At 36.1% G+C, this 141,803-nt stretch overlaps 10 protein-coding genes, 2 long non-coding RNA genes and 1 pseudogene across 21 annotated transcripts; 6 read left to right on the top strand and 7 right to left on the bottom strand.

The window, feature by feature from the left end:
• Nucleotides 1-4,517: 4,517 nt before the first annotated feature.
• On the bottom strand, nt 4,518-5,540 carry LOC147557994 (protein FAR1-RELATED SEQUENCE 5-like; annotated as a pseudogene).
• Nucleotides 5,541-10,391: 4,851 nt separating this feature from the next.
• On the top strand, nt 10,392-15,327 carry LOC147557993 (syntaxin-81-like). 6 transcript variants are annotated; one of them, XM_086659549.1, is made up of 10 exons: nt 10,430-10,581; nt 11,144-11,238; nt 11,885-11,968; nt 12,071-12,150; nt 12,949-13,032; nt 13,234-13,338; nt 13,905-14,054; nt 14,458-14,700; nt 14,803-14,934; nt 15,039-15,327. In XM_086659549.1, the coding sequence occupies exons 4-10, from the start codon at nt 12,073-12,075 to the stop codon at nt 15,180-15,182; spliced, it is 936 nt and encodes a 311-aa protein (XP_086515675.1). In that variant the 5' UTR covers nt 10,430-10,581; nt 11,144-11,238; nt 11,885-11,968; nt 12,071-12,072; the 3' UTR covers nt 15,183-15,327. The 6 variants fall into 6 exon arrangements, with proteins under 6 accessions (XP_086515678.1, XP_086515673.1, XP_086515675.1 ...); XM_086659548.1 differs by having other exon boundaries at nt 11,144-11,242; XM_086659547.1 differs by lacking the exon at nt 11,144-11,238 and having other exon boundaries at nt 10,407-10,581.
• Nucleotides 15,328-18,389: 3,062 nt separating this feature from the next.
• Nucleotides 18,390-21,674, top strand: FLN1 (fructokinase-like 1). The gene is made up of 2 exons (XM_086659546.1): nt 18,390-20,054; nt 20,603-21,674. The coding sequence occupies exons 1-2, from the start codon at nt 19,161-19,163 to the stop codon at nt 21,293-21,295; spliced, it is 1,587 nt and encodes a 528-aa protein (XP_086515672.1). The 5' UTR covers nt 18,390-19,160; the 3' UTR covers nt 21,296-21,674.
• Nucleotides 21,675-27,035: 5,361 nt separating this feature from the next.
• Nucleotides 27,036-29,497, top strand: LOC147557991 (uncharacterized). The gene is made up of 4 exons (XR_015235413.1): nt 27,036-27,136; nt 27,262-27,311; nt 28,179-28,252; nt 29,288-29,497. It is a non-coding gene; the product is annotated as an uncharacterized LOC147557991 (long non-coding RNA).
• Nucleotides 29,498-30,957: 1,460 nt separating this feature from the next.
• On the top strand, nt 30,958-33,075 carry LOC147557990 (large ribosomal subunit protein eL33y-like). Its single transcript, XM_086659545.1, has 5 exons — nt 30,958-31,183; nt 31,301-31,336; nt 31,426-31,654; nt 31,747-31,791; nt 32,863-33,075. The coding sequence occupies exons 1-4, from the start codon at nt 31,152-31,154 to the stop codon at nt 31,786-31,788; spliced, it is 339 nt and encodes a 112-aa protein (XP_086515671.1). The 5' UTR covers nt 30,958-31,151; the 3' UTR covers nt 31,789-31,791; nt 32,863-33,075.
• A 15,923-nt stretch (nt 33,076-48,998) lies between these two features.
• LOC147557988 (uncharacterized) lies at nt 48,999-52,262 on the bottom strand. 2 transcript variants are annotated; one of them, XR_015234235.1, is made up of 3 exons: nt 50,722-52,262; nt 50,209-50,677; nt 48,999-49,957 (listed from the first exon to the last, which is right to left on the bottom strand). It is a non-coding gene; the product is annotated as an uncharacterized LOC147557988 (long non-coding RNA). The 2 variants fall into 2 exon arrangements; XR_015234234.1 differs by having other exon boundaries at nt 49,003-49,957; nt 50,209-50,668; nt 50,712-52,257.
• LOC147557989 (putative sugar phosphate/phosphate translocator At3g11320) lies at nt 49,062-52,257 on the top strand. Its single transcript, XM_086659540.1, has 4 exons — nt 49,062-49,911; nt 50,497-50,600; nt 50,802-51,030; nt 51,623-52,257. The coding sequence occupies exons 1-4, from the start codon at nt 49,453-49,455 to the stop codon at nt 51,788-51,790; spliced, it is 960 nt and encodes a 319-aa protein (XP_086515666.1). The 5' UTR covers nt 49,062-49,452; the 3' UTR covers nt 51,791-52,257.
• Nucleotides 52,263-53,666: 1,404 nt separating the features above from the next.
• LOC147557987 (uncharacterized protein At2g39920-like) lies at nt 53,667-56,435 on the bottom strand. Of its 2 annotated transcripts, XM_086659541.1 has the most exons (5): nt 55,803-56,435; nt 55,352-55,671; nt 54,473-54,923; nt 54,186-54,386; nt 53,667-54,061 (listed from the first exon to the last, which is right to left on the bottom strand). In XM_086659541.1, the coding sequence occupies exons 2-5, from the start codon at nt 55,425-55,427 to the stop codon at nt 53,866-53,868; spliced, it is 924 nt and encodes a 307-aa protein (XP_086515667.1). In that variant the 5' UTR covers nt 55,428-55,671; nt 55,803-56,435; the 3' UTR covers nt 53,667-53,865. The 2 variants fall into 2 exon arrangements, with proteins under 2 accessions (XP_086515667.1, XP_086515668.1); XM_086659542.1 differs by having other exon boundaries at nt 55,352-56,141.
• Nucleotides 56,436-57,450: 1,015 nt separating this feature from the next.
• On the bottom strand, nt 57,451-62,629 carry LOC147557986 (HMG-box (high mobility group) DNA-binding family protein). Of its 2 annotated transcripts, none has more exons than XM_086659539.1 (8): nt 62,362-62,629; nt 59,716-59,794; nt 59,393-59,550; nt 59,121-59,303; nt 58,769-58,826; nt 58,624-58,668; nt 57,781-57,861; nt 57,451-57,683 (listed from the first exon to the last, which is right to left on the bottom strand). In XM_086659539.1, the coding sequence occupies exons 3-8, from the start codon at nt 59,470-59,472 to the stop codon at nt 57,633-57,635; spliced, it is 498 nt and encodes a 165-aa protein (XP_086515665.1). In that variant the 5' UTR covers nt 59,473-59,550; nt 59,716-59,794; nt 62,362-62,629; the 3' UTR covers nt 57,451-57,632. The 2 variants fall into 2 exon arrangements, with proteins under 2 accessions (XP_086515665.1, XP_086515664.1); XM_086659538.1 differs by having other exon boundaries at nt 59,393-59,531.
• A 9,373-nt stretch (nt 62,630-72,002) lies between these two features.
• LOC147557985 (transmembrane protein (DUF962)) lies at nt 72,003-72,730 on the bottom strand. Its single transcript, XM_086659543.1, has one exon. The coding sequence runs from the start codon at nt 72,585-72,587 to the stop codon at nt 72,249-72,251; it is 339 nt and encodes a 112-aa protein (XP_086515669.1). The 5' UTR covers nt 72,588-72,730; the 3' UTR covers nt 72,003-72,248.
• A 3,506-nt stretch (nt 72,731-76,236) lies between these two features.
• On the bottom strand, nt 76,237-87,555 carry LOC147557984 (uncharacterized). Of its 2 annotated transcripts, XM_086659536.1 has the most exons (4): nt 87,493-87,555; nt 81,778-82,026; nt 81,284-81,424; nt 76,237-76,522 (listed from the first exon to the last, which is right to left on the bottom strand). In XM_086659536.1, exons 2-4 carry the CDS (start codon nt 81,967-81,969, stop codon nt 76,379-76,381), a joined length of 477 nt encoding a protein of 158 aa, XP_086515662.1. In that variant the 5' UTR covers nt 81,970-82,026; nt 87,493-87,555; the 3' UTR covers nt 76,237-76,378. The 2 variants fall into 2 exon arrangements, with proteins under 2 accessions (XP_086515662.1, XP_086515663.1); XM_086659537.1 differs by lacking the exon at nt 87,493-87,555 and having other exon boundaries at nt 81,778-82,030.
• Nucleotides 87,556-88,992: 1,437 nt separating this feature from the next.
• Nucleotides 88,993-90,557, bottom strand: LOC147557983 (uncharacterized). The gene is made up of 3 exons (XM_086659544.1): nt 90,280-90,557; nt 89,796-89,936; nt 88,993-89,282 (listed from the first exon to the last, which is right to left on the bottom strand). Exons 1-3 carry the CDS (start codon nt 90,469-90,471, stop codon nt 89,139-89,141), a joined length of 477 nt encoding a protein of 158 aa, XP_086515670.1. The 5' UTR covers nt 90,472-90,557; the 3' UTR covers nt 88,993-89,138.
• A 16,299-nt stretch (nt 90,558-106,856) lies between these two features.
• LOC147557982 (protein OCTOPUS-like) lies at nt 106,857-109,008 on the top strand. Its single transcript, XM_086659535.1, has one exon. The coding sequence runs from the start codon at nt 107,553-107,555 to the stop codon at nt 108,831-108,833; it is 1,281 nt and encodes a 426-aa protein (XP_086515661.1). The 5' UTR covers nt 106,857-107,552; the 3' UTR covers nt 108,834-109,008.
• The last annotated feature ends 32,795 nt before the right edge of the window (nt 109,009-141,803 follow it).

Raw genomic sequence — 141,803 nt, 5'->3', positions numbered from 1 at the left:
CCTATGTTTAGGTTATCTCTTGTAACTATTTAATAGTTATATTAAGTGGAGATTATATTGTTTCCTAGTTTAGTTAAAAGAAACTAGGAAATCCTAAACCCTATAAAGAAGAGATGGGCTCTAGGAGTTTAATCATTCGATTACTAATCGATCATTGTAACAAATCACCACAATTGTGGATAATAAAGTATGTAGCCCTCTATAATCGAGATATTGAATTCGATGAACAGTTATGTTCTTGAGTTACATTGTAGTTTTGCTATATTTATCAATATGCTTTTATTTTGGCATTACAATTTACTTCTGAGATATTTAGTGTTAGGGTCAACGTAAAGTACCGCCATTAGTATTTGGGTCACAAACTTACGGTTGTTAACGACCGTCAGTAAACAACTTGGTCAAGGGTTAGTCCGCGACCCAGACTCTATAACGGACAAACCCTTGACCCAAACGCTAATTCCGGTACTTTTTCTTGACCCAAATGCTAAATATCCCTTTTATTCAAACTATATGTGGTCTTCTACCACCTATATGAAACTTCATCTCTTCTTTCTTTAATTTTTTTTTCAGCTCGAGTTTTTTCTTCACTGTGAATTTTTCTCTCTCTCTTTGGTCGAAATTCAAATATCATTTGATCATCTTTCTTCTTATATTATCTACAACGAAGATATATTCTATCCAACCGTAACCATCCAGTTCTAATCATATTCGTTAACATCCAAGCGAGTTTGATCTTCTCTTGAATTTGGTACCTTACGGATCAATACATCCATCCTCTCAATCACTAATTTTTATGCACAATGTTCACTTCCGTTATTCTCTCATATTTGTCGATATAAAGAAAGAAAGAAAGGACGAAAAGAAGAAAAGAATGTTATTCAAGCTTACGAAAGAAAGACACGAGTATTATATCAAGTTTCTGTGCGATTACAAGTTCAAGTTGCAGACAAAGAATTCAACATCACTGCCAATTGTTCGACATCGAACAAAAAAAGAAAAAGAAAAAAACAAGAAAAAAAATTCTAGTTCAAGCTTTGAATCCAATTGTATGCGAGCAACATTTATCTTTTCCAAGTTCAATCTTCAAGTTGGATACTTCACATGTTCCGCAGTCCAACTTGAGGGGGAGTATTAGTATATATGGAACAAGATATATGAAGATACTAGAAGATATTGAGATATGAGACAGATCGACATGAAGAGATCCGACGGCCAAGATGAGTCCAAGATATTGGAAGATATGAAAGATATGGGCCACATATTTCCCTATGTTTAGAATATTGACGAGACATGAAAATGTGCCATCTGAATCTCTTAACTCGGGCTAGTTAGTCCAGTTCGACCAGTTACTCTCATGAATTGTGTGTTTCTCTTGTCCAGGTGTCTTCTAAGGAGCTAAACGCGAAAAATAGATAAAATCGGGTGAAAGACACATCAGGGGCATTTCGGTCATTTGGTGGTATTGATGCTCTGGAAATTTTGGAAAATATTGATACTCGGATGAAACGAGAGTCCAAGACGAACCCGTGGGTGAAAACAGAAGTCAAATCGGAGTCCAGATTAGAAAATTATAGCGAATCAAAGTTGGGGTCAATGTTAGTGGACTAAAGGTGGACTAAAGGTGAACATGGAGCCTTCGGCGACATGTGGCGCGCAAGATGGAATTGGATTGACGACTGCAAAGCTGTGCAGGCTAGTTTTGGGCATGTTTGGGCGTGTATCAAGCTGCTCCATTGGTCCAAGATTCTGTGTAACCCAGCGCAAGAGCCAGAGTACTTCTCTCGAGCGTCCATTGGAATCCAGCGGTCTATGTTGCTTCAGCAACAGCTGGGTTAAATCTAAGGACGGGTTGTAATCTACTTCACTGGCCGTGATACATGAAGATTGATTAAGAGGGAAAGAGACATGGAAATCCTTTAGAAACAGATTGAATCATTCAAAGATTCGGTAAGAGAGAAATCATCTCTCTCTATCTCTAATATATCTTGGATTTCTTATCTTCAATTTTAGAAACAGAGAAAGATATGTGAAGATTAAAGAATATAACAGAGAAAGAGATTCTGAATTTCAGTAGAAAGAGAGAGAGAGAGAGAGAAAAAAACATGTTGATTAAAGTAGATATATTCAAAGATTGTAGAGAGAGAAGGGAAGATCGATTAGCTTTGGACTTTCTCATTCTTATTCTTTTTTATATAACAGAGAATGGAAAAATAGAGGGGGTATCTCTCATCTTGGGGAGGAGACTCTCTAGAGCTCAAATAAAATATAAAGATCAGAGAGAGATAGATAGAGAGAGAGAAAGAGAGAGAGAGTCACCATCAATACCATTCTCGGCTAAGAAACATAGCATTTCTTATTCATCTTTTCTTCTTCTTCTTCTTGTGTAATTTTTTTTGTGAGAGAAAGTGTTAACAGAAAATTGAGAGAGAGATTGAGAGATAAACATAACACTATTTGTAGAGTGAGAAAGAGAGAAATTTGTAATGAGAGAGATGATTGTTATTCAATTTTTCATCTTAATATCATTTATCTTCCATTTATTTGGTGTTTTGGATTGAAAGTATAAAGAAGAAGAGAGAAACAGTAGAGAGAGAAGAAAAGAGTTAGGGAAGACGAGAAAATCTGTGGGAAAATTATTCCCACAGAGAAATCAGTTTCCAAGAAGACGAGAAAATCGATTTCCTTAAGGCTCTGTTTGGTTCACAGAAGGAAAATAATTTTCCTGCAAGAAAAAGTTTAGTTATTCTTCTCCTTTTTCTCTCCTATTTAGTTTTAATCTTCATCATGATTAGCTAAAACTCTTATTCTAAGGTTTTGGATGAAGTTTTAACATATTATTTTCGATGATATATTTTTATGCTTAATATCTTAATGCTTCGAACGTTGTAAGAATTTCATAGTTTCGAATATTTCTTCATTACCTATGCTTTTGATTTGATGGCTCATGTTTAGGTTAAGTTCTTTAATGAGTCATGCTTACTAATTGATAGATAATAGTTGCGAGTTCGACATTTCGATACTTTGAGTTTAAACTTTAAAGTTAGTCGGCTTTAAATCGAATATTTTCCGGGGTTCGGTGTGATAGGTTACCGAAACTTGAGTGATAAGAAAAGATATGCATGATTAGGTCATTGTTAATATGTGTTAAGATGGATTCTAAAATCCTAGTCTTCTCTCCCATTTGAGATCGTTTCTTTTATTTGCTTTAATATTTTATTATTTTTATCACCAAAATCTATTTCGAAAACAAAAACAGTGTTAGTTCTAGTTTAGAATAGGTTTCACTTAGTCTTTGCGGATCGACCCGGTCTTACCAGAATTATTACTTGACGCCCGTATACTTGCAGGCGGTGACCTATTTAGGAAACTTTCTAGGCCCATCAGATATGTTTTGTAACTATTTAATAGCAATATTAAGTGGAGATTATATTGTTTCCCTGGGGTTGGTAAAGCGAAATGGGGGCCACCCTAGCCCATTGAGTGCTCTACCTCGGGCCATCGACATCATACACTCTACTGAAATAGATTTCGCGGAAACCCTAAATCCTATAAATAAGATATGGAATCTAGGAGTTTAATCATTCGATTACTAATCAATCATTGTAACAAATCACCACAATTGTGGATAATAAAGTATGTAGCTTTTCTGGCTTTCTCCATGGATGTAGGTCGTGATCCTCCGATCGAACCATGTAAACTATTGTGTTCTTTATTTTAGTTTTTTTTTTTTCGAAAATTCCTTATTTTAGTTTATATCTTCTATTTTAGTTTATATCTTCTATTCTATCAACTCACATGAACTTCCACAATGTGCATGTCTTGTAAGCTACAAAAATTTCGAATAAACATTATCACTATTTTAACATACTATGTCAAGGTAAATACTTTACTAGGGACTATATATAAATAACATTACCTCCCTGCAACCCCTTTGGATAGTTTTTGACCCTTTAAACAACATTCTTCTTCGACAACTGATCAAACCAAGATTTTATTCTTTTTCTCCAGCCTTTGTGCTTGACAATAGCTGGTTCTAAAAAAATATTTTCTCCTTAGATGAATTGTTAATCATATTTTCTTTAGATATATTAGTAGTCTTATTCTTCATTGCACTTTCGACTTCTTTCAATGCATTATGTAAGCTATTCATTGTCACCTTATACAATTCAATAGATGTTGCACCTTTAGTTGCAATATTAATTGCCTTTTGATAAAGTTTACTATATCTAATAGTAACGCTTTCATTCAAGTCATCTATTACTTCTTTACCTTTTTCATCGATCACCAGTACATATTTTGCATATCTTGTCCATCTCTTTAATATCGATTGGATTGGAATACTTTGAACATCTTCAACTAAAAAGACCTTAAAATATGTCTACATAAATAACCCGCAAATTCTAAAAATTGATAACTACAACTTGTAGACATGTCAAGAGAGTCAAAAGTGACCATATGCGTTGCTTATTTGTGTTCTGGTCTCCATAAATGATATCTAGATTTTGTCAATTCTCTCCTTACCAATTCATCCCAGTACAAAATACCCTCGAACAGTTGACTTTGAAATTTTGAAAGATGGTTCTTGTGTAAATTTTTGCGGTTTGTTTCTCGGTATTTATTGAAATTCTTAAAGCTCTTCTTTTATGATTGGTCTCGTGGTCTTCATTCATCATTTTCCGCTTCTCGTTAGCTAATACTGCCCTATCATATTCTTTAATAAATTCAACTGAATGCAAACTCTTTTTCAAGTACCCATCGAAGAAGGAATTGATACCCTCACTACGTTGAGTTGTATACATTGTTGCACAAAATATATCCCTTGTATAAATTACTAGTGCCTTTTTTTATTTAAATAACCTTGTCAACCAATTATTGTTTTCTAAATTGTATCTTTTCAACATTGCTTCCCAATTTGAGTGAAACTCTTCGATTGTCTCATTTCGTACAAACAATTATTAAAGTCACGAGTAAAACCCTTGTGTTCATGAATAATATGAGGTAAATTCTTCATTCTATTTCTACATATATTCCACACATAATAACAATGTCGTGTCTTTGGTAATACTCTCGCAATGAAGTTTCGATAGCATATTCTTGACCAGTAAGAATCATTTGTGGTTGTCTATTGTTCATTGATCTCATCCATGTTTCCGTTACCCACATAAAAGATTCTTTTGATTCATTATAATCTAATGCACCATCAAATAATTGTTCGGTAATGATGATTGATCTCGACAATTGGGACAAAAGGCATGTCATACATGTTGTTCCATATGTAGGATCGCAACAAACAACATCTCCAAAGTAATAGTAATCCATCCTTGACCTAGCATCAGTCCGAAAAATTGTTATTTGATCTTCTGAATTAACTTGAATAAAATAAAAGAGGATGGGTTCTCCACATGTTGACGTTCATAATAATCAAGTAAAGCTTCTGCGTCACTCTTTACACGTTCTTCTTTCCTCTTTGCATTAAATAAATTTCTCAGATCCTTTTCCGTAAATCCAACATTGTGGATATTCCCAGCTTCACGCGCCATATAATTCATCATAAGATTTGTTTTCACACCTGCTGAATGCATGTTATTGATCATTACTCTTGACCTTCTGTTATCTTCCTTTGCGATCGAAACTTCTGTCTTTTGCTTGGAGTTACAAGAATGTGATTGTATTCTACAAAATTGAGAGACTACCCATTTAATTTATGTTCTCAATCTTATAAAAATCATTACTTTGCAATCTATTCTTGTCTCACAAAGATTTTATATCATTTGCTTTCTAGACAGTTGTGCTTTTGGAGTTTCTGATTAGCATGGAGTTTCTTAAAGATTGCAAAACAAATTGTGGGGATGAATGTCTTATCGACTGTGGAACGACAAATACTATTATACGAAACAAGAAATTTTTCTTACAACTAAAATTAGTTAAGGTTAATGTCGTCACAATTTCAGGACCCACAAACCTGATAAAAAGCTCTGGCAAAGTCGTTGTTATGCTACCAAATGGTACAAAAATTGATATCCCAAATGCTTTATATTCTACTAAATCTACACGAAATCTATTAAGCTTTATAAATATTCGTCATAATGGATATCATATTGAGACAACTTGTGACAAAACGAAAGAATACCTTTGTATCACTTCAATAGTCTCAAACAAAAAGCTGATACTAGAAAAGCTTCCAGCTTTTGCTTCTGGTGTATACTATACACGTATAAGAACTATAGAGTCTAACTATTTGATGGACCAAAAGTTCAATTCAATGACTCTTGCAATTCGGCATGATATACCTGGTCATCTGGGTTCTATAATGATGCGTCGAATAATAGAAAATTCACATGGACATCCGTTGGAAAACCAGAAGATTTTTCAACCAAACAATTATCCATGTGCATTTTGTTCTGAAGGAAAGTTAATTGTTCGACCATCTCGATAAAAAATAAGCATCGAGTCACCTAACTTTTTACAACGGATTCAAGGAGACATATGTGGACCTATTCATCCACCTTGCGGGGCAGTTCGATATTTTATGGTCTTAATAGATGCTTCAACACGATGGTCACATGTCTCTCTATTATCAACTCACATTGTTGCGTTTGCTAGACTTCTTGCTCAAATAATAAGGTTAAGGGCACAATTCCTTAGTTTTCACAACATATAACAATTTTTTTGCAAAATAGAAACAAAAAGTTAGACACGGAATTACTTGGGTGAAAATTATGTAAATAATTTGGTCTTGATGGGTTATGTTGGATGACAATAAAATTAGAAAAAATAAAAAACAAACGAATCGGGAAGGAAATTGAAAATTTCATTAGCACTAATGGAAATTCTGTAAATAGTTGAAGTTTTATGGATTCTATTTAATAGCCTAAAAATATGGAGAAAGTTAGGATGTGAGCTGTCATCTAATTCTCATCCTTCAATTGACAGAAAGATCTCACGAATTCTCAACTTATTCCTATTGTTGATGACTCATCCAATCACCACCTTTTCGTTTATTAGGCCATGAAGAAAGTGAAAATAAGTTCCACTTGAAACTGGAGGTACCCATCGAAATAGATTATGTAGCTTCGTCGTTATCCCTAAAGAGACAATACGGAGAAGTTATACTTTCACCTAAAATGTAAGTTATATAATGTCGTGTTAATTTTCAAAATCACATGTCAACTGTCTTGAATCTTTTATTCCATCCATCATGGATCAGTTATTCATGTATTACTTTAAGCCACGTTTGATAAGTATTACGCATAAAATATACACCATGCAGACATGATTAATGGTCAAGGCACAATGACTTGCTCCCACTATATATGAATAGTAATGAACCCTCTATGAAGAGTAAATGAATTTGATTCCACTCACCTTTCAGTAAGGAAACCCTAGTTTCATCAAGTGAGCTCGAGTGTAATCTATAATCAACATTGATTAACCATCATTGTCAACAGTGGTGTTTCTTTCCACTTCTTCCAAATACTCCAATTGTTAACTTTGTTACCTTATGTGCAAAACTTTTTCTCGTTCAAAAGATTTGATGTGAACTCTAGATTTTGATTCTCAAATCACTCTACATGAAGATGTCAATGTTTTTAATAGTTGTTCTTCTATTATAATCAACAACACTTTTGTTGACTATTTTTTTCTCGATCTCACCAAAAAATGAGACGCCATTGCCTTCATGTTTCTCCTAAATGAGTTTTCTATGGAAGTTGTTGAAAGCGGAGCCGATTTGAATTAATCCAACTTTTCAAACTAAAAAATGGAGCACTCCATTGTGTTCGGCTCGCCGACCTCTTCAATTTAGAGCCAAGAATAAATTTAATCTGATTCTGGATGAATGAGATATTCAAGTTTAAAATTTGGATAAAATTAGGTTAATTTAGGAACAAAATGTCAAAAAGGAAAAGTTAGTTTGGGGATCATTTGGGCGAAGCGAGCACGTCCAGATCAAACAACTCGCTTTCTACTCACGCCTAAGGCCTCTAACGGTTTCCTCTTGCATCCTTCGGGAACTTGGTGGGACACTACCAGGAGTGTTGTATCAGCAAGGATCCAACGACATGCCTCTCACCTGTGTCGGGCATGGAGTAGGACAACTCCAAATCTTCACCTGGCGGTCGTCGGTCTTCCTTGTGGGCACATTTAAGGACTGATCCAAGGGATCATGTCCTTCCACACTTTTAAGCCAAATCCAATGCTCCAAATCGCAATAGACCAAGATTGTCTGAAAAGTCACTTTTTTCAACATATAAATGTCCCTAAAAACCCATCAAATGCGTCTTTGAATCACACGTCTATTTGATTCCTAAAACTAAACCGAAAACAAGTCCAAACTCCATTATGCTTTTCCAGTGTGTTCATCACTAAGAGTTTTGTACTCTTGGGTTACAAGAATATCAACTATAGGTAAAAAAAATTGGAGCATTCTAGTGTGTCTAGAATAGAACCTCAGTGGGAATATAAAAAAGATTCCACCTCAGTGGGAAGCATTCTGGTGTGTCTAGAATAGAACTTGGAGTCCAGAGTATCCTAATATTCCTATAAGACGAAACTGAAGTTACAGTTATCTCAAAAGCAAGTCAGAAGTCAGGAATTATCAAAAGATTGTATTGACCAAAATTGGCATATGGGCTTAACGTAAGTGGAGATCATACTGAGCCTCCCTTCATGCGCCCACCTTAATACAACATGAGGGGTGTCCCATTAGCAACCCAACTAGCCTAACGAAGAAGGCCAGCGGAAGCCTTTCGCTAGCAAGACCAACATGCCTCGCATGCCCAGTAAGGTTGGCATGATTGCTCGAGCCCACACTTCTAGCATGCTAACCCTAGTTTGCCATGTCACCTTACTCGCACTCCACCTACTCGCGTCATGATATGGCCGTGAGTCAGTCCAATCCATAGGATTCCACTAAACGTTGGAGTCATTGTAGAAGAACGAGTCATGCGTTACTTTAAAAGAGAGTGAATCGTTTCTATCGAACGAGCATACTAGAGATGGCATGCATCGTACGACTGGGCTGCTCTCCTCTGAGATCAACAAATATTAGAAACCCTAGTAAGATCCTATTATTTCAGGTTTGACAAGCCCCACACTCCAAAGGTAGTTGCTTACGTCTAACTCTATAAAGAGAGGGAGCCTCACTTATGGAAAGGTTCACAAATTCTCGCTAAAAAATTACTTGCACTTGCTATCTGTTCGGTGCACCAGAAGTCTCCTACTCTGATTGAAACAAGTTGTTTTGTTTCTTCCCAAACATAGCCTTCATCTTTGAACAAAATCCACGAAGAAACTCATGCAACTTTGTCTTCATATTTCTCTTATAACATTCTCCAAAAAATTTATATTTCTTCCTCAACATTTTGTAATCGATAGAAAAAAGTTGTTTTGTCTCTAATTCTTTATGATTGATCATGTTTTTCTTTAGGATTGACATGATGAAGAAATTGTGTGTTTTCATAAAATTTAGTTTCTTCTAGAAATTTTGTATGTGAGCCATGAGAACGACACAAGGAACATTTCTACAACAACTAACTTCATTATAATAGACGTTAATCCTCTCAAGTTGAAATTCCGGATCTTATTCACATCTTCCTGATCATGGTTAACCATCTAATCTGGTCTCTGCTTGAAACCCTCGCCGGATCTGGCGAGGGTTAAACTTTCTCATTCGTCTGCAGAGAGAGGGGAGACGGGAGGGAGGGACAGAAGGAGAAAGAGAGGCAGCAACAACCGTGTAGAAAGAGAGAGCAGGAAAGAGAATAAGAAATTTAGAGATTAGGGTTTCTGTGTGTTAAATATATCACGAGGGTATAAATGTCAAAATATTATTTCAGACTTAATTATTCAGATTTGAAAAACAAACATCTGACTTGTAAACAATTTAGATATTTCAGATTCAGCCAATTTCAGTTCAGCCAATTCAGATTCAGATTCAGACACACTTAAAAAAACAAACACAACCTAAAGCTTACTGCATATGTATCCGAGGATAAATAGTCTGTTTTTTTTATGTACAAACCCTAGAAGCGTTAAAGGATTTGACTAATTGACTTGCATGAAATTCTTCCAGATCCATGGCAGATTATTCCTTATTGTTTATTCATGATTTCGTTCTAATCATTTCCAATTACTACTAGAACTTTTACACCAAAGCTTACCTTCTTTGAGATTTGAATAGAACTCCTACTCAATTCAATTTTGGGAAAATTACTGAAACCCCCCAACTCTGATAATGTCTTTAGTGAAACCCCCCACTTTAATTAGTAATTACTGAAACCCCCAACTCCGTTTGATTTAACAGATTTGAGCCGCTAAATCCGGACCTAATAAAGTGAGCAGAAAATGGGGCACCTTCGACTAAAAACAAAGGCGCTTATATCTTCTCCCTCACTTTCCCTTGTCCCAACCCAAATCGACTTCATCTCCCAACCCCAAATCGACTTCATCTCCCACCTCCCATCAAACCAGACGACTTCATCTCCCACCTCCCATCTTACCTCCATGATTACATGCTCCCTTGCTAAAATCAACCAGACGAAATCAAGCACAAGCCGAGCAGCTGGCGTCTTCGACTAAAAGGTTATGAATTCATATCTCTCTCTCTCTCTCTCTTTCCCATCAAACCAACTCGGCTCCCTTGCTAGAACTAGGGTTTCTGGAATCTCTCATACATAAAGGTGAAAGCTTTTATGATTTTGATGATGGAACAATGACACCTGACTCAGTTCTTGAATCACCGATTTCATTTCATACTTCTTCTGGGTCAAGTGCGAGTTATGGTGGTGGTGGTAATGGAATTTTAATCTTCTTTTCTAGTCCTGAAACTGATGAATTTGTTGTTACTAACATTGTTCTTTACAGCTGAAAAAAATACAAGTAAAAAAGACAATCACAAATCAAATATGGGTTGTTTAGATTATTAGTTAGAATTTCCAATAAATGAAAGCAAGTATAGTTAGTAAGCCCTAATATTAGTTCAAAAGGAAAACAATGTCTATTAATCAAAATACCATCAATATGTTCATATAGTGTGATTACCTAATGTCTCTGAAAACCTAGATGAGTGAGATAGAGAAAGAGGTAGAGCTTACTGCTGAATTTCTGAAATGAGAGGCTCCGACCATCAAACCTTCGTTTGCAGACAATGAAGAAATGGAATTACAGAAGGATGAGCAGAAAAGTTAGGTCACCAAAAGCTAAAGATGAGATTTTGATTATACAAACTCAGGTAGAATGGTAGGTATGTATGATTGTGTGATTGAGATAAAATATGACTTAATTCCAATTTAGTCTCATGGGGTGTTCCTAAGAGGTACTTATTTTGTAGAAAGAGAGAGAGAGAGAGAGAGAGAGAAACTATTAGTAGCGTTTGGTTTAATTGGTTTTACTTTTTACAGAGTCCCTCTTTAATTCATATTTGCCATTAGAGTCTATTTCTCTGTTTCAAATTTGTGGATACAGTTCTAAATTAGTGGATAATTTAGAACTACTATTGAGTCAGGTGTCTTGTAATTAGTGGATAATTATAAATAAAAGCGGGGGGTTTTAGTAAACGCATTATCAGAAGTGGGGGTAAAACTTAAGAGGGTAAAAAAGTAATATTGAAAATATCAAAGTTAAATCAAACAGAGTTGGGGGGTTTCAGTAATTACTAATTAAAGTGGGGGGTTTCAGTAAAGGCATTATCAGAGTTGGGGGGTTTCAGTAATTCTCCCTTCAATTTTTCTCAATGTCTAGGATCGAGGGAATAGTTCATGAAAAATAGGGATTTTATTGTCTAACAAGTTTCTCCCAAGACAATTGGTACTGACAATTTCACTTGTGAAATTAACAGAAAACAAAAACTACCTCCTTAATTTTGCTTTTTTTCTTTGCATTTCAGAAATTGTTGATTACCTAGAGGTTGACTTGTACCCTCAGCGAGAGTGTTTTTTAAAACCTTTTCCGCATTGGGAGGGCTAAGCTGGTCTGTTGTTTTGTTCTTTCTTACCTAATTGATTCTTCCTTTTTTCGAGTTTGTTATTGATGCTTGGAGCATTTATATTGAATTACTTGGTGGATGATTAAGGGATGGCGGGAATCAGGGATAGAACAGAGGACTTGAAGGATACTGTGCGTTCTGTAGCTCTCTCCCTAGGATATGATGAGGTATTTAAATTATCAGTTTATCTTGTTTCTTTTTTTTAGGGGCATCTTTTGGTTAAATAGATTGCCTAGCTATTGTTATTGGTGGGTGGTGTAATGTGTTCTTCTGAAAATCTAACTTTCTTGGTGTTTTGGCATAGATCAATAGCTCTTTAATAGATGGTTAACATGTACGTAATAGTGATTTTGGTTTGTAGTTAGAAATGTAACAAATCATATGGTTATGATATATTGATTTGGAGTGTTATTGGTGAAAAGTCATTTCCTTTTGTATATGTTTTCCGTCATTCAATGTGTTTTGTCTACTCATGTGTTTGCCCCTTTTTGTGCACATCCTCTTAAACGGTGTGAGTTGTGTGACTCTTGAGTTTACAATTCATCCAAAAATGTAAGTAATCTTAGAACTCCTTGTCTATGCATTCCCTTTGTTGCTCTTTGCCGGCACTTTTGGAGGCGCCTCTGGTGGACCTTGCACGATGCTTCTTTAGGAACTTCTAGATCTACCACTAGACTTTTATCAATATCAGTTTTGTAGTTGGGTAGTTTTCGCAACATGATTGATTGTGACAGTCCAATTTTAGTTCTCAGACGTAGATGGAAGGTCAAGATTTATAGTGTACTTATTAATGATCTCAAAATTAGATACTTACAGGCACGAAATGCTGGAATAATTTTCAGATGAGGATATTATTCTTACTAACTTAAATAATTAGTTGATTAGAAAAGATATTGTTTGTTATGATTCGCTATGACGCTGTCACTATTTTAGTTTTATTTGTAACAGAATTTCATTTTTGACAGTCCAAAATAGCTGCTGTATTAGCTTCTTTCATCATGCGTAAGCCTCGGCAGAAGTCGCCGTTTACAAAAGCTGCACTGAAAACGGTATTTACACTGTAACCTCTTCCATCTCTCTTGCCCGCCTTCTCTTTTATTCAAAGTTGTATTCTTGTCCAAGATGTTATTATGGTAATCAGGCTAGTAGAAACCAGGGCAATTACTGCTACTCATTTTTGCTATTTCATAGACATATTACAACTTATTGCCTAGTGCTTACTTCTACTGCTTACTGTCCTTTGTTGTTAGCTTGAAAGCATTGAAGCTTTGGAGAAGTTTATTGTTAAACATCGGAAGGACTATGTAGATTTGCACCGAACTACTGAGCAGGAGAGAGACAACATTGAACATGAAGTAAGTTGCTAATGACTCCAGAATAGAATAAAGGAATCAAGATACAAAATCTAAAAGCTTCTTGAAACACGAAACTATTTATAGTTGGGAGGTTTCCATTTTTGTTTGTAATATTTTTTGATATTTTTGAATTATTTAACTTTAAAAAAATTGGAACGGATTAATGGGTGCAGATTAGCAAAATTAAATGATACTTTTTAGCTTACCGAAGGGGCCCCAATTTAAAAATTGGCTTTAGGCCTACCGGAACGTTGGGCCGGCCCTGGTGGTGATTTCGTGTATTTTATCTGATAGAGAACAGTGTTTCAGAAACGTGTTTCATGGAATATTAGAATGCCATTTTTTTCTTAAATCCCCTCCTATCTGCGTCGATATGGTATAGCTCATTAGCAACTTGGTATAGATTCCAATCACTAGTCCCTTTAATAGGTCCATGATCGTTTTGGCTCAACAACAAACTGAGTTTGGAAATTTCAAATTGGCCACATCAGCTCCAGTTCGTCATCTCTGATGAAAAAAAGGAAGAAAAGAAAACAACAGGATTCATCTTCCAATTATTTATGCAGGTCGGTATTTTCATAAAAGCGTGCAAAGAGCAGATAGATATTCTCCAGACTAGGATCCATGATGAGGATAAGAACGGGAATTCAAAGGCATGGCTTGGCGTACGGAGTGACAATTCTCGTGCTGATATTATAGCTCACAAACATGGAGTGGTATGAACTGCTAATTCTTGGTTATGTGTTTTTACTGTCATATTTATGTGCTCTCTCTATCTTGAGACAATTTGCTCACCAAATTGTAAAAATTGTTGTTCTTGAGTTGCAAGTAGAATTGGTGACCAAGAGGCATGTCTTTTAGCATGATATAGTATTTCGTGTTAGAATAGATATGGTCGGAGACCAGGACTCATACTGCCTAAAAATCCAAATGCTTAGTATAGGCTCTGTGAAATTGTCAAAAATAATGACTCGGAAGGGAATTTCTGCTTCTTGCATTAGAGTCCTCGTATTGTCTTTAGTAAAAAAAATTTACACTTCACAGTAATAAAAATAGTTATGTGATATTAGTGTTTTAGACAGTCTAGTTACTCCTAGGTACTGCCTTGATAAACTACAGGTTTTGATTCTAAGCGAGAGGCTTCATGTGGTCACTGCTCAGTTTGACCAGCTAAGAGCCATACGCTTCCAGGAAGCTGTTAACAGAGCAACACCCAGAAGAAAAGTTCAAAAGGTTCCCGTTTCACGCACATCTGATGAACCCAAATCAACTCATTCAGAACTAAGGGAGCCAGATGAGTTTCCATCAGAACCTCTTAGAGTTCAGCAGCAACTCTTGGACGATGAAACACAAGCTCTTCAGGTAATATTGATGCCACTGGTATTATGTATCTCTGTACTTCCTATGGCCCTGGACAATGTGGGACTATATGAAATTGGAATTTGCTGCCTTGTCATTTATCAGGTTGAGTTGTCGAGTCTTCTAGATGCTGTTCAAGAAACCGAAACTAAGATGGTGGAAATGTCTGCTCTAAATCATCTTATGTCAACTCATGTGCTTCAACAAGCTCAGCAGATTGAGCTTTTATATGAACAGGTTAGAACCTACAACTTTTTCATCAAAACTCGCCCTCTGCCGTTGTTCTCCTTTTGTCTTACACTAAAATTTAATGAACTTGGTTTACTTGACGTGATTTTTAGGCAGTTGAAGCTACAACAAACGTAAGTTTGGGTAACAAGGAGCTCTCCCAAGCCATTGATCGCAATAGCAGTAGTAGAACCTTTCTTATGCTCTTCCTCTTCGTTCTTACCTTTTCTGTTCTCTTTTTAGATTGGTATAGTTAAGAAGTCAATTTTCTGAAATTTGTTTCATTTTTCTGTGATGTGAAAATTAAAGAAAAAGAACTGAAGGAATCTAGACCCAATGTTATTACACAGAAAAGAGATGGGAGAATACACAAGGCTTATGTTTTTTTTTTTTTTGTTGAAAGAAGGCTTATGTTATTTAGTGTTACAGTAAACCTCAGTTTTCTATACCCATTTTTTTCACTGTTACCGGAAAAGAAGCACATTGTTTTATCTCACTCGGTCTTGTTTTTCTTTTTGTTGAAAAGTTAACTTCACTAAAATCAAGACACAAGGTTTTGAATACAATAGAGATGTGAGAAAGATGGTTCAATCGACTTCCATAACGGCTTTCCTTTATTTTCCGTAGCCCATTTAGCTATAGTATAGCCTTAAGTTAACATTACATTTTCGGCTGACATATTTAAAAGTTTTGAAATGAAATTAGTCTGCAGATTTCTGATAATGTTGACAACAGTTGTGGATTGCCATTAAATTTTCCATTTTTGACCTTGAAGATGGTAGATTAAGTTTTGATCTTCTTTACCTGATGAGAAAGTTGATGTTTGAGTTCTCGTCCATTTCATTTCCTGGGAGATAGTATTTGCTTTGGTTTCTTCGTTAGTTAGGCATGCGATGTTATAGGAGGGTCTTTCACCGTTAAACCTCCAGACAAGAGGATCCATAATGTTTGAGAGTAAATGAAAGTTGTATCAAATATTCAATTAGAACTATTTATATTTAGCAAAGTTCCAACTTGGTTACAAGTGAAACAATTCATGTCATTTCCTCAGCATTTGTCAGTACACTGTTAGACGGCATGAAGCACTTCCACACATTGGTTTCACAAAAAGGTTTACTATGTGCCGTGGTAGCGACATAGGCATAACCATTTCACAAAAAGGTTTACTATGTGGCATGGTGGCCACATAGCAAACAAACTCCAATCGAGTACAAGTTACCAGGTTTAGGAAAATCAGTAAGTACTTGTACACTGTTCAACAAAAAAAAATTACTTGTACACTGAGGAGACAGTGATTTCGTGAGAGACCATGTGAGTGTGTATTTTTCTTAAGGACCAATTGCTTGAATAACGTGGTTACACTGTGTCAAAATAATTGTATACACGTTTGACGATAATGTAAGTCAATGCTATCTTACCATTATCGAACGAAGTGTCTTTTGATCAAGGTGAAAATGCGATGAAATAGTCGGAAGGATTGAAGGATAAAGATCGTCAAGCTCAATCGCTTTAGGAATCACAATGTTGTCGAGTTTTGGAGTCACCTAGTGTTCTAAGCGGGATCTCAGACGTCCAGTACGTCCAATACTAGCTACGACGATCGCATGCAAGAATTAAAGAACTAGAATGAGATAGAGATTTTACCTGAATCGCTTTCCCTCGAATTAAATCCGATGCCTTTATCCCGAAGATCAGAACTCCAAATTGCAACTTCTCTACTTGAGACACCCAAGCAAGTGACTTGATCTCCCTCCTTTAGAGTCAGCTAGGACTTTATCGAGAGGTTGAGATGTAGAACTCTTCTTCTCTGGCTAGGTACATAGGTTGAGAGTTTTTTCTCTAAAATCTCTCTCCCTACTTGATGTTATAGAGATAGATTTTCTCTAGAAAAAATTTCACACCTTTTCTGCTATAATATTGTCCTTATATAGAGAATCCTAAAATCAGAATCCAATTCGAATTATGATTCAATAAGGACTCCATAAAAGATAAGACTCAGAATCCCATTCTGAATGAGATTCCCAGATGGGAGTTCTGCACATCTGGGGTATCCACTTTTCGTGACCGGCCAGGACAAGCCTTTAAGTAGGCTTTGCCTGACCAATCCATTGCTTTAGCCGACCCATTTGATCCGCGTCTCCCCTTCGTGCCCGGCTACTTCTATCTTTATCCGGTCTCATCTGAACCTTTTGAGCTATTTAGTTGGATTTAATCCAATCTTTTACCCTGTTCCATCTAGTCTATCTCTCCGATCAAATCGTCACACTTTGGTGTAACCCGTTGTAGGATCCGGTCTATGTTAGCCGCGAACTACGGAAGTGATCCGACGATCGTAGTTGGCTTCTAGCTAAGCATTACGATCCCTAATTCGGTCGGACTAGATGATTTTCTAGATAAAGTTATCATCATCCTACTAGACAAATTGAGCGCATTGTCATCTTGGTCAAAAGATACTCCTTCGGTAGAACATCTCCTTCAGATGGAAGGACACCTCCTTCAAATGTTTGGCCACAAACCGACTACAATTGTCACAATATACTAAAAGACTTGAGGCTAAAGACGACTGAATCTTATAACGGTTTGCACACTTAAAGTGTCGCACACGATGAAGTGTCTCAACCGATGGAACAAATAAGAGATGAAGATAAGAGATAGAAATACATGGGTCGGGTCAAATGGGCCCATGAGACTAGGACTTGGGTTAGACCCAAGTTCGACCTAACAAGAGCCAAGGCATGCCCATTGCATGGCCAAACCGATTCTAGGATACACGTCTTCTTTGGCTCGAGTCGCGAGCCAACCAACAACGGAAGTCAGCCAAACCGACTTCCCATAGGAGGGAGGTTGCCAAACGTCCATGGGAAGGGCCAAGGTCAGTCCATCCTTGTTTCTCACAAGTCTCTCACTCTCCTTTTGGCGATTTTGAGTTTTTTTTCCTATCTCTATCCTTACCGTTAGTCTAAGATATTTTAGGGCTATCTAAGGTCTTGAAATATCACTGCAGATATAAAATACTATTTCGAAGTTGAAATTATTTCTTCCAAACGAGGAGTTCCAATCTCTTAAAGTTCTAACTAAAAGCAACATGAGCGTTGGGCGGAGCCCCAACCGATAGCTTCAGTGGCCCCTAACATTAGGGGCGACTGAAGCGTCCCCTACGTTCATGTTGGGGATGATTTTGGCCGTTGGTCATCCAACGACCAGATCTTCCTTTTTTTTGTAAATTAAAAATAACTTAAAAATTAACACCAACATTAATAATAAAAATATATTAATACAAATCGACTTTTGCATTAATAATTTAACGATCAAAACACATTACTAATAATCGAACGATCCAAAATACATTACTAATAAAATTTAACGACCAAAATCTACTTATTGTCGTTGTTAGATCTCGTATTCCATAAGTGTTCAACAAGATTTACCTTCAACCGAGAATGAATTTCCTGGCTTCTAACTTGACCTACACGTTCAAGCACTTCGTCCGATAAATTTTCTCCACGATCGTTTGGCAACCTGAAACAAAACCATTTGATGTTTTCATGACCGAGTTGTCTATTACGATCTATCCTTTGGCGACCCGAAACAAAACCAACATGACGAGAACGTTTTCGTGTAACGTTATTTTCCATTTCTTCCAACATTCTTCGATCATCATCATCTCTTTGTCGAGCCCATTCATCTTCTTCAAACATCAAGTTTAATAAAGTAAAATTGAGATTCATGGGATTCAAAGGATTCATGGTAGACAAAAAAGAAGATGAAGTTTGTAGAGAAAGAAGAAGATGGAGTTTGATGAGTTTGTAGAGAAAGGGAGATGTATTTATAGAGAAATATGAGACATTTAATACGGTGGCTGGATGGTTAGAAAAGAGGGAAATTCAAAATTCAAATTCAAATTTTCGGCCTCTAGAGAGGCTGAGGCTGGAGCTGAATTTTTGTGACTGAGCTGAGACTGAAAAATTTAGATGAAAAAGTGATTTTTTCGGCCTAACACAGACTGGGACTGGAGTTGCTCTAACTAATTGATAGTGATTGTGTTTCGAGCTCCTTGATTTAATACCCTCTGACTGAAACCCGAAATTGTTCCGTAGGAAAATTGTGCAAACATGGGTTGAACCGTTAGGTTGAATAAAGGGTACACGGGTCGAAAAAACCCCAGATTAATCGGCAAGAGTTGTTACGTACACAGATAGTGAGATGAAGTAAACCTAGATTCGTCAGTTTATCTCATGGCGACATATCAAATTCCTCTCTCATTTCTTTCCAACTCTTATCTTCAATCTTCTCACCCCTTTCTTCCTTTCAATCTAACAGTTCTCCACAAAAACCCTAATTCCAACCCCTCTAATCAGCTCAATTCTTCACACCTAATCCCTATTTCTGCTCTTAAACTGCAACAATCACGACAAACAGTGTCATCTACTATATCCGCCATTAATGGAGACAATGGAGTTGTAGAACCACCAAAACCTAGTCGCAGAGGTAGGAAAAAGGTAACTGATACTTCTTCGGATGCTTCTACTACAAAAAAACCTAAACGGTCGAAAAAACCAGAAGTTGTTAATGGAGTAGTTGATCTCAAGAACAACACTAACGAAGAAACCCTAGAAGACAAAGAAGAAGAAGAAGAAGAAGTATTAGGGTTAGGGTTAGGAGAAGAAGATGATTATGATGATGGGATTGATTTTCCTTACGATAATCCTCCATTAATCTGCTGCTTTGGTGCTGCACAAAAGGAATTTGTTCCTTCGATAAGAATTTCAAACCGGCGAAGACATCCTGATATTTATTCAGAATGGAAACAACTTCAATGGGATCCACCGGAGTTTGTTAGGGCACCGGGAGGACCACCATCAAATGTGGCGATTTCACATGTTAGACTTGGTGGACGAGCTGCTTTCATGGGTAAAGTTGGAGATGATGAATTTGGGGAAGAATTAGTTTATACAATGAATAAAGAGAATGTTCAAACTAGAGCTGTGAAATTTGATTCTAGGGCAAGAACAGGTGCTACTTTTATGAAAATCAAATTTGAAGATGGGAAGATGAAGGCAGACATTGTTAGAGAGTCTGCTGAAAATTCACTTTCTAGTTCTGAACTCAACATTTCTGTGCTAAAAGAGGTCAGTTTTTTCTCTCTAATCTCTATCAAATGAAATTAGGAGTTCATTTTGTTGTTTAAAGGTATGATTTTTACTGATAAAACTAGATATTCTTGTTTAATTGACATCATATGAGCTTTCTTTCTGTCACATTTTCGACGATAAAACTTTTTAAGCCCATTTTCATTAGAATCATCTCTATAAAGCCATATTTGTTGATCAGGAAATGAGTTCGGCTACGAGGAATCCCGTAGTGCCGTATTGTTTGATTCAGTCACGAATAGGATTTGTAGTGATTGATTTTGTCAGTTCATTTTGGTTGATAATACCAATGGGAAGGGAATCGCAAACCCACTTTCCCCCTGAGTTTCAGTTTCCTCTTTAGGAGGAAGGAATGCGGTTCCTAACTCATTCCCGTTTACCAAATATCGTTTTGAAATTCGATTCCTAGCAACGCATGCCAAACACGGCCTAAAAGCTAAAATTCGAGGGTATCTATGAATACCCTTGTCTGTGATCTTGTTATGGATAAACTGAAGTTTAATATGGTTATCTGTAATATTTTGCAGGCTAGAATTTTTCATTTTAATTCAGAAGTACTTATATCTCCGTCGATGAAGTCTGCTCTTTATAAAGCAATTGCATTGTCAAAGAAATTTGGGGGACTAATATTTTTCGACTTGAATTTGCCTTTACCTTTGTGGAAATCTCGTGATGAAACGAAGAAGGCAATCAAGAAAGCTTGGAATGAAGCAGATATAATTGAGGTAACTAAGCAAGAGCTAGAATTTCTTCTAGACGAAGATCATTATGAGAGAAGAAGGAATTATAAACCACAATACTATTCTGAAACTTTTGAGCAGACAAAGAATCGACGAGATTATTATCATTATACCCGAGATGAGATTTCTCCGTTATGGCACGATAAGATCAAGTTATTGTTTGTGACTGACGGGACACTTCGAATTCATTACTATGCTCCGTCTTTTGATGGGGTAATAGTTGGAACTGAAGACGTGCTTATAACTCCATTTACTTGTGATAGAACTGGTTCTGGTGATGCTATTGTTGCTGCTATAATGAGAAAGTTAACAACAAACCCAGAGATGTTTGAAAATCAAGATGTGTTAGAGAGACAACTTCGATTTGCTGTTGCAGCTGGGATTATATCACAATGGACAATTGGAGCTGTAAGGGGTTTTCCAACAGAGAGTGCTACACAGAACTTGAAGGAGCAGGTTTATGTACCTTCAATGTGGTAAAGAGTTAAAAGTTGCAATTTTGTTTAGGTTGAAGAGAACTAAAGATCATCAACCTCCATTTAGGAAATCAGAAAATCTGTTATATTTATTTTGGAGAGGTGGCGGTAGCTAGTAGTTCAGTTGAGAAAGTAGAAGTAGAACACGGGGGTTGTTTCTCAATGTTGAGTGGCCAAAGGTAGTTTGGAGCATCAAACTTGAGAATCCGTTTTATCAGTTCAAAAGTTTTAAATTCGTCATGTTGATCTCGTAGCGACTTTTTGGTTCGACAATGAAGGAAGGTTAGAGAATGGCTTGGAGTTGGAAGTGTTGTAACAACTATTCTATTTTTGTATTTTTCCATTAAACTAATGAATCCGATTAATGACTTCAATGGAAGAAAGAACTGATGGACTTGTTCGTGTAGATTTAAGATTGAGAAAATCAAGGAGAGGGTGAGGTTTTAGTTTTTTTGGTGTGAGTCTGAATCTGAATTGGCTAAACTGAATTAGATAAAAAAAAAAATTAATGTTTGTTTTTTGAGTCTGAATCATTAGGTCTGAATTGACATTTTGAAACTTTTAGACCGGGTTAATTTTTCTAAAAAATGGAAAAGAAAACCTACTTTTAAACAACTCTTCTCTTGGGTTTTCAAAAGGATAATGGTGCCTGAGAACCCTAATTTGATCTCCCTTCTCTCCTGCCTACCCTCTCTCACTTTCTCTCCCTCCCTCTCTCTAGAATCAGAGGTTGATTATTATACTGTAAATGGAGAACCACAGGAACATGTTGTGGTTTTGTAATTTGTTGTTGTGGTGGTTGCATTGGAGGTGGTGAAATATAAGAACATGTGATACAGTATAATGTTCTAAATCACTCGGGTATAAGCATCATTCTATTCTTCACCCAATTCAGATCTTGGCCCAATTCAACAAAATTTTCGGATATTCTTGACTAAAGGCCATTGTTTTGGGGAAAGCAAAATATGTTTCCGGGGAAGACGGTGCAAATCCTAAAAAACTCAAACCAAACACTCCTTCCCCCTCAAGTGGTTGGAATAAAGTTAGCCGGCCGGAATTTCTCTCTCTCTCTCTTCTCTCTCTCTCTCTCTTTCTCTTCTCCTTTCTCTCTTCTTCCCATCTCCCTTTTTCTTTTGTTTTAGTTCCGGCGAATGGAACCCCTTCGCCGGAAACCTTCGTCTGGAAACCAGATGAAGGTGTCTAGATCTGGAAGAACCAGATCTAGACGAGTTTCCGGCGAAGGGAGATCCCCTTCGCTGGAATTTTCGTGAGAGGGAGAGAGCGTAAGAGAGAAGAAAAGAGAGAGAAGAGAGAAGAAAAGAGATAAAAGAAAGAAGAGAGAACTAGTTGAGGTTATCGGGATTTGGTGGTGGTCGCCGGAATTTTAGTTAAGGTGAGAGGAGAAGAAGAAAGAATAAAAAATTAAAAGGGCGATGTTTGGAAGAAACAAAAAGAGTTTGTTTCCACCCAAAACTTATTGCTCCGGAAACTTTGCTTATTTCCCCGAAACACTGGCCTAATTAAAAGACAAATATCTGAAATCTGATTCGAATTCCAATTCAGATTTCAGAAGTAAAAAGAATAAAATATCAAACAACACTTAAATTATAAGAAGTAAAGGAACAAACTTTCAGTTCCATAAAAATTCGTCTGGGAAATAGAATATTTTGGCTAGTGTGGATATTTTACAAATCAACGGAATTGATAGAAATATGATCCAATTGTACATAACAAGATTATTAAACCATTATATATCATAAAAATAATTTATACAACCGATTAATAGAACCTATACGTTTGAGGATTTTAACAATGACAGAGTTAATTTTGTGTAAATTGAATAACTTCTTGACAATAACATCGAGAAGATAACATTCTTATTGATAGTAGTTAGTAATTGACGAAATCTGTTAATTTAAGAAAGTATCGTCAATTACGCAATTATACCAGGGGTGGTACTTAGATAAAATTAGGAAAATCTGTTAAAAAGAAAGTAGAAGGTAACATAAATTTAAACTATAAAAAACGTAATATAAAGATCAAGAGATATCTATTATAAGTTCAAAAAAAATAAAGATGAAAAAAAATTAAAAGTTATGTGTTTTAATTTCCTAAATCAATTTTTTGTTTGGCAGCTACATTCCCAACCATGTTTTGGTTATTATTGATGTCCAACCGAATGAACTTGAGATACCCACTAAAGCTAAATCAGTTTTAATTTTGTGTAAATCGGTTATTATTGAGATACCCACTAAAGCTACAATCAATACCCTTGCAACAAAGGTTTGTTGTTTCACTTCATCAAAAAATTCTCTTGTCATACCTATTTCTTCAGTTGAAGTCTAGGATGATTCTCTAAATGAAAAATAAATGTTTGAGACAAAAAGTTTCTAAGTTTTCTAAGTAAACATTCAATTGTCTTTAATTCCTTACAGGTTAGTGCGAAATTTGGTGCTTTGCAATGGATGGATGTACGACTCAGAGAGATACGTAGTTATCTTAATCTTGTCATTGATAAAAAACTGCCTATGAAATACGAGATTTTATATCCTGTTTTTTTTGTGTTGAAAAAAGTATTATCGTCTTTGTTCACCTCAATATAGTTGTCTTACCTATGCATGTATTTTCTCTCTAGTTTTGAAGCAAATTCTTTATATGGACACCTTGTGAGGATCGACCTCGTTTCAACTTCCTAGTTTTTACTTCTTAGTTTCCGTCACATTCCTCATTCCTCATTCACTTGTCAAGACTCAGGGCATAAACTTGTGTTATGAATCTGATATCTTTTCGATATTTTTTTGTAGAATGTGTTCAATCTACTTTCAAATCTCAAGGTGATCGAGTGAATCAAGTCCTTGCATGTATAGAGAAAAATGGTCCAAAGCTTGACTAGACTAGTCATGAATGAAGTTACAAATAGTGAGGTGGTATGTTCGTGTGATGGAGATTCAAGTGAGAGTAACATCTTAAGAAATGCATTATTTTATATACTCTACTCAGGTGATATTATTGTATGTAAAAACGAGAATCTCTAATTCGATCTTTATGTTATATGTAATCATGTAATGAAAAATTTAATTTCTTAAAGATTATGATAAAATGGGTATATTCAAATTACAAATAACGAGTTGGAATGTATTCTTGTGATGGAGACTCAAGTGAGAGTAACATCTTAAGAAATGTATTTATTATTTTATATATTCAAGTCAGGTGATATTATTGTATGAGCGAACGAAAACCTCTAATTTGATCTTTATGTTATATGTAATCATGTAATGAAAAATTTAATTTCTTAAAGATTATGATAAAATGGGTATATTCAAATTACAAATAACGAGTTGGAATGTATTCTTGTGATGGAGACTCAAGTGAGAGTAACATCTTAAGAAATGTATTTATTATTTTATATATTCAAGTCAGGTGATATTATTGAATGAAGTTACAAATAGTGAGGTGGTATGTTCGTGTGATGGAGATTCAAGTGGGAGTAACATCTTAAGAAATGCATTATTTTATATACTCTACTCAGGTGATATTATTGTATGTAAAAACGAGAATCTCTAATTCGATCTTTATGTTATATGTAATCATGTAATGAAAAATTTAATTTCTTAAAGATTATGATAAAATGGGTATATTCAAATTACAAATAACGAGTTGGAATGTATTCTTGTGATGGAGACTCAAGTGAGAGTAACATCTTAAGAAATGTATTTATTATTTTATATATTCAAGTCAGGTGATATTATTGTATGAGCGAACGAAAACCTCTAATTTGATCTTTATTGGTTATATGTAATCATGTTATGAATTTTATTTTCTTAAAAATCATGATAAATTGGATTATCTTCGATTTTGTCCTGAAATGATAAATTACAAATAACGAGTTGGAATGTATCCTTGTGATGGAAACTCAAGTGGGAGTAACATCTTAAGAAATGTATTTATTATTTTATATATTCAAGTCAGGTGATATTATTGTATGAGCGAACGAAAACCTCTAATTTGATCTTTATTGGTTATATAATCATGTTATGAATTTTATTTTCTTAAAAATCATGATAAATTGGATTATCTTCGATTTTGTCCTGAAATGATAAATTACAAATAACGAGTTGGAATGTATCCTTGTGATGGAAACTCAAGTGGGAGTAACATCTTAAGAAATGTAATTTATTATTTTATATATATCCAAGTCAGGTGATATTATTGTATGAGCGAAAAAACCTCTAATTTGATATTTGTTGGTTATATGTAATCATGTAATGAATTTTATTTTCTTACAAATCATGATAAATTGGATTATCTTCGATTTTATACTGCAATGTAAAGGTCAACCTTATTAAATACTTGTGACAGCTGGCATCTATCGTTATATCTGTCACAAATAGTATTTGATACGCCAGTATTAGCGACATATGATAAATAAGAATACATTCCAACTCATTATTTATACTTTTCTTCGTTATGAATGGTTTTAAAGTGTTCTTAATGAACACTTTCTTTTGTAGCGTACCCACCCGCCATTTAGGATTAGCTTGCAATTTTTACAACATTGCGGCCTAAATTTCATGTGTCTCATCAACTTAACTAACTTATAAATAAGATACCCATCAACTTAACTAACTTATAAATAACATATTTAGTTATCTCCAGTATCTCATCAATTTTTCTTTTGTAAAAAGTATTTATATACCTACCTGAAATGATTTAACTATGGCCACTTAGGTATTAAGTTACAAATGAATTGTGTGTCAGATTTATAATAAACCCAAGGGGACCAAAGTGGCTACTTGAGTGAAATATGCATGAAATTCAATTCATTTTTTATGACCTATTTTCACAAAATGTGCATTACTCTCCTATCTTCTGTAACTCTTCCCCCATATTCTAAAGATATTTTCTACTCCGGCCACAAGGCACAACCTAAAGTCAACTTTTTACAAGCGGATGTACTTTATTTTTTTTAAAGTGAATTGCTCCATTAAACAAAAAGAAATCAAAACACATTAACAGTTCATCAACAAATTTGGCCTATTCAATCGCCAATCTTGAGAGCATTTGGATATTCTAGTTTGCTTCGCAAGCTCATCGGCTTTGGGATTAGCGAATGTACTTTATTAGTTAACACAAAATTTACTTTGTTCTGGATTGCAACTTTTTGAGGAGCACCACTACGCCCCCACAAAAGCCATCTTCGGCCACCTAATCATTTTTTACTAACTAAAACCCGTCCCTCTCCCACGTACCTTTTGTTTGAAAACCCTTTACTTCGGGGTTTCGTCTAAAGACTTTGTCAATGTCAACTCTTAATTAAGGGTCCTTTAACAAAACTATAAAGAACTCTTAATTAAGGGTTCATTGTAAATCCTTACAATAGAGAAAGTGAGAGATGGTGGTGTTGGCTGTAGGGACGTGACAGACAATTTGTAAATATGGTGCCTCATACAATCACAACCCATTTTCAAAGTATAATTCCATATCGGATATCCAAATTACGGCGTGTGGTAAGATTTTTTGGAAGATTAAGTCAAGAAATAAAGTTTTAGTATCGGTGGAACATCCCATGTTTTTAAGGTTAGTTGATGGACTATTTGACAATTGGGTCAAGTCAAAAGAGGGGCCAAATCAGCAAAGAGGACAATTTAGGGGGTATTTTACAACCAGACCAAAATCAGGGACCAAAGTGTAATTTTGGGTGATTTAGGATAAGAAAGAAAAATCAGAGTTTCTTTCTCTCTTTTGCTCAACAGAAATTGGGGTTAGGGTTTTTTTTAGAGAACCAAATTCGATCAAATGGACAATTCCAAGTTGATTTCAAAGGGGATTTCGATTTCTTTATTAAGTAAGTATCATTGAAAGTTTTTATCTTGGTTTTGGTATGAATTTTGTAAAAAAAAATTGGTTTCTCTCTCTTGAACGAATTTCATATGTAATTGGTTTTAATGGAGTCTTTGCTTTCGAATTTAGAGGAATTGGAATGGGTTTCATCATAGGAGAAGCCAAACATCTAAATCAAGGTAAGAAATTCAACAATTTTGATAATTTAATTAACTTGTTCTAAAATCTAAGGTTTATGATTGTGAAATTTGGGGATTTTCGTAGTCCATGAAATCCTAGGGTTTATGTTGATGGGAATTAAGTAATTTTGGTATATAAGCAACTTTAGAGAGATTATTTGATACAATTTTTCGATCGAAAAACGATTCGGGGGACTGAAATTGAGTCTACTGTTGTCAGATAATCTGGGCTTGGTACAGTACTCTGATGTGTTTTCCTGAAATGCGAAAGTCGTATCTTAGGATGTTAGCTTTCCATAATGGTATGGTACAAGTCGTTTCGATAACGGAAGAGAGAGTTACAACTGTTTTACCAAACAACGTGCTATTCAGCAAACATGAAACCTGCTTACTGTTTTACTATTTTAGCTGGTCATCGAGATATCGAATGTTGTTTGAGTCTTCTTGAATATTGTAGCTCGTCTTGTTACGATTTCTTAAAGGCATAGTACAACTTATTTGGAGTTCGGATGAAAGAGTTGTGATTGTTATAGTGCGTAATGCGCTGTTAACTAGGGATATCTATGGAACTGTTGTGTATGTGTGGTAAGTTTCGAAGATGACTAACTTGGAATTTGGCCGAGACCTTTAGTAACTAAATGTTAAGGATATAAGTAAGTTTTCAACACTATTTCATCGACCTGAATTGGTCATGGCTATGAAGTTAAAAGATCGATCGAATTTCGGTTAACACGAGGTCTTCCAAATTACGGGTTTCTTTTGTGTTATTGTTTAAGTTTTATTGTTTTACTTTTTATACTCTTTAAGTTATACCAAGGTTCTTACCGAAGAACCTAATGTATATTTATTTCGTTTATGGTTTGGTAGAGTGGGAGCCGAAACATTTCGTGAACGATTTGGCTACGGTTGCAGCGGAGGAAGACTAATTCTTGTACCGTTAGGTAGGGGTTCTGAATCCTTTATCCAGCATGGTTTTATTGATAATGAAATGTGCTAAGTCGTATAGTTATATATGCGTCATTATAACTAGAGTTTAGGTAGCATGAAACTCAATTTTAGTGATGAACTGAAATATGCTGGAATGGTTTTGCTGTGATAGGAGAAATGCTTTCGAACTGTTTTTACAACGATTGTGAAATACTTGGGTTTTCTTGTATGTACCCGACTGCGGATTATGTCATCCTACGGGCACGTAGCCCTTGAGGTTAGGATGACATGTGGACATGGGGGTAGAGTGTTTCACTTGTTGGCCATTGTTGCTCGTGCCTCCAGCTCGAGGCTCAAGGTCGTACACCCTGACTGCTCGCCTGGGAGGTGACATTGATTGGGAATCCCTCTGCTTTGTGTGTGATATGGCAATTGGGTGTTCCACTTCCGTGTTTGATAAGATAATGATATGAATGAGAAAATGGGTTTTGAGATTGAATGAGAATATTGGTTTTGAGATATGAACGTAACTGATTTTGAAAGATCGCATTAGATGCGTGACAGGGTATCGAAGAAAATGAGGATTGGGTCCTTCCATGGGTATTGGGGACGACTCTCTCATTCGAATTCGGTGATCAAAAACGTATTTAGATACTTAAGGTATATATGTATCATGAGTAAACTCTTCAATGATTGTAGAGTCCCTTAATGGGAGAGGGTCTTACCGGCTAGGGGTAAGTCTCTTTTTCGAGGAGATGTTAGTGCATTAGCTAGTGCCTAAATGGGCTGGTACTATCTAACGCACTATAAATTCACCTGAGGAACTCTTTTTTAATTGGGAGCGCACCATGGGTGGGCAGCTAATCACTGCTATTGCTTGCTAGATGTAAGGAAAATAGTTTTCTATATAGTATATATAGTAACTGGTTTGATAAATCGTTTTGTCATGATGTTAGAACTTACTAAACGAACTTTTGAAAACGTGATGGGTTTTGCATTGGTCTTCTACCAGAATAACTCGTGTCGGTGAGTATTCTGACCCCTACCAGTTGTTAGTGTGCAGGTGCTTGTAATAACCTCGAGGCGGAGTGTGTATTCCAGTCGGTGATCTTTTAAAGTTATGTAGTTAATGCAGAACCGAACTCGATATGTATATATATAACACTTATAGTTGTTTATAAGTTGTATCGATGTGTAAGAGGCTTTTGTATTTTTTTTGTGGTTCGGGTTTCGACCCGAAGTAATGTTGAGTTTGTTTAGCTTCCGCTTCATAATATATTTCTGTGCATGCGAATGTATGGTTTGCATGACAGGTTTTTCAGGTGCGACCGGTTCGATTTACAGAGGAGACTCTGTCGGATTTTTGTCTCATCTGTGAATTGCCGGGGCGTGATCGTGTCTATTTTGGGACACGAGGCGTCACAATCGGTGTGTCAAAAAGTGGAAATGTTTCGTGGAAACGTTTCTGTCTATGTGGAAATTTTACAATTATGCGGAAATGCTAGAAATATGATGCAGTTGTGCATAACAAGTCTCCTTAGCCCTAATTAAGCATAAAAAGATGTTATCTTCACTCAAATAATAGTCGAGTAGGATACAAATGCAGATTACTTCAATTTTGTTACATTAAACATTAATACCAAACCAAAGTCTATTGGTTCCCGTACTAAATTAAAGCAGACAGTAAAATGAGGGGGTTGCTTGAAGAAAACTAATTTCTTATTCAGTTATAACAGAGGTTATATAATAAAGACTTAAAAACAGACCAAGTAATAAAACAAAGTCACTCCCCATTATGCTATTAACCCTAACTTGTCTTCTCATGCAATTTTTTGAAAATGGTAAATTCGAACCATCGTCTTTTCATTAGCCATACATGCCATTCTTTCAATAAAGTATTAGGTCTAGAGAGAGACTAGAGAATGAACTGATAGAAAGAATGAGAACACGAGATTCGTTAAGGCATAATGTTCTCTTGAAAGAATTATAACACTATCGAATCAAACTATTCAAATTTGTCGAGAAGAAAATCAAAACTATTGGGTTAGCGCGCCGAAAAAAAGTAACAACAAAAGTGTCTATGATATGATTTGAACCTATTATTTAATGCTCAATTGTATACCTCAAGTTACTCAATTCCGATTATAAAAGAGACAATAAAAAATGGGCCCTTGTGGTGAGCGTCCCAAGAGGGGGCCAAGGTAGGGCACTCCCACAACATGGGTTGAGGTGGTGGTTGGAGACAACTGTGGTGAGGGATGGATGGGTTGTCTGCTGCTAACAATTCATCTCCTCTTCTTTATGCCCAGCGCTTTGGAGAAACAAGAAGATTTTCCGAGGTGTGATGACTTTGTACAAAATTGATCAATTTTTATTTTCTAATTGTTATATGGAGACAATTTTAGTTGATCATTTATTGTCCATGCTAGTAAACTACCATTACCAACCACCTTTATTTTATTTTTTTTCAAAAGTGATTCTTCTTCTGTAAGAAAATTACAAAGATTGAAAGTATGATTATTGATTATATTTAGTGACCCCGAGCAGAAGAAAACAATTGATAAAAGACTGGTGGTGGTGATAGAAGAAGAGGAAGAAAAAAAATAGTGGTGGTGGCCGGAGTGGGTGATCGGAGATGAGGAAGAAGATAATTTATTTTCCTTTGAAATTGTGTACCGTAGAATATCTAACAAAATTTACACCTTCCCTTTACAATTTTGTGCCCTTAAGCTTGCCACTTTTTTCAGTCTACAATTTTATGAATAGGTGCAAAGCCTTTTATGAATAACAACAAAGCCCATGAGTCTCGAGGCCCAATAGTCCTTTATATATAGGTACGATTTTCTTCATCATCTCGGCGATTAGGGTTTTAGGGGCATTTTCAGAGTAAGCTTGAGATTGAAGATCTCCACGATGGTGAAGGAGCGTCAGGGTGAGAGAGTCAGGTGTGTTTCCATCTCTCAAACCCTAACATCCAATTTCCTACTGAAATGAACATGTTTTCATTCATTTGATTCTCTTTCCTTTCCATTCTCATTAAGTTATTTCTTTTTTTGATTCAGATTGTACGTTCGAGGAACAATCCTCGGGTACAAGAGGTAAGAGAGAAGATCTTTCTAATTTCTCATTTTTGTTTTTAATTCATATTTCAATGAAACTTATTTAGGGTTTTTGTTTGTTAAATTAGGTCGAAATCAAACCAGTACCCAAATACTTCATTGATCCAAATCGAAGGTGTAAACACAAAAGAAGATGTTAATTATTACTGTGGAAAGAGAATGGCTTATGTTTATAAAGCCAGCGTTAAGAAAAATGGATCTCATTACAGATGTATTTGGGGGAAAGTAACAAGACCTCATGGTAACAGTGGTGTTGTTCGAGCTAAGTTTAAGACTAACCTACCTCCCAAATCCATGGTAATATTATTTACTCATCTTTATGTTTTATCTGAATTTCTTTTGATTTTGTCATGTTGATTTTACTTAACATTTATTGTTTGATTCTGCAGGGAGCTAGGGTTAGGGTTTTCATGTACCCAAGCAATGTATGAGAGGTATTTCTCACTATTCCTCCACTTTGTAGTGTGATTTTAGTTATTTTGTTATGCGAATTTAAAACCAATTGTTTCATACAAAACTTTCCTCTATTACCAACAAAATTGATCACGAAATGCCCTTTGATGACCAATGTTACAATGTAGTTGTTTTTGTGTTCTGTAAACCCTAACCCGGGGTTGCTTATTGGTCAAATTTTTGTCAGTAGAATTTTTTGTCTGCTATCGTATACGAGTCAGTTTGTTTTTGCTTCAAAATTTCTTTCTTATTGGAGATAGGGATATAAATAACTTCTTTCCCGTTTTTATTCTTATAATCATAATCATATTGTTAAAGAGAAAGTTATACGGGTTGATACGATCCTTCAGCAATAACAACCTTGAAAGTCGCATTACGAAAAGCACAATAACAAATAAATATCACTACTATTCTAGACTCCCTTTCTGTCATTAGTAGACGCGATTGATGAAACTAACTGATTCCCTCACCTTGAATTTCTTTCTAGTGTAACATTAACTTCACAATAATGTGATTCGAGTCCCTTCCAATTACTAGACGCTTGCGTCTTGAGCCTCGAGTTCTGAATGTTCTCGATGATGAGAAGAAGCGGGTATGGGAAATTATTGTTGTTGTAGTTATGCTAGTTGTTACTGGCTTACGATAGGAAGAAACTCTTCATAATATTTAAAGACGTAAATTTTGAATTCTATATATATATATCTAGGTATCTTAAATCAAACTTAATTAGGTATACTTGTTCCTTACTTCCTTATTCCTGAAATTTGATTCCTGCCCACTGTTGTTAAAGAATTAAAGAAGCAAAGTAATTACTTTTTGCTACAGTCTTGTCTAAATCCGTTTCTTACTGTTTACACTTGGCTTTTAAAAACCCCGCCTTATCATTTTTCTGTGAACATATACTATCTATTAACTGATTTGTCGATGATTTGCTTTTAGAAACATGATTTTCTCGACAACCTGATGGATATTAAACAACAATTAATTTCTTTTGAAAATTGTGCTTTTGGTTTTCAGCTTCTTAATGTGTTATGGTTCTTTCTTTCTTACAGGTTAAACCTTCAAGATTACGTGAGGTGAAGTTCAATGGGGGTTCGAGTTAGTCTATGATCCTCAATCAACTACTTTTAGCTTTTATTTCCGAAAAGTCATTTGTCGTTTTCTTGGTACCCCAATTTATTGCTTGGCTGTTATAGATTGTGGAATATGGTTTCGTAGACGGATAAATTTGTTATTGATTTTAGGTAGACTTATTAGAGAAGAAACTATTTCTTATTATTTCTTTCGTAATACTGGAGAACCTGAGATCCCCGATTATGTGGTGTGGTGGACTTCCCATGACTGTTCTCAGATGTTCTCTCCTGAAACGTTTCTTCTACTCGGTCTGTGGTGGCTCTTAACTGTTGTGAAGCAATAGTTAGCAAAGTACAAGATAGTTTGGTGTGGTGAACTTCAAACACAAAGTAAAGCAATAACCTCAACCCCAACATTGCAAGATATGGTAGAATATTAGAAGGGCCGGTAATTATAAAGCCCAAAATGGGTAAGTTAAAGAGAATCAGGCTCAATACTAAACAATAATGAGGAAAAAACCCAGTAGGTAAAAATACAATTTTACCCTCCAAAATGAAATTTTCCGCCCAAATCGACGTCAAAAACAATTTTGAACATTTCTGAATAATTCTGGGTTTGCTCTCGATAATTTTGTAAATTTCTGAACAAATCTTAATTTGTCTTAAAAATTTGTAAGTTTTTTAACAAATTCGTTTTTGTTTAGACATTGTTTTTCCAAAATATTTCGCATTTTTTTTTTTTGCATTTTACATAGACAAACTAACACAAACATTTTGGCTACAACATTTTTCGATTTGTCTTGTGAAAACAAAAATGGTTTCCGCATTTTTTGTTTTGCTTTCGACATAGACATAAAGACTAAAGCATTTTTTATGGCCGCGGCTTTGAGGAATAAAGAAAAATCTCCGGGGAATAAAATCTTAAGAGACATTTATTATTTGGCCCTAAAAATTACTAAGTTGGCTCTTGACCCCTAAAATTCATGTTCAACTCAATCCCACAACCTTCTTCATCTCATATTTTTCTACCAAATGCCCTAGTAATATCTCTATAAGAACCCTAGACAACTACTTCCTTCCCTTCCATTGATATTATGTATTTATTAACAGATGTCTGATCATCTCTCCATCTCCAAGTTCGGGATCTTCAATAGCATGAAACAAGTTAACTCTTGGCACAAGCAAGCATACTCTAAAATAAATATCACATTCAATCAAGCATCAATCGTATTCATTAACCTTCAACAAGAAAAACAGTATTCATTATGTTCCATCTTATAAAACCAACATAAAACAAAGAGGGTAGGTACCATTGAAGAACCCTAATTCAAACACCATGTTTGGCCAACAAAATCATAATCTCATAACTCCTCAACTATATAATCAAAATACACCATGATCATCATGTATGGTTAATGGTTTGACTTAATTTTTCTCAATAAAAGCAACTAAATACAATCATAGGATATCAAATACAACAACTTTAAAGTAAAATAAAGAAGAAATAGAATGACAAATCCTAAATCTTGTCAATATCTTCATTCATACTCAGTATAATCATCAGGAACACTCTCATATGAAAACGTGATTAAGGGGTTGTTTTCCCTTTATCATCTTCTTCAACTCAGAAAATGAGTTAAGAAGATAGTTTTAGAGAGAGAAAGAGAGGGAGTAGAAGGGGGATTGAGAGAGAAGAGGGGTGGCTGGATTTTTGGTTGCCTTTATTTGCAGGGGCCGAAATCTGAGATGAATGTGGTGGTGACAATGTCTGAAATTTTAGTTGTCGGGAGTTTTGAGATTGAGGTGTAGATGAGTATTACTGTATTAGATGGCAAAAGGCAACTTAGTATATTTTAGGGGCAAACATTAAATATATCTTTAAGACTTTATTCCCCGGAGATTTTGCTTTATTCCCCAAAGCCGCGGCCTTTTTTATTTGTCCTCTACAAAAATTAAAATGTTATGCATATTATCCTTTGTATTTAACAAATCCGTTAACGAACAAATAATATTTTGACTAATACATTATATATGTTGGTAAGAACATAATTATATATGACGCCAACATTTTATAATAAGTCAGGACATTATTATAGATATTGTCAACATTTTATAACAACACAATGATATATGCTGTCAACATATAAGGGTAAAAATGGAATTATGAAAAACATATGTTGTCTTGTTAACAACATAATTACATATGTTGTGAACATTTTGAAAAATGTTCAAAAAATGGGTTTTTTTGACATTATTATTTTTGAGTGGGTTTTTTTCCTATTGGGGTCTAGATTTTTGGGTTTTTCACTCATTTTTTCATATTAAGAATGCCTATTTTTGGTGCACCCAAAATAATCCGGGACTTAGTGGACATTCTTAATTTTAGTTCAAAAACAAATTTGGTGTATATTAGAGCATCTCCAATGCAAATCTCAATCTTAGTAACTCGGAGTGTCGACTTTTAGAGTTTTTATCTCAAAATTCATCTCTAATGCAAAACTACATTCAAATCTCCAATATGACGTGTCGAGGGTGGAATGGAGGTAACTCAAGATGACACTCCATTTCTAGAGTGTCTTCTTGAGATATCTCAAAATGCCAACTCAACATTTTCGTATATTTTAATGAAAAAAAATTTCACATAAACAATTTTTGGAGTTTTAGAGTGTTGCATTGGAGAAGTCCTTCGAGTAGAGGATCTCAATCTTAACAAATAGGAAGAGAAAAATTAGAGATTGACATTTGAATCTCGTCACATAAGATTTTTAGAGTTTTTTTGAGTTTTGCATTGGAGATGCTCTTACCTCATAATCTTCATTCCTTACCTCCACCATCATTAGTTACTGACTTTTGTGACTTTTGAGATTTTTAATTCATCATTAGTTACAATCATTTTTATCTCTAGTCTTAAAATCTTTTTTCCTCTTTTGCTCTGCTTTCTCTTCCTCTCTTTCTTTCTCTGTAAAAATCCTAGTAGATACGAGATTATTGGGGTATGACGAAGGGTCTCCCTTTAGGTGAATTAAAAATCTCAAACCTCCTCAGTTAGCAATTAAAATATATTGTGCTTATTCGTACTTAAATGTTTAATTTTTAAATTTATTATGCTTATTTATACTTAAACTACGTATCTCCACGCCCTGCAGGTAAGGTCAATCTCGTCAGGCTTACGCCAGTCGTGGTCGAAAACTTTCATATTACAAGCACATAGGATTTAAGCATTCGCTCAGATGCATGTACTACATTGTCTACGTAAATCGTCGTCCTGATGTCACACAGACCGAGCAAAAACCTAGACGTGGTCCTGATGTCAGACGACGATTTACGTAGACAACGTAGTACGTGCATCCGAGCGAATGCTTGAACCCTATGTGCTTGTAATATGAAAGTTTTCGACCACGATTGGCGTAAGTCCTAGGGGTGTGCAAAAATAGATCAAACCAAACCTATCAAAACCGGTCCAGTCGCAAACAACAAGTGGTTTGGTACGGTTGTAGATTTTCAAAAACAACTGGTTTGGTTCGATAAGTGGATGTAATTTTTAGGAACCATTAAAATCAAACTGAAGCAGTCAAGTTCAATTACTATATATAATTATAAACATACATAATTCTTTGTAAATACATTTATCGTATATCTATAATTTCAAACAAAAACATATCTTTCATCAAGTTCTTGCCATGAACAAGAATAATTACTACTCATACAAAACAACAACACTACTACAACATAATGTTAGTAGCTAGTGTTAGATCAAAACGATCCATCTATCATTAATGTTACTAGCTAGTAGCTACTATGTAATGTTTTGGTCGGTGGCTTGCACATGTCTTAAATGTTTAAAATGTTTTGGACGTATTATGTTAGTTTGATTGTTTCTTCAGGTTTTTAAGGAGTGTTATCTTGATTTTATACGTCAACATATGAAGGAAGTAACTCGATTCATCGATTTTCATGGAGAACAAATTGTTTTTACGGATGTTTTGCTATCCAGTAGTATCCAAAGCGCTCACTGACGGTTTGGTTGGTAACCGAACCAAACCATGAACGGTTTGGTAGCGGATTGAGAAATCACTAACCAAACCACGAGCGCTTTGGTAATGGATGACACTAAGTCCGACGGGATTGACCATGGCTAAAAACGGATGCCATTTAATCTGCTACTAATAGTGCATCTAGATAAAGCTACAATATAAATGTCCATGGCTAAAAACGGGAGTTCGTGAATCAATCCCTACATATTTCACTGACTGCCCTTGAGATTTATTTGTTGTAATTCCAAACGCCAACCTTATTGGAAATTAAGGTCTTGTGAATTGGATGCTCAAATCAGAAGAGGTTGGTGTGAGTGAAATTCTTGGAATGAAGACTAAGTTGCCAACTTTGTCTGCATTTAAGATTTTAGTTTCAATTACTCGTGTTGCACATCTGACAACCATCAATCTAGTTCCATTATATAGTCCATCTTTTGGAGAAAGGTTTCTAAACAACATAATCGGACAATCCACTTTAACTTCTAAGTTGAATGGTCGGAACCCAGAAGGATTGAGAGAATTAAGAAACTCATTAGGATAGCGAGCTTCCAAGTAATAGTTGTTATCTCATGTTTCTACCATTTTGTCTGCCGCGAGATAACTCCTTTTTTCTCCTGGAAGTATATTTAGAGCTACATCATTGATTGTAGAAACATCTTCATTACAGACAGATAAAATAGTTCTTTCTAAGAAGTAGTCAGGTGTAATAGCTTCAACCACATCCAACCTTGGATAAATGGCATTAATAAGGTCCATCAGACTATTGCATCTGTTAATTGAAGATGGTAGTTGCAAACTTTCTTCTGAGCTTGACCCAACCTACCAAAATAGATGCAACTTAAGTTTTTCAAAACCTATAAATATTTAAAATAATCCAAATTTACTTTAAAACAAATTGTATTTATGTTTTGTTAAAATTTACCTCATGTAAGAAATTCCGAAACATGTGATTTGCAGGATCATCAATCCTTAACCGCATATTTTTAGAAAGACTAACGACATCAATTGCATTCCAAATAGATGATCTTCTTAATGAGGCCCCCACAATCTGTTCCCTCACCCCTTTTGGTATAACGGGTAGAATCTGCCGAAAATCACCGCCAAAAACAACTTTTATACCACCAAAAGGTCTTGTACTATCACGTACATCTTGAAGTGTACGATTTACAGCTTCCATGCAAAACCGATGTTGCATTGGAACCTCATCCGATATAAGTAATTTTGTTTCTCTAATAACTCTGCATGTGGAGTCTGCTTACTGACGTTACATATGGAGTCTTCATGTACATCCAAAGGAATATGAAACATGGAATGAGCCGTTCGACCGCCAACCAATAGTAAAGACGCAATACCAAAAGAAGCAACAGTAATAACTATATTGCCCCTTATACGACATGAGGCATCAATTGTATTACTACCTCCGTCCCAAATTAAGAGCCCACTATTCCTTTTTGGGATGTCCCAAATTAAGAGTCACATTCCTAATATATCATATAAAATCCCTTACTTTTTCATGAATACCCTCTCCTTAATATTTTCATATATGGTGCATTAATTAAGCTAATTAAGGCATTTGACACTTTCCAATACAAAAATTGATTTTTCCAATCAACAAATTTTATTTTTTTTTAGATTAATATAGTTACTTTAAATGACTAATGGTCAAATTTGATTGATAATCCTTGAATTACTCTAACAAAAGTTATCAAATAAATAAGGGTAAACTCGGAAGAAGAAAAACTATGAAAATAAGTTGGATTACCAATATGGGACTCTTAATTTGGGACGGAGGGAGTATATAAAAAAGTCTTACTAGTTCCAGCACCACCGTTTAAGAAAAATATGCGATCTTCGTTATCATTTACAGACTTAATTATAGTCTCATAAGCGGATCGTTGAGCACTATTTAGGCGTTCGACATTTGAAGTTACATCTGATTCATTTATAGACATTCGAAGCTGCATATGCTCATAAATCAATCTATTATCTAAAATTTCGGTCTACATTTGTTGGGGTTGTGGCATGGTTGGAAAGTTATCTTTAAGGGTCTTTTCCGACTCTAAGAGCAGATCATTAAGGAGATACAACCCATAATCAAGTATTTGTGTCTCGGTTGGATTGGTAATTTCATGTGTTGTCCGAAGTTTGTGTGCAAGATCATCACATATGTTTATTGCAAACTTCTCCCACAATTCATGCAGATTCAACGGATGACATTCTAAGAGAATGACACAGAAAAGCCTCCTCAGCTGGTATCCAGTATTCATAACAACCGTTTCCTGTAAACATCTAACCCACTCTCCATCATCTTCTAAAAGTCCACGGGCAACACATGCAGATTTGAAAGTGTCATATAACTCACCATTTACAGTTCACAAACTCGTGCAACCAAATCAGGACGATCAAGAACAGTCTGATTAGGCAGAAGAACAGACGTTATTTTAGGCCACTTCGGATTTGCAGTCATTGTTAGAAAGATGTCAAGATGGTGGTGGTATCTTGTGATTGCCATCAAATCTTTATATATTTCAAATAGATGTCTACTACCACCCATAAATGAAGATGGTAAGATGAATCTCTGACCCACTTGATCCGGTTGTAGCCCATCATTTGCTATATCAGTGAGCCCCCTATATAACTCAGAATGCAGGTTACTTTGATGGTGCCTTATATATTTCAAGCGGTTTTGCTCGGTCGTTGCCCATGCATCAACTAAAAACTCTTAAAATAATTTACCGCCGCGTAAAATTGTTGAATATTCGTTCGGATGTTGAAAGAGGCGATAGCTAAAGTACTGCATCTGAGTTAATCGTGTAGTACTACATCTACTGAGTCTGACATCCCACTGCTTAAGTTCGGGTTCCCAACCAAGCTCACCAAAAGGAAAAAATAACACATAATGTAGTGGCAAATATGCTGGGTGACATTCAGATATCCTCATTAGTTGTATGTTGCCCTTCAAGTACAGAATAATATCTCTCAACGTAGTAATTTCACTACCATCTCCAGGTAAAATAACAACAATCTCATCCGCGTCTGGCAGGTTATAACATCTTCGATCAGTCGCTGCACTATAATGAAGGCGAATAGGTAAATTTTGATCATCCGAATTTAACACATCTAAAATTGAATAAGCCTGGTAGAATTTGGGATAAAACACATTATGCGCCAACATGGTATCTTGAATAATTTGGAAAACAGTGGCATGTAAGTCCTCATTTCTTCCACTACGAATTATTAAAGCAGAAGAAGAATCATAAATATAGAGTTGTGCATACGATCCCTCCATTCCTGAATCTGGTAAGAGATATCATGTTCTATGACGCAACTCTCCATGTATGATAAAGGATATAGGACCTCTTCCATTTAAAATTCTCGGTTCTAATGAGCAACCCAAACTTGTAAACGCATGCAGCATTGTATCGTCGAATGTTCGACCTAAATGAGGTCGATAGATAATCATCACCATCATATAAAGCTTTAAGGGCTAGAGGTGGTTCACGGAGGTCCACGAGACAAATTTTCCCTTGCAAACAACATGTTCCGAAAAAAACCTTTCTGATAGAAGAACTGAGCAATCTTTCATCAATCTAATGTAGAGCTTTACAATGAGGGCACACTATATTTATTGGTCCAAGAGAATGACGTTCGATAGAAACGGTAGTGATGCGATTCCTTAAAATCTATATATTTGTATTTAACTCATCTTCACTACTATCATCTTCAATACGATCTTCAATAGGTAGCAAAATTTGTTCAGAACTTTCACAATACTACCTCGGATGCTTAGACGAATGTGTACGACTCAATGTCGAGTGTACTACCAATTAACCACAATTTTAAAATTTTTTATTAAATTGAGTGTTTACGATTACTGAAGATATTAAAGTAATTTATTATTATATTATTATAGTACTATAAAATTGTATTAATCAACCTTATCGGTGACAAAGGCGTTTACTGAAGTTGTAGGATGTAAACATCCGATCTTCTTTCACCAATTCGCAAATGTGCTCAATTTCTCATTCGTAAATATTCAGTTTCTCTGTCAACACGTCCCTATGATCATTGTTGCGGGTGATTCATCTAATGTCATTAGCATTTTGGCAAAAGAAGGATAAGAAAGCTAAAATATACAATTATGAAAACTAATATTGTTTAAGAAATTGTTTCATTGTTTATATATTTCCTAAATGCTATTCTGCATTTGTGAATAGTAAATTTTTAAGTATATCCTGAATAGTAATATTACAATTGAAGTCATAAATTTTGATAGAATAAAAATTTTCAATAAATGTGAATATTTTACCACTTCCTTTCCCTTCGTTGACGTGTAAGTCGTTCATTCTCGCGACGCAAACGCTGCCCCATGATGCGATTCTCTTATCACATATTTTTAGTTATATAGTATTATCAATATAAAAAGAATAAAAAAACCTATTAATCTACTACTTATTAGATAAAATTCAGATATTACTTGGTTGGGAGGAAGTCGGGAGTCGTTGTTGTTATGAGTTATATTGTCACCCGCTTCTTCTGCGATCCGTTGATCATGGTAGCTAGGAGTTAATGCAATAAAAGTATTATAATAAGTAGGAAAATATCAATTTTTCCACAAAATTCATTACAGAGATAAGGATGATACATACAGATGGCTGATTTCCTTTTTCTTTCTCTTTTTCTAGACGTATCGTCCTTTCTCTTTCACGATGGAGGCGTTGCGCAATTGTACGAACCTATTGCAGTACATTTGTATTTTAGGCATAAACATGTAATCCAAATAATTTTAAAAATAATGATCAATATTTTGAATGATCTGGATGCATACATTCAATTGATCCGCCGTGTTGTTTCCAGAAGTATCATTAACCGTATCACTTTGTCGTGTACTTTCCGACATGAAAAAAACCTTAAGTAGAAAATACATTGTACCATTGTACCATTGAAAAGTTTTAGAAAGGAGAAAGAATAAGACTCGAAAACTACATTTCAATTAGGGTTTGCACGACAAAGGATGTAGATTAAAACTATATAAATATGTAGAAGCTAAAAAAACATGGACAACTTACATAATGAAGCCTAGGTAATTTTTTTCAAAAAAAGAACTACTTAAGGTGCTTATATCATCAATGAGAAATAATTAACATTGAAATAATCAATAAAAAATGAGAACCAAATCAAATAAAATTTGTTACCTTTAAGAGGTATAAAAAAACTCCTGTCAAAGCAACTGAAAGTTCTTGTTGCCCACTCTTCTGATTAAGAGTAACTTATGTTGCAGAAAAATGTGAGTGAACGTGTTTGAATGTCTTACTACACGATGGTTTCAATCAGTAACTACTTTTAGCTCATTTGTAGACAATACGGTGAAGAAAATTTCGATCGTTAACTAATTTTAGCTCATTTATAGACAAATGTTGCTGATCTCGGTTTTATAACTTACATAAATTTCACGTAAGTAATATAAAGATTTTTGGAGTTCAACATGTATATATCCATGTATATCACAACACTACCATATGCGTTGTCTCGGAAAAACAATATTTCTTTAATTTTCCTGAACTTCTTAAGCTCCTTATTCCTATATGTAATTGAAATGATTTGAGCAGTTATTTTTGTAATTTAATAATACAGAATCCATACATATATTCATCAATTATTTAACCCTCAATACTTTTTAATTAATATATGAACCTGTCAAAAGAACTTTTAATTGTGAAGTAAGTATGAATCTTCACTCGACATCAGGTTAAAGTATGATAGTCAGTCTCCATATGACTTGAGGAAGAAAGAAATAGCTTTGGTATTGTATCCATTTATATGAGTTACTTCTAACGAAGAATTAAAAAAGTTATTCCCACCAAGAGTTTAGACAACTTATATAACCAACACTTAACAGAAGATATGAAGAAGTTACAGTGAATTTAAGTAGATCTAAATTAACACGAATAAGATTCATAAAAGCTCCCCAACAGTGAAGAATTAAGTTAAAGTCTTTCCAATAAAACATAAACCTTATTGATGAGTACGTAAAGTACTCAATTTTTGGGCTTTATTTTATAGTTTTTACATTTTAATTTTGATGGAGTTAATTAAGTTACATGTTTTTGTAGGAAACTCCCAAATTTACAACGAAATTACTAATTACAAGAATATTAGTGTGATATCATAGAAATATGTGACTTGGTAACCATTAAAGATGAAGCCGGTTAAGAGAAGGGTGTGTCTGCAAGAAGACGTTTGTTAGGAGCTAAATGCTAAATAGTGAAAGGTTGTAGGGTTGGAAGCAAATTAAGTAAAGAGCTACTGTTACTGCCTACGTGAGAATAAAATATAAAGTGACGATGACATCAGTACGATGTCAGCATCTACTAATGGGTAAAAATACATAGGCGGTGTTGTTTCCGGAATTTGACGGGTTTTATTTCCAAATAGATGTGTTTCCTAAACTCAATGTTTTCCCAATTTTTAATTGTTTCCAAAATCTTTGGCTATTGAGATAATATAAAAAGAGGTCTAACACAGACAATAGAGAACAACCCCCCACACACCAGTGTAGAGAGCAAGTTTAGAGGAGCACCGTTAGAGATAAATTAGCTTCTTTTGGGTGCAAGAATTTGGGAGATTCAAGGGCTATATCGAAGACAAGTTTTGGAGAAGGACGAGAGGAACGGGCTTCATCAACATTAATCCGGTTTTATCGTTTTCTCTCTTCCTTTACTTGTTTATCATTAATTGAACCATGTATTTAATATCCATGGGTTTCTAACTCTTCCGCTAGGATAGAGGATGAAACCCTAACATGAGTATTTGAATTTTAGTATCATATTTGTTTTATCATCTCTTCTTAATGTGCTTTAAAGTTTTGAATTAACCATACTTCGGTTAGCCTAAGAAACTAACTTGGTTCCTAATTGCATGATATTTAAAGTGAAGTGGGTTATGGGTGTAGTTAATTGTGAAAAGTTCTTTATCGTTTAATCTTCCGAAAATTAGAGACATATTTTCACCAATTTTTGAGTTATCAAAGAGAGATAATAGTATGAATTAGTATCAAACTCGAATATGATTGTTAGTGGTGAATTCCAATATCCTAGATTTACAACCTAATAGTTTTCAAACAATTTTATCTTGTTTCTTTAGTTTTACTTTTTAAGTCTTTAAAATAATTCTCAAAAACCAACTATTATCTTTCCTAGTTCATTAGTTAGCTTTAGATTTAGATTTAATTCCGAACAAGTCTTCGTGGGATCGACCTCGTAATACGTGTCATATTCACATACTATCCGTGCACTTGCGAGTTTTAATTTGCTCTCGTTAGCCTAGTATTTAGGTTCATTAGATTTCACATCACTTATGTGCCTTGGTCTAAAGCTATTGAGAAATACAAAATTTAAGTGTTCATTAATTCTAAAACATCGACCACTGATTTGTTACTCGATAACTATATATGGACAACATAACACATGAACCAAATCAAATTACTGAAGAGGAGCCGAATAAGGGTTTTCTATTTTGGGGAATTTTCAATTTACATAAAATATCTTTTTTTCAATCTTCGAATCCCTTTAATTGCTCCATTTAGAAAGACAATAGAAGAACTCGGTACGTGATGTTACGTATGAAAACTGATGAGAAGTTCAAATCATTTTTGTTTCTTTGAATTCCTAAAGCCTAAAGACTAAAGTTCGAAAAGTACAAAACTAAATTATGGTATGAACGTCTAGACCACAAATTGGAGTTTAGGAAGCCTGAGTTTAATTGGAACATTTATGCAAACACCTAATGTGCATTAAGTAGAAGAACTCCAGTAATGTGAATAAAACAGAGAAGAAATATATATGGACTAATAATTACTACAAACAGAAGAGAAATAGATATAATTATCGGTTATGAAATAAGTCAATGAAATCCAAATATAAATTCCTTAAAAATAACATCCCCTTATACATTAACAGGGTGAATCAAGTCATTAATTTAGAAGAAGGGTTACTAACCTTTCAACTGTGAGAGACGAAATACTCGAACTCTAATTGACGTTGGTGGAATTATTTGGATCAGTTTCTCTAGTTTAAATGAGTTTATTAAGGGGAAGTTGGAAACAATGGAGACTATGTAGGAGGTTGGAGGATAGATCATGGTGAAAACAAAAAATCGCACCTTGGAAGAGGAAGTGGTTGAACTAATTTGGATGTCGTGGGAGATAAGTGTAGAAAAAGAAAATCAGAGATCATGGGGTGGGTTGTTACAGAGTATTTATAATCAAGGGACATGATTTACCAATGAAGATTGCACGGCCAAAATTTACATACAACGTTTATGACATGGCAAAAAAACCTAGCTGAATTGATCTACAGATGTTCAATTTGTTATGCTTATTTATACCAAGTTTACGAGATTTGCAAAATAAATTTACATTCTGGAAATCAAATTTGTGATATCTGCAAACTGAAGTTGCATTCTGTAGACCGAGTATGCAAGATCAATAGGCTGTGATTACATTGCATTCTACAAACCGAGTTTGCAAAAGATAGAAAAAATGAGGCATTTCTGATTTTTTTGAGAAAAATGTATTGAACGTGGATCTTGTTAGAAAAATAAAAAATCATTTCTAAATATATCATATATATTTTATTAGAATCCGATAAGGAATGCAAAAGTTATATATATATATATATATATAGGGTTATTTCCCTAATGGCCCCTACTTTGTGACCAGCTTCCCGCTTGGCCCCCCAAATTAGCAAAAATACCCATATGGCCCTCTTTTTTCTGACACTGTTAACTTTCCGTCACTCTCTCTCCTCCATCATGTTTTCTCTCTGCCAAGTCACGCCACATCATCTGTTACGCCACCTCATCACCTTCTCCGGCAGGGGTCGCCGACCGGAAATTTAGGTATTATGATAATAAATATTTTGACTGGTATAATGATAATGAAATGTTTGTACAAATATTTTGACTAGTATAATGATAATGAAATGTGTGTATTTTCCTTTTACACATTTTGAGTATTATTTTCAATCAAATAGCTAAAACTCCTGTTATTAGCTTAGTGTTGTCTAATGTTGCCTCGCGTAAGTATAAACTAATACTAATGATAATAATAAGAATAATAATAATGATGATAATAATAATAATAAGAATAATAGTAATAATGATAATAATAATAAATATCTGCTACACATTTTGTCTAAAGTCGATGTCATAAAAAATGGCCGAGGCTTTGGGGAATAAAGAAAATTCTCCGGGGAATAAATTCTCGAAGGAGTCCAGATTTTTTTGAAAATTCTCCGGGGAATAAATTTTTATTGAGAATACAGAATACATTTTTTTGAAAGTTCTCCTCCATCTCATCTGTTCTCTCTGCCACTTCATCTTCTCCGGCGAAAGTCGCCGGCCGACCAATTTTTCGGTCGGCGACCTTCAAACAAAGCATAATTTTTTTTTTCTCTCTCTCTCTCTAATTTTTTTTTCTTCTCTCTCTCTAGAACAGATCTAGAGAGAGATAAGGTATGTTCGTGAGAACAGATCACAACTCGATCCCCTTCTTTTTCTATATGAATTTGAACTTCAGGAACAACAGATTGATGAAGGAGGAATAGAAGAAGAAGAAGAATCTGGGAGCTTGTGTTGTACTAGATTGGTGTAATTAGGATTAGGGTTTTCGAAACGGAGTCTTGATTGACGTCTAGATTTAGAAGATTTTCTACAAGTACAAGAGATGATACAGGTACAACAGAGGATAAGAAAAATTAGGAGTCCAATACAAATTACAATCAAAACCCACAAATGAATTCCCAAAATAGATGTGGGTTTGGAAAAAAAAAATTGGTAACTGAATCTGCTATAGACATGGCTAGAGTCTAGAGAGAGAGAGGGAGTTTGTTAGAGAGAGAGAGAGAGAGAAAGAACTTCAGTAGTAGTTGGTAAGGGAAATTTGGTGAGATTGGGATTTGAAGAAAGATCTATCTATGTAGTTGAGTGAAGAAGAAGAAGAAGAGTATAATCAATCATTCATCAGTTATAGAAGTCGAGTCAGATTTGAGTGAGATATAAGAAGAGTGAATGAGTTGGGGTTGGGGTAGAAAACAGAACTGTGTAACGGTTAGATCTGTCTTTTCTTTTTTCTTTGTTTAGTTGTCCACTACAAAGTATCATGTATTCATGAATGCATTCATGTGTGTTGTGTCTAGGTTTAATGGAGGATCTATAATTGATTTAGTTAGATAGAAAAAGAGATATGTTCTCACGAACAGACCTTCTCTCTCTCTCTAGAACTAGAGAGAGAAAAGAAAAAAAGATTTTTAGAGAGAGAGAGAAGAGAGAGAAAATTTAAAAAAAAAAAAAATTATGTTTGGAGGTCGCCGGCCGCGGCCGGAAAATCGGCCGGCCGGCGACTTTCGGCGGAGAAGATGATGAGGTGTCGAGAAGATGAAGTGGTAGAGAGAGGTGATGAGATGGAGGAGCCTTTTTTACGGCATCTTCTAAAACTAGAAGTCCCTTAGCAATAAAAAGAAACATAAAAAGTCAATCTTACTTGATTAGTTTTAAGAAAAGTCTTTATTCCCCGGAGAATTTTTCTTATTCCCCAAAGCCGCGGCCTAAAAAATATTTACATATTATTTTGGTTGTGGAGTCAATGTCTTGAAAGGTCTATCGAATATTTTGTCAATATCATCTATTTTATTTCAATGCCTTCACAAATGTCTGTGTACATTTTTGTGTGAACGCCTACTAATGTCCCAATTCACTCCCTCAAGCTCAACGAGTACAAAGTTTCATCTCCAATGAAAGTTGGATAAATTTCAAAGTGCCTCTCCTAAATGTTATTAACCCCCTCACACCCCTTTGACTGTGGTCAACGTACTTTGACCCACCATTCTATTAGCACCCCCATTCGGTAGTGTCGAACAATATTGGTGTACAAAATCGGTTTCAACCCCACCCATTTCAACCCAAGTATTTTGTGGGTGAAATAGTTGGGGTTGAACAGGTTTTGTGCACCGAAACATATCCATCGTACGGTTTTCTAGTTTCTTTAATAGTGGTTATAGGGTTCAACCGATTTGGGGAACTAAAATCGATTCTAGTCCACCAATTTTTTTTTTACCAAAAAACGTTCTGACCCTATCGTGTAAAGAGTGAAATATGGTTTGTTATTTTAAAGTTTCAAAGATTATGTCCACCGCTGCATTTGGCGACGAGTTTAGAGAGAAAAAAAGATTATTCCAACCTCACATGCTTCAAATATTCATCCGACAGTGAACCAAATTTAGAGAGAAATAAAGTTTTTAAGGTTAGAGCATCTCCAATGCAAAACTCAAAAAAAATCTCTATTTGTCCTATTTGTCAAGTTCCAATTGAGATTCTCACTCTTAGGTGTCGAAAATAGAGATCTTCAATTCTTGTATGTCTCCAATGCAACACTCTAAACTCTTTTATTTTACTTACGTGTAATGGTTATTTTTGTTAAAAAATAATTAGTTATTTTGGAAATATACGAAGACTTGATTTCTATTGGTTGAAATTTAAATATTGATGAGTTGGACAATTAGAGATATCTCAAGAGGACACTCTGAAAATAGAGTGTCCTCTTGAGATATCTCTATTCCACCCTCGATCCATCATCTTTGAGATCTTAGTTGAGTTTTGAATTAGAGATGATTTTTTAAGAAAAACTCAGAAAATCCTATGTGGCAACTCCGAATTTCTAAGATTGAGTTTTGCATTGGAGATGCTCTTAGCACGAGGTGAAGAGGGAGTAGATGTTGGGAGGAAACAAAGAGAAATCAATTTTTTTTTTTTTCTTCTTTGGAAAATTTTGTTACCCCAAAAGTATTTTTGTTTCCACAATCTTGTCACCTACTTGAGTTGGCACCTAGTTGAGGGTTAGACTCTAAACCCTCTCCCCAGGCTGGGCCCTGATCCCCTGTCTGTGTGGAGCTGTAACATTCCCAATAAAGTTGATAGAGGATGCTTACCGTTTGTGTATAAGAGTGAGAGGTCCTTTAATTGTGTTTGTTAATTTCGTAACCCCCTTTACTTACTATTTAATCCAATGACTCACTTTTAACACACATTCACACGCGTTGACGCTCTCTCTCTCTCTACATACCGCCTGAACGCGTTTACCTTGTTATTATTTCTAGCTTCCGTTTCTTTCTCATTTTCTCTCTCCTCCTGATACAGATTCCAGCTCTCTCTCTCCCTCGTCGTCGTCTTCTTCTTTGTTTTCTTCATCTAGAAACCCTAGAAGAGTCAGTACGAATATTTTTTTTTTATTCTCTTTCGTAAGATCCATGGCAGATTATTATTCCTTACTCTTTATTCATGATCTCATTCTCTCGTCCGAATCACCAATGTGAATCATCATCTCCAATTTCAGATCTCCTTTGACTTCATCATCATCAATTTCACACTCAAATCTAACAGATCTATGTCTTTTTAGTACAAAAAAAAGCAAATCAAGAAGGAAAATTTGTCAGCAAAACTTATTTTCTTTCAGATTTGAATAAAACCCTTATTTTTCTCAATGTCACAAATCAAAGGAGCATTAGGAACTGGTCGATTTTTCACAATCGGACTTGTAACGGCTTGGTATTCATCAAATATTGGGGTTTTATTGTTGAATAAGTATCTATTGAGTAACTATGGATTCAAATATCCGATCTTTCTCACTATGTGTCATATGACAGCTTGTTCTTTATTCAGTTATGTTGCAATTGCTTGGATGAAGATGGTACCAATGCAAACGATTCGATCACGAGTTCAGTTCATGAAGATTGCTGCTCTTAGTCTTGTTTTTTGCGCATCAGTTGTTAGTGGAAATGTCTCTCTTAGATTTCTTCCTGTTTCGTTTAATCAAGCTATTGGTGCAACTACACCTTTCTTTACTGCTGTTTTTGCTTATATTATGACTGTCAAAAGAGAAGCTTGGCTTACTTATGTAACCCTAATTCCTGTTGTTACTGGAGTTGTCATTGCTAGTGGGGTAAGATCTCTCTCTCTATTAACTTGTTTTGGGTATGAATTTTGTTCTACAAATGTGACACCCCAAGCCTTACCGATGTGGATATTGTCACCACGCACATGTGCGGGGTTTTGTTCTTGGCGAAGGCTCTAGGAGCCCCCCAAAAGGCCTCCACACTCTGGTGAGCGATGTGGGACTATAGGTGTACGTTAGTGCTTAGTAAGTGTGAGGTGGTTAAAGTGGGGACAAAACCCCGTACCTGTGTGAGGTGGTTAAAGTGGGGACAATATGGGCAACTGCTAAGGCTTGGGGCTTCACAACAAAAGAGATATTGTGTTTATACTTTTATGTTCTACTGATAACTGCAATTGGGTAAGATCAATAACTTGTCCCGGTTAGCTTCAAGAACCAGTTGATTACTCTGATTGAGATCCAGTTTTCAGCACTTATAAGGGTCCTGCTGATTCATGTTATGAAATTTTAAACACATAATTTCAGCTCCCATAGTAGTAATTCATGATGTTCACATAGTTGCACTTATAACACAAATTGAATGTAATTTTTTGTTTCTGAATTTTATGCTAATAATGATTAATGAACCTTCAGGGTGAACCAAGTTTCCATCTTTTCGGGTTTATAATGTGTGTTGGTGCTACTGCTGCTAGGGCACTCAAGTCAGTGCTACAAGGAATTCTTCTAACCTCTGAAGGGTAATATTTTCTACTGAAGTTTCATTTTTAAGTTCAAAAGCTTAACTTTTCTGGTCGAAACTGCGTACCTTTTGAAACTTGAAATGAACATTAAATGTCTTTACTGCGAACCTTTTGAAACTTGAAATGAACATTAATGTCTTTACTGTGTTTTTCTTCCATTTTAGCTATTCTGAACAATGGGGTTTGGTTGTTTAATAGGGAGAAGTTAAACTCAATGAACCTTCTTTTATACATGGCTCCAATAGCAGTAGTATTTCTTCTTCCAGCTACTCTTTTCATGGAGGAAAATGTTGTTGGAATAACATTAGCACTTGCAAGAAAAGATGTCAAGATTATATGGTACCTGCTCTTCAATTCAGCCCTAGCTTATTTTGTGAATCTAACCAATTTCTTGGTCACTAAACACACTAGTGCTTTGACACTCCAGGTTCGTCCCCTTTCTCAAATACAAACATCTACTTGTTAAATTGCTTTCTATAACTTATAGATCGAAACAAAAACTATAGGATGGATATTGTTTAGTATGAAGCCTGGAATTTATTAGCATTATCCCACATTGCATGGGCACTAGAAGTTGTAAAGTAGGCAAGTCTTTGGGCAATCCTATCCTTGCAAGCCGGTTGTCAAGGAGTTAGGCCCAATGGGCTCTAACATGGTATCGGCGTTAGTGCTCTAAGAATTACCCCTCTGTGGAGGGGGAGTGCCAATTGATTTTAACCCTAGCATTGAGCGGAGGTATGAGTATTACCCAACGTTGCTTGGGCATTAGAAGTTGTGAAGTGGATAAGTCTTGGGCAATCCTGTCCTTGCAAGTCGTCTTTCAATGAAAGTTAGGCCCAATTGGCTCTAAACAAAACAGAGTCTTGGAATATTAACAATGAAAAAAGAAAAGATACCTTGTCCCCGTCCAATTACCAAGAACCTATAATATCTGCTGTTTCCTTTAGATGCCAATTTGTTGTTGAAAATTGAAATTGTATCTCAGATACATCAAGTTAACTATTCGTTGGTGCTTGCAGGTCTTGGGTAATGCGAAAGGGGCTGTAGCTGTTGTTATTTCAATTTTGATCTTCAGAAACCCAGTCTCCATAACTGGGATGCTTGGTTACTCTCTCACAGTCATTGGAGTTATCCTCTACAGTGAAGCGAAGAAAAGAAGTAGCAAACAAGGAAGCCAAGAAAAGTAGTAAGAGAAAATCGTTTCAAGCTCGTTTTTCATTATAATTGGTTTTTATATGTAGAAGCACACACAAACATTGCAGAAGCTAGAGGAGCAAAGAGTGGCATCAAATGCATAGATTATTGCTTTCGATATTCTTTCTTGTTCAAAAACCAAAGAAAAATGGATTTTCTTGTGTATCAACAGCCACAACCAACTTAGATAAAGAGTAGGGAACTCTCAATAACAAGAATTGATTGGTGATCTTTTCCGTTCTTTCTCAAACTAACAGAAGAACACCACGTCTTCATTTCTTTCTTTAGGTCAATCTCTTGATTAATTAACAATGTCATACTTTTACCATTAAGTTATAATTTTGATTCGTATTTAAGAACTGTAGGATTATTGTTTCGTGGTTTTGTTAATTTATAGAGATATGTAATCTTTTTCAAGTTGGACAAAATAACGATCTAATGAATCTCTTTCTTTCTGTCACTCAATGTTTTTATTGGCGTTTGATTGTCTGTCTCCTTGAGTACTTCTTTAGTGAATTATCAGCATCATACTTATATCAGACACCAACCTCTCAGCTGAATTTGAAGCTTCTGAGTAAAACTTGTCGGTAATGCAAGATCCCACACTTACTATTCGAGAGCATGAACATCTAATGCTTATAAAATTGTTGACATGGACGAAAATACAAGTTGATTATCAATACTAGTAAACCAAAGGAAGATGAATTATGGACTCCCCGGGATGGCCTTGTCACTGTGAGGGGGAGTACACCAGCAAGTATGTCGAGGGAGTCCCCCTATCATCATTGTAAACCAAATTCATTTCATTTTCTTTATTTCTTGTTTTATCCAATGTTTCAACTTGTGAATAATAAGTTTTTTTAATTTACTTTCATTTGTTCTCATCTGTCAAAAAAATTGTGACCAACTCGAAAATTTGGCCCTATACAACATTCCAAATGACCCGAACACCATAGCTCCGCTAATGAACTTTATGCTTCTAGAAAAAATCAGAGGTGATATGTACATGTAGAATTGAGACGTGAGAACCGTATGATAATATGATGTGATGACAATGTTGTAGTTGTATTCAGAAAGATCAGAGGCGAGTAAGTACATGTAGAACTTAATGTGAGAAGAGTTCAGAATCATATGTCATTGAATTCTTCTTCTCTCTTCCTCTCACCCTTCCATTTATCTGTGTCCTTTTACTTTTTAGCTTTACAATTCATAATCAGATTGATTATTCCATCAACATTGTCATCGTACAGTTTGTCACCATATCGCCCTTTTTGTTTTGAGACTAGAATCTCACCAGGATTCCTAGTTGATTTTTTTTTTCTTTCCCTTTTTACCTTTTCTTTCGAAAGTATTTCTCTCCTATCCTTTGTTCCCTCTTGAAAGAAAACATCCCCTGACAGACTATATAGGCTGATCATCTGCCAACAATCTTCATGAGAAAATTCATCTATCTTCTTCCTTTTTTCCATCCTCCACCACCACCACCACCACCACCACCACCATCTTCCTTGTCTCCAAGTGGAAATTCTGTTTAATTTAGTGTTGACTCCATCTCTTCCTTGTGGGATTTTGTGTTGTAGTACCACTCAGTAGACAACTCCAACTCTATATATTGTTAATTAGGAGAAGGACTCCCATCTAGATGTACTAAGTTAAGCAAACATAGGAGTTGGTCCTTTAATCACTATTCTCATGCACTATTCTCATGCACTATTCTCATGCACTATGAAATCCTACACAGAGTTGCATCAAAACTTGTACCTTAGACAATTCAAGTTACTTGGACTTCTAATCAAGGAGATCCCTTTCTATGCTGAGGATTCAACCTAACAAGTTACTCTTTTGAGAGGTTTGCAAGTCAGTCTCCCATTAATAAAAGTAAAAAACCTTTGTTGCCATTCAATCGAGGTTTAAATGTCATCTTGTTTTCCTTCAATATTACTTTACAATATGAACAATATATGTATATGTATATACAGACCTACTATAGACTGGACTAACCTCTGTAACAAAACACATTTATGGGTTTCGCCATTTCAATTGTCAAAGTCGGACAATCTCGAAGCAGTTATAACGTCTTGAAGTCGCTCTCCAACTCATGAAAAGGGACGGGAAGCTTGAAGCTACGGTTTCCTCTGCACGGGCCAGTTAAGGCATCAATTCTGCTGCTAATTACAGCTTCAATACGGAATCCCTGGTTGCAGAGTTCTCTTCTTCTCCGAGAAAAGTACTCCCAACTCTCCATTTTCATTTCCTCATCTGATCTGCACGATTAAAGACTGTCAGATCGCATTTCAGAAGATACTCAAGTTGGTTATTTTTAACCATCCAAGATGAATATATCAAGTAAAAGTAAGATGAATTAGCTTAAGGCAAGGGAACTACTACCTCATAATCAGAGAAGCCCGACCTCCATATCCTGCAGAAGCAAGAATTTCTTTGGTTGCATTTCGTTGCTTCTCGGATTTCTTAGTGATATAAACCAAGGACCAACCACTGTCTTCAAGCGTGGCGAATAAGTCAAGAAAAATTGTTCGAACGGAACTATTCACCTCTTCCAACCAGTTATTACTATCATAAGAAACAAATCTGTATCACAAGAACCACATTTCAAATGGCTAAAAAGATAGCTATAAAGACAATCAAATATCTTGAATTAGGTCATTGAGGATTACCGAGACTGTAACTTGCTGGTGTTCAGGAGATTACTTGTATAAAATATATGATCTATATCGATCAAAACAACATCGAAACTGTCTCTTGGTGTTAAACTACTGAAGTATGTCTTTGCCATCAAAATGCTTAACTTCAAATCTCTGAAATATAGACCTTCAACGATGTATCGAGTAATATGCGCACGACAAATTGTTGGAAAGTCGTCTGGTTGTAATCTGTTAAGATCTGCATGTAAAGCGAAGAGTTTACAGTAGGCATTTGCATCTGCTGTTTTGTGTTGCTGCCAAATTTCTCCACCAGTTTGGTTTTGGCAAGATTGTAACATGACTGTTAAAGTGATCAGCAATGTCATGAAAAGAACTCCGAGTATTATAAGTGCCGCTGTGAAGATTGTCGCAACGAAAGATGTTACGTAGAAACCTGACTCCATCGGATATCGGCTACCCAGTTCTGCATAAATAAGGATATAGAATTAAAGGGCAAATTGACATTCGAATTCCCAAAGACATATATGACGAGAAGTGTTTACTCGACCCATTTACTTCTGTATAGCTCTAGTACTATTTGTAAGGTGATGGCTACCAGTGTATCAGAGTTATTCTGTTTTTCATATTTAGGGTGAAAAGGAGGTAAGAGCTTTAGGGCTCCTCATGAGAAGCTCTTGTGAAATATTTGTAATCTTGTTCTTCATATATATTGAAACAATTTTGCTATTTTTGCGGTCGAGTAGGTCTTTGACTAAACCTTGTAATTTCTCTTATCTTGTTTGCAACTAGTTATTAATGTTGTTTATTTTCTTGTGATAAGTTATTACATGTATTTTGGTAAATCAGTCAGATAATACTTCGAAAAAAGAAAATGAAGAACATTCGACATACCGGACCCTCCTCTACTTGAAATAAGGCTATAAGTTGAGGAGTTCCTTCGTTCCATTTGATCCTCGAAAAAAGACATCGTAGAGTAACCAACCCAAACAATAAGGCCCTAAACAATCTGCAAGATGAGCTAAATTCCAAACTAATACCGATTCCTTTCTAGTTCTTTAGAAAGACAGAAGCATATATTCCTTTCCTCGAACAAAATCAGCTACGATAAACTCCGCATCGTCTATATACACAAGTTAGTTCGGCAAGGAACTCGCAATAAACTCCATATATCAGGTACCCAAACTATTGTCTCAAGCTCTCAACATCTTTGCCTATCATATTGACAAGAATCATGTGAACTAATTAGGCTCTCATGACAACAAACAAGTAAACAACTATCAAATTTCGAGGTTTAAATTTCATTAATTATTCTTGAAATTGAGAGAAATGAGTGAAAGTACACCTGAGAGCAAGATTGAAGAGGGTGTGATTCATAGAACAGCTCCAAATAGAAATTGCACCAGAATATAAGAACCCAAGAAATCTCAAGTTACCCTTCATCACTCAATCAATATTAGTTAGACTTTATTCTCTCTCTCTGTCATAGGACAAGTAGAAGGTCCAATAATGCAATGGTTGATAATAATATACTAGCATTGAGCTATGTGGGACTAAAAAGTTTAACTTAATATTAAGAAAATAAATCTGGTAACTTTTAATAGGGTTGTGGTGGGAGGTTGCAATTTAAGGGTATAATGGATAACTTGAACATGAAAAAGTTTCATCAAGGTTTGGTGGATAAGAGAGAGATAACAGGAAAACGTGAGACTAATAATAATTGAAGACAAAGGGAAAGCGAATCCAAGTGCCAGCCTCTGATTTGTCATTTAGTTTCATGCATGACTACCATTATTAATTTTGTTCTTTTCCCCATTCACAATTTGACAACTTGCCATATATCCAACTATTCAAGAAGATTACAAAAAAAAAAAAAAAACTATTCAACAAGATCAAAACTGAGAGGAAGATTCATAAAGAAAAATCCGAATCGAAGGGAATTTCCTATCGTAGTCCAAGATCTTTTACACCCAAAGGTGAATTGTTTACTGGACGGTTTGAGTCGTTGGATCTATTTATAATTGAGTTCGTCTTTGACTCTTTATTCGTCTATCATTACTACAAGAAATATATGGAATGTGGCCTTACAATCTGATATAGGGTTGTAATGGTTGCTCCTTGAGTGAAATCTCCACAAATTACTTGGTGTAGTTTCACAAAGGTTTGTCATATCTTGGAAAGTAATTTGTTTTTTTGTAACCTTCAAGTAATTTCGATCGAAAGGGAGCAAATTTCAAGTCTCTATTCTCCATCCCTTTTTATTTTGTTTCCTAAGACAATCTTTTTAGCAGATAGATAGCTAAAGACTCAAGCATGGAGTACGGAGAGTGCGGGATACATGTAGATCCTAATGCGCGGAGAGTGGGATGTCTAAAGCATCTTTCAATGGGCTTCAGCCTTGTATTATGTGCTTGATGGTTGCCTTACGCATTGGGCATCAAAAAGAACCAGTGGTTGGGCTTCAAAGAGAACTCATGGGTTTGGCCTTTGTAGTGAACACACAATACTTCGAAAAGAACGTGTGGAGTTGGGCTTCAAAGAGAACTCGTGGATTTGGACTGAACAAGTAGGCTGAGTTGGGCTCGATGCCTTGTGTAGTCCTTATTGTCGATGAGCTTACTACGGTTTTTGGCTAATACTCTTACCGACAAAATCTATTTCTTTTTTGTTAAAATGTCCGACAAAATCTATCTGGATCCACAGTAGAGCTGCATGGCTGACATCTTTACTAGACATAAATGTGGAAAAACTTGAAAGTAACCAGAGTTCCAAATCCTCTGGACCTGTGACTTCACTCACTTTGAACTTTAATTTGGAAGTTAATCTTGCAATATTGTTTCGTAACTCTTGAGTTAACTCATGGTCATCCAAGACCTTAAATTAGGAAATGGCGGAACTGGAGAAACTGTTCATATTCCTGCAGAGAGGGATGTATAAAATCCGCACACAGTTTACAATATAGACTACCACGAGACTAAGTATCACATTCGAGATTTTTCGTAATGGATTTTCAATTCAGCACAAACGTAACATGGTTTTCTTCATACAGAATGTTTTGGGATCATACTTTACAAAAAAAAAAACCAAAAAGAAAGGCGAATTCAATAGAGAAAATCTTTGTGAGATGCAAGAAACAAATATACATCCTAAACACAACATTCCTATTCAGCCATCACTACTCGTCGAATTCCGAATCACCATCACTTTCTTGATCTTCGCCACTTTCCTGTTAATAAAAACGTACATGTCAACTCCACACGCAGCCACAAGCACAGACAGTGAAAGATACGCGTAAACTAGAAAACAATTGAGAAAACAAATACCTGTCTCTTTTTATATCTCACCATAGCCTCCTCAAACTCCGCTCTCTTTTCTGTAGCTATATCATAATATTGTACCTTCTCCTAGTAAAAATGAGAAAAAGAATTATCGTACATTGATATCTATAGGTGCTTTTCATCTAGAAGCTATTCTACTTATACGTGTTCTTCACAATTTAGGAAGATGGCACAAGACACTAAAGGCTCCACCAATAGAGAAATGTAGATACAGGTCTGTGGCCACAGATCATACTCAGTTACTTACCAAAATGTAAAGCTCCAACTACAACCAGGTATAACGTCATAAGCTAATGACAAACCACATACAAGAACAGTTATGTGCGAGTAGGAAAGATGGGCCAAAGTGGCCACTGTGATTTGTCAAGAAAATGATGTCTCTTCAAGAAAGAGACTAAAGACTTGTATAGTCTTAAGGGAGGGGATTGCTCGATCTCCATTGTGCAAACTGCACCAGTCGTGGGTGGTAATGTTGTGCATTACTTTAGGTCTTTTGTCGCGATCAACTAATGTGTCTGCACGTGTAGTAGTGCCTGAGTGTCTGCTAGTGCAGTAACGAGCGTGTCTGTGTACCTGTGTGTGCAGAAATGTGTATGTGCATGTCTGTGCCTTGGTTTCAGTCAATTACAACCAAAACAACTCCACATTCTCATATGGAGATCAAAGGTTCAAATCCAGCATGAACAAACCAAATAGACAAACTAAAAAATTCCTAGGAAACCAAGGGAGATCAATCTTCACACCATGTTAAAATATGCTAATATTTGGGAAAAGAGAAACTAGGAGATGACTAGAACGAATAAAAAAATGTTTGAGATGTTGACAGACCTCATATGTCATAGTTTTCCACTTATCCCCACATGCTTTGCCAACCTGTGTAATTGAAATATAACAAATTCCACAGTTACGAAATAAAATTAACAGCGTTACGACATGAATCAAGTACAAAAGAACATGAAGTATCACTTCTTACATGACGCATGGATTTGACATCTGGATTCTGCGCCTGGTAATCCTTACGGAAGTGTTCCCTTCAAAAAGAAAGAACAGCGTACATACAACACGGCATAAATAACTTTATTTCCAAATGGTTCACTCAGTTAAAGCTTAAATTTTAGGTTAGACTAATGCATTAAAATAATTTGGAGGGGGAACAGTGTCCCGTAATTAGAACGGAGCTCCACCCTTGGAGTTTTTAGTTAGGTTGAACTTAAAACTCATGAGATGAGACATGAAAAACAAAATTAGGGAACGAAAGGACACATACAAAGGGAGGGGGGGGGGGGGGGTAATTGGAGAGAGGGCGAGTGAGAGGGAGCACTTACAAGAAGTAGAAGAAGGCAGTAGGGGGTTTCTTGGGCATTTTGGCATCCTCCTTATTTTTTTTCTTTTCGATTGTTATGGACTTGTTTGGGGAGATTATGAGGTTGTTTAGTTTCCGAGTAGCTATGGTTTGTCTCGTCGTCATCTTCATTTTCTCAGGTGATCTTGGCTTCAATAACTTGTTTCTGAAAACAACACAATAGGACGAAAGAACGTTATATAATGAAGAGAAGAAGAAAAAAGTGAGAGAAGAAAGGTGAAGTTTTTCGATTACGTATGAGATATCTTTGAAATTTCATCAATGGAAGCAGACGCAGAGTGAGATTTCTTCGTCTTCGCCGTTTTCTTTCCCATCTCTTTATCTCTTCTGTCTCTCTGGTTTCACGATCAGGGTCAGATGCAGGATTTCAGATCTGGGGGGCAGACCTCTCACTTAAAGTTAGTAAAAAAGATTATGAGGAAGTAACTATAAAACCTATCTTCTACTTAAGATCCATATACTACTTCCAAAACTAATATCTAATAATCTAAAGGCACAATTAACTTTCCCATTTAAAGTTTAAGTAACTCAGAAAAATAAAATGATGAACATAATACCTAGTGAGAATGAAAAATAATTTTCTCGTTTGTCATATATCCTCTTGTACGAAAGTATGGTATTTGTTCAATTTCCTACCTGCCAAAATAACACATTTTGTAAAATATATACAAGAGCTTAATTTGACAAACTAAAAATGAAAAGTAGAATAAGCAAAATCAAAGTACTAATATTTTCATTGATCACTCTGTCGCTTATATATCTAAAGGGTAGTTTAAATCTCTCTCTCTCTCTCTCATAAATAAAAAATACATCCTATACTAAAAAACCATTATAAAACTTAGAGCATCTCCAATGCAAAACTAAAAAAATCTCAAGTTGTCCTATATGTCAAGGCTCAATTGAGTTTCTCTTTCCTAGATGTCAATTTTGAGATCCTCAATTCAAAAGACATCTCCAATGCAACATTCTAAAAACTTAAAATTAACTTAGGTGTCATTTCCTAGATGGTTAGATTTGCTTTTAATATTGAGTGGTCAATTGAGATCCTCAAAAGAAATCTCAAATATTGAGTTTCTTCTTGAGATATCTGAACATCAAATGATTCCACATCATTTTGAGATCACAATTGAGTGTTGCATTGGACAGAGTTTTTACAAAAAAACTCTAAAAATCCTAGATGGCACTTTGAGTTTTTCAATTTGAGTGTTGCATTGGAGATGCTCTTAGCTCTCTCCCACTCTCATAAATAAGGGATACATAAATATACTAAGAAACCATTGTAGAAACTTAGGACATAGCCAAGATAACCATAGTCGAAATCTTTGAATGTTGGTTTTGGTTGTTTTTTAAAAACGAATCCATCTTCGGTCGTAAAGTTCGGATCAAATGTCTAGGTTTTTCAACCTAGATAAACATATGGATATAAGAGGATTAAAACTTGGCAACTAATACAGGCAAAACGAATAAGAGTTATATGATGTAATATCAATATCCACAATTTTATCGAGTCAAACATTATGCAATAACATCAAATTCATATAATAACCATAGCAACTGCCGATTTTGAGATGAGTAATAATAACCCAATTCCATTAGTTGTTAAGTATTACTTTTGCATAATGTAATACGAGCTATGTTGTAAAGGCATCACCTAGGCGCCCAAAGCGACAGGTTGCCAAAGGGTTCACCTCATTTGGAGGCGAATCCCCTGGGTTCCCCTGGTGGCGCCTTCAGACGCTTAGGCGAGCGCCATTAGGCGCCCCAGGGGAAGCGTGAACTGGCCCAAGTCGAATAGGTGGGTGTCCAAAGAAATTTTAAGTTTTTAGGCTTTTAGTCCAAACTCAACAGTCCACCCAAATCGATTTTTCAAATCATTTTCTCTCTCTACTCTTGCCCTAAACGACTCATCCTCCATGACCGAGAGTTCTTCTCCAAAGTTCACATCCTTCTTCTCCAAAGTTCAAGGGTTTTCTCTCTAGGTAACTCGATTCCTTCCCTTTTCATCTTCTCCTTCTTCTAGTTTCTATTTCTTCTTCATCTTCTGTACTTTCTATTTCTTCTCTCTACATGACTCGGTTATCACTTATTCTCTAGCTAGTTCACTGATTTTCAGCAGGTAACCCTTGCTTTCTTCACTCGTTTTTACTGTTTTACTTATCCTTAACTTCATTAAGTTCTTCTTTTCACTCGTTTTTACTGTTCTAGACTGCCCTTTGCAGCAAGCTAGCAACTTGTTTTTACTGTTCTAATGTTCTTGTTCTTTACTTCTTCTTCTTAACTTCACTCGTTTTTTACTGTTCTAATGTTCTTGTTCTTAATGTTTTTGTTTTTACTGTTCTTGTTCTTCACTTTTTCTAATGTTTTTACTGTTCTAAGTTACTCGTTTCCTCCTCCTCCTCCTCCTCCTCCTCCTGCTTCACTTTAAATCAGCAGTCAGCAACCATACTCTGTTTTGCTGCCAAAAACAGAGTATGGTTGCTATCAATGCCTATCATACGTTGTTATCTGCTTTTCATTTTTAATTTCTTTCTCTTTTTTAGTTACTTCTTTATGTATTGTGAATTATATAGTTTGTCTGAGCCGGTCGCCCAAGCGTGCCTAAGCTCGCTAAGGCGAGGACACGCGTCTGTCGCCTCGCCTCACGCCCTAAACAACATAGAATAGCAATTCACCAGCATTCAAGGAAAAAAAAAGGATTTAGTTAATTTTTGAAAAAGCTTCAAACTTATAGAGGGCAAATAATGACAGCACGAATTTTTCGAAATTGTGTACTGAAATTTCAAATGTTCTTCTTTAGGGCTAAATGAACATGTAATTATGTAAATACATTTATGGAGAATAAAGCGATTCGAACTTTACCTAAACTGGTGTTTACTGTATAAATTTTATAAACTTAATCAGTTAAGCTGCTTCAATTACCAAACGATAAGGAGGGTTAACCAGTTATAACTAAAATTATGCAAAATCTTCATGATCACCCATTACTATCAAAAAAATCCGACCGAAAATTGAGCTTACATCACAAGGTATACTAAAATTTCAACACTAGATTTTCGTTTTAAACTATAAGATCAGATCAAATAAATATGTGAAGAATATACCCATTGAAGAACAACCAGAACCTACACTAAATCCATTGAAGAATTTCAAATTATTGCTCAAATGAATGAAATCTAGGTTCTTTTTACAGAATAATTACTAACCTTAACTTGGATTTTGATTCTTGAAGAGTAACAGTGAAAGAATAAATTAGTTCGGTTGTTCCTAGCTATGATTTTGTAGGATTTCTTCCTTGTTCATTTCCCCCTCTCCCTACTGCTGTCGCCCAATTCTGTCGAAGTTCAAACCGAAGTCCCGTTGGAAAACCCTAAAAAGATTATAATAGATAAACTACCAAATCAACCCTGGTATTATAAAAAGGCCAGCTTTTTGGGAAAGCAAAATAGTGTTCGGGGGTGCGAAGACTTGGTCAAAAATTTGTCAATTTTGTTTGCCAATTTTATTTTGTAAGTTGTTATAGGGAAATAAACTTAGGGAAATAAAAATAAAAAAACTCTCCACTTCACCTCACTTTCTCTCCACCTCACCTCTCTCTTTCCACACCTCACCTCTCTCTCTCTCTCTCTCCCCACCACTCTCTTTGTCTTCTCCGACTAGGCCGCCGGCTGGAAAATTTTCCGGTCGACGACCTGATCGGAGAAGACAAGAGAGTGGTGGGGAGAGAGAGAGAGGTAAGGTGGAGAGAGAGTGAGGTGAGGTGGAGAGAGAGAGGTGAGGTGGAGAGAGAGAGTGAGGTGAGGTGGATGGTTTTTATTTTGAAACATATTCCACATAAAATATGTTTTCCTGGAAAATTTTCTAAATTTTGCATATTTCCTTTAAAATTTCACACCCCGGAAACTATTTAGCTTTCCCCAAAGCGCTGGCCTATAAAAATAATTAGGGTTAATTCTATTTTGGCCTCCTAAAGATGACCACGTCACCAAAATGGCTCCCTAAAGATGACCAGCTTCTGATTTGCCCCTTTTTTTTATTTTTCCGTCTTCATCTCCGTTAGACGTTAGTGATGCAGCATTCTTTTACTCAATTTACCCCTCTGACAATATCTTTTTGTCTGTCCAAAAAGATTTTAAGGTCCCAAGGTTCATTATTATTTCTCTAATCAATAAATTCTTTTTCAATTTTCGAAGTAGGGTGAGAACTCCATAACTCCTGCTTACTTCATCAGCTTTAATGGCTTCTTGTTCTTCAAAAGATCATTAAATGATCCACTATGTTTCTCTCTCTTGTGTACCCATAATATACTTCAATCCAAAGTTCATGAAAGCATCACAAGCCAATCATAACCCGTTCTGGTACCAAAGATGATTTTTTTTCCTTCCTCTCTTTCAACAACCTTTAAAATCTGCCATGACACTTTCTTCATCTCCTTCTAGAACCCAACCTGATTTTTTTATTAACGACAGGTCTCAATCACAGCGTCAATTCATCTTCAATGTAAGTTGTTTTTAGATTTGTAGATTTTAACAACTAGAACCAATCACCTAGCTTCTGATCCTTTCATGATTTTGAATCTCTTGCATGAAGAAACAAACATACTGCAAAAATAACATATACCAATGTTGGACCAAGACATAAAAAACATAAAGAGATGGTTTAGAGAGATAAATATGTGAGTTTAGAGAGAGAGAGAGAGAGAGAGAGAGAATGACTTACTCCCGTGGAACATCACCAACAAGCATCCAATCATCATCTTTATCTTCAGAAGTAAGAACATGTTTGATCCATTATACCTTTCCCTCTCTTAGTATTCCCCAAAAGTAAATTTGAACATATTTTCTAAAACCTTTAAAAAGAAAAAATGTGGTAGCAGTAGAGGAAACCTTGGGATAAAAAATTGTAGTGGTGTGATTTAATTTAAAAATGAGTAAATTTCAACTTTCATTGACGCACCTCGACTGGTGTGAGGTGAAATCATCATAAAATCTAATCTCATTAGGGAAAAGTAAAGAAATTTATTTCTCATACCTGGCAAAAATAAATGTTGAGAAGGGTAAGATTGGTAGTAAAAGTACAGAGTAGTTATTGACAAACGAAGAAATAGACGGAAAACAAATTTAAGGGGCTATTTTAGAAGCTGATCATCTTTAGGGCGACATTTTGATGAGTTGGTCATCTTTAGGGGGCCAAGATAGAATTTACCCAAAAAAATACTACAAATTCCAAACGAGGCAACCCAGTCAGGTCTCGGCCCCTTTTCACGGTGTTGACGTAGTCGAGTTGCTCGGTAGTGGGCCGAGAAGAGTTGAATTTCTTGGGGAATTTGGGTCAAATGACCTTTGACCCAAAATAGTTTGGTTAAGTGACCTTTATTTTCTAGTTTTGCTCTCAAGTGACCCCATCTTTACCATTTCCTTCCATAGTTACCCCTGAGTATAAAACGAGGTCTAGATTTTCTAGACAACTAAACACAACAAGCCAAACCGAGAAAGCCCAAAACCGAATTCTCTCTCTAGAACGAAATATGATGGGTTTTTAGAGTTCTCTAAATGATTCCACCTTATCTCTTTGATTTGTATGACATTAATCAATGCAATTGAGTCCAAATCTTGAAACTTAACTCCCATCTAGGGTTTCAATCTTAAATGTCTTCTTCTTCATCGAAAATTTCGACCAATTTTTTGCTCGGTTAGGGTTTGGTTGATTTGTTGAGGTAAGTTCTTTGTTATAATTTACCTTATTTCATCTTCATTGCTAATTTGTTTCATATTATATGTTGTTTTGTTTGGTTTTGTATGGGTTTTTGATTTATTTAGGTAATTGTTCATCTTCCTAAGATTTTACCTTCATATAACTTCATGATTACATTGTTTTATGTTATATTTTGATTATTTATCTATTGTTTGATGTTAAATTCATCTAATGTATTGTTAATTTTTAATTTTTGCTTGGGTTTTATCTTAAGCTTATGCATTGGTTACTTTGCTTGACAATGTTCACCATGTGTTTGTTAATAGTCCTCAATGAATGAAAGTATTGTTCATGTTTGTCGAAGTTTGTTCTTACTCCATCTTCATTATTACATCTTATGTATTGCTTATTGTCAATTTACATGTTGAATTCATCTTATGTTTTGTCAATTTTCATGTTGAATTCGTCTCATGTTTGTATGTATTTTGGAAGTTGGTAGTAATTTTAGTACGTACAAATAATGAAATTGTCTTTGTTTTGTAGGGTAATTCCTAATGGAACCCATGAGCATTTGTTTTGTATTGTAGTGCATTATGAAATTTGGCAATTAGTATTGCAATAGTGTTGTTGTAGCGCTTTATGTATTCTGTTAGTAAGTAATGTAATAGTTTTGAAGTATAATAAACGTAATTTGGTTTGTTTTAACGTATTAGGCAACATTGTTACAAAATAGACATGTCTAGACATAGTCTCCATTGGTTTAGACAGAGTCTAGACTTACCTAGACAAAGTCTATGCTGATCTAGACAGAGTCTACACTGGTTTAGACAGAGTCTAGACTGGTCTAGACTCAGTCTTATCTGGTGTAGACAAAGTCTCGACATGTCTAGAAAGAGTTATGCCCACTTAGGTCGCCTCTAGAGCTGCCTGATCTAACTGGTGGCTACTTTTCTGGTGCAGTCACTCGCCACTAACCATAGTGGGAAGTTTTATAACCGTTGCTTCTTCCACCTTCTTCTCTTCTCACCGTCAACCGTTGGCGTGTAGATCTCTGGTATGCGCCTCTTTTTCTTCAGTCAGATTAAACTTGAGTCTTAAACTACAAATTGTTATGATGTCATTGATTCCGGTACATCGGTGGAGAGAGTTGTAAGTTGTTAAAGAAACTCCCATTGGTTGTCCATGATCAAACACTCGATCTAGACTAAACACGAAACCAACAAAAGGATCCTAAAGATCAACAAAAACAGGTCCTAAAGACCAACAAAGAAAACAAACCTTTATTTAGAAACGATAAAACCATCCAGTTTATCTCTCTTCCATCTCTCATCTTCAAATTCTTCCCATTTATCATTAGCATTCAAATTTGTCACACCATTTTCATCTTCCATTTGAGAAACAAATCTTTGTTTCTTACCCAAAATAGAATCTACAGTCCCTCGAACTATGTCTCTGTTGTTAATGTCTAGAATTTCGCAACATCATTAATGTTTAACCAACATCAAGAATTGTAGAAATCTGAAAACCTATTGTTTTCCTTGAAATTGAACATAACCCTGAAGTGACGTCCAATGTAAACTTCAAAGAAGAAAGTATACCAATGAGTACCAAATCGGATAAAAAAACTCACCTCCAAATTGACGTCCAAATTAATTGAGAATTCAATATCTTCGTTTAAAGCAAATGAAGGGATTTTGGCTCAAAATTAGGTATGAGGTAATTAGGTTATAGATTCAAATTTAGTTGGCAGATTAAATTCGAACTTTGTTGGATCATATCAATAATAGCGCATATGAAGTCTAACAAAATGAGGACAAAATTCAATGAGCAAAAAATGACCAAAAAGAAAAAATAGGGGGCCTAAATTTAAAATAGATAAACACAGGGAGCTAACACGAAAGTAGTTCAAATGAAAATGAAAAAAAAAGGTCAGCGCTTTGGGGAAAGCTAAAAAGTTTCCAGGGAAGACGGTGGAAAACAAAAAAAACTCAATCTAATCAATCCAAACACACCTTATCTCTCTTCTCTCCCTTCTCTGGCCAACTCTCCCTCTCAGACCACCGCAGGCCGCCTCGCTCTCTCCTCTCTCTATCTCTCTTCCTGCAAATTCAGCAGCTGTTGTTCCTCCCACTACAATTGTTGTTGTTTTCCCCACATTTTGTGTCTCAATTGTCCCTATTCTTCCTCCTCCTATCAATCAAAATCTCATCATTAATCACCACCAATTTATATAGATTTATAAACAGAGGAAGAAAAAACCCATTGATTCACCAAAAAAAAAAAACACAAAAATAAAAAACTCCCCCCCCCCCCCCCCAACCCCAATTAAGAAGGATCATTAGGTTTAGGGTTAGTTTATCTCAAGAAGAATAAGAATTTCTAGGAACTCCATTAGGGTAATAACTATAAGTAATATAACACTTTTGAAGATAAATCTGACCAGAAATTGATCCACCACATTCAACTTGAGCATTTTGAACAACTGATTTAACACATTCAATCCCCTGAACTCAAATTTCCCTCACATTGATCCATTACATACATTAATTGATAACTTGTTGTTGAAAACCCGTTTCCATTTTTCAATCCATTCTCAATCAACCCAAAAGTTGTATCTCTTCTCTCAACAAACCTACTTCAGCTGCTTCAGAACCACCACAAATCTTATAAAATCATCTTTGAACCTGATGTTTGAGGAAATCCAGTTACTTCAAAAAAACCATAACACCCATTTAATTGAATCCATCCTACTATTGTATTCTCTGTCTCTCTCTATCATCCAAAAATCAAAACCAGACGAGGGTTCCGGCAAAGGGGACTCCCCTTCGCCAGAACTTTGAAAAAAAAAGAAAGATCGAGAATATAGAGGAGAGAGAGAGGGGAAAGAGAGGGATGAAGAGAGAGAGGAAAGATGGTGGAAGAAGAAATTGGTAGTGTTTGGAAGAAACAAAAAAAATTGTTTCCACCAAAATTTATTGCCTCGGAAACTTTACTTATTTCTTCAAAACACTGGTAAATAAAAAACTACTGTCAACTGTTGGATTTGAACCTCAGACCATTGGGTTGTATAACAAACTAAGCAACTTCAAAAAAAAAAAACTAAACAACCAGTTCGCCTATTCAACAAAAAAAAAAAAAAACCAGTTCACCAATCCTAACAAATGTCATGAATCGCACTTACTGAATTTAATATAATAAATCTCATAATTAGAGTTAGGACCCCGAACCTTGGCTCCGCTCTGGGAACTCGTTTATGGGGTGTGGGGGCACGTGGCCCCACAGACCCCTTAGTAGGTCCGCCCCAGTTTTGACTTTTTTTTTGGTTGAGAACCTGCTTTGACTTGATAATAGTTAAAGTTATCTTTTTAGATTTTTAATCTCTTACAGCATTGCTATTATCTTCACCACAAATTCTTTCCAGAAGAGAATGATACTGTTTGAAATTAGACTTCTGAACTATTGTGAACACCAGTTAGAAAACCATGACTTTAACAAAAATAATCATAAAACAAATATATGCTGGTTTTTATTAGGGTTATTTCCCTAATGACCCCCTACTTTGTGACCAGCTTCCCGCCTGGCCTCCCACTTTACGAAAAATACCCATATGGCCCCCTTTCTTTATAACACCGTTACTCTCTCTCTTCCATTTCTTTTCTCTCTCTACCACCTCGTTAAAACCAGCCACATCATCGTCTTCACCGGAAGGGTCGTCGATCGGCCAAATTTCCGGTCGGCGACCTTCAAACTTTTTTTTTTCGCTCTCTTCTCTCTCTCTCTAAAAAAAAATATTTTTTTAAAAATTCTCTCCTCTCTCTCTCTCTAAACTCCGGCGAAGGGGTTTCCCTTAGCCGGAGCTAGGTCTGTTCATCACGAGCAGACCCTGATCTGGTCTGTTCGTGATGAACAGACCTAGTTCCGGCGAAGGGAAACCCCCTTCGCCGGAGTTTAGAGAGAGAGGAGAGAATTTAAAAAAAAAAAAAAATTTAAGAGAGAGAAAACAAAAAAAAAGTTTGAAGACGATGATGTGGCTGGTTTTAACGAGGTGGCAGAGAGAGAAAACATGCTGGAGGAGAGAGAAAAGAAAAGGAAGAGAGAGAGTAACGGTGTTATAACGGAAGAGGATTATATGGGTATTTCTCGTAAAGTGGGGGGCCAGGCGGGGAGCTGGTCACAAAATAGAGGGCCATTAGGGAAATAACCCTTTTTATTAACAAGGTTTCCTATTTCCCTCTATAGCATTAATTGACCTGACGAAGTGTGACATTCAAAAGATGTGCAGATACTTAAGCACATGGTGCATTCATTGCTTGGTACTGGTTATGCAGTAAAAAAACCTTACCTTTTTGCACCAATTTTTACAACGACACCAACCCCATCCACAGCTGGTATCGAGACATACAACAAGTCTCCATCCCAAGCTTACTTCTTGAAATTTAGGGGGTAGTGGAGCGGGACTTTCACATACTTTTATAGACAAAATGTCCCATAGACATTTCAAGACATTTCGGATGAGTTATTATAGATAACATGTGTTCATAGACATTTTCAAGACATTGAGAGTTTGTAGACAAAATGTCTTTATAGACATTTTAAGACATTTGATCCATAGACAAAATGTCCTGGGGACATTTTAAGATCTTGAGTCCATTGACAAAATGTGTAATGCATATTATATTTGTGCTAATCAAAAATATATTTTTCGACTTTTGTAGACATCTGTAAATATTTGTGGACATTGATGGACATTTGGTAGACATTTATTATTTTAATATTATTATTATTATTTAATCACATGAAATAATATATTAATACTAACATTTCAAAAATATATTTTTCGACTTTCGTAAACATCTGTGAATATTTGTGGACATTGATGGACATTTGGTAGATATTTATTATTTTAATATTATTATTATTTTTTAATTACATGAAATAATATATTTATACTAACATTTCAAAAATATATTTTTCGACTTTCGTAGACATCTGTAAATATTGTGGACATTGATGGACATTTGGTAGACATTTACTATTTTAATATTATTATTATTGTTTAATCACATGAAATAATATGTTTATACTAACATTTCAAAAATATATTTTTCGACTTTCGTAGACATCTGTGAATATTTGTGGACATTGATGGACATTTGGTAGACATTTATTATTTTAATATTATTATTATTGTTTAATCACATGAAATAATATGTTTATACTAACATTTCAAAAATATTTTTCGACTTTCGTAGACATCTGTGAATATTTGTGGACATTGATGGACATTTGGGAGACATTTACTATTTTAATATTATTATTATTGTTTAATCACATGAAATAATATGTTTATACTAACATTTCAAAAATATATTTGTCGACTTTCGTAAACATCTGTGAATATTTGTGGACATTGATGGACATTTGGTAGACATTTATTATTTTAATATTATTATTATTGTTTAATCACATTTGGTAGACATTTATTATTTTAATATTATTATTGTTTTTTTTATCACATGATGGACTTTAAATGTCTCTTGTTTTTTGAAAGACATTTTAGCTTCCAAATTTGTCCCAAATCCTTCACAAATTCATCAAACTATGAAGTCCACCAAAGTCTGGGACATATTTTGTCTACAATCGAATGCCTCGGATTTTCGTAGACTCTCAAATGTCTGGATTTGAATGCCTCAGACTTTCGTGGACTCTCAAATGTCTGGATTTGAATGCCTCAGACTTTCGTGGACTCTCAAATGTCTGGATTTGAATGCCTCAGACTTTTGCGGACTCTCAAGAGTCCGCGAAAGTCTTGCTCATTCTTGAGTCCATTGACAAAATGTGTAATGCATATTATATTTGTGCTAATCAAAAATATATTTTTCGACTTTTGTAAACATCTGTGAATATTTGTGGACATTTGGTAGACATTTATTATTTTAATATTATTATTATTGTTTAATCACATGAAATAATATATTAATACTAACATTTCAAAAATATATTTTTCGACTTTCGTAAACATCTGTGAATATTTGTGGACATTGATGGACATTTGGTAGATATTTATTATTTTAATATTATTATTATTTTTTAATTACATGAAATAATATATTTATACTAACATTTCAAAAATATATTTTTCGACTTTCGTAGACATCTGTAAATATTGTGGACATTGATGGACATTTGGTAGACATTTACTATTTTAATATTATTATTATTGTTTAATCACATGAAATAATATGTTTATACTAACATTTCAAAAATATATTTTTCGACTTTCGTAGACATCTGTGAATATTTGTGGACATTGATAGACATTTGGTAGACATTTATTATTTTAATATTATTATTATTGTTTAATCACATGAAATAATATATTTATACTAACATTTCAAAAATATATTTTTCGACTTTCGTAAACATCTGTGAATATTTGTGGACATTGATGGACATTTGGTAGACATTTATTATTTTAATATTATTATTGTTTTTTTATCACATGATGGACTTCAAATGTCTCTTGTTTTTTTAAAGACATTTTGGCTTCCAAATTTGTCCCAAATCCTTCACAAATTCATCAAACTATGAAGTCCACCAAAGTCTGGGACATATTTTGTCTACAATCGAATGCCTCGGACTTTCATAGACTCTCAAATGTCTGGATTTGAATGCCTCAGACTTTCGTGGACTCTCAAATGTCTGGATTTGAATGCCTCAGACTTTCGCGGACTCTCAAGAGTCCGCGAAAGTCTTGCTCCACTACCCCCCCCCCCCCCCCCCCCCCCCCCCCCCCCCCTTAAGTTAGATTTTAGGACGAGCGACCACCTAACAGACACGACCTTCGCCCAAGACATCACAGATTAGCCTAAACAGTTGGCGGTCCCGTGCTCCAAAGCCACTACACCAAGCTGGGCATAAGCCTAAAAGTCTCTAAAAAGTAAACTTTTACTTATAATATGGGAGTTAGAAGATACTATTCACCATTTCACATTACTTTCCAGTGGAAAGATATACAGAAAGGTCTAGTTTGAAAAATTTAAGTTGAAAATGGCACTGAATTATAGAGAGCAAATACTACTGTTTATTTGCACAATCTCAACCAAAACCCACAAAAACTTCAAGAAAATGAACTGAACCAAGGAATCACCACTATCCAAAAGCCAAATTTGGAATCATATACTAATAGAAGAAGATTAAATCAATTGATCCATTTACATAACAAAAGCAAAAGGTTTCTATACAGAAAAAAAATAATACAAGACCCACTTTATCTGCTTAACTGTTATTCCATGGAATTTCAATGTAAAATGAAATTAAACAGAGTTGAATTGATAAGATTCCAAGAAGAAGTTATTGGAATTTCAAGAACCATACAAGTTTTTGAGGATGGAGATGATCAAAAGACTTGCAAAATAGGTCTCTTGCCAAGCCTTTTGATTTCTTTATCCATTTGGCCAGTAAGAATCAAACCAAACATCTTGAAATCACAGAGAAGAGACCAAAATGGGTGTTCAAATGATTGTGGGGAGTTACCTTCAATGAAGAAATGGCTATACCAAGCAAACCCATAACCAAAAATTGGAACAAAGAAGATGAACCACCACTTGAAGATAATTGAATTTATTAAGAAGAAGAAAGCAATAAGTGTACCAATGAAATGCCACCGTCGAGTTGATGCTTTTGAATGTTGATTTACATAGAAGCTCCAAAACTCATCCAAGCTTCTAAAATTCATCTCTTCAAACTACCAAACTAGGGGTTTTTTTTTTCTTAAAATCCCCAAATCAAAGATTCAAAGGATTTGAAACTAGGGATTTCTAGTCAAATCTCAAATTAGGAGTAAACCCACTAAATTAGTTCTAGGATCAATTTACTTTTAACTTTTTAATCAGAAATCAAACAAAGCAAGATTGATGATCATGACTTTTCAATTGTGAAAATGTCTCTGGGTTTTCTGCTATGAGTGGTGGTAGATGGTAGTTCTCTAGGATCTGGATCAGGTTGAGAGAACCTTCTTCTAAAGAGGGATTGGGTACCTTGTCACTAGAGATGGGGTAGAGAGAGGAATTTCTGGATAAAGAGATCTGATCAGGGTAGGGGTGGGAAAAAAGTCCGAGAGCCCGATATCCGATCCGGAACGCCCGAGTCCGATGAGCTTGTGGATGCCCGAAGCCCGAACGTGGGTACTGCCCGCCCGCCCGCCCGAATTTAGTGGGCGGGCATGGGTGAGAAGGCCTGCCCAGCAGTCCGCCCGAGCCCATAATGAGATGCCCGATGGATTACCCGATTAATACCCAGTTAAACCTACTTGTACAACTACTTAGTGTGTGCTAAAGGTGGGATTAAAGGCCATTGGGTGAAGACTTTCCATCCCATTCTTTATCTCTTCACCGTCAGATTTGGATGGTCTTTCACCATGTAATGGAAGGTCTCTCACCATGTAATGGCATTAGAGATTATATAACCCCAACTCATGTTTTTCTCATGTTTTTTTCTTTACAATTCAAAAAAAAAACTCATGTTTTTCTCACACTAAGATGATAGTGTGGGACTAAAAGTTTAGTCTTTGAAATGGGTGGGAATTCAATAGTCCCACACTGCCCCACTAGGATTGAAAAGGAGATTAGGAATTATATATAACGAACTTCTAGACCCTAAAATCTGTCGGAAGCACCTGCTAAATGGTGGCAACCTCTCTAAATTTTTGCGTGTACCCTATTTGGCCCGTGAGCTTGTACGTATACACTTAAATCAAATTTATGTTAGATTACCCGACCCCCGTTTTCCCGAAGCCCGATCCACCCGAGTCCTTAACTGGGCATGGGCGGGCTTTGATCATTCAAATATTTGAATTTGCCCGCCCGATTTACCCGAGTGCCCGAGTGGGCAAGGAGTACAAGTACCCGACCCGCCCGAGCCCGAAACCTAATTACCCGTGGGTACCCATACCCGCCCGATTCCCACCCCTAGATCAGGGTATAGAGAGAGGCCCAAATTTGGTTGGGAGGTTTGATAGCCAATTGCCTGACTTGTTAAAGACAAGCTTGCTAAAGGCAATTCTCAAAATGGTTAAAGGCAATCTATGCAAAGGAGGCAAATGCCTCAACTAATGTTTGACTTAACGGCACAATTAACGTCGATAGGTTGTCGCCTGTCGGAGATTGTCGGCCGGCGAATCTCCGGCCGGCAACCATAACAAAAAAAATATTTTCTTTCTCATTCCTTCTTCTTCTTCCATTTCCGGTGAAGGGACAAACAGTTGCCGACCAGTGATCTCCGACCAGCAACTTTTTTTTTCACTTCTTCTTCCTCCTCCTTCTTCTTCTCTTTCCTTCTTCTTTCTTTTTCTCCTCTCTCTATTTCTATCTCTGCTCTCTTTCTCTAGCATTTCCAGCGAAGAGGGATCTAACTTCATATAAAAATAAGTTTCAGATAAAGGTGTTGTGAACTACTCCAAAGTTCTGAGGAAGAACTTGAAAAATCCGTCATACGGCTGAGAAGATGATATTCTTCCTTATTTTGAAGGGAGGTTAGGACATCTTTAAGCCAACACCACATAGGTTCTTGAAAAAGCTCTACCTTTGTCTTGGAAAATAAGAAAACTATACGCTTGAGTATGAGTATCATACTTCATACCCTTAAGATCCATGGTCTGTCATAGTTAATGGCACACAAAAGAAATATGTTTCTGGGTTTAAGTAAGAACATGTAATTTCAACAAAAAAAAAAAGTAAGAACATGTTTAGCCCATCCGGATAGGCTAAAATTTCGCATTCCCTAATATGATTGTTCATAAAGTAGAGCAACATAATCTAGCTAGATATCGAGTGTTAAACTCCTTGCTTTAATTCCACAAACAGATCAACTTTTTTATCCACAAACCATTGTGAAACAAAACTTTCATAAATGGTGTACTTGGTCCTACTTTATGAATCTACTACCAGAAATTCAATGCGTAATCTCAGCATTCAATGTGTATTCCTGAATAATCTCATTTTTCAATTATTCAACCATTTCATTTTACCAAGTTCAACGTTAGCCAGATTAGTCAAATTAGTGCATAGGAAGACCTTTTAGAGCTAGCATAACATCTTTTAGCATATTAGTAGGCCTTCTGCGTGGGGTAATCTTAAGCAAGCCCGTGCCAAGAATAAGCGTTATACTATGTGGAACTAGGTAAAGGTAGGGGTGGGAAACGGATCAGACGGGTAGTCCACGGTCACTTACTCTTTTGGTCCGGTGGGAACGAACAAATTCTCAATTTGTCCGTTTCGGACATCCCGACAAATCGGCAGACACTTGACAAAGTTTGGTTGTTTGTTGCCCGTCTGTGCCCGCCTAAGTTGTCGGGCATTCCGGGTACCAGACCAGTCGGACCCGGGCACAATGTTTATTTTGTTTGAGTGTCCAAAAAAGATACCCATTAAGATTTCACTCAAGCAAAGCCCATAAAATATAGTCCCACATTGTAAACTCTTTGAGATGAAAGAGATAGAAAGCTTTAGAAATAAGAAACGTAGTCTTTCCTATGTATATATGTGAAAGCGTGTAGTCTAAATGCTAACTATATTAATTAATTATAACTATCTATATACGATTAAAATGTCTAAGTAGGTCGAAAATATCAATCGGTCAGGCTTATCGGTCGGGCTTGGACGCAATGTCGGTTATAACCTTTTGTTCGTGCCGGACCGACTAAATTTGACTGTCCGGACGGGTAGTGTCCGTCTCAGACACCGGACGCCCATGGTCACATCAGGCTCGGCTGTTCGTGGGCGGCTCGGGCTCGCGGGCCTTTTTTTCCACCCATGAGTAAATGTGCTCAGGTCTGCTTAAGCCATTGACAATATGATTAGTATTGAGATTTACGTGAACAACTCTCTTTGTTATGTGATACGAAAACGAAAGATATACATGTTCCAGGAAATTAGCTTAGGAAAATTGGTTCATGGATGATCATCCAATGAATGTTGAAGGAATCTGAGAACTTGGAATTCTAGTTTCACTAGAAGAAATAATAACCAAATCTTTCTAGACCAAGGAGTTAATGAGCAGAGAAGATGAATCATGCAGGGTCGGGCCCTGGCCCATAGCCATCAAAGCGGTGGCTTTGGACCTCCAATTTTGAAGGCCCTCTGAAATAATTGTTATACTTTTGTTACTATTTTACAACAATGAGTAGAAAAGAGAGGTTAGTAGATTGGTCCATTTAGTTGTTTACGTCCCAACTGACCTAGGTTCCAGTTCTCACAAGTGCGTTTTTCGTTTACATTTTTTTGTGAAGCATTATAAAGAACTATTAAGGGCCCCAAATTTAAAAACGGCTTTGGGTCTCGTAAATAGTAGGGCTGGCCCGGGAATCATGTAGACATGAACCAAACATGTATTATAAACCACACTTGTTGATTTATTTGATTTATATAGAGTAACCATAGTTATGTGTCGAAAAGATGAGATGAGCACAGTGAGAAGAGATGATATTCGAGCTCATAGATTGCTATTCTTGCATAAGAAAATAAAAACTAATCACATTTTGCTTGCAATTTTACTGAACAACGAATGACGACCTTCTGCTATAATTTCCCCCGTTGCTTTGTTTTTAAATTGAACTCTAGTCCCAAAGTAGCGTTTTTTCTGCCCCCAAGCTCTCGCCGTGATCTCCAATTCATCCTGCCAGTTTCCTCGCAATATAATTTAACCAACCAAAAACAAACCTATCAATTACTTTCGGGTTGTGTTTGATATCACTTATTTTTATAGAAATAAAAGAATTTCCGTGAAAATAGGTATTTTCACCGTTCGCTACGAAGTATATTTCGATGACTTTAATTTCCTAGAGAATCTATTTTTATGAAATACTCTACTTTTGATTCCTTGCTCTCCTCTAAGAATTAGTTGCCACGAAAAGTAGGAAACCAAAAAGATAATGTTTTATTATATTTGAATACTTGAAACTAGGGCTGGGAAAACGGTCCGAAAATCCGAAATCCGGCCCTAACCGCCCGATCCGAGGCAGCCCGCAGTCCGAAGAGAGCCCGACTCGGGCTTACCCGACCCGAAATTTCGGGCGGACGCGGGCGGGACTCGGGCATAGCTCTTTGCCCGATAAGCCCGCCCGAGAGACCGCCCGATAAGCCCGCCCGAGAGACCGCCCGATAAGCCCGCCCGATAATTTCTATGTTTATGTATATTTTTTGTGTAAATCTAATTTGATGTATTTTTTGTCTTATGTAAATGAACTTTAGGAAATTTAGAATGATATTTTTAATTGGATATAAGTTATTGAGTCGTGAATGAATTGCAAACAATAATGATATTTTTAATTAAGTTTTTTTATATTATTTTTTCTTGAAAAAACCCGTAACCCGCCCGCCCGAGCCCGTTACAGCCCGATCGGGCACTCGGGCATAGTCGGGCCGCGGGCTTCAAAGAGGCTCATGTTTACCCGCCCGAACCCGCCCGATATCCCGATTGGGTAGCTTACTACCCCGCCCGAACCCGCCCGTGCCCGACATTTATGAGCCCGAACCCGCCCGAACCCGCCCGATTCCCACCCCTACTTGAAACAAATATTTATCCCCATATGTGTTCTATGCAAAATGACCATAGTATTAAAAAAACACTGATATCTATATGTTGTCAAATGACAGTTTTGCCTTTATACTACAAAAGTGACATATTTATCCTTATAGGGTGAGAGAGAAAAAGTGAATCATTTTCTTCCTCGGAACAGTGACGATAGAAAGATAATCAGAGAAATTTAGGTAAGAGAGAAAAAGAAAGACATATATCTATTATATAAAACAGAAAGGAGGACGATGACTGGGACAAACATCCTTTTTTAATAAAGGATATTGTCTAGAAGCCCTTATCAAAATTTAAAATATAGTCTTTCGTAGAATTAAAGTTACCTATTTAAAAAACAATAATCGTTTCCTTCTTAGAAATAAAAAAACTAATTTACGAAATAAAGAAACTAAATAAATTTCAAGGGTTAAAAAAATAAATTGAAATCTCTCTCTCTCTCTCTCTCTCTCTCAATAGAATAATAACTAATTTAAGTGAAAAGAAACGAAAAAGTAATACAAAAAAAATAATAACTAATAAAAATCTCTCTCTCTCTCTCAATAAAATATAACAATAATTTCGTAATATTTGATTGATACAAGTGTCCGTGCCCTAGGACACGGGATATATCCTAGTATATTATAATTTAACAATAAAATAATAGAAAAATAGAGAGAAAAATTAAGAGAGAGATACAAACTCTACAAGTACACAATAGTTAATGTCACGACATTAAAAAGTTGTAGATGTGTTAAGGGAATATAAAAAGTTTACAGAGAAATTGTGCAAATGGTACTGTTATAGAGAGAGGGAAAGAAAAGAGGGGGCCCCGGATACACTCCACCTGTATGTTCGGTAGTTTCGCTCGTATCCGAGACTTGTCTTTTACTGGATTCTGATACCAGTGTTAAGTGATTTTGTTCTTATCAAATGGAGATGCCTAATCACGTTGCTATTGTCACTTTCAATGCGGAGATGTTCAATTCTTAGCTCAAAAATAACCTCTCCAATATCATTGAAGGACAATTGGTAGAGATTTATTATTTTAATATTATCGTTATTGTCTAACCATATGAAATAATATATTTGTACTCAGATTCCAATAATATATTTTTCGACTTTTGTGGACTTTTGTGGACATTTGTAGATATCTGAGAACATTGATGGACAATTGGTGGACATCTATTATTTTAATATTATCATTATTGTCTAATCATATGAAACAATATATTTGGACAAATATTTCGAAAATATATTTTTCGACTTTCGTAGACATCCGTGAATATCTGTGGACATTGATAGCCATTTAGTTGATGTTTATTATTTTAATATTATTAGTATCTAACCACATGAAATACAAAAGTTTAATTAATATTTCAAATATATATTTTTCAATCTTCGTAGACATCTGTAGATATCTATGGACCTTGATGGACAATTGGTAAATATTTATTATTTGATATAGTATAATAATATATTAATATAATAATAATATAATATAGTATAATATAATATAATAATACAATAATATAGTAATATAATAATAAGATAATATTATAATAATGTAATAATAATATAATATAATAATTATACAAAAATATTGGAATATAATAATAAGATAACATTATAATATAGTAATAATAATATAATAATATAATGATTTTATTATTATCATTACTATAATAAATATTTTATTGTTATATATCATTTATTATATATTATTAATCTAGTTTGATAATAATAATTATTTTTATTATCTTCTTTACTGAAATGTCTGCAAGTCTCTTCTATATTTTGAGAAACATTTTCTCTCCAAAAGCTATCCAAATTTACACTAAAATGTCCCCAAAACCAATTTGTCTTGAAATGTCCCTACTTTCGTGTCAAAAATGAATAACATGGACATTTGAAATGTCCCAAACGTATAGCACAGATATTTTGAGACATTTGAAATGTCCCTAACCAATAACAAACACATTTGGGGACCACACCTCCCCCCCCCCCCCATACGTATAGCACAGATATTTTGAGACATTTAAAATGTCCCCAATCAATAACACAGACATTTGGGGACAGACCCCCGTCCCCCCCCCCCCCCTCCTCCCACTTATAGACTGATCTTAGAGCAACTCCAATGGGGAGCGGTCCGGGCCCTTAATTCAAATTAAGGACCCGGGACACCCATCCTCCCCATTGGACTGGAACCAGTCCCGGGCGGAGGGCTGAGCGAAATAGGGGGCGGCCCCTTGCTCCCCAAGGGACCGTTGGGGCTCCCCAAGGGACGGTTGGGGCTCCCCAACGGTCACATTAGGGAGCAAATCTGGCTGTTGGAGCAAATCCAACGGCTAGATTTTGGATTCAACCCCTATAAATAGGGGTTGAACCCAAATCATCCTTCATCTCTCTCTCATTTCACTCTATTTCAACTCTTTCTCTTTCATTTTATCTCTCCAACTTTCTTACTAATTTCTTCAATCTTTTTCAATGGATTCCTTCAATCATAATGAGTTATTTATGAATTTCCTTCAAAATCCTGGTTATCAATCTAGCCAATCTGAAAGTGATGAAATTTTTAATGATTCTTCACGAGTTCCCTCGGCGGTAGATGAAACTTTAGATGATTCTTGCGAGTTTGAAGGAACGACTTCAACCAAGAAATCTAATTAACGGGTTGCGTATACTACCAATGAAGATATAGTACTTACTAATTCTTATTTGAAATTCACATTTGATGCGGTTGTCGGAAATTGCCAAAAATCTACTATGTTTTGGCAAAAAGTAACCGATGAATTTAATGAACTTACAAACTCTCAACGTACTAAAAAGGTTGTAAATCTCGTTTCAGTGACATAAATACCGAGTGTCAAAGTTTTATCTCTACTTTGAGGATAGTAAATAAAGTTCCAAAAAGCGGAGAGAACGACTATGACCGGGTAATTTTTCTTACTTGTAATCTATATATTTTTATCTTTTGATTTCATAATATCCTTTTAAATCAATTTTTATCTTTTTCAGATTCAAAGAGCACTTGATATTTATAAAAACAATCACAAAGGAAAAATGTTTAAATTCCAACATGTTTACAAAATTTGATGTCGCATAACAAGTGGATGGCAGACATGCCAGGAGAGTCAACATCCGGGAAAAGAGATTCTAATACCAATCCATCGGAGGAAAGACCAATAGGTCGTAAACAAGCCAAAGCAAATGCAAGAGTCGAAGAAAATTCGACAAATTCTACCGCTAAAGACAAAGTAGTTGCCGGTGATGCTTCGCCGGAATATTGGCAAAATAGAATGGAGGAAGGGAAAGAAAAAATGGTACACATGAAAGAATCTTTAGAAATTCAAAAAAAGGTTCCTTGAAAGCGATAAAAAAAGCAAAGGACCGACAATATGGAATAGACTTAATGAAGATTGATGTTAATTCTCTTGACGAACATGGTGCACGATTGCTTATGGAGGCGCGTAAAGCTTGGTTTGGCAGTAATCCACACCCCTTCTAGCTATTTTTAACTTTTTTTATTGTTGTTTAGTTGTATTGTCGTAGATTTAAATTTCTAATAAAATGTTAAGTTTGTAATCGATATTGTTTAATCGAATTGTTTGAGTAAATTAAGAAATTAAAACTTCAAATTTAAGAGCCTGGGACCGCTCCCCATTGGAGTCGATTTTGAGGGTCTGAGCTCGGGCCCTTAAATTTGAATGAAAAGGTGAATTTAAGGGCCCGGGACCGGGACTCATTGGACTTGCTCTTACCCCCTCACACACTCTTGATGCGGGATTACCTGAACACTTTCATCCTCAAATTTTTGTATGATCCATTAGGAAAATAAAGAAGGAAAATCATTGTAAGTTTACTTACATTGACCTTAGCAGTTGACAAGTAAGAGATGGACATATCCACAGAAACCTTTCTTGGATGACCTTCAACATGAACTGAAGCTCCCCCAACCTCATCAACTAAGTTCACAATTGCACCTATACCCAAATTTCCATTTGCGTCCTTCAACCAAAAAATACTAAAAATTAAAAAATATCAACTTCCAAGCATTTTTAACACTAAAAGTTTAACTTTCTAATACTATTGAACATGGAGAACAGTTCAAATTTTTCAGTATTTGTTTTAATTCTTCTCACTAGTCTCAGTTTCAAATTTCTTTTAATGGGTAGTTTGGTTCTGGGATTATATTTAAGTTATGACTTGGTTGCTCTAGTTTATCAATTTGATAACCCTATTTAGCTAGATTAATCACTGTGATTCTTGTGATTATATCAACATTAAAATTAACCCATAATCATGGGATCTAAAAGGATTACTGTTTAGAATTTGTTCCAAAATTAGAGTTGTATACTTACAGTGAGTCGAGGAGGAACTTTGAAAGTACAAATAACTAAACCAGGTTCAACTCGGTCAACTTTGATGCCACCAATAGTGAAGTTTTCGTAGAAACTCTTCTCTTCTCCAACTTGGTGACTCCAAATGGTAAGTTTTGAAACAGACTCAGCTTCTTCCTTCTTCAACTCCAATAACTTCCTGGCTTTCTCCATTTTCGTTTACTTCCCAATCTTCTTGTTCTCACAACCTTAGGGACTAGAATGCTTACCCTGTCATATGGTGGGGCCAAATAGTTGGATGTGACCTTAAAGTCAAGATTTGCAACTCACCGTCCATTGCTCCTGCCTTCCTTGTTTCATGGAAGAAAATGCAAAAATGCATTTAATGGAGATGGAGAAAAATGTCCAAGTATTTAATGCTCCCATTTCTTACGGGTGAATGAATGCCTATAAATTGGCTTCTTCATTCACCACTTCAGTATCCAATCTCAAGTGAATTCTCCTTTGTATAAGTGAGAGAGTGAAAGAGAGTTTGAGATCAACAGAGAGTTGTATAAGTGTGTGAGGGTGAGAGTTGTAGTGAGAATTGTAATCGGGGAGTACACTAGACTTTGTGTACGGTAACTCGGGTAGGTGTAACTTCATATTCATAGTGGATTTGCTTGGTGCGGCTAAAGAGGACGTAGGACTTGCTCTGAACCTCTATAAATCTTGTGTGTCATTATTCTTTATTTGCTTCGTGGTTATGTTTGATTTATTCACCATTTCATCCAAGATCCTGGTTTTCCGCACTAGAGAAAAACTCTAAGTAGACTGATCACCTATAAAGAGTGGTTATTTTTCTCAACAACTGGTATCAGAGCTTCCGGGTTAGGAATTGCTGAATTTTTTCTGTTGTCGGTGGACGGAGTTACTATTCACGTGAATAGTGTTTTTGACGTGAATAGTGTTTTCCAGCGTGAATAGTATTTTCGCCGTGAATAGTGTTTATATCGGTGTTGGAGCTATGGATGATAAATCAGATAACGTTGCAAGGGTCCGGGTTTTCAACGGTAAAAATTTCTCATATTGGAAATCACAGATGGAGGATTATTTATATGAGAGAGATCTTCATGCTCCATTACATGGAGTGGATAAGAAGGGTAAACTCGATGATGAAGAATGGGCTATTCTTGACCGCAAGTGTGTTGGCGTGATCCGTAGGTGTCTTACGGAGGAAGTTTACAACAATGTCGAAGAAATATCTACAACAAAGGACTTAATGGACACTTTGGAGAGACTCTATCAGAAGTCGTCAGCCTCAGGTAAAATTATGTTGTGTGAACAATTATTTAATTTAAAAATGAATGAAGGCGAGACAATATCTGCTCACCTTGGAAAGTTTAAATCAATTATCTCCCAACTTTCTAAGGTCGACATTACATTTTCGGATGAGGTTAAAGCATTAAGGTTGTTATCATCATTACCGTCGAGTTGGGATACGACTGTGACGTCTATAAGCAACTCGGCGGGTAGTGAAAAACTAATGCTGGAAAATGTAACGGCTATGATACTTAGTGAAGAAGAGAGGAGACTAGAACGAGGCTACACCGCTTCTAGCTCTTCTTCAGGATCCGTCTTAAGCATGCAATATGACAGAGGCAGGAATTTTAATAAAAATTCAGATAAATCTAAAGGTAAATTTAGAGGTAAATCTAGGGGAAATCAAAATCTAGACCTAGAGGTGTGTGTTGGACATGTAATAAAGAAGGGCACATGAAGAAAGACTGTCCAGAAAGAAAGGGTGCTAACAATACGGGAAATAGGGGTTATCAAGAGGTCCATGTAGTTGCAGTTGCAGAGGACGATGCAGTCTTCATTGTTAATGACAACAATGTGATCACCGAGAGTTTCCTATTACTCTCCGAGGACGGTATGAACGAGTCTTGGATAGTAGACTCAGGAGCTTCTTTCCATGCTACAGGAAATAAGGGGATCATGACCTCTTACAAGGAAGGGAACTTTGGCCAAGTCTTCCTTGGTGATGGTGAAGCATGTGATATCATCGGTGTAGGTGATGTGAACTTGAAAGTCAATGGTTCGACGTGGAAGCTGAAAGATGTGCGACATGTTCCAAATTTGACGAGGAACTTGGTTTCTGTGGGCCAAGTTTGTGATGACGACTGTGAGGTTCACTTTTATAAGACAAATTGGAAAGTGACCAAAGGAGCTATGGTATTAGCTCGAGGACTTCGAAATGGTACTCTCTACCGAGCTTCAGAAAGACCTACTCTAGCAGTGGCTAGCAGTGTTGAAGATGTCAAATTATGGCACAAAAGGTTGGGACATATGAGTGAGAAGAACACGAAGATTCTGCATTCGGCGGGTCATTTGCCGGAGGTAAAATCTGTAGAAATGGGCTTTTGTGAAGAATGTGTTCTGGGAAAGCAAAAGCGGGTGAGTTTCAACAGAGGCGGCAGAAGCTTAAGAAAAGAAAAGTTGGACTTGGTTCATACAGATGTATGGGGACCAGCTGATGTCTCTTCTCAAGGTGATGCTCAATACTTTGTTACCTTCATCGATGACCACTCGAGAAAGGTATGGATTTATTTTCTGAAACATAAATCTGACGTGTTTGATGCATTTCAGAAATGGAAGGCATTGGTTGAAACAGAAACTGGTCTGAAGCTAAAATGTATAAGGTCAGGTAATGGTGGTGAGTATGACAAGAAGGAATTCTTACAGCTCTGTGCTACTAACGGGATACGTATGGAGAGGACGCTCCCAGGGACACCACAGGAGAATGGAGTAGCTGAGCGTATGAATTGGATGCTAAATGCACGAGCAAGGTGCATGAGACTGCAATGCGGGTTGCCTGAAGCTTTTTGGGCACAAGCTTTAGAAACGGCTGCTTACTTAATCAATCGGACACCCAGCAGTCCATTAGATATGAGGATTCCAGAAGAGGTTTGGACCGGCAAGAAGGTAAACCTCTCTTATTTGAAAGTTTTCGGATATGTTGCTTATGTTCATCTTAATCCTACAGAAAGGAAAAAGATAGGGCCACAGGCAAAGAAATGCATTTTCATTGGTTATGGAGGTGATGCATTTGGATATAAATTGTGGGACTATGAAAGTCACAAGGCAATCCGGAGCAGGGATGTAACCTTCAATGAAGATGTATTATACAAGGACAAGGATGCAACACAGGTCATAAGTGAAGGATCAATTACTCAAGTCGACAAAGAAAAATATGTTGACATGGGTGATACTACAGGGATGACTAGTAGAGCGGTGGAAGAAGCAGAGACTCCAGGTGAAGAGGAATCTCAGATGCAACAGGGAGACACTCCACAAGCAGTGGGAGTTTCTCCGCCAGCTCCACAGGACCAGTCAGGTGTTCAGACCGAGACATCTACGGTGTTCGTCCCAAGGAGATCATCACGTGTACCAAAGCCAAATCCAAAATATGCTAATGTGATGGATCATTTGTTACTGACAGATGATGGTGAGCCAGAACATTTTGATGAAGCACTACAGGACGAGGACTCAAGCAAGTGGGAGTTTGCCATGAAAGACGAGATGGATTCACTTGTGCAGAACAACACATGGGTGTTGGCAAAATTACCAAGAGGTAAGAAGGCATTGGAGAACAAATGGGTTTATCGGAGAAAGTCTGAAGCAAATGGTGACATTCGCTACAAAGCGAGATTAGTAGTGAAGGGGTTTCAGCAGAAACCAGGTATCGACTACAATGAAATATTCTCCCCAGTTGTGAAGATGACAACAATCAGAGTGGTACTCGGTCTAGTGGCTTCAGAAAATCTCTTCCTTGAACAACTAGATGTAAAGACAACATTTCTTCATGGAGACCTTGATGAAGAAATTTACATGAAGCAGCCAGCTGGATTCGTTATAGAAGGGAAGGAGGAGATGGTATGCAAGCTTCAAAAGAGCTTGTATGGTTTAAAACAGGCCCCGAGGCAATGGTACAAGAAGTTCGATAACTTCATGCTCAGGAACAACTACTCAAGATGTAACGCAGATCATTGTTGCTATGTTCAAAGGTTTGATTCTGGTTACATCATTTTGTTACTATATGTTGATGATATGTTAGTGGCTGGAACATCTCTACAGGAAATCAAGAACTTGAAGGGTCAGTTGGCAGGTAAATTTGCCATGAAAGATCTTGGTGAAGCTCGACAAATTCTTGGTATGAGAATCAGCAGGAACAAGTCTAAGGGTACACTTATGCTTAGTCAAGCTGAATATATTGAACGGGTTTTGAAGAGGTTCAATATGGAAGGTGCCAAACCAGTCGGCATGCCACTTGGAAGTCATTTCAAGCTTTCCAAGTTGCAGAGTCCTGTGACAGATGTGGAAAAAGAATTTATGGCAGGTGTGCCATATGCATCAGCCATTGGGAGTCTTATGTACGCTATGGTGTGCACAAGACCAGATATTACCCATGCAGTGGGAGTAGTGAGCAGGTATTCTAGCAATCCTGGTAAGCAACACTGGGAAGCGGTGAAATGGATTCTCAGGTACTTGAGAGGGTCCACAAATGTACCTTTATGCTATGGACGTGGAAATTTTGTTTTAAATGGATATGTAGATGCAGACTTCGCAGGTGACCTTGATAAAAGGCGAAGTACGACTGGGTATGTTTATACCTTGGGATCGACTGCAGTGAGTTGGAACTCACGATTACAGAAGTTGGTAACATTGTCAACAACAGAAGCGGAGTATGTAGCAGTGACAGAAGCAAGCAAGGAGATGATATGGTTGAAAGGTTTATTAGCAGAGTTGGGGCAGGAGAAGAAGAATAGTATTTTGTACAGTGACAGTCAAAGTGCTATTCATCTTGCCAAGAACTCAGCCTATCATGCAAGGACAAAGCACATAGATATTCGCTACCATTTCATTCGGTCGCTTCTGGAAGATGGTGAGCTACTACTGGAAAAGATTCTTGGTTCGAAGAATCCAGCAGACATGTTTACCAAAGGGGTCACAATTGAGAAGCTGAAGCTCTGCAAGGCTTCAGTAGGTCTCTCGGTCTGAGAGAGCCGGATGGCCGCATCAAGAAGGTTATGTTAGCACCAATCCAGGTTGAAAGATGAAGGTGAATATTCTACAACTCTAAGTCACAGCTTTATTTGACCCCAAGTGGGAGATTGTCATATGGTGGGGCCAAATAGTTGGATGTGACCTTAAAGTCAAGATTTGCAACTCACCGTCCATTGCTCCTGCCTTCCTTGTTTCATGGAAGAAAATGCAAAAATGCATTTAATGGAGATGGAGAAAAATGGCCAAGTATTTAATGCTCCCATTTCTTACGGGTGAATGAATGCCTATAAATTGGCTTCTTCATTCACCACTTCAGTATCCAATCTCAAGTGAATTCTCCTTTGTATAAGTGAGAGAGTGAAAGAGAGTTTGAGATCAACAGAGAGTTGTATAAGTGCGTGAGGGTGAGAGTTGTAGTGAGAATTGTAATCGGGGAGTACACTAGACTTTGTGTACGGTAACTCGGGTAGGTTGTAACTTCATATTCATAGCGGATTTGCTTGGTGCGGCTAAAGAGGACGTAGGACTTGCTCCGAACCTCTATAAATCTTGTGTGTCATTATTCTTTATTTGCTTCGTGGTTATGTTTGATTTATTCACCATTTCATCCAAGATCCTGGTTTTCCGCACTAGAGAAAAACTCTAAGTAGACTGATCACCTATAAAGAGTGGTTATTTTTCTCAACATACCCAACAATGGCCTAACTTGAATGATTTTTTTCCCTAACTTCAATTCCTACCCGACAAAGACCTAATCTAATTCACCAATTTCCACCGCCTAGATTTTTTAACATAATGACGACGTAAACTTTAATGATATGTTCACCGCTCGTCTATTTGTAATTGTAAATTTTTATTATTTCAAATTTCTATGGTTAACTTACTTCAATTTATTTTCTATTTGTTAATTTATATTAATTCGGGGTATCAGGACTGTATTCGATGGAAGAACATTAGAACATTCACTAATGAAGCAGAGTTAGTTGCAAATTTTTTGAAGGAAGTTTTAGAATCGACAATTGTTGTTGTTCAGTCTTCTTGGTTTCTTCTTTCTTCCTTTCTCTCTCTAGAAATTTCCCCCATGGAAAACTACCAATCTGGCACCGTTGTTGTTACTGGTTCATATTCTCTGAAACATAAACATTGACCTGATTGTTGCATATCCTTTGAGTTATGCTCTTGATGAAGGTTAAGATGAAATTCAAGTCACTTAGCCCCACAGTGAGATGAATGAGTTAGAGAGAGAAGAATGAAAATGAATTAATTTTAGAAGAAGGGTAGTAAAGAAAATAAAACAATTAAGTGTTGAAGTTAACTGACAATTTTATAAAAGTGGACCATTTATTAATACATGAAAAACAGGGGGTCAAAAAGTAAGCAAGTCACAAACTAGGAGGTCAAAAAGGAAATAACTCAATTTTTTTTTTTGGTTAACAGAAAACGCCTAGTTACACCTTGTTTTTTGCGTTAAACCGAGTGCACAACAACTCGAGACAAAACGATACCTTTGAAATTAGAAGAGCTTTTAACGTTTCACTTTTATAAGAATAGTTCCACATGGGAGAAGGGGTAATTAACAATCAAGAATATAATGTATAGATCATCTCCACTTATTGCTAATTAGTTGAGTTAGATAACCACAAACTTAACATGGTACCAGAGCTAGGCCCACACGTGATAGGTTTAAAAGCCACAAGTACTCCACGTCACCCGAGAAAAAAACACATGTTAGGAAAACCACGCCACACGTGAAGGGGCGTGTGTGAGAATAGCCCCACATGATCAAAGAAGGTGTAACTAGCAACCAAGAATATAATGTATAGCAGTATAGGTCCTCTCCACTCATTGCCATTTGGTTTTGAGTTAGATGACCACAAACTTAACAACTTTAAATCCACAAACTTCTCAACATTTTTATCCACCAACTACCATGACATAAACCTTTCACTCCTACAGTGCATAGGAAAACCTAGTTATAGCATATTGGCAGGCCTTGTGAGTGGGCTGGTCTAAGGCAGAACCATGCCTTAGAAAAACCTTGTACTATGTGACAATATGATCCAATAAATACTGAAGGAATCAGAGAATTTGGAATTCCAGTTCCATTCCAGGATATAATAACCAAAATTTTCTAGACCAAGGAGGAGTTTGATGAGTAGAGAAGATGAATCATGTGCATATGAACCTAACTTACATTAACCAGTTGATTTATTTCATTAACAAATTATACAGTGTAACCATGAATTGAAATTATTTGTCTCAGAGATAAGCACTATGAGAAGAGATGATCATTGAACTCATGGATTGCTTTTCTTGCATAAGAATATGAAAACTAATCACATTTTGCTTGCAATTTTACAGAACAACGAATGACGACCTTCTGCTATAACTTCGCCTGTTGCTTTGTTTTTAAATAGAACTACAGTCCCAAAGTAGCCTTTTTTCTGTCCCAAAGCTCTCGACGTGATCTCCAATTCATCCTGCCAGTTTCCTCACAATAAAATTCAGCTAACCAAAAGAAACCCGTTAATTAACTTTTACGTTTCACTCCTAGGCCTAAATTCGGAAAACCTAAAGGAGCATAATTTGTATAGAGTTCTATATCCTCTTTTTGTAGGGTAGTCTTACTCATATCGGGCTGAGAGCTTGATCTTTCCTGAGCTCTGATACCAGTGCTACATGGTCTTGCTCCAATCTCACAACAAAAGCTGGCTCAAGAGGTAAGGCTTTCCTCCCACTTATATATTCACAATCAATGTGGGATTGTCGGCCTCAACCAACAATACACTAGACTTCTCCGAATTATATATCCACAATCAATGTGGGATTGTCGGCCTCAACCAACAATATACTAGACTTCTCCGACTTATATATTCACAATCAATGTGGGATTATCGGCCTCAACCAACAATATACTTGACTTCAAGTTTTGGTACTATAACGAATGATTCATTAGGAAAATAAAGAAGGAGAACCATTGTAGGTTTACTTACATTGACCTTAGCAGTTGACAAGTATGAAATGGACATATCCACTGAAACCTTCATGGGATGACCTTCAACATGAACTGCAGCTGCCCCAACCTCATCAACTAAGTTCACAATTGCACCTGTACACAAATTGCCATTTGCATCCTTCAAACAAAAAATAAAAATCAAGAAATATCAACTTCCAAGCATTTTTAACACTAAAAAATTTAAAAATTTGAACATGGGGATCAGTTGAAATCTTTCAATATTTATTTTAATTTCTTCTCACTACTTTCAGTTTCAAATTTCTTTAAATGGGTAGTTTGGTTTTGGGTTAATATTTAAGTTATGATTTGGTTGCCCTAGTTTGTCAATTTGAAAACCCTAATTTGCTAGACTAATCACTGTGATTCTTGTGAGTATATCAACATTGAAATTAACCCATAATCATGGGATCTAAACGGATTTCTGTTTCAAATTTGTTCCAGAATTAGAATTGTATACTTACAGTGAGACGAGGAGGAACTTCGAAAGTACAAATTACTAAACCAGGTTCAACTCGGTCAACTTTGATGCCACCAATAGTGAAGTCTTCGTAGAAACTCTTCTCTTCTCCAACTCGGTGAGTCCAAATGGTGAGTCTTGAAACTGACTCAGCTTCTTCCTTCTTCAACTCTAATAACTCTCTCGCTTTCTCCATTTTCGTTTACTTCTCAATCACCAGCTTCCCAACCATTTTGTTCTCACAATCTTACTATAGGACTTCTTATTGGGCTTTCTAGGCCCACTCTAAGGAACTTCTTATTCGAAAGGTTAGATATCGCTGAACATACGCTTGTCATATCCCTAGATACGATCATATCGACTACTGGTCAGAAAGATTATATTTGCGGCCTTCTCGTATGGCCTTCACTCACCCGGTGACCGGCTTTGCAAGCCTATATAAACGACACGAGATCAATTTGCTTTGAACAGGGATTCCATCCTCATCCTTTGATTATCATTGACTTTCGACCCAATGTTCAGAAAAGTGTCCAAATTTGAGTAGAAAGCCGAAGTAAAGCTGGCATTCCAGGATTTGAAGAAACACCTAATGACTCTCCCCCCGTTGATGAATCTTAGCGAAGGAGACGAGCTGATAACCTATCCCTCTGCTTCAAATGAGGCAATATTGTCAGTTTTAATCAAGTCACTTGAGGGCGTAATATATCAAATATCAAGTCTATTATGTAGGTAAAGTACTTTCTACTTCTCTAGAGCTGGACATAAGTATCCAATAATCAAACAACTTGTCTTAGCTCTGAATCGGATCAGAAGAAAATTGAGGCCATACTTCAAATCCCACGCCTTGAAACTACATTCAGTTCAGTTATTGAGAACTGTTGCACAAGCTAGACACTCTTGAAGATTGTTGAAGTGAGTCGTTGAGCTCAACAAATTCGATATTAAATTTGTGTTAAGTGGCGGCCATTAAGGCCTAAGCTCCGACATAGTTCATCTCTGAATGTTCGGTGAATATGGAAGATCTACGCCCAGAAGTGGTCTGAAAGTTATATGTGGGCGGAGCGTCCAACCAAGCTCATAAAGAAGCAGAAGCCATGTTGGTTTTCCCGGAATGGGATTGGACCTATCAAGCTTTATCATTCAAATTGCCCGTGAAAAATAACAAGACTGAATATGAAGCTCTGTTGGCCAGACTTTGCCTAGGCCTCAAGACAAAAGCAACGCTAGTACAAGTCTTCACTGACTCTCAACCTATTCTGAATCAAGTTTCTGGGGAATATGAGGTCAAAGGGATTGACCTCGTGAAATACCTTAAAAAGGTTACAGCTTTGCTTCAAAAAGTTTACCGTTATTAGTATTCCTCAAGAGGAGAATGCAGTGTTCGGGCTTAGTCAAAATCGGTATAAAATTAAAAGACTCTACTAGGAGTTTTGTTTGAAACTCTGCGTCAAAAGAAATTGAAATACAAACTGATGTTCATGAAGCCTGGCAGGTTCGTAGGAAAAACACCTCGTAAGCTTTGATGGATGATCTGCTATACCGCTAATCATTCACCCACCCCTTGTCGAGGTATTTTTACCAGAAGATGAGCAAGAGTATGTTATGAAGTAAGTACAAGGAGGTCCTTGTGGGAACCACGCGTCACGCGAGACCTAGAGATCTGGTCAGACAATTGGCAACAACAAGGTATTACTTTAGAAGCTTGCATGGAATTTGTGAAGTACTGTATGTCATGCCAGTTGCATTCATAAATACATCGCCAACACCCTGATGGGCTAACCCCAATCAGTCCCTAACCCTTTGTTTAATGGGGGTTGGACCTTGAAGAACCGTTCCTAGGGGCGTTAAGAGCAAGTACAATGTTGCTAGTGGAAATAATTATTTCTCCAAACTAGTAGAAATAGTAGCCCAGAACAAAAACCTCGAACATCTTGTCCTTCATCTAGCAAAACATCTTTACTATGTTCAGAGTCCCAATAATCCTGATGATGGACTTGAAGGATATGTCCTTGCGGTCTGAAAGAATGTCCTTCCGGAGGAGTGTCCTTCGACCAAGATGGCAATGCGTATGATTTAGCTTATATGATAACGGTGACCTTATACGGAAGATCATCTAGTCTATTGAATTAGGGATTCGTAATGCTTAGGTAGAAGCCGCTTTCGATCGACGGATCACTTTGGTGATCTGGGACTAACATAGACCGGATCCTACAACGGATTACACCAAAGAGTGGTGATTTGAACTGAGAGAATTGACTAGTGGGAGCTTGGAAATAGGTGGATTAGATCCAGTCGGAAAGGGCAAAAATGATAGATGGAACAGGGCTCGAAAGGGAAGCCCGAGAAGGCTCAAAAAGGGGTCGGCCATGTGATGACAAACCTAGAGCATTGGGCCGGCCATGTGATGGTCGGCTAGGGTATTTGGGCCGGCCAGGGCAAACCCATTAATGGGCTACTCTGGCCAGCCACCCTTTATAGGAACCCTAATTACCCTGAAAAGGGTATTTCAGGGTAATGTCCTTTTATGTGGTCCATATTGAACACTAGTTTGAGTGAGACTCCTATTCTAGGGTTTCCATATAAGGACCAAGTTAGAGAACAAAAAAGACACACCCAAAGATTGAAATCCACCACTGAGAGAAAGAGAGAGCTCTTAATCTATCTATCTAGTCAAGAAGAAGGAGGTCTTCATCTAAACCTTCAAGAAGGTCTTAGCTGACTTAAAGAAGGGAGTTCAAGTCAACCTACTCGGTGTCTCAAGTAGAGGAGCTACACTTGGAGCTCTTATCTTTCGAATACTGGTCGGAGTTTAGTTCGAGGGAAAGCGAATAAGGCAGTCTTCTTCCCGTTCTAGTTCATCTTTAGTTATTGCATATGATCCTGGAAACCTAGTGTTAAAAATATAGATGTTTGAGATTCCTCTTACTACACTAGCGAGATAAAAAACCCAACAGTGGCATCACGAGCCGATTGCACGAACTATCTTTGACTAGACGAATTAGATTTAAACTAAAACTATAAGATAAATTAGTTTGAATAAAGATTCGAACATGTATTTGATTAATTTGAATGACATTGAGACGTAATCAAATATTTTAATGGGTTTCAATAACATATAACCTTAGATTTTCGATTTTTTGAAAAGAGTTTTTGAAAACATGATCGTAGGATTTATGAATTTTGAAAAAGTTTCAAAATCTGAGTTTTTGATGATTATAATGAAAAATAGCAGTTGAAACGAACAAAGAAGAAGGAAGAAGGTGGGACGGTTGGGGTTTTTAAAATAGTTTTTAGAAACTGCCCAGCCGGACCGGCCAGGACGCGTCTGGACCGGTCCAATGCGTCCCGGGATGCAATCCTGAGACTCGGGAATACCGGAACTGTGAATATCCCAGCCCGTGTTTTACTTGGATTCCTAGTCTGTGTTGGACTAAGAGTCTGAGACGCGTCTGGGCATCCCAGTCCCAGTCGGACCATGGAGTTCGAGACAGTACGTCTCAGACGCGTCTGGGGTTCTCAGCATGTCTTGGTCTTAGACTGAGATACTGACACTAGTCCAGACGCAAGAGGGTATATTTTACGTCTGGAGAAATTCTAGATTTTTTAATTTTAAATAAATCAAAATGAGCATTTTAAATATGCATTTGGTACCACAAAGTAGGTTTTTGTGTTGAAAGTGCCACAAAATACTTCAATGAAAGAATGTAAGAGCTTCATTATTTTCATTCACAAAGAAAAATATAAACTTCACTTCTATATTCCTTCAACAAAAAAAAAAGATTCACTTCTATATACAATCATTTATGTGTCATTATCTAAAAATACAAAAAAAAAATGAATACAATAAGTATGGGAACTTGAAATTTCATGCCCACTAGCATATAAACACCAACTAAGTTCTCCTAGTTAACTATTTTAAAAGATACGGGAAACGAGATTTAAGCTCGTGAACATCATGGCAGTAAGGAAGAGCTTATGAGGTGCAAGTCATTATTTATTGTACTTCCTCTGTCCCATTTTATTTGGTTGTTATCTCTTTTATGGATGTCTCAAAATGTTTGGTCACTTTCCTTTTTATAATATTCATTTAATTATTAAATGATGAAACTTCCAACACTGCCCTTTAGTTTGAGTACCATTCAAAAGTTCTATTTGGTTTCTACGCTTCTACCAATGTTGTATTTAATAAAATACTCTATATTAAATGAGGGTATTTTAGGGAAAGTCTTTATATTTGTCAACAATAAATATCATGTTGAATTCCCCAAAACTACAAACAAAATGGGACGGAGGGAGTAATATGAGCATTTAATATTTGTAGTAAGATAATATGAATCGCCTCTTCATGACAAGCGTTTGAGGAGGTTTCAGCAACGTGACACCTATACAACTTCCTCCTTTGGCCATGTTCCGGTCCAAGACCAAACTAAAATCTTGCATTTTATTTTCAAATTTGAATTTGAATTTCATTGTGGGTATGAAGATAAGAAGGGAAATGATTATTTTTGCTTTGTGTGGGAAGACTGGAGAATACACACGTCCTGTATGATGAGTTTGCTTTTAATTTCAACCAGGTATCATGAGACATTTCCTCCCCATTTTCAAAAGATTTTAACCTTTTAGACATTATGAAATGAGAAATTCGAGAGTGGAAGAGATACTCAAAATAATTCACAAAAAAGTATGGAATTGAGGTGGACATGATAAGGGCAGAGGCAATAAGTATTAAGAGCATTAATGGATTGATACTTCTCAATCAACTTTTTTGAAAACCCAAAAAAAAAAAGTGAAAACACAAAAAGAGAAGAAGCACAAATCTGTGTAAATTCTGTAATGAGCGTGTCTTCCGCCTAGGGATTAGAGTTTGTATCATCGCCATTCACCACCCAGACTGACGCTCATCACGCTTCTGCTGACTCACCTGATTCGGTTACTTCCCATTTGATACTCTGTCTTTTTTTTTTGTAACTTATTTAAAACTGATATAATTGTAGTCTAACAGAAAAACTAGCTAACCGCAAATTTTGACTTTGGGTAAAACGGATAGTATAATCGTGTCCTTAACTGGGTATACTGATCGAGTCAGTTCATCAGAACCTCTTGTCCTCTCCAATCAAATAAATTGTTCACTCCTTGTTCTGTATTAGCAGGCGGCCCAACCACCACAAACTGTATTAGTTTTTGGGAATTTCGTAAGCATTCGGCTGGTAAAAATCAAACTGTTTTTATGTAGCAGTGTTTTAATGGATGCAAGGGCGGAGCTATGGCGAGACTACCCCCTGGCCCTGGTCGTAACCAGGGGTAGATTTTGTAATTTTTCAAAGAAGTAGGGGGCATTCAGTCATTTCTAGCTTTTTTTTGCTCTTTTCTCAGCGTCGGCCGGATTTTGAAGGAGGAAATTGGTTTCGACTTCTACAAACAGATTAGAGAGTTGAGAGTATCAAGTTGTTGACCGGTTCATCACTTCTTTTCTTTGCAAAGCACCATCATCATCTCTCTCTCTCATCTTCTCATTGTGAAAATAGTCTCACATGGGAGAAGGGCTATCCAACAATCAAAAATATAATGTTTAGGTCATCTTCGCTCATTGCCAATTGGATTTGAGTTGGATGACCACAAACTTAACATGGTATCATATCTAGGGCTACACGTGATAGGCTTAAAAACCACATGTGCTCCGCGTCACCCCGAGAAAAAAACACGTGTTAGGCTAACCACGCCACACGTGAGGGGGCGTGTGAGAATAGTCCACATGGAAGAAACAAAATCTTGGGTATGTTGTCTACCATCTATGACCTAGGAATGTAGTATTTCTTATTACTTTCTTATTTTTTATTCTTTCAAAAGCTTTCTAAATCAAATTTAGGGTTTCTTAATCTTTCTTAGTATTTTTTATTCTTTCTGAAGCTTATATAACTAGGGGTGAATATCGGTTGAATAACCGACATTTTAAGTCTATACATAATTCGATCCAAAGGGTTCGATTATTGTAAATCTCAATCCGTTCATAGTTTGGATAACCGAACCAAACTATGCATGAACGGTTTGGTTCGGTTGGATAACTGAACCAAAGGTTAATATTTCTCCAAGGACAAAATTTTGAGTTTTCGAGTTTAAAACCTGCTACAGTTAGTCTTAGAACGTGCTAAGAATTAGTTTTATCTCACAAACCATTAAGTCTATATCTACATGATTAATTCGACATAGTTTACTAACATTCGATGAAGATAGAAAATGATAAACAATTGAGTCTCCACCATCCATCATGCCCAATCATATATTCTTATGTATATAATATATAAGAGATACCAATAAATGATCTAGTTCGGATTTTTCGTTTATCCATCGAATAAATCCATGGACCAACCAAGCCCCTCGATTTTGACCTTTTAGTATCTGAACAAATCCGGATAACCATTGGAACGGTCCCCGAACCACCCAAATCTGTTTGGATCTGATTTGTTTGGTCGGTTTGGATACTATGTACATCCCTATATAAAATTTTAATTTGTATTGTTTTAGGCTTTTAGGTTATTAATATTGTTATTTTGGGTGGATTATTAATTTTGATTAATTCATTGTCTATTATTCCTTTGTTTATGTTATTGATTTTGATTATTTTGGCTACTAATTTAGATAATTTTGGTGATTGATTTTGTTATTGTGAGTTCCTGATTTTGAATTTTGGTTGTTTGAGTAAATTTTGTAGAGAGTGAGAGTTGTTGAACAATGAAAATTAATTGCAACAACTAGTAACAACTTAGTAGAATAGTAGCAACTAGCCTAAACTTTATTGTCAGGGACTCAGGTTACCCCTTACTTTTATATTTCTATTCAGAGTTAAAATCCTTCACATTTATAGGACACCAAAAATTGTTTACATGTTAGTTTTGCGAGTATATATTTTTCGTAAGCACAATGTTTTAAAGCAATTTTAGGCTAGTTGCGTTCTTAGTTTTTTGTGGATTTTTCAAGCGGATTTCTATCTCTGCCACATCAAATTGAGAGAGAGAGGGAAGAAAAAAAGACACCAAACTATTTGTCTAGTCTGAAAGAAGAATTAATTCTTCACCTAACTACTTAATTGGAGTTCTACTGGACTTAAAGAGTGGGAGATCAAGTCGATTGCTCGGGTGTCTCAAGTGGAGTAGCTGCAAATAAGAGATCTTGATAATCGAGAAAAAGTGATCAATTTAGTCCGAAGGAAGCGATATAAGGTATATCTCTAACTTACTAGTTCACTATTAGTCGCACGAGAAAAACTAGCTAACCGCAAATTTTGACTTTGGGTAAAACGGATAGTATAATCGTGTCCTTAACTGGGTATACTGATCGAGTCAGTTCATCAGAACCTCTTGTCCTCTCCAATCAAATGAATTGTTCACTCCTTGTTCTGTATTAGCAGGCGGCCCAACCACTACAAACTGTATTAGTTTTTGGGAATTTCGTAAGCATTCGGCTGGTAAAAATCAAACTGTTTTTATGTAGTAGTGTTTTAATGGATGCAAGGGCGGAGCAATGGCGAGACCACCCCCTGGTAGGGGTGGGAAAAAGATCCGGAAGACCGCTATCCGACCCGTTCGACCGAGATAAAAAGTGTCCATGGACACCCGATGGTCATAACGGTCAGTGTCCGACCGGCCCGAAAGAATTGGCGGACGGTCACGGTCAAAATTTCATGTCGAAGGACCGACCGTTGATCGACCGGTCCGAGTGACCGAATAGGTTGACCGACTAAACTGTCCTCATTTTTACAAGTTGACCGTTGAATTTTATAGACATATAAATATATGATGATCGTTGGCTATAGTCATATAGTCCTCTGGAAGACCAAACATTAGTGAATGGCTTAATTATATCTTGTCAAATGATGATCAACTGTGTTTTTTCTTTTTTATATTTACTTTTGATTTCTTGGCTAAACATCTTCATTTGTAAGTAATTTTGTTTGTGGTAATAAAAATAAAGTTCTGAATTAAGTAAATTTATTGGAAAGTCCGGACCGAGACCGTCCGGTGTCCGACTGGACCGGTAAAATAAACGGTCTTGGACGGTCAATGGACAAAGAATTCTTGAGAGTGACCGTCCGAGTCCGCCCGAGTAAATAGGTGGTCACCAACAGTTTATGTCCGAGTCGACCGGTTCGATGAAGTTAGAGTCCGATACCAACCGGTCCGGACCGATTCCCACCCGTACCCCCTGGCCCTGGTTGTAACCAGGGGTAGATTTTGTAATTTTTTCAAAGAAGTAGGGGGCATTCAGCCATTTCTAGCTTTTTTTTGCTCTTTTCTCAGCGTCGGCCAGATTTTGAAGGAGGAAATTGGTTTCGACTTCTACAAACAGATTAGAGAGTTGAGAGTATCGAGTTGTTGACTGGTTCATCAGCATCACTTCTTTTCTTTGCAAAGCACCATCATCATCTCTCTATCTCTCTCATCTTCTCATTGTGAAAATAGTCCCATATGGGAGAAGGGCTATCTAACAATCAAAAATATAATGTTTAGGTCATCTTCGCTCATTGCCAATTGAATTTGAGTTGGATGACCACAAACTTAACATGGTATCATATCTAGGACTACACGTGATAGGCTTAAAACCCACACGTGCTCTGCGTCACCCCGAGAAAAAAACACGTGTTAGGCTAACCACGCCACACGTGAGGGGGCGTGTGAGAATAGTCCACATGAAAAAAACAAAATCTTGGGTATGTTGTCTACCACCTATGACCTAGGAATGTAATATTTCTTATTACTTTCTTATTTTTTATTCTTTCTAAAGCTTTCTAAATCAAATTTAGGATTTCTTATTTTTTATTCTTTCTGAAGCTTATATAACTAGGGGTGAACATCGGTTGAATAACTGACATTTTAAGTATATACATAATTCGATCCAAAGGGTTCGATTATTGTAAATCTCAATCCGTTCATAGTTTGGATAACCGAACCAAACTATGCATGAACGGTTTGGTTCGGTTGGATAACTGAACCAAAGTTTAATATTTCTCCAAGGACAAAATTTTGAGTTTTCGAGTTTAAAACCTGCTACAGTTATTCTTAGAACGTGCTAAAAATTAGTTTTATCTCATAAACCATTAAGTCTATATCTACATGATTAATTCGACATAGTTTACTAACATTCGATGAAGATAAAAAATGATAAACAATTGAATCTCCACCATCCGTCATGCCCAATCATAGATTCTTACATATATAATATATAAGAGATAATAATAAATGATCTAGTTTGGATATTTCGTTTATCCATCGAATAAATCCATAGACCAACCAAGCCCCTCGATTTTGACCTTTTAGTATCTGAACCGATCCGGATAACCATTGGATCGGTCCCCGAACCACTCAAATCTGTTTGGATCTGATTTGTTTGGTCGGTTTGGATACTATGTACATCCCTATATAAAACTTTAATTTGTATTGTTTTAGGCTTTTAGGTTATTAATACTGTTATTTTGGGTGGATTATTAATTTTGATTAATTCATTGTCTATCATTCCATTGTTTATGTTATTGATTTTGATTATTTTGGCTGGTGATTTAGATAATTTTGGTGATTGATTTTGTTATTGTGAGTTCGTGATTTTGAATTTTGGTTGTTTGAGTAAATTTTGTAGAGAGGAAGAGTTGTTGAACAATGAAAATTAATTGGAACAACTAGTAACAACTTAGTAGAATAGTAGCAACTAGCCCTAAACTTTATTGTCAGGGACTCAGGTTACCTCCCAGATAGTAATGGCAGAATTCCTAACATTAATAATTCTAATCTCACCAAAGTGTCACAATTGATCTCGAGCAACAGTTGGAATACTGAAGTCTTAAGAGAAAACTTTGACATTCATACTCAGAATCTTATTCAGTCTATCCCGTTGAATAACGAAGGTAAAGACCAGCTCAGATGGAAACTCACTAAAACGGGAAAATTTACGGTCGCCTCTATGCACCAGCACCTTAGTAATTCTACTAACATCAATAACACGAATAACCAGAACTGGAACTTCATCTGGACTCTCCCAACAATTCCACGAATCAAGATGTTCATTTGGAAAATCTGCACCAAAGCACTCCCAGTGAAGGATAGAATAGGTAAGTATATAAATAATGATAACACTTGTCCGAATTGCAGGAGCATTGAATCTATAGAACATGCTCTTTTACATTGTACATTAGCTAAAAACATTTGGTTTAAATACAACATCATCGTGGAGAACATTACTTCTTTATCTGAATGGATTTTCTCTTGGGAAAATCAAAAGAATCAATGCTACACTAGTAATAATATTCACTTTACTACCATCTTATGGATAATATGAAAAGTGAGGTGCGACCATTGCTTTCAATATGAATTAAATGATCTCAATAAAATTATCAGAATGATTGATAATTTTCCTAAAACCAACACCAAATCCGAGAAAATCAGGCAGAACAAAAGTGAAAAATAGCAACCTCCGTAGGAAAATTTTATTAAGATAAATGTAGATGCTTCATATACCAATGTAACATCCAATGTGGGAATCAGTATGACAGTTCATAATGCAGAATCACAATTCATCGCAGCGAAAGTAACATCCGAGAGAGCGAGAAACAGTGAAGAAGGAGAAGCAATGGCTATCTTATTTGGTATCGAATGGGCGAAGGAGAATCATTATAAGAAGATAATAGTAGAAAGCGATAATATTAATCTAATCAAACATCTCTACCGAAAACGGCATGTGGTGAACTGGCAATCGTTAATCCATACACGCAAAATTAAAGAAAGAAGGAAAGACTTTGAAGAAGTGCAATTCAAGTATGTAAAGAGATACCTAAATTCAAGTGCAGATAAACTAGCAAAATGGGCGAGAAAGAAGAAAGCAAGCAAAAGCTGGAAGAATATTCCATGTATGTTAGTTAATAAATATTGTAATAACGTTTTTATTTAATATATGAGTACTAGTTCAACAAAAAAAAAAAGGGACTCAGGTTACCTCATACTTTTATATTTCTATACACAGTTGACATCCTTCACATTTATAGGACACCAAAAATTGTTTACATGTTAGTTTTGCGAGTATATATTTTTCGTAAGCACAAATTTGTTTTAAAGCAATTTTAGGCTAGTTGCGTTCTTAGTTTTTTCAGGGCCGTGCCTGAGAATTTCGGGGCCCCGTGCCAAATTTGATTGTAGGCCTTTCGAACGACAAAAATTAGCAAAAATCGAAACAAATGCTAGATAATCTGCCAGTAGATAGATGAAAACTATAGATGAATCCAAATGCATTTTGAAGAAAATAGTCGTAGAAAAAAATCTATCTTTTGATATCATTTTTATAAGAGATTTGCGAACGAAAAATATCTTTTATTCTATCTTATTATACTTATTATAACTACATTTAATATAATGAAATTCTAAATTTTCATAAATGTTGGATCTTAAAAAAAATTACCTATTATTAGAATTTTATTGCTTAGAATCACATTAGATAATACAAGAGTTAGAATATTTATCAAAAAATACTTATATAAATTTACCTCTTGTTAGGATTTTATAAAGAATTAAGATTTATATTACTTAGAATCACATTAGATAATGTAGTTAAGAAAAAGTGTAACACAGCAAAACTAAAGGTTGATTTAACGATATTACTCTTTAACCTCATAAAACCACACAAAAATAAAAAAAGTGACGTGCATGTGGCTCGAACCTGGGTCTATTGGGTGAGAAATCACGCACCTGACCAGCCGAGCTGGTATACGTTATGTGATTAACATGATGTCTTTACTTTTAATGTAAGATAGTTACGTGAACCTTTTTATCAATTGGGCCCTTTGGTGGTGGGGGGCCCTGTGGGGCCGCCCTGCCCGCACCCCCCACCACACGGCCCTGAGTTTTTTGTGGATTTTTTTATGGAGACCATCAAGATGGGCCTCACGGCCGAACTAGTTAGAGGGCCACATGGCCGAGCCCATTAGGGTTAGAGTTTAGGAGTTTCCGTGTTTTAGTATTTCCTACTAAGTCTAGGTTTAGAAGTTTCTATGTTTGAGTATCTTTGATATTTAGGAATCCTAATTTGAGTCTATCTACAATTTTTTAAGTTCCTATAAAAGGAAGTCAGGTATGTCCTTGTTATTCAGATTAGAGAATATTATGAATCAAGTTTATTGTTAATCAAGTTTATCGTTTATTATTAATCAAGTTTATCGTTTTATCGTTTTTATCTTTATTTCATCAGCTTTATTTCATTAGTTTAGTTTAATAACAATGGTGGATTCCATTACTTTTACGCTTCCACAACAATCTACATCAGCTGGTATTCAGAGCTTGAAGAATCTAGGAATGAAAGATGAATTTTTTTTCATGGATACATCTCTCCTTGAATGCTGGATTTTTTTTCCACGTTTAGGTTGGGATCCCTTTCGAGATTCAAAACAATTTTATGTTGATAAAAAATATGAAGAAAAAATTAATACCGTTTCTAAAATTCCTCTATTTGACGGTCAATATCATATAAATTTTTCGATTTAACATATGGAAGATTGGTTCATAAATCAAGATATCCATGATGAAGATAAGGTTTTTCTCATTGAACAACATCTGTCCGAAAGAATCTATGAACAATTCAATGCAATGCAATGGAGACTCATTAATCAAGGAAAAAAATTCGTCGACGATTGGACTACATTGAAAAGCATCTTTAGGTGTGTTTTTCTTCCTTTAGATGAATATTTTTCATATGTGGAGACAAAGATTGAATCCAGTAGACAGTTCTCGAATGTTATTTCGGTCACCGTGTTCGATGATATTGAAGAAGAAGTTCTTGACAAAAAGAATAAAATTTTCTCAATGACGGAGGAAAAAGAAGAACAAAGTGAATTATTCTCTTTTAGCTTGAAAAGATCAGTTCATTCTAGTTTAGATTTGATTAAGCCATATTCGAGTTTGGTTTATAAGCAACACGAAGATGAACGTGGGAAGATCGTTCAAGTGAAGAAATTCAAGGTTGATTTTTCCATAAAATATTATGTGGTGTTTGTGGTCTTCTTCATCAAATTAAAAGATGATGGGAGATGTTGCAATTTGTTGGAAGTTTCATTCCTACATTTATTTTTGCAAGATTCTTTGCACTATGAGATTGAAGCTAGTGATTTCATCCAAGTGGGTGTCCTTCGACTCCAATGCACCGTTCGCTCGAAGTGGGAATTAAGGATTGCATTGTTGAGTCTCACTTGAGGGCAAGTTCGTTCTCGGACGGGGAGTATGATGGAGACCATCAAGATGGGCCTCACGGCCGAACTGGTTAGAGGGCCTCATGGCCGAGCCCATTAGGGTTAGAGTTTAGGAGTTTCCATGTTTTAGTATTTCCTACTAAGTCTAGGTTTAGAAGTTTCTATGTTTGAGTATCTTTGATATTTAGGAATCCTAATTTGAGTCTATCTAGAAGTTTCTAAGTTCCTATAAAAGAAAGTAAGGTATGTCTATGTTATTCAGATTAGAGAATATTATGATCAAGTTTATCGTTTATTATTAATCAAGTTTATCCTTTTATCGCTTTTATCTTTATATCATCAGCTTTATTTCATTAGTTTAGTTTAATAACAATGGTGGATTCCATTACTTTTACGCTTCCGCAACAATCTACATCAATTTTTCAAGAGGATTTCTATCTCTACCACATCAAATTGAGGGAGAGAGAGAAGAAAAAAAGACACCAAACTATTTGTCTAGTCTGAAAGAAGAATTAATTCTTCACCTAACTACTTAATTTGAGTTCTACCGGACTTAAAGAGTGGGAGATCAAGTCGATTGCTCGGGTGTCTCAAGTGGAGTAGCTGCAAATAAGAGATCTTGATAATCGAGAAAAAACGATCAATTTAGTCCGAAGGAAGCGGTATAAGGTATATCTCTAACTTACTAGTTCACTATTAGTCGCACGAGATATTGGAAACCTAATGTTAGACGAACTAGATGTCTGAGATTCCGCTTAGAACAATATGAGACGATAAAACTTAACAAAGGTGCATCGAAGCAAACGAAAAGCCGGATTCTAGTTAGCCCCCTGAGCCATGCTCTGATCAGAGAGACAAAGCTGGAGGTCTTCAGAAGTCAACTCGGCACCTCGAGCTTTTCCTTACTCGAACAGAACAACAGTGACATCGATTGATTGATGGCGTCAAGATCCACTTTTTGCACACTAGCCACGATATTCAAAAGATTAGTCAGTGTCTGAAGAACACACTCGATAAGATTATCTTTAAACGACCATAACACGTGGCTCTCATCCATCCAGTGCCTCACTACCTCATCATCTCAACCGGTGTTTCACCACCACTAACCAAACTTATATAAGTATATTAGGTTTTTCCTAAAGGGAGACGATTCTTTCACACTCTTACGAAATCACTAATTTAAGCTGCAACACTTGACTGACTTGAGCGTGAAAAAGCCTTTTTCGCAGGTCCACCATCTCAAATCATTATCGGCTGCTAATATCAAATTTGCCCTTCTGGAGTCAGCCAATGGGTTGAGACTGATACGTTGAATCCCGCTTTGCTCCTCACTATCAGTGGCGAAACCTGCATGGAACTCGGAAACCTCTCCGACGCTCAAGACAGCAGATTGCCCTTGTAATTAAAATATTGAGTATTAAGTGAATCAGAGTTCATGCATCCACTTGTGACTTACTCCTAGGTTAGGTTCACGCCTTCTTGGAGCGCGATTTGATTACCTTTTATAGCTTGTTTTGACCGACTATTGATAAGAGGTGTCGATGAGGCGGCTAAGATCCACCATGTTGGATTGAAACTACAATTTGTAGTTGTGAGATATTAGAATTCTTCTTTGGGATTATCCTATATGTTTGATATTTAGAAGTTATCTTATTCAAGGATACTTTATAGATAGTGTTTTCGAGCTTGTAGTTCTTTTTAAGAAAAGTTTTCTCCTCTCAAGACTCTTGAAACGCAAGTTCAATAAATAATTAAGATCCTCACAGACTGGGATCTCTGATTAGATTCAGGATTAAGTCGACAAACATTAGGCACACTTCAACACCCCCTCTGCCACATGTTTTTCGTAATTGAGATTCGGGTCCACTTACGAGGACCTCCCGAATCTTCTCTTAAATCATAAGGTAGATTTGATTTATTTGAGTGAGGGCATGGCTTTGGTGCCTAAGACGATCGAACCGATCCTTCAAATTTAGGCTTGAGTGACAGATCTCTTTCAGATTCAACTTGTTGACTTGATGCCGGTTGATCCTTGGCTTTTTGATCTTTCTTGACTTACTGCCACCGTAGTCAATTAATGACTATTTTTGGATCATCATCGGTTAAAGAAGAAAATTTAAGAGAGCTTAGATAAATAGCCGATAAACAATTTTCCGAGAACTCGATCCACAGACCCTTCTTCTCACACCAAGAGATATATATGACCATATCGGTAAACAACCCCAATTCGAATCCATGGCCTAAGAGCATCTCCAATGGGAGCTCTATCCCTCCAAAAAGTACAACTTTTGGAGGGATGGAGCTCCAAACCTTCTCCAATGGTTCTCCAAATCTCCAAAGATTTGAAGAACCATGAATAGTACTTCTTCATACATGAAGGGGCACTATTCAACTTCTCCATATGAGATGGGACTTTTTATTTGGTCCTTTTGCTTTTATGTGTTTAGTTTAAGTTCCTTTAAATTATTTTTTTAGTCCTAATTTATTGTATAAGTTCTTACTTATTCATTTTAAGTCCCTGCTTTAATTCTTTTTTGTATTAATTAAGTTTCATTTCAACATATATTTTGATTAATAAAAATAAAATATATTGTAATTTTGTTTTATAAAGATTAACATAACTAAATACATAGTACAACTCGGAAACTAAGACAAATTAAACTGAAAACTACGATAATTCTTCCAAACATCTTTAACAATTTAAAGATTAATCAGTTATGTGAAGCCTCACCTTTTCTTGCCCACAAATGGTCAATCAAAGCATCTCGTAACGCATAATGAGCCTGAGTATCTCTAATCTTCCTGTGTCGAGATAAAAAATGTTGAAAACGTTGAGTCTCATTCTCAGAGATATTCACATTGTGAGGAGATGTTCCATATAAATTCTTACCTCCATATTAATGAAGAAGTTTAAGTAGTGCAATGTATTTTTTTTTTTTATCAATTTTTAGTTTAATTTTCTTTTCATGCAATCTTTTTTTTATTTGTTTTTTCTAATATATTAGTGATTTTCAATATAATTATTATGTCTTTTTTAATTTACTATATATGTAGTAAATGAGTTTTTGTTTAAATGTTAGATTAAAATAATGTAGTAAATATTTTGGAGGAGTGGATAGAGATGGAACCATTGGAGAGCCCTCTAAAAGTGGGCCTCAAATTTGGAGAAGATGTTCATTTGGAAGGGCATTTAGAGAACAACCATCCTAGATGCTCTAAACAAAAACAAAAAAACAACAGGACAAAGAAGTAAATGGGGGGGAAAAAGGACAACAAAAAAATATATAAAAAAAAGAAAAAGCAAAGTGAGAGGTGGGAGAGTAGTTGCTTTTACTTTTACTTTTTTGCACTTTACTAGCAGTATTGAGTTTTTGAAAAATGAAAGATGGATATGGGCTAGAAAGAGAAACCACCTAAAGGAGAAAAGAATAGAAAACAAGAAATTAGTGAGAGAAACAAACAGGGACTATCCATAAGGAGTTAAGGACCACTGAGTAGGCGAGAGACAAAAAATAACATCACCAAATAAACCTGCAAATTTTAGATCCAAAAACAAATAAGGTATGAACAAGAATTAATTTTTCAGGGGTTTCCTCTCCCACTAATTTTCAACCAAACTTCCCTCTCTCTCTCTCTCTAGCCAATTTTCTCTCTCTCTCTAGATTTGAAGTTGGGAACATGAGCAGGACTAGTAGAGTAGTAGTTGGTGGGTAGGCATTGTAATGAGATTGACTATTTGTGATCCGCCACCCAGACGAGCCACTCATCTGATTTAGATTCCACCACCTCCATTTCCTCCCACCGGAAAACTTCCCCCTCAACTACTCTCAAATCCCATCTTCCAGTCTTTCATTAACAGAGACCCTTCTTCTGCTCTCAAGTGACAAGAAAATCAATGAGGTGATTTGCAAAGATTTTGAAGTATTCAAAGGAAAAAGCTAGGATTTTTAGGAGTTGGGTTCCTTAAATGGAAATAAAGCAAAGAGGAAAAGCAAACTAGGGTTCTTAATTTGAGTAATGTTGTTGAAGTAATCAAAGAAGAACATTTAGTAGTAATAACAATGAAGGGTTACATAGAAAAAGATTCCCAAAGTAGAAAACCAGCTTCTAGAGATTTGAAGGAGATAGCAGGGAGTTTCTTATCAGCAGCATCAGTTTTCAGTAAGAAATTGCAGAAATGGAGAAAAAAGCAGAAGATGAAGAAATCTGAGACTGGTAGTACTAGTGGAACTAGTGGTTTAGCTACAATGCCAGTAGATAAACAATATTCGGAAATCCAAGATTATACTTATGGAAGAAGATCTTGTGATATTGATCCAAGATTCTCTCTTGATATCGGTCGAATGTCTTTCGATGCTCCTCGATATTCCCTTGATGAACCTAGGGCTTCTTGGGATGGTTATTTGATTGGAAAAAGTTTTCCAAGATTACCACCAATGGGTTCTGTTCTTGAAGATGTTCTTCCAGTCCCTGTAAAACGAACAGACACCCATATCGCTGTCGAAGAATCTCTGAATTCTATTAATGGTGATTATATAATTCCAGGTGGAACAGCTCAGACTCGAGATTACTACTCGGAAACGTTTCAGCGGAGGAGAAGAAGCTTTGATCGATCAAGCTCCGGTAGACGAAAATCAGTAGGGCTAGAAAATGATGACATGAATTCAGTTTGTAATGCCAAAGTTTCTCCTGGAAATGTTGATATATTTCATGGTGCAACATTGATAGGTACAGATAGAGATGTGAGAGATTTCAAGTCAAATTCTCTCAGACATGACAGAACAGAGAGTTTCGAGTCGACATTTAGAGATTCTTCCTCTATTTCTTGTAATGTTGATCAAAAGGGATTAAAGAAGTCCAGTAGGTGGAGTAAGGCCAAGAACATTTGGGGTTTGCTTCACAAGAAAAGTATCAATAACAATAACAAAGACAACGAAGAAGAAGAAAGAGACAGGTCTAATAACAGAGGAAATGTAGTTGAAAGATCATTTTCACAGTCTTGGCAAGATCGTCGAAAGAATTCTAATGGAGAATCAAAACCCGGGTTAAACCAAGTTTTTCGAAGTAACAGCAGTATAAGCTCTAGGACTTCTATGAACCCCGGTAATGCCTTTGGTGGTGGTACGAAAAATGTTGCAGATATCAACGGCTTTGGGAAAAAGAAAGCGGAAGAAGTTGTGTTTGAACGAACTAGAAGCGCGAGATATTCTACCAGCGATATAGTCGATAATGGCTTACTTCAACTCTACTTGACTCCATTGAGAAACAAGAGTAACTCATCTGGAAATAGTCGACCCGGTAACCCACAATCTATCGCCAGAAGAGTTCTTCGATTATACTGAGTTGAAAGGTGAAACTTATCAAGTGTTTTTCGATCAAGAATTGATCTATCTGCAACTTTTGGTCTGTAAACACTTGTGTCTATCTATCCATATGTAATGTATCCTTTGTTCTAATCATAGTTGGTTTTGGTAAACTAAGCTTGAATAATGAGAATATCATAACTAGTTCACTGAATCTATTGTCATTCAGACTTGGCAAACAAACCTAAGAGACAGATTCAAACAAAACTATAACCTTAAAATGAAGTCAACTATGACTTGATTGCTGTCAAACCAGAGTCAATTTAATAATACCTTGAAACCGAGTTCTTTAATGGCGTGGGAAGAGTTTGGGACGATTATGAATTGTGGGTACTAACTACTAACTAACTAGCTCCAACCAAGTATCAAGTACTATTCTGTTCTGGACTCGTTCACCTTGTCATGCACCTAGTCATCGGTCACTGAAGTAGTAACTACCTATAGTTTTTCTGCATTTCGGGAGGAAGTGTTTTGGGAAACTTGTATTCATGGATACATGGTTCTTTTTCACAAGAAGCTTTTCTAGCCTTCGAGTGTGCCTAACTTGGAAACTTCTTCTCCCATCTCATCAAATCTCCAACAAAACAAAAGCAAGGCCTATACGAGCTTGTAGAGTGAATCACTGCAATTGATTTGCAAGGAATTATAGAAGCTAACTGTTTTTCACCAATCTATAAAATTTGCTCTTTTTGGTCAACTATACTTGGATATGGCAGAAGTAAACTTGGGAGCTTTGTTGCAAGAGATGACGTTTTCGCTTTTTGCCGAAAAAAATAACAGGAAAGAGAGATAAAAACAAGTTATCCACCTAATGAATCCCACGAACATAACACCATTATTAGACCTTCTTAACTTCCTACCACGATTAAGGCTTGAGTTGGTAATTGTTTGATGTTTCTCTTATCGAACTATTAACTTTACTTTTTCGACAATAAACTTGACAACTTTAAAGTACTCCTAAGAGCATCTCTTAACTTGATTTGTAAAATCTGCTTACGCTAGCAGTTTGCCACGAAGATAGGCCTTAGTTATCAGAGAATTCGAAACTCAGCCTAATATCGATTCAAAATCTCTAGAGGCATGTAAAGCCCACACTGCTAGGAGAAGAGAAGACATGAATAGTTGAGCGACTAGAAGCTCCTGCGTCTCTCTTGAGCATTACCATTTCAACAAGTTGGGAAAGAGAGTCCGATTACTAAGACTTTGCAACTTCCTTTGTGTGGGTAACCCTACATGTCAACTATGAAATTTCGTACGAAAACAAGAACTTAGATAAAATCCGGACCGTTTATTTTATAGTCCAGCTGTACTTGTCTAGGTTGTCCTCTAAGTGGGTAGAAATTGCTGGGTTATCTAGCATTTCTGAACTTATTAGGGAAGTTTTATAAGCCCCACACTTGAAAGCACCCTCAATATTGGAAATTTTTGTTAAAAAGGCAACAAAGTTAGCGCCGTTAGGTCACAGTTAAGTCCAAATATTTGGACTTACTTCAACCGCTCCTTCTTCGGCTACGTCGTGCCACCTTTCTTGGGGAACTCCAAAATCCCGGGTGTTAGAAGTCAGTTGAGATGAAAATTGAGAAAGAGGATTAACAACTAACTCCTAAAAGAAAAACACAGAAAAAGATGGAATCAATTGCAAAACGGTGCACGTATGCCGTTTGGCCTTAAAGAAAAACGACACAAGCTCCCTGAGTTAGCTTATAAGAAATTGGTATTGTCTTACCGTTTTTTACTCTAGGAGCATCACGTACTCGGGAATATTAAATTCGGTAAACCATTACCGATGTGCTTAAAGGGAAAACGGTTCGATCATAGCGATTTCAACTACCTATGTTACTGGAGTTGTTTCCGGTGTGCTCATAATCCAATTTTAGAGGGCCAAAATAAAATTAAACTTAATTTTATTGAAGTGGAATGATTTCACTTAAATGCACAGGGTAGGAACCAGATGGATCCAAGTTTGTAGGCAATTTCCTTTTTCAGCTTTTATGTTTAAACTTATAAGTTGTTCCCACATGCTAAATTTTTTTAGTTGATATACTGTATTATCTTTTGCTCTCACAACACTAATGTTTTAACCTTATAAAACTTACCTAATAGCCAGTCAGATTTTTCAAAAGAAGAATAGCAAGAAGAAGAGGAATAGGAAGAGGAAAATGAAGTGGAAGAGAGAAATCGAGGCTACAACTAACACTAAAATGACGAGTTTATTTTATTTTACTAACAATGAATTCTATTACCCCATCTTTCCAATAACAACTTGTAAAACTAAAAAGAGTTACAAAAAACTTAAAATTACGATCATAAACTAAATTAACCATATCAAATTAAACTCTCTCAATTTTGTCTCTTTTGATCAACGGATTAGCCTCTGCAATTGCCTCACGACCCATTCTTTTGAAATCAAAACTACAACTATGTTTCTCCGGATAACGGTGCACCGAACAGAAATTGTATCCGCATCGACATGAAAATCCCAAAAGTCCGACCTTTTTTCTACAACTACTACACCTATTTTTCTCAATTTTGCGATCTAATGGTTCCCAATCAGAACTAACACATACCGGTTCTTCTTCGATTTTGAGTTTTTCAAAGGAATTCTGCAATTGTGATGATGCTTGTGAAGAACAATGATTTTTATAGCACTTAGAACAGAAATTCATGGTTGATTCGGAACCATAAAACCCACACCCATTAACACAAAGCTGAGGCTCTTTACTACTACTACTAGTAGACTTCTTGCTTATTGGATTCATCTTTCCTTGATCAGGTTTGGAGTTCTTAGACGCTTTGAGTTTTGATACTTGGGAAGATCAACAAATTCTCTTTTTATAGGGGTTTGGTGATTGATTAGTTTTCTTACTGTATTAGGATTTGTTAGTTGCTAAATATTTAAACAAATAAGGGTTTTAGGAAATCGTGATTGATGTGGAATTTGAGTTTCTAAAATTTTGGATTACAAAGAGGAAACCGGATTTGAGTTTCTAAAATTATTCTTTGTAGATTAACTAATCCATGATTCTATGTCCCCAAAATTATGACCAACTAAGAAATATGGCATCTTAACAAAAAAAAAAAAAGACTAGGAAATATGGCGTCCATATTAGTCTAACATTACGAAATGGCCTCCAAAATCGTAATTTCGGTATTCAAACACAACAGATAATATTTTACTTCATTTTCTTACCTTTTGGTTTAAAACAATTTACTTAGAGTGATTAGTTTTTAATGAATCAAACCAAAGAAAAATTCAAATTGAATCAATTTACATTTCATGTTTAGAGATGAAATGTTTTGATTGTAACAAACTCAAGTCTAAGAATTTGAAAGGGGTTTTGGATCTTACTCAACAATAATTGGTAATTGAGTTAATCTCGTTCAGTAACCGACAATAAAGTTTACCTCTTTGGATTTATTATTTCCGAAATTACGAAAGTCATGTGGAATAGATTCATAGATTAGTTAATCTAGAAAGAATAATTTTTACTAATGTTTTTCCTGACCAAATTAAGTTACAAATTAAGGATAAAAATTACTATGAATCCATTAGAAGATTTTTTGTTCCTGATAATCAAATTTCTTTTCCGCACTCCAAACACAAATTTAATATTTTGATAAAATGGTAAATATGATAGCAAAAATTGAATCACCAATTATATATTAAGGGGAGGGGGTAAACTCAATTATCAATTAGTGTGGAGAGAGTACATGCAAAAACGAAATTTGAAATGATGACAATAGTTGTTGGAGTATGTTGGACTGTTACTGAAAAAAGTTCGTGGGTAGTAAATCTCTCATGCAAATACTTACTCTAAGCACAATCATTTTCTCAATGTGTGATTAACTCGTCGTTTTGACCCTATAAGTAACAGTTCAGTTTGTCTTCTAAAGGCTGCAAAAATTTCAACTATACCCGTGGGGGCTAAAACAGATTTTTTTTAACATTAATGTCCACATAGTTTTCTCTTTTATCCTTCACTTCATCTCATCTCTCCTTTACCTAATCTCTCCCACTCTCCACGTTACCCTTCTTTTCCGGCAGAAGATTCTCGACCGACAACCTCCAGAGTTCAGCCTGCGGACTTTAACAATTTTTTTAATTGTCAACCTTGTGCATTGGAATGGGTCTATTGAGTTGTACCTCGAACAACGACATGAGATGCTCTAATTAGATTATAATTTTTTTGGTTATTTATTAATTTTTGGTTAATGTTTTAACTTAATGTTCGATTAAAGTTTATTTTTGAACAATTAATTGTGGTAATCTTGTTCAAAAATAAAACTGAATCCTAAGATTTTGAAGAGGAAAAATTCACTTATATTTAATTATTTTTATCTAATTTTTTTGTCCAATAGTTTTTTTAGTACAATAGAATTCTGTATTCATAGAGGAGAAATTCGGTTACATTTAATTTTTGTTTTAGGTGTTAGTTAACAATTTAGGACACTATTTCGCTTAGTTTAGGATCTCCTTCATGATCTTTAGGATCTTTAATTTATGAGTTTTAGGGTCTTTTTATTTTATTTTTGTAATATTGTACACTTTTCCCTTCATGTTTGTCTTTACTTTTGTAAACTTCATGTTGTTAATTACTTTAGTAAATTCATGTTGTACTCAAAGGATACTCAAAGGAGTCAAAATTCTCTAAACCATGTAATGTGTAGGATTATATACTTCATATAAATAAATTTGTGGTTTATCTCAAAAAAACACACACAACCTTGTGATTATATTTGCTATTTTTATGGCTGCTTAAATTTGACATGTGATTTATATTTGGTTACTTAATATGATGGCGCCAATATGATCCCTCTAATTTTATTAAAACAATCTTGAGTGAAGCATTCAATCGTTGCTAACATTAACGTATAACTAATGCTACTTAATATGAAATTTCATGATACAATATAAATTTTGAAATGGTTTTTGATTTGAACTTTCATATAATATCGTATACATCCAGTTCAATATGTGGAGTTACATGTTCAGATACCACATAATTTGGTAAAATGATAAAAAAGATCAGACTAAATCAAAGCTATAAAGAATTTGTGGAATATGGTATTTGGGATATCTTTACTTTGGAATTATCAATTCAATGACCAAAAAGCAAGTGAATAATTCAATGAGTCACTTTCCAACAGTGACTCAAGCGAAATTAATCAACATAAAATTCAATTCATCCATCACATTATTAAACATGCATTTGGATTTTCATCACTAAACATTGTCAATATGTCACATTTTCCCCAATCACCAGTAGAGAATAAACTTGCGGTCTTGCCATATTTATTTACGAAATCTCCTGAAGTTCGAAGGGCTCCATTCTTACATGTGGAAGTGTCAATATCGTCATTAGATAAGACTATCTCTACTCGCTTCCCTGTCTTTTTCCTAAGTTTTGTCAGGATCTTATCTGGATTGATTCGACCTTTAACAAGAACGCGGTGTCTCGTCATATCTGTGGAAAATGTCTCTACCCCTATCACCACCACCACCATCATCAAAATTCAAATATCCATTCTAATTTAAATTCAAGTATGTAAAACTATATTTAACTTTTAATTACCTTTAAATTTTGAAATTATCTTAGCAATTGTTTTCTCACAGGCTTGGCAATGCATTGAGATATTTATTTCGACCATAACCACCTTTTTTATCAATAAAATAAAACGACATTAATGGATAAAATTGATTAAGATAATGATAAAAATCCTTGATGATGATGGTTGTACTTACAGGGAGTTTTGTCCTTGTGGCCATGGGGAGAACTTAAAGGGGAGACGAGACAGACAAGAATGAAACAGAGACTATCTCCCACAACCCAAGTGCAATTTATTAGTGAAGAGATTTATTTCTAAGGATGGTTAAATAACTAACCCATCCGTCTACCCCTTGACTAGTCAACCATATCAGAATTGAACAGTCGCCATTTTGTACACTTGGATAGGGTTTGTTTGGTTAAACTTCAGTACTACCCTGACGGACCATAACCCCAGCCCGCTGGATTGCTCGGTACGTCATTACCAGACTGCCCGATCATTATCGATCCATGTTGTTTTTAATCGAACCAAAGTTGTGTCGTTGTTAAATTCGTATGAGCACGCAATTTAGTTCAACTAATAGATAGGTTTTCCTTTTCAACAAAAAAAAATAATAGATAGGTTTTCCAAAATGGCATATAACGAAATCAAACCACACTTCTGTAAAATAGATTATAGATATAGATAATATTATACTATTGCAATTATATTGTATGTATAAGAAATTAAGCTTATAAGAGCATCCCCAATGGTTAGCACCAAATTAGTCACCAAAAAGGAATCTTCACCAAATTATTTGGTGTTTTTAAATTCTTGAACCCAAAGGCAAACACCAAAACTCCCACTAAATCACTATTCATCACACTAGATTTCATTTTTAATACTCATTTTTTTAAAATAAAATATGATGACAAATAATTTATTAAAATAGTAATTAAAATTATAAGATTTAAATTACAAATTAAGATCATTACGACATTTTATTATTTTATGAGGACCAAACAAAAATATTTTATGGACCAAATACAAACACTAAAATAAATAAAGGGACTAAATGAAAAACAATAACTTAAAAAGGATGAATTATATATTAAAAATTATGGGACCCACCGCACGCCAATTTGATGAAAGGTGAACAGTAGCCGGCCATATCTGGCCGGCTACTGTTCATGGCACGGGAGATCTTTGGTGATCTCCCGTGCCATTGGGTGCAATATGCCCTGGAGATCACCAAAATTTGGTGATCTCCAGGGCCGTTGGGGATGCTCTAAGAAGTGAAGTAAATGAAAAACTTACCTAAAGAATTAAAAGAAGAACTAAGATAAAGTAATCTTGTTCTACTTTCACTTTTAGGGTCCATTTGATTCGTTAGAATGTTTGAGTAAGAAAATGAGCATTTTCTGATGAATAACTTTCTTTCACATTAGAAATTCAAATTAAGGTGTTTGTTAGTGTCTAAGAAATTGTGTGGTGCCTTTAAAAAGAAATAGACTATTGGACTTATTTGAGGTACTTATTGGTCTTCTTAGTGGTGCTTGTAAAAAAACCCATGTTCTTCCCCAAATTGACCTAAAGAGATACAGGCAGAGTAAAATAGCAATTTACAGATTAGGGAATTGCATCTTCACCATCTGGGAGTTTTAGGGTTCAATTTACTCTGTCTTCTCATTTATTCAACAAGAAAACGGACCCTAAAGGTGAATCTACATGTTAGGGGATCAATTTACAGATTGGGTCTCCTTTGATTCAACAAGAAAACTATAATCAAGAGAAAAAACCCTGTCTTCTCATTCATTCTTTTCCCTAAATCACATCTTCACCATCAGAGAGTATTAGGGTTCAATTTACAGATTGGCGAATCGACATGTTGGGGGATCTATAAAGGATCAAAGATAAAGATCGATTGCAATCGGGAAACAAAAGATTACACCAAGTATGATGGTGGTCTATTACAAGAACGATTGAGATCAGAGAGAGAACGATGGTGATTGAAATCGAGTTGTATTGTTGTTCTTCACCTCATCTTCTTTCTTCTTAATCATAGAATTGTTAACCCATCTTCTTCTTAACCCATCTTCTTCTTAATCAATCGTAGACTCGTTAGTTTCCTTCTTCTTATAATTCTTCCACCATTGGAAATTACTCAGTTGAAACTCATTAAAACCATCATCATTATCATCATCAAGAACCCGATTTTAGTCTTCATCTTCTCCTAAAGTAGGAACTGGCGGATCCATATAGAACAAGGGTCAACAAGAGAGTTGAAATTACATCATCAAGAGGAATGTGGCAAAAACGCCTAAAGTAAATGAGTAAAGGCATGATGAAACCCTACCTAGATGATTGGAGATTCCACGATCTAGGTTCAAAGGAAAACTGAAGCTATATTCTGACTCGACAGTAACACTAGAAGAGATTTCTATCTCTTACCCATTCCTAGGATGAAAACAGTGTTGCCTGCAGTGAGAGGCTAAGCATTAAGCTTTTAATGAATCCGAAAACTTAGAACTTGATTCTAACGTGAAGTACAAGATACCTTATTATGGATAATCTATATGTTTGTGAATTGGTGCCGGTTTTATGGGAAGGTCGTCTAGGCCGACTTCTCTACAACACACACGAAATCAGGATTGTTCAGGGCCGAAATGAACACAACCGAGAACTTAAGTAGGTAAGGAATTAGTTGTGTGATAGCTATTTTGGTTTACAATTCTGAGGACTCAGTTCAAGATGAAAAGTTCATTGTCATCCTTGTAGACCTTGTAGTTACTCATTAGGAAATGTTCAAAGTCGAAAGACTACCTTCTTCCGATGCATCGAAGTTCCGCATATGAGCTCTGCTAGTATCAGTTTGCCAGTATAATATGTCTGTATATATCATCGTAAACCTTGAAGTTTCATTCATGTGGGGGGATTGTTGAAATCAGAGTAAATTTTGGCTTGACCCGACTCGTCAAACTCAGAAACAGAATACTCTATTGGGCTCATCTCGTCGAGCTCTTAAACGTAGAGCCAAGAATCACTCAAATCCGATTTCGGATGAATGGGAAATTCAAGTTTAAGGTTTGGACGAAGATCAGTTAAAATAGAGACTAAAGCATCAAATTGGACAAGTCAATTTGAGCGAAGCGAGCACGTCTAGATCTGGACGGCTCGCGTTCACTCCGCGGGATTTGAAGAGACCTGACGGTAGCGCGATGATGGTTTCAGGATAGAGTTGGGACGAAGCCAGGCGCGTTGGATCAACGAGATCTAACGGCGCACGTCAACTCCGCGTCGATCATGGTTCGAGATTATTATTTACGAAGGTTAGAAGATTTATTCGCTTCAGTCCAAGAGCTCATATTATTTACGAAGGTTCGCCCGCTTTCATAATATAGAAGTACCATCTTAAAATTCTGAAAGGATATTCGTTGTATCCCAAAGGCATACATACTAACGTTTGGTACTGTTACGAGGGTATAAAATGTCTTAAGGAAAGATAATATATCCTCGCATTGACTCCATTAATTTTTGTCTAACTCGGTTAACCCAAAAAAAGGAATATTGATAAATCATTATTCGCTTATCGTCTACCTCTCTATAACTTAGAAAAAGGAAGTTCCCTACTTCAACCCAGATTCTGTCTTAATCAAGACAAGACAGAGATAAAGTGAACTCAAACCATAACCAGAGGAACAACACCATTGCCAAAGGCTCAATATATGTATCCTTTTTCACATGCCTTTCCTAGAATCTTGTAACATCAACAAACATTATCATACAAGTAAGTTTTACTTTACAAGCAGTGACTTACATTCTCTTATTCTACTAAACACACCATATAAATCACCCGATGACGAGGATTCGGATAGTTAAATATTGTTTTCGCCAATAAAATCTTCATCTCTAAATTTTCAACTTGTATGGTTTCCATGGACGAAAAATGAATAGAAATTAATAAAATTCATGTATATGTAGAATTCCAAATAGATTTTGCATATGGTTTAAGCATATTTGACTAAAAATTATTCTCGGTGATGGACATGATAATAACTTGTTATTACTTCACAAATAATTAGTTCCACAAATATTAATCCATTTAATTTACTGTTTTCTGATTGGTAGTCAATACATGTTACAGTTGAATTACATTTTAGTTTGAACAATGATTCAAATAACTCAAGCTCATATGGGTAATTATGAGCTTGAGCTCATTAACCGTTGATCTTCTAAGATTCAAAAAAGGCTAAATGGTACGACTCCTATGAAAGAAAACACACTTGTACTCTTTTCATATGGTTTAAAACAAGTCACAATTGATTTGCTTAATTACAAGACTACCATATTGTTGCCTTACTATCCACTGTACTCTGCCTCTTCTCATCTCACTTAGCCTTTCTAAAACAATAAATTATAAGTCACATGTTATCTATTTAATTACAAAATAGTCACCCTTCCTCTTCACCTCTCTACAATATTCGATTCTCCATCTCCACTTAATGTCTCTCTCTAAAACTTCTCTATGAAATTTAGCACAATTTTCCAATTCAATGTTAATTAGTATGCTTCTTGTTTTCAATTTTTGCAAGATATTAATTACTTTCCTATATGGATTAGGAGATTTTATTTTCTCTTTAATATAGAAAGTTTCTTTTTCTTCTCTTTTATTATTTTAAAGAGTTTCTTTAATAAAAAAATAACAACACATTAAATTGGAAAAATAATTTAAACCTTAATCATACCAAATAAATTATTTTACCATCTTCTCCTTCACGAAATTTGAGAGTAATTAGCGTATTTGATAAATAAATTTTTCCATCTACGAGAACATGCTTCCGCAAAAAGGTACATCTCTCAACATGAACGACAGTGAATCCCAACATATAACTATTGATAATGAGAAAAAGATGATATTTACATTACACATGAGAGAGATGATGAATGTAAATTAGAGCATAACATCAACGAAGAACATTAGGGTTTAGAAATAGATGTACGAGAAAAAGAATATAATGATATTCAGAATGAGACTAAAGAATTTCGACCGTATGTTGGCATGAAATTTGAATATACCGATGAAGCTTACAACTTTTACAATCAATATGAATTTATTACGGGGTTTAGTGTTCGAAAGTCTTGGACCTGTAAATCTAATCGCACCAACACAATAATAGGTCGAAAATATTGATGTTTGCTGCAAAGATTGTGTAATTCCACTACATCTGAAAATTTCAAAGAGAGAAAAAAAGACTCGTTCTGATACAAGAACGGATTGCAAAACAATGATGTTTATAAGAAAGAAAGAATAAAATAAATGGGTAGTCTCATAATTTGTATAATAGCACAACCACAATCTTGTGAGTTTTAATGACCCAAAATCGTATTAGGTCCAGTTCGTTTAAATGCCGCCTAGGCCCAGCCTAATTTGCATTAACATCACTTAGGCCCATCCCACTTGCCTACTGGTTGGACACTCTCCAACGTGGAATTAGATCCATTAGAAATCTAAACGGCTCTAAGCCCTTGTGAGCGTCCATCTAGACGAACAATAACCCATTAAAAGTAACAATACTCCAAGCACCCCTTGGTCGCCCTCAACCGAGCCTGCCGGTTGCCGAGTCAACCGCAACTCCGAAGACCTCGCCACGTATTCATTTCACTCTAAAACCCCACGTCACCTTAATTACCTTTAGGCGATCTCAGACTACGAAGAGTCTAAAGTCGAGGTGGCGTAATCGTACGGTCAAATTGCTCTAAGCGACAGATCGACGACTAGAACGAGTCTCCCTTAGGGTTCAGAGTCACCCTCAACCCCAAGTATTTAGGATCTGATAAACTCCACGAGTCCATCAACCGCCTATAAATAGAAGGAGACTCGGACTCCAAAGGCATCGAATACCGACTAGAAAATTACTGAATACTCTTCTCTCTCTCACATTTAGTATCTTCTGATCAGTGCTATAGACGACGATAATCAACTTTCGAATTCCAGTGGACTTGAAGGATAATATTCTAGGGGATCACTCTAGACAACAATATTATACCTTCAAGCTCCATCACTCTGGAAGCCCTCATAAAGTCTCTGTTACATCTCACACCTCCATTACACAGAATCTCCGATCGAGATGACCTCTCGACCTGCTCCAGGAGATCGACCCGACCAACTATCCCGTAGAGTCGAAGCTCCGGCCACTCTAAGAGTCGAGCCATCCTCCGACGATACAACACGGTGACACCCTCAGCATTCAATCGACTTATATTTATTTCACTTATAGTTTGCTGACTTGACCGTCGGAGTGCCCTTGGCAAGACACCATCCCGGTGTCCCCAAGTGATGCAGGCGCATAAACATGTGGGCCCACGTCCACGCGTGCCCACATCCTATTCGGCCATAGTAGTAGTTTTAATTAGTATAGGATTAGGAAGTTACTTTAATTTGATATTTATTTATCTTGAAGTTTCTATGTTTTGAGTATTTTATTATTTTAGGAATCCTAGTTTGAGTCTATCTAGGAAAGTTTGTTATCCTATAAAAGGAGAGCGAAGCGCTGCGCTATAGGGTCGGTTTTTTTTTTTTGGGGGGGGGGGGGATAAGCTTGCTTCTTCACAAGCTTATCCCCGCCCCGACCGGCAGCTGTAGGGTCTCCCCATCTCTCCTAAACTTCCCCCAGACAACTCCGAGGCACCAAAAAAATTGTATGACCGAACCCAGAGTGGCCTCGTAGGCTGCCTACGTACCCCTTAACATGAGGCCACGACGACAGACACGCTTTAGATAGAAGGTCGTCAGCTAGACCCAGTATGGCTTCGGAGGTACACTAGAAGGCAAGTAGCAAGAGCCCCGAGAAAGCGAGAATTTCCGAGTACTAATGGTAACTAAGCGCAGTATAACACGGAACACCGTATGAGCGTAAGCTATAGGAGGGTGGTCGTAGATCAGAAGTCAGCGGCTGAAAAGGTCAACCAATAGACCAAGCGCCAGAGTGAGGGACAGCTGCTCTGCTCTCACGTTCATATACCATACCCATGGAGAAAAAATCGGAAAGGCGGGATGCCAAACAAGTCTTATTGCAAGGTATTCCCCAATAGTCAGAGCGTATTCTGATTCAATTGCGCAAATTGAACTCTAAAGGACCAATGGGCACCTTTCCTTGCCTCGAATAACAAACTTTTTTTTTATCCCGCAACATCTGATGAATGTCGCTCTGGAGGCGAGGCTCCATTATTTGACTTTGTCCAGCATCCTGCAGTTCTACGAAGCTTACTCGATCAATTGGTTGGTCAACCCGAGCCGTTGAACGAAGAGTTTTGAAGGCGTAGTTGGTGCTTGAGAACAAGGATTGGAATCCACAACTTAGCTTCTTTCGGGCCGGCATCACCAGTCAAGGCTGAGGGCGAGGGATCTCAGTCAATGGATTCCCCATCCTCTTCTCTAGTGCTTTCGTCCGTTTGAAGGGCTTCAAAACAAACTCTTTATCCTGGCTGAAAAGGTCAACCAATAGACCAAACGCCAGAGTGAGGGACAACTAGCCAGATAACACGAAAGGAAGAAAAAAAGCTCTGTTCCAAATGATCGGGAGTAATGATAGAATGCCGAGTAGAGTTGATAAAGTTGAGTGATCATTGCTTGGAGACCCGATGGATGGGAGTCTCCCCCATAGGAGCGAACTCATTCCCACATGGAAAAGAGCTCCATCTGCTTCTCTTCTGCTTTATTTCCCATCGACCTACCTATCGGCTTTATTAGCAGCCCTTCTAACTCGCAGCGCAACGCCCCATGCAACTTTCTACTTGGTCGATCGATGCGCACAGAAGGGGAGCTTGTCCATCCAGAAAACGCGTATGTTAAGTCGGTCAATCGATCAAACTATGTATAGGGGCAGCCGGGCCGTATTAGCAAGCGTGACATGCCGGACTGACCCATAACTAGTTTCTTTCCCGGCAACAGAACATGCACAAACAATACTAGTGGTTTCAGTAGCACCACGGGGCCTCACAATCACCAGCCAATATTCTCACATGAGTCATGATGAGACATGAAAATGTCCCATCTGGATCTCTTAACTTGGTCTAGTTAGTCCATTTTGAGCAGTTACTTTGATGAATTGTATATTTCTCTTTCCCAGGTGTCTTTTACGGAGTCCAGTGTGAAAAACGGATGAAATCGAAGTGTTGGGGGTATTTTGGTCATTTGTGAATTATGGTAATTTTGGTTACATTGTTGCTTGGATGGAAAGAAGAGCTCAAAACGAATTCAGTGGCGAAAGCGGAAGGCTAATAGGAGACGGGATGAGAAAGTTAGCCTAGGTCGATGAAATATTAGTTGACCAGGACCAAGGAATGACAAATGGCGTGTGTACAGAGCAGAAGATGGACGGTTGCGATGTGAGAGTGGTACACATTCGGGCATATCAGGAGTAACTCAGTAGATTGTCTGGTTGTGATCAAGTGCATCCACATATCACGTCTTAAATGCTCCCAGAGGACCGGACGGACGTGATTAAGGGACGTGCTAGCACGTGGAGGATTCTTCATTATTCTTGATGTATTACTATGACAGCAAAGTGGTCCTCCTAACCAATAGTTTCACGGGAATAGCCACATTAATGGGCATCTTTTCCTTAATCTTTCAAAAAGATATCAAGTCAACTGACTATATTTGGGTAAGATTTCTTGCTTAATTTTTTTTGGTCTTATTCATAATTGAAGATGGAAAGAAATCTGGGAAGAAAGATAAAATAGAAGGAGGCATAGGCTTATATGGGAAGAACAGCAAAATAGGATCACCATCTCTTTCCTTTCCTTGCTAATCTCTATCTCTAACAGTAAAGGGAGAAAGAGATACATGGTGGAAGAATATTTTCTAGAGAGGGAGATTTCTTTGGAGATTCAAATAAAGCAGTGATTGAGAGATGAAGCAGGAAACAAATTGGATTTTCAGAGATAGTGATTGAAGAAAGAAGAGAAATTCGGTTGATAGCTGGAACAAGATTGAAGATTTCAGAGAGGAATATATTTTCTTCTCTCTTCTTGGTTGGAAATGGGAAGTTATGGTTATCTTCTTCTCTTTCCTATCTTATTTTGGAAGACAAATCAGGAAGCTTTCTTCTTATTTTACATCTATTTAACATGAAGGGGAGATAGAAACGATCTCATCTAGGGAGGTCGGATCCTCTCAAAAAGCTCAACTAACAGAAAAATCAGAGAGAGAGAAAGAGAAACAGAGCACCATCATCTTTTATTGTAACTTCTTTATCTTCTGTAATCTTTTCTTTTTTGTGAGAGAAAAGAGAGATTAATAGAGAGAGAGAGTGGTTGTAAGGAGATTGATAGAGAAAATTGTAATCAAGAGGTTTAACAGTGTCCATCATCTTTTCTTCTTCTTCTACTGTTTTCTGATTTTTGTGAGAGAAAGAAAGAAACAGAGGGTTATAGAGAGAGAAAGGAAGAGTTCAGAAAGAGAGTTTTCAGAAAGTAGAAAGAGAGAAACAGAAGAGAGATAGAGTAAAATACTTGGAAAATAATTTTCCCAGAGGGAAAGTATTTCGGAGAAGACGAGAAAATTATTCTCCTTAAGGGTGCGTTTGGCTGCCAGTGGAAAATAAGTGAGAAAAGTTCTGTTTTCCTTCCATTTTCTCTTATTCTTCATATTGATTTTAATCTTTGATCATGATTAGCTAAGACTCTCAATCTAGGGTTGATGATGAAACCATATTTGACCTTTTAGAAACACGAGTTATTTGGTTAATTCTTTGAATGTGATTTAATGTTTAAATTGTTTAATTTGTCAAGTCGATTATCTTTTCACTATCTATGCTTTTAGGTTTGATGTATCGTGCTTAGGTTAAATCCTTTGACGATACATACTTATTGATTGATAGATAGTAGTTTAGAAATTCATTTTTTAAATAAGACAATTACAATCATGAGTTAAAAACCGATTTTATCGAAAACATCTCCCGGAATTAGGATAGTTCATTATCCGAAATTCTGAGTTATAAAACGAGAGAATTAGTCAGTTGATTTCGTATGTTTAAAAGTGAGTTATTCGGTGGATTCCAAAAACCCTAGGTCATCTCCCCCCATTTGAGTTCCTTGTATCATTATTTGTTTTATTATTTTGTTCTTTATTATTTTATCACCAAAATCAAAACCATTTTCAAAATCGTCTTACTTCCAAGTCTTAGAATAGGTTTCACTTAGTCTCTGAGGAACGAACCGGTCTTACCGGAATTTATTACAACTTGACACCCGTGCACTTGCGGGTGTAGACCTATTTAGGACACTTTCTAGGCCCATCAAGTCATTGTTCCAACCATTGTTTTCCGACTGGCCATTCCTTGCATATCATCCCCCCATGCATGAAGTTTCCGCTCCAGCTCGTGAACTTAGCCGAGACAAAGGAAAAAATGTTCGATAGCAAGTTGATCGGTTAATTCAATAAGAAACTAATATTGTGAACTTCTTATTCAAGCTGGAGTTGATTTCTCAATTATCATTGATAAGGAAATGCACATGGGTCTCCTTGAAGAACGAAGTCTAAGGTAAAGAATAAAAGGTAGAGTGGGCTTCTAGTTGCTTTGCTGGGATTGGCATGACTGCCCCCCTTTGCTGGTGGAGGCTCGGCCTTTGACTCTGCTTGCCTCTACTTTTCATGTCAAGCGTACAAGTGTTGTTTAGTGGGATTGACTTCTAAAGACAGGAACTGTTTTTCATCTCCTCGGACAAGATCCTGTATAAGTCGACGTCTTAACCTGACTTCCTGAGCTCAGTTGATTATTGAAGCAATAGCTCTGGATCGAGAGCTGGATGCTTATCTTATTATTAGAGAAAGGGGAAAGGAGTAGGCGTAGGCTAAAAGAAAGCATCTTCCTTTGGGCGTGAAGCGCTATGTTAGTGTTTCGTCCCCTACTTCATTTGTTTCCCCCTTTATTGATAAGGTAAAATCGGTTCCCTCCTTACACAAACCAGAGTTGGTTTTGGAATAAAAACCTTCACTTCATCTTCCTTTAGAACTGTCTTCAAGTGGCAGGCACAAAAATCCTATCCGAATACAAAAAATAAAAGGCAGTTTCATTATGGTGGTATACCAGCCGCCTGTTCTGGAACTTCCAGTTCCAATCGGAGCATATAGATCCGTAAATGGATTTGTATGTATAGCCACTTGAGTTGTGCTCGTCGTTTCTCAAATCGAAAAAAAGTATCTTTTTTCTGGGAACATGGTCAACCAGAAATTATTATGTTCGCGATTTTTCATCCACCGATGCAGAAAATGCTCAAGTTTTCCATTCTCATATGAGGCCGGAAAGTTTATTGGCAACAGGTCGGCACGAAGTGATTCATCATGCTCAAACATGAGCCGATCGTTCGTTAGGGACGGTTTATAGATCATAAAATTCCCACAAATGGAACGAGAAGTGGGTCCATGTAAATGATCGAGACCTCGCAAACAACAACGCTCCTTCCCCATATGGAGTTCGGAACCCAAAGGCAATCATTGAGTGAACTGTATCTTCTTTGTGTTAGTTGACCTAAGCCGCACCATTACTGCTGGGGTGGGGCTCGGCCTCCGAACCGTATGTGGGACGAGTTTCTGCCTCATACAGCTCGGGCCGAAGACCAGGGAAGTTTAGGAGAGATGGGGAGACCCTGCAGCTGCCGGTCGGGGCGGGGATAAGCTTGTGAAGAAGCAAGCTTATCCCCCCCCCCCCCCCAAAAAAAAAACCGACCCTATAACGCCTTTCCCTCTCTTTTCTTTTTATTCCCTTCCATCATTCCTTTAGTCCCATAGGTTTGATTCTGTAGCTGTAGAATCTGACCCATTTCTCATCGAGCAAAGGGTACGAAATAAATCTGATTTATTTTTCGATCAAAAGTACTATGTGAAATCTTCGTTTTTTTCCTCTTCCTTTATCCCAATCCCAAAGATGGTTTTCCTGTACGTTCATCAGAGAATATTTCTAGATCCCAATACACCCAATGCCAGATAGGGATTAGTAAACCTGCGACTCCTTAATCGCGCCCCTCCATAGCCTAACGTGGCCCCAGCCTTTATTTTTTATAGAAGTCATCCGCCTAAATCAGTATTCAATGAATCCGTGCTACCTGGCACTGACCTGGCATTCCGCATTCCAATTCAAGATCTTCCCACCTTCATTTAGCGCGCACCAGTGATCAGGATCAGCGATATTTATCCCACGAGGCAAGTCAAGATGAGACAACGCATCATTAGAAGAAATAGGAGGACAAAGGGAATCAGAAAGTATACCTTCCAATTGAGGTTGAGAATCAGTAGGGGGTTGTGAAGAGGCCTTCTTGTTCCTTCTCTCATAGACCTTCAGTTGAGTGCCCTTATCTTCATCCACGCAACTCTTAGGCAATTCAGTCTGTGCGAGAGGCTTTGATAGTAATGGCTGGATCTACTACTACCTCGTCCATTGAGTATAACAGAGCAAATGATGGTATAACAATGAACATCGGGATGATACTAGGAAATATGGTCCGAAGAATCTCGATAATAGTTCCATGAACAATCCTTTGCGGGAGAAAACCAAATCAAAGTTTATAGTTTATTAAGTTTAGTCAGTTATTTTACCGTTCTTCCTTTACTTTATTTATCGTTTTTATATTTCCGCTGCGTCTACATCAAGTGGTATTCAGAGCCATTTTTTTTAACCAATCACAATGGTTAATACTATCGTTCCTGCTACAACAATCAAAGAGAAGACACCAACTTTTACCTCCGAATGGGACAACATCAACAAGAAGTTATCCTCGGTTACAAAATTGGAAGAAGCTTTCGAAAATTACAAGAAGGAAAATATGGAAAAATTCGACAATATCAATCATCGATTCGATCAAGTCAATGATTCCATCATGAAGTTATCTAAACAACTCGAAGGCATATGTAAGTCTCCCTCTTCTACCACCACTCCTTCATCTTCTACTTCAATTCAAACATCATCACAACAACCACCTCCAACCGCCACAAACACAACCGTTGACACCACCACACCAATTCCAATACCCCTATTCGGTCACCCTATCACCAACCCATGCCCGACTACAATCCTACCACCGATTCACACCAACCCTACACCACCACTCTCACCGGTTTTCCCATTAACATACATCAACCCTACAACCGTTCCAACCACACCACCTTTCTCCTTCACCGATCAACAAACATCAAACCGACCCGAGTCGTTCTCTCACCAATCTATTACAAACCCGAGTATAACCCAACCATACCCCTTCCATACCCCTCGGCAATACTACTCACCAAACACCCTTCCACTCGAGACTCGCCAACCAAACCGCAACCTCGAATTCTCAAGAACCAACATTGAAACACCCACTCGCCGACACTCTCATGCCGTATCTCCCCACCTCACGCCAAACCGAGGTACCTCTTCTTCGAACCACCGAACCGAAACCCACCACCCCTTTCATCACCAAGAACCGGAACCCCTCACTCACCACGTCCAACATTTTTCCGACAACTATCCACCTTCCCGAACCCGGCTAATCGAATCAATCATCAACCGACCTACCGATTTCCCGTCTCCTCCTCATAACCGAGACCCAGATTTCCCCTTGACCCATCACCATAACCGAGAGGAACTTCATGAACAAAACCGACAACACCTCGTTGAACCCGACTACCCACCTTACCGTCATGAAACCCGTCCTCAAAACCGAACCCACCCTTATGAACCGGATCGACCCAAAACCCGTCCCAACTATCAAGAACCGAACCATAATAGGTCCATGCAACGAAACCGTATTGCTCATCCACCACGTCCCACTTATCACGAACCCGACGACCATCATCCCGATGATGATCACGATTCTCCACCGGCTTATTCTTCGTACCGTGTCCGAATGGACGTCCCGGCATATGACGGTTCCATCAACATTGAAAACTTCTTGGATTATATTGCTCGATTGGAAATTTTCTTTGATGTTATGCAGGTATACGGACAGGAACAGGTAAGATGTGTTACCGGATATCTTTCAAAAACAGCTTTAACATGGTGGAAACAAGAATCTGAACAACGACGGTTATCAAATCTTCCTCCCTTATCCTCGTGGTCTGAACTTAAACCACTTATGATGGCACGTTTCCTCCCTCCTGATTACGAAAATTAGTTATGTCTAGAATATCTTCGTTGTCGTCAAGGACGACGTTCAGTTGAAGAATATGCTTCCGAATTCCAGCGTTTGAGTACTAGGCTTAATCTCCCCGATACTGAGTCCATGAAATTGGAAAAATTCAAAGATGGCCTTCGAGGTGACATTAAGGATCTTGTCAACCTCCGTCCTTTCTCTTCCGTCTCGGAATGTATTAGTGTGGCTCGTTCTTTTGAGTCAGATTCTCGATCAATCTGTAGGGGGAACTACGATCGTCCTAATTATGTTCGACCACCTACAGATGATACTGATCTTTCAAAACCAACGGATGACGGATCTAAGAATGTTCCTGAGAATCCATACAAAAAACAACCTCCGGATAAGTGTTTTCGTTGTTTTGAAACAGGTCATTATTCTAATAATTGTCCGTTACGTGGTAAGGCAAACTTGGTGGAAAAACAAGATCACTTGGGTTCCTTCGATGAGGAGGTCGATCATGTCAATATTGACCCTGATTCAGGTGATCGTGTTATGTTAGTAACTCGTAGGGTACTTTTTACTCCTCTTGAACCCGACGATTCTCAACGGAAAAATTTATTTGTTACACGAGGTACGGTTTTGAACAAAGTTTGTACGATTGTTATTGATAATGGGTGTGTGGAGAATTTGATTTCATCTAGACTTATAGCTTACTTGGGTATTCCTACTATTCCAAAACCACATCCTTATCGTACTGCTTGGATTCAAGGTACTGCTACACGTGTTGATCGCATGTGTACCTTTTCACTCTTTATTGGCTCTTTCTATTTATCTGACATTACTTGTGATGTTACCGATATGGATCTTTGTCATATTATTTTGGGACGCCCTTGTCAGTCAGATGTGGATGCTATTTACAAGGGACGTTTGAATGTTTATGAGTTTCCATGGAAGAAAAAGATTATCCCTTTGTTGTCGATTGCGGAAGGATCTGCTGAACTTACCTCCATCCAACAATCGGTTCGGGACGAACCTTCTGGGGAACAGGGTGCTGATGCAGGCGCATAAACATGTGGGCCCACGTCCACGCGTGCCCACATCCTATTCGGCCATAATATTAGTTTTAATTAGTATAGGATTAGGAAGTTACTTTAATTTGATATTTCTTTATTTTGAAGTTTCTATGTTTTGAGTATTTTATTATTTTAGGAATCCTAGTTTGAGTCTATCTAGGAAAGTTTGTTATCCTATAAAAGGAGATCTAGTCTATTTTATTATGCAGATTGAAGAGAAAACCAAATCAAATTTTATAGTTTATCAAGTTTAGTCAGTTATTTTACCGTTCTTCCTTTACTTTATTTATCGTTTTTATATTTCCGCTGCGTCTACATCACCAAGACTTTACGGTTTCTGCTCTTTTTGTCTGTCTACAGGTCTAACCGGAACTTCGTCCGTCTCGAGGTTTAAAGCCCAAGTTGTTGGTGGCCCACCAATCGACGATCTATTAATTGTGCGACTTTCTACCGTCCACATGAGTCCAGACAAAAAACATAAGTTTCGATCACATAGGAAGATAATAGAAAGTCAAGGCATATTGTTAAATAACATGCGTTCGACAGGTATGAAAATAAATCTTATGATGAATTATATGGTTCGTGAAGCTGGGGGTAACCACAATGTTGTATTTACAGAAAAAGATGCGATAAATTTCTTCAATGCAAATAGAGAAAAAGAACATGTAAAGAGTGACGCGGAAGCTTTACTTGATTATTTTGAACGTCAAGATATGAAGAATTCATTATTTTTTTTATTCAATCCAAGTTAATTCAGAAGGTCAAATAACAATATTCTTTTGGACTGATGTTAGGTCAAGGATGAATAACTATTACTTTGGAGACGTTGTTTGCTTCGATCCTACATATGGAACTAACAAGCATGGCATGCCTTTTGTCCAAATTGCTGGCATCAACCATCATTATCAAACGATATTGTTTGGTGGTGCATTACTTTATAATGAATCAGAAGAATCTTTTGCGTGGATAATGGAAACATGGATGAGATCAATGAATGGTAACCAACCAAAAGTGTTTCTTACTGATCAAGAATTTTCTATCGGGGGGATCATTGCGAGGGTATTACCAGGTACCCGACATCGTTATTGTTTGTGGAACATTTGTAGAAATGCGGTGAAGAATTTATCTCGTAATATTAAGGAACACAAGTTTTTTACTCGTGACTCTAATGATTGTTTGTGCAGCTACTAGACCATTGAAGAGTTTCACTTACATTGGGAAGCAATGTTGAAAAGGTACAATTTAGAAAACAATAATTGGTTGACAAAGTTATTTAAAAAAAATATGGGCATCAGTTTATACAAGGGATATATTTTTTGTAGCAATGTATACAACTCAACGTAGTGAGAATATCAATTCTTTCTTCGATGGGTACTTGAAAAATATTTTGTCTTTGGCTGAATTTATTAAAGAATATGAAATGGCAGTATTAGCTAGAAGAGAAGTGAAAAATGATGAAGACTACGTGACCAATCTTGAAATAAGGGCTTTGAGATTTTCTACAAATATCGAGAAAGAAGTAGTAAAAATTTACACAAGAACCATCTTCCAAATATTTCAAAGTCAACTTTTTGAAGGTATTTCATATCGGCATGAATTGATAGGAAGAGAGAGGACGAAATCTAGATATCATGTATGGAGATCAGAACACAAACAAGCAACATATGTGATCACTTTTGACTCTTTTGACATGGCTACAAGTTCTAGTTCTCAACTTTTAGATTTTACGAGCTATTTATGTAGACATATTCTTAAGATTTTTTTAGTTGAAATATCCAAAGTATTCCAATCCAATACATCCTAAAGAGGTGGACAAGATATGCAAAAGATGGACCGGTGATCTATGAAAAAGGTAAAGAAGTGATAGGTAACTTGAATGAAAGCATTACTATTAGATATAATAAACTTTGTCAAAAGGCATATAATATTGCTGGTGCAACATCCATTGAAGTGTACAAGGTTGCAATAAATAACTTACATAATGCTTTGAAAGAAGTCGAATGTGCAATGAAGAATGAGACTACTAAATTATTTAAATAAAATATGATTACCAATTTCATGTAAGGAGAAAATGCAATTGTTTGGACCACCTATTGTCAAGGACAAAGGCCGGAGAAGAATGGTAAAATCTTGGATTGATCAGCTACCGAAGAAGAATTATAAAATCTTGAATTAATCAACAACCGAAGGAGAATATTGTTCATAATGTCAAAAAAAATCGAAAGGAGTTGCTAAGAGGTAATGCTAATTTATGGTCCCTAATAAAATATTTATCTTTAAATGGTGTGTTAAAATATTGATAACTTTTATTTGAAATTTTTATAGCTCACAAGGCATGCACACAACAACAAAGAAGATTCCTCATAATACAAAAGAAGAAGAAAATTCAACAATATTGCAACACCAAATCAAGTATTAATTAAGATAAGATAGTGTAAGTTTTATTAGAGTTAGCGAAAAATCTTACTAACTTAAAAGTTGTATTACATGTCGTATTGGTAATGATAAACACATAATTTTCAGCATAAGCGACGACATTCTAATGAGTCAGATAACAATATTTTTAAGTTACACGTAATTAGAATTTTTTTTTCTAAATTTACTAATGATCTTCGTTATTTGAAGGGTCCCTACGCAGTTGGTGCTTATGAAGTGAATAAGAATAAAAAATTATCTTACCGCACCTCAACGAGGACCTTCCACATGAAATAAAAGACAACACCTCACAGTGGGACATGAATATAATGTTTTTCTATTTTGATATTGATAAAAAAATTTGACCAATTGTTAAGTTGTCATAACTTAAATACAAAGAAGATGGGTTATGTTAGTCAGGATCTCGTATTAAAAGATATGTCTGGTGAATGGGTGTTAGAGAGTTTAATGTCCGAGTTGGGTGTAAAGGTTAAACAACATGTCATTGAAGGATTAGAAGATGTTTCAGGTGATTTTCATTGTGGATACAGATGTTGTGCATAACTATTAGGTTTGGACAAAGAAGATGGATTGGTAATTGTTCGTAAGAAAATGCTTTAGACATTAAAAGAAGATAAAGTTTTATTCTCTGGGCATTTGGTGTTGATCGATAGATATAGACAAAGGCTTGACTATTATGAAGAATATTGTGGTAAAGGACATTGGTTTACTTTACCTTGATTGGGTTGCTTATTTGCTACTACTTTCAATTGTGCTATGTTAGTTGTCAGAAACTCAAAATTTAACGTATGCACCATTTATGGTGGGGGGGGGGGGCGGGGGGGCAGAATAGCCAAAGATTATTGCAATTGTAATATCCGAGAAAAAATCACTTTGTCAAGATAATTTTAAAAGAAAATGCTCCAATTCCACAAATATATATAGGTTGGTCTCGCTATTGTCTACCTTGTGCATTTGAATAGGCAAATTAGGTTGGATCCAAATGTGAGAGATGGAATTCTCTAGTAGGCAATTCATTTTCTCAATGATTTTTTTACTTTTGCTTTTTTAACTTTGTGAGTTCAATCTTCAACTAATTTTAGTTCGTGAACTATATAATTATGATTTTAGCCATATGATTTCATCAATATCCTAGAATAGCTTTATCGATAATCATTATCGACAATTTTGCTCAATAACGTACATTGGCTATTTTTTTTCTTTGGATAAAGTTTCAGATCCATTGAATATCCTAGAAAAAGCAATTAAAGAAAATATTTAAGTCATTACTTGAGTTAAAATTGGAGAAAACTGGAAAACATGAATCATAAGCAGGTTGTGTTATATGCAAAGAAATAGCTAACTCACCAAATATATATGGTCTTTGTTATAGGCTTTACCAGTGAATTCTTTAGCTCTTCATCAATGTGAATTAAATCACAGATCCATCTTTATAAGGAAGTACAGATTTGAACCCATATTTTTCAAGAATATCATTAGTTTCTAATTGATCTTACAGGTAACCTCCTAAACTTGATTTGAAAATCCGAATTGGACCTTTCCCCTTTGAAATAAATGGATTTCTACCGGAAGAAAATGAAATTTCTAGAGAGAAAAGTTTTAGAGAGAGAAATTAAGTGGATATGGAAATCGAATACTATAGAGAGGTGAAGAGGAAGGGTGGCTATTTTGTAATTAAATAGATAACATGTGACTTATAATTTATTGTGTTTAGAAAGGTTAAGTGAGATGGAAAGAGGCAGAATACGAATACGGTGGATAGGTAACATAAGGCAATAATATGACCGTTTTGTAATTAAGAAAATCAAATTGTGACTTGTTTTAAACCATGTGTAAGGAGTACAACCGTCTTTTGTCTTATATGAGAGGTACTTTTTAGCTTTTTTTTTGTTATCTTAGAAGATCAACGGTTGATGAGCTCAAACTCATAATTGCCCATACAAGCTTGAGTCACTTAAACCCTTCAAACTTTTATACGTAAAAAGGGTGTTCTAAGGGTTTGGAATATTACATGGGATACTTAGTTGCACCTCTTTAAGTAACTTTTCAATTTGTTTAAGTAAAAAGATCAAAATATTTATCTGGTGAGACGGAAAGTATTAATTGTGCTCATGTTAAAATTTTACTTTTTTTAAGTTTTTTTTTTACTAAAAAATTTAATGTTAAGTAATTTAAATTTAGTTTTATTCAACCCAATTTTTGTCTTATTTGTTTACTCTCCACTGTACCACTAGACTTGCACCACCATCAAGCCTTCAGAGAAAATCGCAGTGAACCTTTGACCGATTCATAGATAAAATTGACGGGGCAATAAAAAGTTGACGAAATAAGAATCAATTCGAACCGACAAGGCTAGAATAAAGGTCAATCTCTTAATATGGGATTTGGATGAGAAACAACTGGTGAGAAGAAATTTTACATCTAAATAAGGAAGAATTAGGGGATAAGTGAAGAAGAGATCCGCAGTAATAATGAGGCGAGACCATTAAAGTTAAACCCACCGATTACGGGCAAGTACGTGACGGGACGGGTGACATGAGAAGAACGATCAAATGAGAGTGGATCGTGAGATCAAAAGAAAAACATGTCTTGAGAAAATCTCAACAACTCCCGAAATTCCTTCAAAATGAGAGATGATGTGCTGGCTAAAATGCCCCGCCCAGGAAAAGACATCAACAACACAAGACCTACTTAGCTAGGCTCAAGCTTACTACCCTGTGCCTTTAAACTTATAAATAATTAGTGATAGATCGTTTACTCATTTGAACAAAAAAGAGACAACAAATTCTTCAACTCCTTAGTCTCCGAGTCATCAGGGAGGCGAATCCGAAAAGACACCACCACCTAAGCACAGAACTAGGTTACCGATCCAACTCTTAAACAAACCAGGACCACCCTAGTTACGACTCTGCTTTGGATTTTGGAGTAAGGGAGGTTTACAGAAATCTACTCGTTTCTTAAACTCGCCTTGCCTAAAGGCTTACGAATTCGAGTTACAGTTTACGCAACATAAGCCATGACACGATCCAAGGTTTGGAAAAGAGAAAATAATAATAACTAAACAAGTAAGGTTTGTCCGGGATAATAACTTGCAGGGTCGACCCTACCGTTTAGGAGGCCCAAAGCCGTTTATAAATTTGGGTCCCCTAATAGTTCCTTGATTACATTATAAAAAATTACAAACGAAAAATGCACTTGTATGGACTCGAACCTGGGTTCGTTGGGACACAAACAACCATGTGCACCAATCTGCTAATCTATCTGTTGTGCTTATAAACGTAAAAAACATTTAGATAAGTCATAACTACTTATTGAGAGGCCCTTCAGAATTGGAGGCCCAAAGCCACCGCTTTGGGGGCTTTGGGCCAAAGCCGCCCCTGATAACTTGCTTGAACACGAGGTTAGGTGGAGTGAAAGGCTAAAACATGTCAAAAATCAAGTTTTTATCCAATTGCAAATCATTAAAAATATCTATTAAATCCGAAATATACGCAAACAAGGAAAGTTATAATTTTGACGACCATCAAAGCGTGGTTTCATCTAAATCGGTGTCTCACCACTGCCTCATCGCAGTTGATCATTGTAGTCGGCCAACCGAAGCTATAAAAACACCTGAGGTTCACCATAATCAATCACGTAAAATTCAACTTCTAAACTTAAACATATTCCTTTGCCTCAAAATCCAAAATTTTGTCTTCTGATAATTTCATTAAATAAACCCTACAGACTTAAATGCAGAGGCAAAACTTACCATTAATGGTTGAGTGTATGTAAGGTATCTTGTTACATAAAATATACTACTCAAAATTCTTCAGAGACTTTGTGATTATTACACGTATTTTATAATGAACTCGTACATAAAATATTCACACTACATAACATAAATAAAAGGGTCGTAGTGGACAGGAATTTTGAAAGACAAATCGTCTTGTAGACATTTTAAAACATTTCGAAATATTTATCCATACAGAATATATATATATTTATATATATACACACACTTCAAGACATTAAATTGGTAAACAAAATGTCATGTAGACAACTTCAAGACATTTGGTTCATAGATAACATGTCTTGTAAACATTTCACGACATTTGATGGGAGATTTGCTGTTGGGACCCCCTTTCATATAATTGACTTGCTGTTTGGACTCTTTTTTTTCAGTGTTGCACATTGGACTCCCTTTTGACGGAATCATCCGGGAATATTCTGCATCTAAAGTTATGCTTTAAATAATTCCAAATCAACCCTTATATAATCAATATTGCATTTTTGACCCCCTAGTTTATTTAACTCATTTTCTTCTTCTATCTTTAACTCATCTTCTTCCCCACAAACCCTAATTACTTAATCACCCGAATTGACTTTAGGATTTATACTACTTGTTAATCTTAGGGAAATTTACACTGCGTGTTCATCTTCTTCCTCACAAATTTAGAGAGATTTGCTAATTTTTCAGTTTTGGATTTAAGTTCTAAACAAAAGGTCTGTTCAACAAAAAATAAATAAAAATGAAAGTGCTAAACAAAGGGTCCAGCCGTTATTATACTGACTTTCAACACATATTCACCAATAAAGCTTCATTAGTAGCTACTGTAGCTTAATAATTTTTTTTTGTTGACACCTTACCGTTTCCGTGGTGCGAAAACTCTGAATCCCTAACTCTCTCTCTAGAATCTGTTGTTCCTCTGGTTATGGTTTGAGTTCACTTTAACTCTGTCTAGTCTTGATTAAGCCAGAGTCTGGGTTGAAGTAGGGAACTTCCTTTCTCTAAGTTATAGAGAGATAAACGATAAGCGAATACTGACTTTATCAGTAATTCATTCTTTCAGATTAACTGAGATAGACAAAAGATAATGGAGTCGAGGCGAGAATAAGTTCTCTTTCCTTAAGACATTTTACACCCCCGTAACAGTACCAAACGTTAGGGTGTATGCCTTCGGGATACAATGACTATCCTTTCAGAATTTTAAGATGGTACTTCTATATTCTGAAAGCGAGGAACCTTCGCAAATAATATGAGCTCGTGAGGCGAATAGATCTTATAGACACTCAGATACTTCTCTCTTCATTTTCTAGATATACTAGAGTACTTACCAATCAGAAACTGTTTGTTAGAAGCGTTTCTAGATATACTAGAGTACTTCCCAAATCAGAAACTGTTTGTTAGAAGAGAAGAGAAGAAGAGAATGATTTTTAATCTTCTAGATGCTTTAAGATTATCACTTCACTCAAAAAACTTCTTTCTTCCTTTTTCTAGATATACTAGAATTACTTCCCAATTAGATATTCGAGACACACCAGAATGTTAATTGTTAGAAGAGAAGAGAAGAAGAGAAGAGAATGAATTGATGTGTAAAATGAAGTGGGCTTGGGTTATTTATATAGGAAGTCAATGGGTATATGTGTCTGTTGGGTTATAAGGACACATCTGTTCGGAACTAGGGACCAAACATGAAGTGTAACTGAATATTAGAGTCGGTTAAGGTCTGGGCCGTTAGATTGAGCTCAAGAACACGGAGGGAACGCCCACCCTAGGATCTTGCCCGAATCTTGCCCAACGCACACCCTAGATGGTCGTTCGATGAAGATCTTGACCTATCCCGAACCTTGCCCAACGCGGGTGGAACGCAAGCCCTTGGATCTCACCGATCCAATCCCAACTCTGTCCTGAGGCATCCATCACGCGACCGTTAGATTAGGTTCAAATCGCGCGGAGTGAACGCGAGCCGTCCAGATCTGGACGTGCTCGCTTCACTCAAATAGCCCTCAATCCGACTTGTCCGGTTTGACATTTCAGTCCCTATTTCAACCGATCTTCGTCCAAACTTTAAACTTGAATTTTTCATTCATCCGGAATCGGATTCGAGTGATTTATGGCTCTAACTTGAAGATCTCGACGAGACGAACGCAATGGTGCATTCCGTTTCTGAGTTTGACGAGTCGGGTCGAGTAAAAAACGGCTCCAATTCGAACAGAATCCTTATTCTCTCTCTAAAATCCTAGGTATAATTTCTTCCATTTAGTCTTTGCCTATTTGTAGACACCAATTTCTCATACAAGATCAAAATTAATGGTTTCCTTTAGTAATCATTTTACTCGTAAATCTTTAGTGTCTTTATTGTTAGTGTGTTTGATTTACTTTAAGTGGGTTTTGAGCTACTACCATGGCTATCAAACCTTTGGTTTTGATATTCACCATAGATTTTCTATTAAGTGAGAGGTATAATCAGTTCATGATTTGTGGGAGAGAGGTACTGTTGAGTATTACGCCGCCATGGTTCATCGTGATAGGTATTTTACGATAGGAGAATGGGTTGCTTCATGGTCCAAAGGGACTAGGGTTTGTGGGGAAAGAAGATGAGTTAAAGATAGAATAAGAAGATAAGTTAAATAAACTAGGAGGTCAAAAACGCAATATTGATTATATAAGGGTAAATTTGAAATTATTTAAAGCATAACTTTAGATACAGAATATTCCTAGACAAAACTTGTTGTGGACATTTCAAGATATTGCGTTTATAGACCTAATACGCAGTAGATATTTTATTATTATTATAATTAGAGTTATATCCTCTTTTACCCTCTACTTTGTGATTAGTTTCTTTTTTGACCTCCTATTTTTCGTAAATCCAAAATTAATTTCTTTTGTTAACACCGTCTGCTAACTTTAGTATTTAGTTATTTTGTTTCCATACTTGCCCTTCTTGTAAAAATGATAAAATTCAAAATTACCCCCTTTAAATATGGTTTTAATCCCCAAATAATTCAAACTTTTTGAGAATTAAGTTGGAGCTAAAATAGAATTAATTCTCAAAAGTTTAAAAACATTAAAGCCACCTCATCTCTCCTTCTCTCCTCCACTTCATCTCTCTCACCACCTCATCATTTTCTCCAGCGAAGGTTGCCGACCTTCCAAATTTTCTGGCAACCTTTAAACTTAGTTTTTCTTTCTAATTTTTTCTTCTTCTCTATCTCCTTTTTTGTTCTCTCCCTCTTCTCCCTCTCTCTCACTCTCTCCCTCTTTCTCTCTAAATATTTCTAGGGGAGGACTGCCTTTGCCGGAAATCAAACCTTGAAGGTCTGGTTGTTCCAGAAAAGCGGATCCTCCCCTCTACCGGAGATATAGAGAGAGAGTAACGGGAGACGAAGAAAAAAAGAAGAGATCGAAAAAAAAATTGAAGGTCGTCGAAAAATTAAGTCGGCCGGCGACCTTCACCGTAGAATTGATGAGGTGGAAGAGAGAGGCGATGAAATGCAGGAGAGGTGAGGTGTCTTTGATGTGTTTAAATTATTTTAAAATGAATTCCATTTTGTCCCCCTAGTTTGTTCTAAAAAGTTACTCCCTCCGTCCCATTTTGTTTGGTTGTTATTCCTTTTATGGATGTATCAAAATGTTTGTTTACTTTCCTTATATAACGTTTTACTTTTAATTAATTCAACACTTCTACCAATGTTATTTCCAATGAATATTATACATTAAATAGGGATAATTTGGTGAAGTAATTTTAGTCATCAACATTAAATAAGTTTTTCTTAATAAGTTCAATTTCTCAAAACTACAAACAAAATGGGACGGAGGAGTACAATTTTTTGGGAATTAACACATATTTAAAAGGGAGTCAATTTTGAACTTAGGAAATCGATTTAACAAGGAAGACAACTATGGCAACAAAAAAGTTAACTATTAAAGTTAATTGACGATGTTTAAAAAAAGGAGTCATTTTCGAAAAATTAAGTCGGTCGGCGACCTTCACCGTAGAAGTTGATGAGGTGGAAGAGAGAGGCGATGAAATGCAGGAGAGGTGAGGTGTCTTTGATGTGTTTAAATTATTACAAGAAACAAAAAAAATTGTTATAAAATAAGGGGCGAAAAAAGAAATAACTCTTATTATTATTATTATTTAAATTATTAAAGTGAATTCCATTTTGTCTCCCTAGTTTGTTCTAAAAAGTTAGAATTTTTTGAGAATTAACAAAGAGAGTCAATTTTGAATTTAGGAAATCAGTTTTACAATGAGGACAACTATGAAAACAAAAAAAGTTAACCATTAAAATTAATTGACGGTGTTAACAAAAAAGAGTCAATTTTGAATTTATGAAAAGCAAAAGGCCAAAAAAAACTTGTCACAAAATAAGGGGCCAAAAAAGAAATAACTCTTATTATTATTATTATTATTATTATTATTATTATTATTATTATAGACCACGAATGGACATTAATTGTTTTAATATTATGTTTATATAGATATTTTAAAAATATATTATTTTAACTTCTGTAGACATGTGGAATCTGTTGACATCGATGAACATTTGGTGGACATTTATTACATTAACATTACTGTTGTTGTATAATTATATGAAATAATATATTTGTGTTAATATTTTGGGATTACTTTCGACTTTCGTAAACATCTGTAAATATCTGTGCATAGTAATAGACATTTGGTGAACATTTATTACTTTAATATTATCATTATTGTTAGATCATATGAAATAACTTATTTGTACTAATTTTTCAAAAATATATTTTGTGACTTTCATAAGTATCTGTGAATATCTGTGGACATTTGATGGACATTTATTATTTTAATATTATCATCTATGGATATCTCTGGACAATGATACACATTTGATGGACATTTACTATTTTAATATTGCCATTATTGTCTAATAATATGAAATAATATGAAATAATATATTTATACTAATATTTTTCAACATTCGTAGACATCCATGAATATCTGTAGACATTGATGAACATCTAAAGGATATTTTCAAATATTATTATTGTTTTATCATATGAAATAACTTTTTTTTCAACACTTCAAAAATAACTTCGCTAATCTCAAAACAAAGCTAGTCAATATCAACTTGTCCAAGAGATTGTCAGAAGTTGTTGTGTTTTGGAATAGTCTAACGTATTAGCCGAATTTTAACTTGTAGCATTAACTACTTAGATCCTACACACAAATTTGATATGAATTAGCTAGAGTTGTAGAAATGTATACCTTAACACTTCATAGGACCTAAACACTCCTTACTAAAAATTTGCAATCTGAGAGCGCCAGATGTAGCAAAATTTTAACTTGTAGCATTAACTACTTGGATACTATACACAAATTTGATATGAATTAGCTAGAGTTGTAGAAATGTATACCTTAATGCTTCATAAGACCTAAACACTCCTTAATGAGAAGAAGCCGAAATGCAAAAAATGGCCTAAATATCTTAGACAATCTCTAAGGAGGGTGAGAGAGATAAATCACTTGGAGAGAAGATAAACCCCTAAGAAACTTCACATGAGGCGTAAAACAAACTTTCAGTTGACTTCGCCAGAGATAACAACCACATAAATATACATCTACTAAAATATAACAACACCAATTTTGTGAATACTGCACTCATTCAATACGGAAACATCAAATACTAATTTCTAAAAGTACACACAATAGTAGGTATATCACATTCCTACAAATAAAACTCACACATTAAACATCAAGTATACAACACAGGTATATGAAAATTTACACAACAATACTAAACAAAATCAAACAAGTTCAGAAAAACTGAAAAACTACATTCAAGCACTCATTCAATACAGACACATCAAATACTAATTTTACGAAAATATCACAACACTAATTTTGTTTATACTACACACTCATTCTATAAAAGGCACATAGAAGTACACACTCATGGTAGTAATTTTGATATACATTGAAATAAAATTCACAAAATCTTTTCTTCGTACTGTTATCCACACATTCATTCATTCACTAATTTTGAGAACGTCGCT

This window comes from Eschscholzia californica, unplaced genomic scaffold (assembly GCF_041429995.1).
Source record: "Eschscholzia californica isolate CP2 unplaced genomic scaffold, dmEscCali1.0.p SCAF_2, whole genome shotgun sequence".
Taxonomy (NCBI): Eukaryota; Viridiplantae; Streptophyta; class Magnoliopsida; order Ranunculales; family Papaveraceae; genus Eschscholzia; species Eschscholzia californica.
This window is presented reverse-complemented; position numbering and strand designations above follow the sequence as displayed.

What these genes read in the sequence shown, in the direction of transcription:
- LOC147557993 (XM_086659552.1), top strand. Translation starts at nt 12,073, where the DNA reads ATGGCGGGAATCAGGGATAGAACAGAGGACTTGAAGGATACTGTGCGT. An exon ending in TAGCTCACAAACATGGAGTG is followed by an intron (nt 14,055 to 14,457) that starts GTATGAACTGCT and finishes GATAAACTACAG; the next exon opens with GTTTTGATTCTAAGCGAGAG. An exon ending in ATGAAACACAAGCTCTTCAG is followed by an intron (nt 14,701 to 14,802) that starts GTAATATTGATG and finishes GTCATTTATCAG; the next exon opens with GTTGAGTTGTCGAGTCTTCT.
- FLN1 (XM_086659546.1), top strand. Translation starts at nt 19,161, where the DNA reads ATGGCGACATATCAAATTCCTCTCTCATTTCTTTCCAACTCTTATCTT. An exon ending in ACATTTCTGTGCTAAAAGAG is followed by an intron (nt 20,055 to 20,602) that starts GTCAGTTTTTTC and finishes AATATTTTGCAG; the next exon opens with GCTAGAATTTTTCATTTTAA.
- LOC147557990 (XM_086659545.1), top strand. Translation starts at nt 31,152, where the DNA reads ATGGTGAAGGAGCGTCAGGGTGAGAGAGTCAG. An exon ending in CGTCAGGGTGAGAGAGTCAG is followed by an intron (nt 31,184 to 31,300) that starts GTGTGTTTCCAT and finishes TTTTTGATTCAG; the next exon opens with ATTGTACGTTCGAGGAACAA. An exon ending in ACCTACCTCCCAAATCCATG is followed by an intron (nt 31,655 to 31,746) that starts GTAATATTATTT and finishes TTGATTCTGCAG; the next exon opens with GGAGCTAGGGTTAGGGTTTT.
- LOC147557989 (XM_086659540.1), top strand. Translation starts at nt 49,453, where the DNA reads ATGTCACAAATCAAAGGAGCATTAGGAACTGGTCGATTTTTCACAATC. An exon ending in GAGTTGTCATTGCTAGTGGG is followed by an intron (nt 49,912 to 50,496) that starts GTAAGATCTCTC and finishes ATGAACCTTCAG; the next exon opens with GGTGAACCAAGTTTCCATCT. An exon ending in CTAGTGCTTTGACACTCCAG is followed by an intron (nt 51,031 to 51,622) that starts GTTCGTCCCCTT and finishes TGGTGCTTGCAG; the next exon opens with GTCTTGGGTAATGCGAAAGG.
- LOC147557987 (XM_086659541.1), bottom strand. Translation starts at nt 55,427, where the DNA reads ATGTCTTTTTTCGAGGATCAAATGGAACGAAGGAACTCCTCAACTTAT. An exon ending in TTCAAGTAGAGGAGGGTCCG is followed by an intron (nt 54,924 to 55,351) that starts GTATGTCGAATG and finishes TTATTTATGCAG; the next exon opens with AACTGGGTAGCCGATATCCG. An exon ending in CGGGCTTCTCTGATTATGAG is followed by an intron (nt 54,062 to 54,185) that starts GTAGTAGTTCCC and finishes TTAATCGTGCAG; the next exon opens with ATCAGATGAGGAAATGAAAA.
- LOC147557986 (XM_086659539.1), bottom strand. Translation starts at nt 59,472, where the DNA reads ATGGGAAAGAAAACGGCGAAGACGAAGAAATCTCACTCTGCGTCTGCT. An exon ending in GGAAAACTATGACATATGAG is followed by an intron (nt 57,862 to 58,623) that starts GTCTGTCAACAT and finishes CATTTTTACTAG; the next exon opens with GAGAAGGTACAATATTATGA. An exon ending in TGAGATATAAAAAGAGACAG is followed by an intron (nt 57,684 to 57,780) that starts GTATTTGTTTTC and finishes TTTTATTAACAG; the next exon opens with GAAAGTGGCGAAGATCAAGA.
- LOC147557985 (XM_086659543.1), bottom strand. Translation starts at nt 72,587, where the DNA reads ATGAATTTTAGAAGCTTGGATGAGTTTTGGAGCTTCTATGTAAATCAA.
- LOC147557984 (XM_086659536.1), bottom strand. Translation starts at nt 81,969, where the DNA reads ATGGAGAAAGCCAGGAAGTTATTGGAGTTGAAGAAGGAAGAAGCTGAG. An exon ending in AAGTTCCTCCTCGACTCACT is followed by an intron (nt 81,425 to 81,777) that starts GTAAGTATACAA and finishes TTTTGGTTGAAG; the next exon opens with GACGCAAATGGAAATTTGGG. An exon ending in TGTCAACTGCTAAGGTCAAT is followed by an intron (nt 76,523 to 81,283) that starts GTAAGTAAACTT and finishes GGAAACTGGCAG; the next exon opens with GATGAATTGGAGATCACGGC.
- LOC147557983 (XM_086659544.1), bottom strand. Translation starts at nt 90,471, where the DNA reads ATGGAGAAAGCGAGAGAGTTATTAGAGTTGAAGAAGGAAGAAGCTGAG. An exon ending in AAGTTCCTCCTCGTCTCACT is followed by an intron (nt 89,937 to 90,279) that starts GTAAGTATACAA and finishes TTTTGTTTGAAG; the next exon opens with GATGCAAATGGCAATTTGTG. An exon ending in TGTCAACTGCTAAGGTCAAT is followed by an intron (nt 89,283 to 89,795) that starts GTAAGTAAACCT and finishes GGAAACTGGCAG; the next exon opens with GATGAATTGGAGATCACGTC.
- LOC147557982 (XM_086659535.1), top strand. Translation starts at nt 107,553, where the DNA reads ATGAAGGGTTACATAGAAAAAGATTCCCAAAGTAGAAAACCAGCTTCT.